Below are 144179 nucleotides of genomic sequence, written 5' to 3' on the forward strand. Positions count from 1 at the left end.
GCATGTGGGATCTTAGCTTCCCAATCAGGGATCGAACCTGCACCCTCTGCATTGGAAGGTGAACTCTCAACCACTAGACCACCAGGGAAATCCCCAGAGCCACTCATTTTAAATGACTATAGAGGATGGAAGGCACTCAACATTTCCTTCTCTAGATAATTTATCTCAGTAGAAGAAAACTATCATGTGAATTACTCTAAAAATTTCTAAAAATCCATTTGGGTTTAACTTCATATCAAATGTTATTGGCAGTCTATAATGGTAATTATGGACTTCCCTGGTAGCTCAGCCGGTAAAGAATCCACCTGCAATGCAGGAGACCCTGATTTGATTCTTAGGTCAGGCAGTTCCCCTGGAGAAGGGATAGGCTACCCACTTCAGTATCCTTGGGCTTCCCTGGTGGCTCAGATGGTAAAGAATCTACCTGCAATGCGGGAGATCTGGGTTGGGAAGATCCCCTGGAGAAGGGCATGGCAACCCACTCCAGTATTCTTGTCTGAAGAATCCCCATGGACAGAGGAGTCTGGTGGGCTACAGTCCATGGGGTCACAGAGAGTCAGACATCACCGAGTGACTAAGCACAATGGTAATTATACCTGAGCATATCAACCTCCCATGAGAGAAAACTGCTCAGAAATGTGCTGGAATGATGGGGAAGAGATGACCAGTCTAGGAGTCAAGTTAAATTTTCATGTAGGTAATATACAACATGCTGCTACTGCTGCTAAGTCGCTTCAGTCGTGTCCGACTCTTAGCGACCCCATGGACTGCAGCCTATCAGGCTCCTCCATCCATGGGATTTTCCAGGCAAGAACACTGGAGTGGGTTGCCATTTCCTTCTTCAATGCATGAGAGTGAAAAGTGAAAGTGAAGTCACTCAGTCGTGTCCGACCCTCAGCAACCCCATGGACTGCAGCCTACCAGGCTCCTCTATCCATGGGATTTTCCAGGCAAGAGTACTGGAGTGGGGTGCCATCACCTTCTCCAAATATACAAGATAGCTAACACTATACACAGATAATCAGATGTTGACAAAAATTCTATCCTTTGAGACTGAGCAACATGCTGAAACCAAAACACATACTGGTTGGAAGCTTGACTAGTTAGGAAGGGCGCAGCCCCAATTTGCAGGAGATAGCCCCACTCTATACCTGTTGTCCCAGTATTCCATCAGATTTAGAATTTGCCTTAGACAGGAGTATCCCAATTTGGATAACTTATGTGATACACATATGTTAGATCAAACGTCAGCAACAAATATCTATCAGCCTTATTTGCTCCAGCCTCATTCAATCACAAATTCTAACACTTTGTAATATTTTTCTCCCTCAAAATCATGACAATCCTCACTCCAGAGTGCTCAATAAATATTTGTTAAATGACTTCATTAATTTATTAGCATCATCAGTTCAGGAATAGATTTAGAATAAATCTGGCTGCTCTAGAAAAGCAGTTCAATGAATATTAACTGATTAAATATCAGTGGAGAAGGTTGAATGGGCATGAATTAACCCATCACGGTGCCTTCTTGCTTGCTGCCAAGAAATTTTCAGATAAATAGTTGGCATTTCTGTTCTGGGGGGAAGGGAGAGGGGAAAAAAGTATGTATTTTCTTAATTGTGGAATCCTGTGTATATCTAACATAAATTTCAACTCCACTAGTTTCTATTTCATTTTCAATAAAGAAAAATGTGATAATTCAACTTACACTAGCAAATATCTGTTCCACTCAAACCTGATATCTCTGTTTTCAATTTTTAATAGTCTTGTTTAATCTACATCCATCCCCTATTGCTCTCACGTTTTCTCTCCCCTTCTCCTTCCCTCCTTCTCCATCTCCCCTTCCTACTCCCCTACTCTTTACTCTCACAGCAATTTCCTCTCCAGTTTGTAAGCGAATTGGTTTTCTCCTCAGGCTGCTGCCTGTGACAGAATGATGATGTTTGTGCTCTAAATCATGAGATATTTACTAAGGCAGCAAAGAGCATTCCCTAACTTGTAGAGGAGGAAACATGAGCTAAACATGAAACTGTCCCAGGGATTGCTCTATCCATAGGGTAGAGGCATAGGAACCTTCTTAACCTTGCCACACTGTCACCAAGATGGGCTGCAGGAGACGACCACACAGCTTCAAAAAACATCAAGAAGTCTGTAGGGAAAATGAAGGAAATAGCTGCTTTTGGCATGAGCTTTTATAACCAGTTAGTGTTACACATTTAGAGAGAGAACATCCCCACCACACTAGCATAATGTAGGCAACATGTCAACTCCTAGTGACATCATTAAATTTAATATAGACATACAGCTGTTCATTTGATGATGTTTATTATGAACTCTAAGGAGGTTGAATAGATGTTTATAGGATGGATGGATGGATGATATTCCAAGAGACTGCTGCTTTACCAGGGTGAAATACTGATCACTCACATTCTTTTTCATTTGGCTACTGAACAATCAGAAACCAGAGATTAAGCAGATAATGGCACCACACAGTTCAGTACTTAAAAAGTAGCTTTCCCTCGTGAATGGAGCAACAAAATGTCTAAGTTGTGTTGAATGATCACTACTACACTAACAGTGAACTGAGTTAGAGAAGAACCTGAATCTACAGGCTCATAAAAAAAGAAACATTTCTCCCATAAAAGATGATGAAGACTAATTTACGATCTCAAAGAGATTATTTCATAAATTTTATAAAATTTCATCTCCCATTTTAAAGGGCACTCTGAATTAGTGCTGTTTTATTCCCTCAATGGCACCCCACTCCAGTACTCTTGCCTGGAAAATCCCACAGATGGAGGAGGCTAGTAGGCTACAGTCCATGAGGTTGCTAAGAGTCGGACACGACTGAGCGACTTCACTTTGACTTTTCATTTTCATGCATTGGAGAAGGAAATGGCAACCCACTCCAGTGTTCTTGCCTGGAGAATCCCAGGGACAGAGGAGCCTAGTGGGAGGCCGTCTATGGAGTCGCACAGAGTCGGACACGACTGAAGCGACTTAGCAGCAGCAGCAGCAAGAATGCACACCTCCTGGTCCTGGAAGATGCCACAAGCTGTGGAGTAACTAAGCCCGCCCATGTGCCACGACTACTGAGCCTGTGCTCCAGAGCCCTTGAGCGGCAACGACTGAGCCCACAGCTGAACCCCACACGTCCTAAAACCCATGCTCCACAATGAGAGAAGCTACCACAATGAGAAGCCCACACATGGCAACTAGAGAGTAGTCCCTGCTCACTGCAACTAGAGAAAGCCCATGCGCAGGGACGAAGACCCAATGCAGCCAAAAAAATAATTATAAAAAACAAAAACAAAACTAATTCTCTCATGTAAAAAAAAAATCTGTTTATTTAGTTGGAACTCATTTAAGTGTGGAAAATGACTTCCAGAAGTGCAGTGTGCTGTTGTTTTATTTTTTTTAATACCAAAATTTATAATGGCTAAACTTGGCTTTCAAGTATAGTGTCCTTTTATTTCAGTTCGATAAATTGCTGAGAGTTCTGGAACTCAAAGAGAGGCAAAGCTCTAGCTAATTCAGGCCAAAAAATTGGTCCCCCTATTACACCAAACAAGCCAGTGCATTAATCATCTTAGTGCATTAATCACTGCAACATCAGCATGAAAGAAAGTGATAAAGGTAGAGGGATGCAACTAGAGGTATAACAGAGAGAGAGAGAGAGTTACAGAAAGAAGAAATGCAATGGAAGTCTCCACTTTGACGGATTAGCAGATTCATGTTTGTTGAGCCTACTGTAGCATGGAAGCTGAAAAAGACATCAGCAAAGGTGAGCACAGCTCTGATTCCTGGAGTCCCTCTGTGCCCCAGGCCTAGGGAAGAGCCACTGTCCAGCAGAGGGCTTGGCTAGCATGCATACTCAGTCATGCCCGACTCTTTGCGACCCCACAGACTGTAGCCCACCAGACTCCTCTGTCCATGGGATTTCCCAGGCAAGAATACTGGAGTGGGCGGCCCTCACCACCTCTCTGCCTTTCAGCCGGGGCTGTCTGGGACTTGGCTCACTCTGCAGCCAGAGCTGCTCATAAATTAAGACGTTTGAGGCTGACCGTGCCCAACCATCTCTCTCATTCCCACAGTTGCAGTTGTGGACAGACAGAGAAGACTCAGCCTCCTTTATTTCCTCTTCCCCTCACTCTCCGTGCCCCGCGCTTCTTCCCTCCTCTTGCACATGCCTCATCCACTGCTGACATCCCTCCACCGTGCTCCGTGGAACCACACTTCCATAAATGAAAATGTCTACCCCCTCAACCTTTCCACAAAGTGCCCACTGCACAACCTCACTCCACTGAGACCTGGCTCCCCTCTCCCTAGCAAACATGCCATCCTGCACCTATATGCTTTCCAGGTTGACACATAATAGAACTGTTTCTTTCATGCTTGAGTCTCCCTGGAAAGCCTTTCCCCCCCATCCCATCCTTTTTCATCTGGCTATAGCCATTCTCCCAGAAGGATCCCTGCTTTCTTCAGGAAGCCTCACCTGATCTCATGGTCCTCACCCTCCATGGCTACGTTTGATATCACTCCTTCGTTATCATCAGAACTCTCTCCGGCCCACTTTCTCTCTTTCTCTTGCGTGCTCAGCACATCCTTTTATAAATAGCGTGTATGTATTTGTCTCCCCCACAGAACTGTGAGCTCCTTGAGGGAGCAGGCTGTGTCCTAGTCACTGATTGCAGGCACATAACACCTGTTTGTTGAATAAATGAAAGCAGATCTACATCACTTGAATAAATGAATGAGTAAATGAAATGAACCTTTTTTATTTCTTTGACTTTCCTCTCAGTGCTGGGAAAGACTGAGGGCAAGAGGAGAAGGGGGCGACAGAGGATGAGCCGATCGGATAGCGTCACTGACTCAATCAATAAACATGAGTTTGAGCAAACTCTGGGAGCTGGTGAAGGACAGGGAAGCCTGGCATGCTGAGGTCCATGGGATTGCAAAGAGTAGGACATGACTTGGCAACTGAACAACAAGTCAATCTTTTAAAGTTATATTTACTTGTTATCGGAGAAGGCGATGGCACCCCACTCCAGTACTCTTGCCTGGAAAATCCCATAGATGGAGGAGCCTGGTAGGCTGCAGTCCATAGGGTCACGAAGAGTCAGACACAACTGAGCGACTTCACTTTCACTTTTCACTTTCATGCATTGGAGAAGGAAATGGCAACCCACTCCAGTGTTCTTGCCTGGAGAATCCCAGGGACGGGGGGAGACTGGTGGGCTGCCGTCTATGGGGTCACACAGAGTCAGACATGACTGAAGCGACTTAGCAGCTACTTGTTATCAAACAACACAAAGACATGTTCAAAGGAAAGCCAACTTTCTCCCCTCCCTCTCCTTGTCTAACATTTTTTATCCTTGACTTTTTTTAACCACTGTTAAATGCTTGGTGTGTACTGCTCTATGATTTTCTCTATGCTCCTGGCACCCACTCATGTGCATAGTTAGAGATTTTTCACAATATATAGAACTGAGATCATACATTTTATATATATATATATATATATATATAATCTTAAAACTGCTCTTTTCACTTATAATGTATTATAGCCATCACTTCAGATGGACTTAACTCAAATGGACCTAACTCACTCTTTCTAATAGTTGCTTAACAGTCTACAATATGGATGAGCCATGATTTAGTCACGCATTCTCTGATGAGTGAGCATCCAGGTTGCTCCTAGTTTTATTTAAGTTCTAAAAACAGATAGCAAAACTGATCTAACATTGTTAGAGCATACATCTGTGAGTTACTTCTCTGCCAGTGCTATGGACTCTGCCCTCACCACTTGGATCTATTTTCTCAAGACTCAAGCTTCTGCAAAACTAATAGGCTCATGAGCAATCTTTTCTGTGTATAGTGCCTGTTGTTTGCCATGTGTCTTATACATTGAATAAGTATTTCATATTTATTGAACTGAACCAAAATCTAATCAGATAGAAAATGCCAGAAAGGATACATAAGAGGCACTGTTGCTTAATTCTGAGGATTTTGTAAGGAGTAAAAATAGTGAATTTTCATTTTTAACATAATATATTTCTGCATGAAATTTTACTAAAATACTTTATAATTAAAATATTTAATAAATCCATTAATATACTGACATATTTTGATTATACTAATATATTAATAATTTTATTGTATTACTTTTATAACTCAAAAACAGCTTTTTTCAAAACTTGCTGGATGATACAAACCCTGAGTTAAAAGGAACAAGCCTCAATTCAATAGCCCCCAAGTTGGCTGGTACATAAGAATCAACTGAAGTTTGTTTAAAAATTCTGATTTCCAGGCCTGTCTCTGAATATTCTGATTCTATAGATCTGAAGCAGAACCCTGGTAACATCATGTTTAACAATACTATACTCCAAATGATTCTTTGACCCTGTTCTAATCTAATGATTTTTAGAATTACCTTGAGAGCTTTTCACATAGTTTATGGATGTTTGGCCTCTACCTCTAGACTTTATAAGCCATTAGACCTGGAATAAGGCCCAAGAATCTACACTTTTAAAAAGGTTACCTAGATGATTCTTCCCAAGTTTAGAAACACTATTCTAAGTGCTACAATCTTCTCCAGTTTGTCAATTCAAAAATGAAGACATGATAGCTCCATTTTGGTCTCTAGTAGCAAAAATATGATATCAAGTTAAAAGTCTTTGATGATAATATTCTAAAAGACCACAAGATGTGGAATGTCTTAGCTGGTCTTCCATAGAATTTAGGAATATCTTTTGCTAGTTTAATTTAATGAATCAAATTTTAGTACTCACCTTATATCTTAAAGAGAAAATGAATTAAAAATATTTTTTACTCTAAAATATTTTAATAAAATTACTTATTTATTAGGTTCAATTAGTTTGTTTCAATGTTTTCAATTAAAAAAAAATTCTACCCTTACCATAACCTACAAGTCTAGATATTAGAAATAAGCTAATATATTTTTTAAATTAATAAGATTTATCTTTCCCACTATCTAAAGACCTTCCTAATGATAAGTTAGGTATTTAAGTGGACATAACAAAACCATAAAAGCTTATCTCTACTTTCAGGATTAGAAATGAGAGCAGATACTGAAGTACAAAAGAATAGTGAAATTCAGTTCTGAAAATATTTTTCATAAAAAATAAATGGCAAACAGACATTTTTCCACATAAGCTTAATTCAGTAGCTACTATACTAGACTTTCTACTAATCAGAAGTCAGACAGATCTGGGTAGAAATCAGGATCCTCCATCAACCAACCGTTTGGGCTCAGGCAAGTTACACAATCTCTCAAAACCTCAGTTCATTTCACCTTGAAATGGAGAGGTAATAACAGTATCTCTTGATTCACTGTTTGAGAGGATTAACTGATATAACACATGTGAAGCACTTGACCATACTAAGGGTGCAGTTACTAATACTTATCATGTTTTTTTCTCCCCGTGCAATATGAGTCATACTTTAAACTGTTAAGTACAAGATTATCAACATGGAGTTTGAAGCGGAAGCAAGACCATTGAGTGAAGATTTGTGTCCAACTCCAGATCATCATGTTTGAAACCAGGTTCAAAACCAAAATCATGAACCAGGACTCAAGCCAGAGCTCTAGCCTCTGAAATCACCGAGGCCATTTTCATTTCATATTTTCAGATAAACCACAGAGAGCTTGTAATAGATGGGACCAGAGACAAGGTGAAACTAGGGTGTTACCTAATGAACCAGATGCTCTCTCTAGGACGTACCAAGGTTTGTGGTAGTGACTTGGCTCTTACAGTGTGCAACGTTTTGTGTACTAAGGGCTCTGAGTGGTGCAGACTGCATCAGAGATGGACTCTGATCACAGAGACTTTTACAACCTATGAGAACTAATCACATCTTCCTTGTACTTAGGACAGAACTCAGGACCAAAAGCTCCCATCTTAGAACACAATTCAGTGATTATACACCTGGAATCACTTTGAAGATCCCGCATACACCCAGTCCCCTATAATCATATTTGCTCCACCCTCTTTTTTCTTTCTCTAACACACACAAATTTTTAGACATCACTAGGCAGGTAATTTCTCAGGATCCCATATCACCTCTGCAGCCTGAGATCTACAAATATAAATTCTATCACTCCACTTAGCTGGTACCACCTCATTTCCAGGTACGGAATCAACCAACCATATTCAGCAAAGACCAGTGTGTTCAAAAAGGAGTTTAAACATCCTGGATATAATTTATTTTATATATTATATACCCCAGAATGAACCTTGAAAAGCAGCACTGAGTTAAGCAACACATGTTATTAAATACCTAAACTCCCCTCAAAAAACTGCGTTAACCCTTCAGTGTTTAAAAAGAAAAAAAATTACTCTGCAACTCCTCTTAAAGCTTCAGGATATCAAAAGGGGTGATAATTCTTGCTTTGCAAATATACTTTCTAAAAATAATCAATATTTTCCTTAAAGGCTTATGGCAAAGCGACCGAGTCACTTCGTTTTCATTGCTGGCAAGCTGCACAATGACTTGATCTCTTTAATATTTCACTCATAGTAGCAGCCACTGAGCTATGACTAACCCACTCTCTCAGCACCACCACTGGCTCCAGATGGTAAGGAAGGAATACATTCCCTTCACTCGCCTGAAAAGCAATTCTGATTTTTTTTTTTCTTTCGCCCAGTTTCACCTGCCGTAATCGTTTCACTCCAGGAAGAAACTCTCTGGGGGTGAGGGGAGATGCATGCACAGAGGAGCACAGGTAGGGAATTTACTTTTTTTAATAGGGTGTAAGCACTGCAGCTTTAAATCTTACTGCATCAAGCCCTGGATACCTTCCATAATCAAGCTGCAAAATGGTAACAAGAAAGGAGGAAAAAAAAAAAAAAACCTCTTCCTCCCTCCCGGCTAGCCCTCCAGGCCGCTGCGGGCAGCGGCGAGCCCATTCCCCAAGCCCTGCCAGCCCAGACGTGCAGCCGGTACAGGTGAGCCGGACACCGACCTTGGCCCTCAGACTTCGCCCACATCCGGGGATCAAGGGCAAGGGCAAGGGCTTCCTTCCACCCCCGCTTCACTCTCCCCCTCCCCAGCACCCACCACCACCCAATCCCCCGCAGCCCAGAACCCAGGGATCCAATGCCAAAGTTTCAGGCCGGGTTGGGGCCGGCGCGGCTCTCGCAGCCCCCAGCCCTCCTGCACCTGCGGGCCCGGGTAGGGGCTCCGTGGACGGCGCCCACCTGGTCGCCACTCACCCCTGGCGGACATGGTTCAAGCAGCAGGAGCCGGAGCCGGGAGGGCGGCGGAGACACCCGGCAGGGCGTGGGGAGGAAAATTTCTCCGAGACGTACGAGGCGCACCCGCGGCCGCTCGCGAGGGGAGGCGGCTGGCCGCGCGGGGACGCCTCCCGCAGGACACCTGGGCGCCGCGCGGCCGGCGGGCGGGGACGCGGCGGACGCGGGGACCCGCGGGGCGCGGCAGCGCTGACAGCCCGCGGCCCGAGCTGGGCGGGGCCCGCCTCCCCGCCTCCCCGCCTCCCCGGCCCGCCCGGTCCAGCGGCCGCGGGGACGCGCCGCCCGCTCCGCGGCGCCTCCAGCCCGAGCTTTTGTCCCCGAGCGAGCGAGGTGCGGCGGCGTGCGGAGAGGGCTGCGGCTCCCTCCCCGCCCCGAGCCCTTAGGAAAATAATAGTAGTAATAATAACAGTGTTGCTGTTCCAGTGCCCGTCCAGCCTCCCGCTCGGTCTTTGAGAAAGCAAGCAGGAAAGAGCTGCTCTGCTCCCTTCTCTAAGTGATGCCCCGGACCGGAGGGGAAGACCACGGTGCCCGCGGGGCTTGGCCCTCGGTAGCAGTAAGGCCTTGGGCTGTCGCCCTCAAAGCAAGATAAGCCGTTAGTGAGCCCCTTCGAAGTCGGCCGGGCGGGATGGGCAGACTTTTCTTCCTGGGACCCTTGGGAGCAGGGCTGACTTAGCGCAAGGGCTTGAGTCAACACACCCAAGGAAGATCTGTGCTTAACACATCTGCTTTACTAAACACATCTGCTTTATTGTGTCAACTCTGAAGTGTCAGGGATGGCCTGGGCTGGGCTGGGCTGGGCTGTTTAGTCGCTGAGGGCTGAAGAGTAGGGCTGAAGCAAATGCACTTTGTCTATTTATCAGAGTACAATTGAAAAAAATGCATAATAAAAGAACAATATCCTACTACCTGGAGGTTTATCGACTAGAGCTTGATGCTGGTAAGCAACCTTACAACAGCCACCAGATCCAGAAGTTCTGAACTGAAGAAGTGGCTTTCTAAGCCTCGAGGAGAATGGGCACAGCAGCTTATTAGACCTCTAACACTGATGGAAGAATTCCAAGTTTCAGGAATTCACACTCACTCCCTTATCTCTCTCTTCCTGGGTAAGCTCTCACAAAAGATATTCTAGGTATTTTCTATGGAGGCACTTCCCAAACCTATCCCATAATGGGAATTGTGTAATGGGTCTGATAATTCAGAAATGTTCCAAGAATAGTTGAACAAAATATCTCTATAGAAAAAAAAATGATTGATGGATAATTAAGCATCATTGAAAAAAATAACCAAAAATAACCAAGCAAATAACCATGTCAGGAGGGAAATAGTAGGAAAAAGATAAGTAATGAGAGTAGAAATTCCAAAGTTCAGCTACCAACTGCAAAAATTAATCTATTACTTATCCATCTTGACAACATTCTTTTCACTATCTTCTAGGAGGCAAATTTGCCACTAAACCACAATTCAGTTGCTTCAGTTTCAAAACAATTCCTTTCCCAGCATCCTCGGTCTACTGTGAACCCTTCTCACCCAAAGGAGATTCCATGAAAGCCACTGCTGTCCCAACATCCAGCCTCCACCCACTTCAGTTTGTTTTGCCTATTGCCTTGAGAACAGATTTCCTAAAACACTATTTATAATATGACATATTCATACTTCAAAATTTCCAGTGAATCCCCACCAATCTTCAGACAAAGCCTCAACATTTCAAAATGTCTTCATCCATGCAGTTAATCCATTCAACAGAATCTTATTGAACATAAACTATATACCAGCTTCTATGGTAGGTTGTTGATGTTGGTACCAGCCTGTCCCCAATATTGCATGGGTCATGTTGTTGTTGTTCAGTTGCCAAGTCATGTCCAGTTCTTTGTGACCCCATGGACTGCAGCTTGCCAGGCTTCCCTGTCCTCCACTGTCTCCCGGAGTTTGCTCAAGTTCATGTCCATTGAATCGGTAATGCTATCTAACCATGTCATCCTCTGCCGCCCTCTTCTCCTTTTGCCTAGGTAAGTGCCAGACATAATGATGAACAAGAGAGACATTTTCCATGTCTACATGGAGCTTAAGGTCTATGAAGATTGTGAGGCCTTCCACAGTCTGTGCTGTCTTACCTCTCCAGCATCGTCTCTAGCTACTCCTCTAAGCAAATGCTTTGTTATAGATAGAATAGCTTCCCCTCTGTTTTCTCCATACCATAATATCCACTCTCCCTCTTCCTCGTGGCTCATTTCCATTGCTCTTCCCAAACGCCCTCCTCCTCACCACAATTAATTTATACACTGCCCCTCATGCAAAGCTCTCCAGCTACCTCAACTCACATGGATCTCTGCATTCTCTCAACTTGTTTTCAGAACCACCTATTTTTACTGAAGACACAGCTTTGTGTTGCCATTTAATGGTTTTGTTGTGTGTGTTTCCTGCCTTTCTGGCTGATTTTCAGATCCTTAAAATGAGAGACTTGGATTGTCTTGCTGAATTTTTTCTAGAAGTATATTGCAAAGCACATACTGTATCAGACTCCATACAGTCTGATAAAATAGGGAGGTCCCAGAATTATGTGGGTTTCTACTTTTATTCTTGTAATTGATGGCCAGCCTTTTTCTCTAACTGCCACAAAGTTCTCATCCTTTATAACCTCACTCCAGAATTATAGGTACAATGCAAAAGCCTAATAATGAACAGAGCCTACTCTGGTCCCAAAGATACTTATAATAGACTACACAGATGCTTATAAAATACAGTCCTATATTTAATTCTAAGTCTGGAATAAGGTAACTTACACAAAACTGTCAAGCACACACTAGTACTTAGTACCTGATTTATTGGCAGTTTAGAAAATGGTAAGTTTATTGTCAAAGATTATTTTTGGCTAAGGAAAGTTTTCTCCCAACAAGGACCTATTGTGTAGCACATGGAACTCTGTCCAGTGTTATGTGGCAGCCCGGATGGGAGGGGGGTTTGGGGAGAATGTGTATGTATGGCTGAGTCCCTTCGCTCTTCACCTGAAACTACCACAACGTTGTTAATCGGCTATACCCCAATACAAAATAAAAAGTTTAGTTTTCTTTAGTCTTCTTCAGCTTAAGTATCAGATTAGATTTTAAAATATATATGATTTGCTTATATTTTGGACTTATGATTAAAATGCCTATTAGGGTCAAACACGCCATTCTATAATCTATTCCAATAATCTTACAAATCTAAAACTAATTCTTCCAACCACACAGGAACCAGTTTCCTATTTGTAACCTGAGCATCCTAACAAATTCCTCATCTAAGATAACTGAGAATACTTGTGAAATCATTGTAAAAGCAAACTGTGAGATGCAAGAATTCTGAGAGAAATGTTAAATGCCACTTTTTAAAGTCAGAAACTAAAGCATAATCTATTGGTTGAAACTATAAATAGCAATTTTATATAGACCAATGGGAAGAAACACATTCCGGTCTACATTTGAAAAAAAGATGTTACTATATGACTCTTGCCAAAAATACCCTTTCAGCTTCTAATAAAAGGAAAGTAACATGCATTATTAGTGTTTTCTATTCTTTATTGACTTTTAAAGTGATTGAATATACATTCATACTCACACAACTTCCAACTGCAGATTTAACATCACTTCAATTCTGCTTTCTGTATACCTTCAAGTTTTAAAACCCTAGCTGAGCTACTCAGTAATTTTTCAGCAAATACTTTTGTAATACCTACTATGTAAGAGACAATGAAGAAGACATGGCAAAACAGTTAAGATTAGTTCCTTGCCTTTGTGATATTTATGTTCTAGTAGGAGAAAATTAAACCATGTACAAGCTGGAGAAGCTAAACTTGAGACTCATCATGAAGCCAAGTCACTAAAGGGGTCACCAGTATTCTTGGCTCCCTAGAGAAACAAACAAAAATTCTATTTTGATAAAATTTGACAGATGATCAACCAAAAATGAGGTCACAATCAAAGATTACTAAATATATAAGAAAACATGCCACTCTGAATGAGAGTTATCAAAAATAACAAATATCATATATAAAGTACTTCAGATATTGTAACTCCTGGATAACAAACATAAAATGAGATGAAATATATAAAATATGATAATAAAGTAATAAAATATACACATCACACACACACAAAAAGACCCAACAAGGTATTACCAAAAATGACCAAGTAAATTTCTTAAAAATCAAAATTTTAAACATCAACTGTTAAAAAATTGTTTTAATTCAATGAATAGGTAAAACAGAAATTCTTGTCTTGGAACCAGAGAAGAAATGGAAGGTAGACATTGTAAAAACTGCAAAGAACACAGCTGTTGACATGCCTGAACACACATGCATATGGTCTCAGGTAAACCATAGCTTTCTATAGCCTGAACCATGAAGGGCTCTAGAACATAAGTCACATTGGGCTTCCCTGGTGGCTCAGTGGTCAAGAACCCGCCTGTCAATTCAAGAGATGTGGTTCAATTCCTAGGTCAGGAAGATCCTCTGAAAAAGGAAATGGCAACCCATACCAGTACTCTTGCCTGGGAAATCCCATGGACAGAGGAACCTGGTGGGCTACAGTTCATGGGGTTATAAATAGTTGGACATGACTTAGTGACTATACAACAATAAATGCAGCTGTGAAATAGTAGGAGATGGAAATATTCTTGTAAAAAAAGAGGCTAAGTTATATAAAAGAAATTTTTAATTAGACCTTTGGATGAATGGTAAGTATTTACTTGGCTAATAACTGAACATGGAAGAATTGAGGCTTTAGAACTCTGGTGTTGGAGAAGACTCTTGAGAGTTCCTTGGACTGCAAGGAGATCAAACCAATCAATCCTAAAGGAGATCAGTCCTGAATATTCATTGGAAGGGCTAATGCCAAAGCTGAAACTCCAATACTTTGGCCACCTGATGCAAACAACTGACTCACTGGAAAAGACCCTGATCCTGCAAAAGATTAAAGGCAGGAGGAGAAGGGGACGACAGAGGATGAGATGATTGGATGGCATTACCGACCTGGTGGACATGAGTTTGAGCAAGCTCCGAGAGTTGCTGATGGACAGGGAAGCCTGGCGTGCTGCAATACATGGGGTCACAAATAGTTGAGACCTTGGTTGAACATGACCAAGCAACTGAACTGAACTGATGCCTCTATATCACCACTAGAGTCCTACTTTCCATCTCAGGAGCTTCTGAGCTAATGTGTGGAGCCACCAACCTAATTATCCACCACGTCCATTCTGAAACCTGTATTTAGTTCCTCTCAGCCTCCTAACTGTTCCCACATTTAAAAATTTTAAGTGATTTCACATTTAAAATGGCCATTTGGAAGTGGAGGATTGATATCACTTGGGAGCTTTAATGTTAGTTAACTTCTTGGGAATGATCTACTGAATGGTTTCTATTCTGTCCTTTAGTAAATAGTAAATGCTTTACTTATCATTATGTAGAAGCCCTCACATAATGAAACTTAATTCAAAACAGAGGCTTAGAGGCTGGTCATGTAGCATACTGGGAAAGCTACACAGCATTTGGCAGTAACTTGGGGACACAGAGAAAAATTGGACTGAAAGAGGAGAGAAAAAGAAAAAACAGAGCAATGAGTAATTGAGACCAGGTCCAGGCCAGAATGGGCACTTTTAAGGTTCTCTAATACAGGGCCAGTAGCAGGGTTTGATAGAACAGAGTAGAGATCTTAAATACTTTAGATGCAGGCTTCTTTATTAAAAGAAATCAAGATACAGTTAAGATCAGATTCTAGCTCCTATAGGAATTAGGCAAAAATGGTGCCCAATGGTGCCCAGCCAAGGAACAAGTGCCTTGGAAAGAAAAAGAAAGAAAGAAGGGAGGAAATGGAGGATGGGGGGGGAGGAGGAAGGAAGGGAAGGAGGGAGGAAAGGAGAAACAGAAAGTATTCAAGGGGCCTGAAAAGAACGTAGCTGATGGTCAATGGAGTGTTTGAGAGATGAGAAGTGGCAACTGGTTAATTCCAGTCATCAAGGATTACTCATCAGCTGCTGGTTGGTGTCACTTTAGTCCAGGAAAGAGGTCAGGCAGCCAAACAGTAAATAATTGGATATTCAAAGACAGGCCAGAGAGGATACATTAGCTAGAGGACATTCTCACTGTCCTGCTCCACTTATGATGAATGTATGAGAGTACTTTTTATTGTAGTATAATTGCTTTACAATGTTGTGTTAGTTTCTGCTGCACAGCAGCGTCAATCAGCTATATGTATACATATATCCCCTCTCCCTTGGACCTCCCTCCCACTCCATCCCCATCCAACCCATCTAGGTCACCATAGGGCACTGAGCTGAGCTCCCTGTGCTATACAGCAGGTCTCCACTAGCTACCTGTTTTACACAGGGTAGTATACATATGTCAGTACTAATCTCCCTATTCACCCCACCTTCCCCTTCTCCTGCTGTGTCTGCATGTCCATTCACTACGTCTGAAGACACACATTTTACAAACCCTCTCAGTCATTATTTAGATGTGTTAAATCACACCAGAAGGAACCTCCAGCTCAATAATAGCACTGTTGCTTATATTATTCAACTGTTCCATCTGTCTCCATGCTGTGAATATAGGGAACTCTTAAGCGACATGAATAAAAATGACCTGGCCTATGGTTTGTGATTAAACTCTAAACCTGATGTTATAATAGCTTTAAAAATGTCCCCAGTCACTGAGATCGAATGTTATATACTAGAAAACTTAGAATAAAAGCTACCAATACAAGCAAGATTCCTAATTTACAGCAGAAAGCTCTCACTAATAAAGTTAAAGCAATTTAAACTCTGGGTGAGATTACATGGATGCTATGATTTGATTGCAGAGTCAAGTCAATGGAATACAAAAGTAAATATCACCTTAAAGAAGTATAAAGCTCCAGTTTACACAACCTGGAGTAGGTGATCTTTATGCCACACAATGACAAAGCCCCAAATTATATAAATAATATTAATGGAATGTGAGGCCACACAACTCAGAATGTTAAGAATGTTGAAAGGATGTAAAACTGGCCATAGAGAGTTGGACTCTAAAGAGAGCTGAGCGCTGAAGAACTGATGCTTTTGAACTGTGGTACTGGAGAAGACTCTTGACAGTCCCTTGGACTGCAAGGAGATCCAACCAGTCAATCTTAAAGGAAAGCAGTCCCAAATATTCATTGGAAGGACTGATACTAAAGCTGAAACTCCAATACTTTGGCCACCTGATGCAAAGAACTGACTCCTTGGAAAAGACCCTGATGCTGGGAAAGATTGAAGGCAGGAGGAAAAGGGGACGACAGAGGATGAGATGGTTGGATGGCATCACCAAATTGATGGACATGAGTTTGAGCAAGCTCCAGGAGCTGGTGATGACAGGGAAGCCTGGCATGCTGCAGTCCATGGGGTTACAAAGAGTTGGATATGACTGAGCGACTGAACTGAACTGATGACATGGTGAAAAACACATCCATAATTGGTATAGGTAAAACGTTTGTGATCAGGGACTTGCCTGGCAGTCCAGTGGTTGAGACTCCCCACTACCACTGCAAGGGGGGAACAGGTTTAATGCCCGGTTGGGGGACTAACATCCCACATACGACTATGTAGCAGAACCAAAATAAACAAATAAATAAATAAACAAAGATACCTACATTTTTTAAAGATTGTGATCATTATACGGTACATAGTTTGTTTTTTCCCCCAGCAGTTTAAAGATGCCATTTCGTCGTCTTTTCCCATAGTTCCTGTTAAAGATTACAACTACTCTACCTGTTCATTGAAAGTAAAATGTCTTTTCACTTGTCTATTTTTAAGATTTACTTTTACCTTTGGTTTTCATCAGTTTGTCTGTGATATGGCTATGTGTGTGATTTTCATTTACTTAAGCCTGGTAGGAGTTCAGTAGTCATCTTTAAAAAAAATATTTGGGTTAATATTTCCATAAATTTCTTCTGCCCCATACTCTATTCTCTCTCGCTTTCTCTTTCAAGTAGTAAATAAGTTAAGACTGTTTTTAGACCATTTGTGTTCAGCATGTCTTTTATGTGCTGTTCTTTTTCTTCCATAATATTTCTCTGTATATTTCAGTTTGGATACTTTCTGTTGACCATCTGAAGTGCACTAGCTCTGACTATGCTGTGTTCTGTCAAACTCATCCAAAGTATTTCTAACTTCAGAGAGTATATTTTTTATTTCTAGAATATACACTTGATTCTTTTTTATAGATTCTGGTTCTCTGTTGGACTTTATCCTTTCATCCATTTTCCCATATTTTCTTTAATATTAATCATGTGTTATATTTACAATTTTTGTCAGTTACCTGTAATATATAATCATCTGTGGTTTTGCTTGCACTATCTGTTTTTTCTCTTCATTACTGGCTACATTGTCATTTTGTCATTTCTATTGTATGCGAGACATCATATATAAGAATTCAGAGGCTGCAGACGTGTCATCTTCCGTCAAGTAGGCAAATCACCTTAGCACAAACAGGGATCTCTCTTCATCCCTATTTCCCACTTATGGCCCTCCTGGCTCTTGATTGAGAGCCTGATGTGTCTCTATGTCTTCAGTTCTTCAGAGTCATTTACCTGTCAGACATTTTGAGTTTAGTTCTTTGCCTCTTACCCCATGCAGTTTCAATATTTAGCAAATGTCTTGAAGAAGTAACTGGAGATATATTTGTGCCAGGACCTCTCCTTAGAGTGGGACTTTGTCTCCTAAGTATTGTGAAACAGATATTTCACTATGCCTTTTTGAAGCTTTTATCTAAGTCTCTTAGTATCTTGCAACACCCAAGAATTAACAAATAGTCATTTGTGTTTGGTCCTATATGAGTTGACAATCTGTCAAGCCAGCCCCACACAACCACCAAAAATTTTGCTTGTATCTCTTTTCCCTAGAGGGGTCCCCCTCCCTTCTTAGTCCTCATTCAGAATTGGCAATTATCTCCAGGGAAGGAAATAGCCAGAGACTGCCAGTTCATCTAGGAAGGGCTCTTCCCTGTCTGGAATTTCAGCTCATAGAGTCTTGTTTCCACAACTCTCTGATAACGTTTTTAACTGTGACTTTTGTAAATTATCCTTTTCCCCTCTAAATGTTGCAGCAGAGCACTGCCATGCCATGACCTGTTACATTCCATACAGAAGCAGAAGTCAGAAATGGTCCTATACTATTTTTTTTACCTGACCTGTTACATAGAATCCCCTGATCTATCAAGGCAGGTTATCTTTAGTAAGCTTTCCCCTATAGTCTTGCTTTCTGCTCTTATTGCATCATCGATACTATATGACAAATCTCATCTTTGGTGTCACTGTCTTTCCAGATTTGTTACTCTTTACTTCCTCCAACCTTTTTTTCTCCTTCCCCTCTATTTGCTACCAAACACAAACACACACACACACATACACATATACATACTATATTTCAGCAATGCTGACCTCCTAGTAGCCCCCTCACATAAATCATGATATTCCCTTTGTCTGGAATACCCATTCCTTCCTTGCTGTCATAGCTAACTCTTCTCCATCTTTCCAGTGTCTTCACCTTTTGAGGAGCTTTCCTCATCCCAATCTCTACCCTTTCTCTCTGACTATATTTATCATTTCTATCGGAGCCCCACATTGTGCTGAAATGATCTGTACATTGATTTGATTCTTCCCTCCACCACACCTTCCATCACACAATTCCTTAAAAGCAGAAAATTTACCCCATTAGTCCTTTTGCCGCTAGCATTCCAGTGTTTGATATTAATGTTGGTTGGACTGTACACTCCAATTTGCCATCCTGCTTTTTGTTACAGGATGACTAGATAATAGCAAGACCATTAGAAGCTCATCCCCAGGGCTTTTTGATATTGACTTTTTTAAGTACATTTCCTGAGGTCCCACTAGTGCCAAAATATGAATAAAAGCCATAATTATTCTGACTAAAGTGGAATAACCCATGATTCTTCTTCCCTTAATCAATAACACTGCTGCTGCTAAGTCACTTCAGTCATGTCCGACTCTGTGCAACCCCATAGACAGCAGCCCACCAGGCTCCCCCATCCCTGGGATTCTCCAGGCAGGAACACTAGCTAACACTTATATAACTTATTCTATGTGCCAAGCACTTTACACATATCATCTTCTTTCATCTTTACAGCCATTTTCTGAGATGCGTACTATTGTTACTCCCATGTTACAGGGGACAAAACTGAAGCACAGAAGGGTTAACTAAGTAGCAAGCTACAACCTGGATATAGGTTGTCTGGTTCCAGGGACCATGAAATTAACCACTCTACTATACTGCACGTCTTCTTGCTTCCTTCGTTCCTTTGTCTTAAATGTCTAACTGTATAAGCAGTGCATTGCTACACATGTAAAAAATTCAGAAACACAGCAAAAGCCCAATTTAATCCAACTTCCACCCATATCCAACTTTCTTCCCCAGGGGTAATAATTTCTATTTGTTTGATGGGTAGGCTTCCGAACCTTTTTTCTTTGTTTACATACATGTATACATCATATACGTGTGTGTACATATATACAGAGAAACATTTTTTTAAAGATAAATGTTTTCATTTAACAGTTTGTCTTAAAGGAAGGGGAGTTTGGGGAGAATGGATACATGTATATGTATGGTCAATTCCCTTTGCTGTCCACCTGAAGCTATCACAACATTGTTAATCGACTGTGCATGCTAAGTCGCTTCAGTCATGTCCACCTCTTTGCGACCCTGTGGACTCTAGCCTGCCAGACTGCTCTGTCCATGAGATTTTTCCAGCAACAATACTGGAGTAGATTGTCATGTCCTCCCCTAGGGGATCTTCCTGACCCAGGGTTTGAACTCAGATCTAAGTCTCCTGCATTGGCAGGCGGGTTCTTGACCACTCAGGCCACCTGCTGTTGTTCAGTTGCTCAGTCATGTCCAGCTCTTTGCAACCCCAAGGTCTACAGCACACCAGTCTTCCCTGTCCTTCCCCATCTCCCAGAACTTGCTCAAACTCACATCCATTGAGTCAGTGATGCCATCCAACCATCTCGTCCTCTGTCATCCCCTTCTCCTCCCGCCTTCAGTCTTTCCCAGCATCAGAGTCTTTTTCCAATGAGTCAGCTCTTCGCATCAGGTGGCCACCTGGGAAGCCCAGAAATGGGAGTGCTATGCTTAGTTCTCAGTAATGTCCAACTCTGTGATCCTGTGGACTGTAGCCCACCAGGTTCCTCTGTCCATGGGGATTCTCCTGGCGAGAATACTGGAGTGGGTAGCCTTTCCCTTCTCCAGGGGATCTTCCCAACCCAGGTCTCCCGCATTGCGGGCAGATTCCTTACCATCTGAGACACCAGGGAAGCAATGGGCAGTGCCACCTGGGAAGCCCATTAATTGGCTATCCTCTAATATAAAATAAAAAGGGTTTTTTTCTTAAAAAGATATCAATTTGTCTTAAAGATCCTTCCATCAATGTGTGTATATATATATATATATATAGAGAGAGAGAGAGAGAGAGAGATCTATGTTGTTCCTTGCATGCTGCATACTATGGGTATATAGCATTATACTTCAGTTAATCATGTTTCCTTGTTGGTCATTTATGATGTCTTTTTATTTCACCGTCACAAATGATGCTACCTTGAGTATTGCTGAACATGTCTCTATGATTATTTGTAAATATACGCCTACGAAAGACACTTCGAAATAAAATTTCTGGGGATGAAAGTTGTGTCAATTTTTTCAACGGTGACTCACAAGCTGAGGCTGTGAGTTCTTTTCTTTGTCATTCACAGATTTAAAAGGTTGAGGCTGTTATGTTTCCAGGAAATCAATTTTGTATTTAAGCACTCGAACGCACGAAGGAAAACCAAGATCTTCTCTCTTCACCACTTTATCTTCAGAAAGGAGACGTTTTGATGTAATTTGCAGAACAAACAGAGGACACGCAATGGGATTCCCAACAAAAAAGGTGGCAGGCCAGAAGGAAGTGAAACTTTCTGTAGGAAAATAATGAAGTGGGTCAAAGCTTTCCTTCCCTCGAGTCTCTCTTTTCTGTATGTTGTGACCTAAGGCGGGGGAGGGGGTCCCTGGGAATGTCCCTTTATACCTGAAAGGAGCACTAGATAGTGTAAGATTCAGAGTCAAGACACCGTGGAGTGAAGAGTTTCGGAGAACTCTGCTTTAATACCTTAAGGAAAGCGAAAGCCGTTCAGCCATGTCCTGCTCTTTGTGACCCCATGGTGACCACACGGGTGGGATTCTCCAGGCCAGAGTACTGAAGTGGGTAGCCTTTCCCTTCTCCAGGGGATTCTTCCCAACCTACGGATTGAACCCAGGTCTCCCGCATTGCGGATGAATTCTTTACCATCTGGGCCACCAGGGAAGCCCAAGATTACTGGAGTGGGTAGCCTATCCCTTCTGCAGGGGATCTTCCCAACCAAGGAATCGAACCAGAGTCTCTTGCATTGCAGACAGATTCTTTACCAGTTGAGCTACCAGGGAGGACCAGTGAACAGAGAGGATGAGGACTAAAGATACACCTAGAAAGCCTGTGTAATTGCCTGGGTGTCTCTTGGACATACATCTCTCCTGATTTCAGAAAAGTCATGTGGTAGTGGCTAGTGGTCCTTAGTGCATCAGACCATGTTTCATGGGACAGCTAGCCAGCATTTGAATAAATTTCCCTCCTTAAATGATTTTAAAGTTTGATGCAGGTCCTAGCGTTACTTCATATCAGTTACTGGTATCACTTAAAATGTTATTTATTTGTTATTTATAATGTTATTTTAAATATTATCTTACTTGAATGTATTCTTTAGAATAGCAAGTTGATGTTGCTCTCTTAGCCACCCACCTTTCTCTCTCTTTTTTTAATGATAAAGTACAGCTCTACCCTTTCTCTTTCACTGGAAGTTCTAATGATAAATAAGCTGCATTTTTAATATCAGATTAAAATTTCAGAACTCTGATATCAAACTCAGTGACAAATTTAAAATCATACAACCAGAATATTATTAGCATCACAGTCTAACCTGTTAAATTGTTGAAGTTCAAATGCACTCTTTCCATATGTGTCTGATCAGGAAAAAAAAAAAAGGAATATATTGCTTAATAGTTTTAGTGGTGTTTTTCTTTCTTATTTTATTTGGATTAGCGGAAATATTTCAATTCCTATTCTAGCTCTTCGTTTTACTAGTACATACTTAGTAATTCAAAGCATAAGTGCTAGAGATGTCTGCTTAAGTAAAACTACCCATCTGTGAAACTAGAAAGTGAAAAGATACTGGGTTTTAATACTGCCACCTTCAGGGCACAAGTCTTAATTCTGGAACTCTGGAATGCTAAAAGTTAAATTTTAAAATAGTTGTCCCCTTCCCCCCAAAGAGTTGCCATTTATTTAACACATTCTCTGTACTACAACTTACACTGAGAAATTTTAAGTACTTTTTTTTTTGCTATTTACTCCTATACAATACATCCTTATTTATAGATTCATTCTTCATTCAACCAGGAAATAAACAGGGAACTGAGACAAAGAACAATGAAAACGTAGACTTAAGTTGATTTGATAATTAAAGGAACAGAAATACCTAACCACAAAACAAAAAGGAAAAGGTCATTTCAGAGAAGGTGTCCCTAACAAAAGCTTTATATGGGGGAGAAATCTTGTCATATCCAAGGACCAAAAAAGCCAGCCACTGTGGGTTTGAGCAGAACATAAACAAGCTTGAATGATTATACTTCAAATTGGACAGATTAGCAGAAACCAGATCAAAAACCTGAAATCTGATTTATAAGCTGAATATAGTGAAAGACTGTTTAAGGGTTTTAAACAGGGAAATGCTGTGACCTGATTTACACTGCATCACTTTTTGCGGCTACATGGAGATGGATTGAAGAAAAGGAAGAATTGATGTTCAGAGAGTAGTTTGCGGGCTGTCATAGTAATTGAGTTGAGAGATGATGGCAGCACAAAATGTGATGGCAACAGAAATAGAGAATAAAAATAACAGTCAGAAGGTATTTCAGAAGCATAATTAACAGGATTTGCTGCCAGGTTAGATACAAGGATGAAAGACCAGGAAGAACCGTGGATAATGCTCACGTGTTTGACTTTGGTAATCAAGTAGACAATGGTTCCATTTACAGAAATGCAGAATGTTGGGATGGAGGAGATAAGTAAGGGAAAGGGTTGTGGACTTAAAACTGGAACTTTGTTTTGGCTGTGAGTTTGAGATGTCTGTGAGTTTAAATAAGTTTTAAACAAGTTTAAATAAGTATTTTGACATTTGATTTTGGTTCTTGTGGCAGAGTAGGCTACAGACATGAATCTGAAATCAGCATAATGGGAGTATTTAAATACTTGAAAATTAGTGAGATTATTTTTGAAGCCAGTATATAAAAGGAAGAAGAGAAGGCCCAGGACTGAGGAAGAGCCTGCAAAGGAGTAGATGGAAGAGCTACAATGGGAAAAAACCAGGAGACTATGGGATTGCCTTTAAAAAAAAAGGCGGGGAGAGGGGTAGTTCTGTAAAGGGAAAAATGGTCACCTCTATCCAGCAGCGTGTTGGTAAATGTTTGACAAATGGCTATTGGGGAGGTGGGAGGGCTCTGGTTTGTGGCATTGTCTGGTTTCTATGATGCAAATATTCTCACCATGCCTAATTTCCATCTACCAACATGTCTTCACTGAACTTGGAGTTGGAAAAAGAATTCACATAATTAGCTGCCAAGTACCATTACCCTCAGGCTCCAGGACAACACCGGTGCTGAGAGGGAGCATGAGATAAAGACTGGAAAATGTACATTGAATCTGACAATGTGCAGGTCATTAGTGACCTTAATAAGGGTCATTTTTGGACTATGGGGACAGAGCCAGATTGAAGTGGGTTGAGACTGTAATAAAAGCAAGAAAGGAAAGACAATATACAACTTCCCTGAAGAAGCAGATTGCAGCTAGAGAGAGGAGTCAAGATTTAAAAAAAAAAAAAAAATTCAAACTCAACGTTACTAGGATTTTTGCCCTAAAATACATCAAAAAAGTACAAATGGCAGGGATAGGATTTGAACCCAGTTTTGTTTGACCCTAAAGCTTACGCCTTATTCAGAGTTTCCTGAACCATACAGAAAAAAATTTCATAATCCATCTAAACATAGAATTATAGATGATTTTTCTTTTTAGACTTTTCTGGATTTTTCAACTTTTCATTAGAAGAATTTTAAAAGAGAATAAATTACTTTCACAATCATAAAAATATTTATATAAATATAATAGATTTTATATTTGTTATGTAACACTGGCATACAGTAAAGTATATGAAAATCATTAGCTAGTCAAGTACAACATAAATAGCTTATTACCAAACAGTGCCACCTAGTGCAAAGTTTACTTTTCAGATAAATATTTGAACTTCCTTTCTACTTTACAGCTTATAAATCAACACACATTTAAATTTCTGTGAACTAAACTACCTTAAGATGCTACCTTCAGAACTCATAATTTAATAGATTCTAACTCTTAGATCTTTTTTGGGTGTTAGTTCTAAAAGGTCTTGTAGGTCTTCATAGAACCGTTCAGCTTCAGCTTCTTCAGCCTTACTGGTTGGGGCATAGACTTGGATTACCATGATATTGAATGGTTTGCCTTGGAAACGAACAGAGATCATTCTGTCATTTTTGAGATTGCATCCAAGTACTGCATTTCAGACTCTTTTGTTGACCATGATGGCTACTCCATTTCTTCTAAGGGATTCCTGCCTGCAATAGTAGATATAATGGTCATCTGAGTTAAATTCACCCATTGCAGTCCATTTTAGTTCGCTGATTCCTAGAATGTCGACATTCACTCTTGCCATCTCCTGTTTGACCACTTCCAACTTGCCTTGATTCATGGACCTGACATTCCAGGTTCCTATGCAATATTGCTCTTTACAGCATCGGACCTTGCTTCTATCACCAGTCACATCCACAGCTGGGTATTGTTTTTCCTTTGGCTCCATCCCTTCATTCTTTCTGGAGTTATTTCTCCACTGATCTCCAGTAGCATATTGGGCACCTACCGATCTGGGGAGTTCATCTTTCAGTGTCCTATCATTTTGCCTTTTCATACTGGTCATGGGGTTCTCAAGGCAAGAATACTGAAGTGGTTTGCCATTCCCTTCTCCAGTGGACCACGTTCCGTCAGACCTCTCCACCATGACCCGCCCATCTTGGGTGGCCCCACACAGCATGGCTTAGTTTCATTGAGTTACACAAGGCCGTGGTCCATGTGATTAGATTGACTAGTTTTCTGTAATTATGGTTTCAGTGTGTCTGCCCTCTGATGCCCTCTTGCAACACCTACCATCTTACTTGGCTTTCTCTTACTTTGGACGTGGGGTATCTTTTCACGGCTGCGCCAGCAAAGTGCAGCCGCCGCTCCTTACCTTGGTCGAGGTGTATCGCCTCACCGCCGCTCCTCCTGACCTTGAACGTGGAGTAGCTGCTCTCAGCCCAGTGTTACTATTTTTATGCAGTTCCTTCTGGTAGCATAGGCGTCTCGTTTTCAGAAGTCTCACACAGCAGAGGTCTGCGCATGCTGCCGGGGCGCTGTACCGCGGGCCTTCTGAGGGAGTGTTTGCAGCGTGGTGTCTGTGCTCGGTGCGCCGAGTCACTCGCTCAGTGCGGGCAGCACTCAGGACAGGTTGTATCCGGGCGGGCATCCCGCGTCCCAACCAGTAACGCTGAAGAAGCTGAAGTTGAACGGTTCTATGAAGACCTACAAGACCTTTTAGAACTAACACTCAAAAAAGATGTCCTTTTCATTACAGGGGACTGGAATGCAGAAGTAGGAAATCAAGAAACACCTGGAGTAACAGGCAAATTTGGCCTTGGAGGACAGAATGAAGCAGGGCAAAGGCTAATGGAGTTTTGCTAAGAGAACACACTGGTCATAGCAAACACCCTCTTCCAACAACACAAGAGAAGACTCTACACATAGATATCACCAGATGGTCAACACCGATATCAGATTGATTAAATTCTTTGCAGCCAAAGATGGAGAAGCTCTATACAGTCACTAAAAACAAGACTGGGAGCTGACTGTGGCTCAGATGATGAACTCCTTCTTGCCAAATTCAGACTTAAATTGAAGAAAGTAGGAAAAACCATTAGACCATGCCGGGAGCCAGCGTCAGGGATCCCACCCGTGACAAGGTCACGGGGGCAGAGGCCTGATGGGTGAGTCAGGCCTCAGGTTTTCCCCCTGGTATTTCCTGAGCATGTACCCCAAAAAATAAGAATCTGCCTGCCTTATTGTATTGTACTTTTCCACTCTTTTGACACTCTCTGGAAAAAGTTAATTCAGGGCTTCAGTCTCCTGCAAAAGAATGTCTTGGCTTAAAACCCCCTCTGATATCTCTCTAACTTGCCTAACAGGGTCCCCCTGACCTCTTACAGCTTGTGAATTGCTTACAGCCCCCAGAGGCACAAAGCTTAAAACATCTTAAAGACACAGAGCCTTTTCTAAAGAGCTAAAACTCATATTGGTGACAGGATTTCACTGTTGACTCAATGACTGCTGCCAGGCCTCCATATTCTTTATCTTTTAGGCACCTGGGAGGATGTTAATCAATGTAAACGGGATATGGAAAAAGATATATAATAGTTTTGATGTTAGCAACACTAGACTTTTGAGTTAATTACTTTTCTTTTGTTATAAATCACTGTACTCCTTTTACTTGTTATAAATTGCTGTATCTTTGCTATGTAAGAATGTAACTTTATTTAGTGTTTTCTGAGAGTGGCACCAGACTTCAGGAAGATCAACACAAATAAGTCTTCTGGTTGACAAACCCTTATCAGAAAAGGGCCATAAAATGTTAATTGGCCCTTTTGGCCGGAAGATGATGTAAATCAACTAAGACTTGTGTGTACAACTAGGTATGCAGAGAGAAAAGCCTGGTTTTGATGAGTCTGGGCTGCTAACACTGCATAACTTTTTATTACCCCTTGATCTCTATGTATAATCAAAAGTATAAAAGGCCTTGAAGAACAATAGAGGGGGGGCCAGTCATTGGAAGGACTGGTTTCCCCCATGTCTCCTCTTTACTCTAATTTCAGGCCGAATTCCCATCTGGGGCGTGGAGGCTCACCATGTCTACTTACTTGTCCCTGCTTCTAAGATCCACGCGAAAGGGAGCCCAAGGTGGGGCACCCCCCGCTATTCAAGAGGACGCTGGTGGCCTAACGTAGATGGTGCAAGTTCCTTGTCTGGAATTTTATTGGCTTTCCATGTAAACCAAGTTATTCAGCCTCTTTCCTCCACTAAAATTTCCTAGTATACTATTTCCTCTTAATCTCTTTATATTTCTAATTAAATAAATAAGTTTTTCCTTGCCAATGCCATGCCCGCTTCGAATTCCCTGGATCCACCGGGGCTGGACCCCGGCAAGACCATTCAGGTATGACCTAAATCAAATCCCTTATGATTATACAGTGGAAGTGAGAAATAGATTTAAGGGACTAGATCTGATAGACAGAGTGCCTGATGAACTATGGACTGAGGTTCATGACATGGTACGGGAGACAGGGATCAAGATCATCCCCATGGAAAAGAAATGCAAAAAAGCAAAATGGCTGTCTGGGGAGGCCTTACAAATAGCTGTGAAAAGAAGAGAAGCAAAAAGCCAAGGAGAAAAGGAAAGATATAAGCATCTGAATGCAGAGTTCCAAAGAATAGCAAGAAGAGATAAGAAAGCCTTCTTCAGCGATCAATGCAAAGAAATAGAGGAAAACCACAGAATGGGAAAGACTAGAGATCTCTTCAAGAAAATTAGAGATACAAAAGAAGAGATAAGAAAGCCTTCTTCAGCGATCAATGCAAAGAAATCGAGGAAAACAACAGAATGGGAAAGACTAGAGATCTCTTCAAGAAAATTAGAGATACAAAGGGAACATTTCATGCAAAATGGGATCGACAAAGGACAGAAATGGTATGGACCTAACAGAAGCAGAAGATATTAAGAAGAGGTGGCAAGAATACACAGAAGAACTCTACAAAAAAGTTCTTCATGACCAAGATAATCACAATGGTATGATCACTCACCTAGAGCCAGACATCCTGGAATGTGAAGTCAAGTGGGCCTTAGAAAGCATCACTATGAACAAAGCTAGTGGAGGTGATGGAATTCCAGTTGAGCTATTTCAAATCCTGAAAGATGATGCTGTGAAAGTGCTGCACTCAATAAGCCAGCAAATCTGGAAAACTCAACAGTGGCCACAGGATTGGAAAAGGTCAGTTTTCATCCCAATCCCAAAGAAAGGCAATGCCAAAGAATGGTCAAACTACCACACAATTGCACTCATCTCACATGCTAGTAAAGTAATGCTCAAAATTCTCCAAGCCAGGCTTCAGCAATATGTGAACCGTGAACTTCCAGATGTTTAAGCTAGTTTTAGAAAAGGCAGAGGAACCAGAGATCAAATTTCCAGCATCTGCTGGATCATGAAAAAAGCAAGAGAGTTCCAGAAAAACATCTATTTCTGCTTTATTGACTATGCCAAAGCCTTTGACTGTGTGGATCACAATAAACTGTGGAAAATTCTGAGAGAGATGGGAATACCAGACCACCTGACCTGCCTCCTGAGAAATCTATACGCAGGTCAGGAAGCAACAGTTAGAACTAGACATGGAACAACAGACTGGTTCCAAATAGGAAAAGGAGTACGTTAAGGCTGTATATTGTCACCTTGCTTATTTAAATTATATGCAGAGAACATCATGAGAAATGCTGGGCTGGAAGAAGCACAAGCTGGAATCAAGATTGCTGGGAGAAATATCAATCGCCTCGGATATGCAGATAACACCACCCTTATGGCAGAAAGTGAAGAGGAACTAAAAAGCCTCTTGATGAAAGTGAAAGAGGAGAGTGAAGAAGTTGGCTTAAAGCTCAACATTCAGAAAACGAAGATCATGGCATCTGGTCCCATCACTTCATGGGAAATAGATGGGGAAACAGTAGAAACAGTGTCAGACTTTATTTTGGGGGGCTCCAAAATCACTGCAGATGGTGATTGCAGCCATGAAATCAAACAACACTTACTTCTTAGAAGGAAAGTTATGACCAACCTAGATAGCATATTCAAAAGCAGAGACATTACTTTGCCAACAAAGGTCCATCTAGTCAAGGCTGTGGTTTTTCCAGTAGTCATGTATGGATGTGAGAGTTGGACTGTGAAGAAAGCTGAGCACCAAAGAATTGATGCTTTTGAACTGTGGTGTTGGAGAAGACTCTTGAGAGTCCCTTGGACTGCAAGGAGATCCAACCAGTCCATCCTAAAGGAGATCAGTCCTGGGTATTCTTTGGAAGGAGTGATACTAAAGCTGAAACTCCAGTACTTTGGCCACCTCATGCGAAGAGTTGACTCATTGGAAAAGACTCTGATGCTGGGAGGGATTTGGGGCAGGAGGAAAAGGGGACGACAGAGGATGAGATGGCTGGATGGCGTCACAGACTCGATGGACGTGAGTCTGAGTGAACTTGGACATGAGTCTGAGTGAACTCCGGGAGTTGGTGATGGACAGGGAGGCCTGGTGTGCTGCAGTTCATAGGGTTGCAGAGTCGGACACGACTGAGCGACTGAACTGAACTAAACTGAACTGAACTCTTAGATGGTTTCACAATGTTTCATACAGGAAAGGTCCATGTCCTGCTTTCTGTGGTGGCTCAAAAGTATACAGTCATGGCTCAAAAGACAGTAAATGGTGGTAGGAATCAGATAGTAGTATAACTTTTCTGTAAAAAGTCGAAAACTCTTATATTGAATTTAAAGGAAATTGAGGACTTTATTGAATTTTGTGGGGATGCTTTCTTTCTGTTTATAAGAAAACAGATCTTTGTGATGAGAATAAGCCTTCTTAGTAAAATGGGTGGAGATTAGGGGTATGGGTATAGATGCAATAGACAATTGAGGTTCCATTTTTACACACTTTTATATTAAATCATTTATGTGTAAATACAATTTTAAGGTTATGGCTGTATCTTTGGATTATAGCATTAAACTATTATAATAATAATAACTTTGAATGAATATAAAAGTTCATGCTAATGAAAATAGTTTTCTTAAGAGCATAAGTACAATGAATATATTTTCCTTCTTTATGCCTACATTTAATAGAATTATATTTAGTTTTTCTACATTATAAAAAGGGAGATTCACTGTTATTTTGAAAGAGAGAAACATATGTTATAGGCAGATAATTTAATTGTATATTAGAAAATTCAGAGTATTTGTATTAATACTACTTGAAATATAGAGTATGGTCTAAAACAAAAAGAAACATACAATTAACCTTACAAGTAGTAAAAAGTAGTCTGTTAGAAAATACAAGGAAAAAAATTACATTTACAGTATCATCAAAGGCTACAAATTCTCAAAATACTTTGGAAGTATAAAGGCACTGTAGTCCACTAGAACTGGACCACACAGGGTTTCAATCCATTTGATGATGGGTGTGGGGAAGGCAATGGCAGCCCACTCCAGTACTCTTGCCTGGAAAATCCCATGGACGGAGGAGCCTGGTAAGCTGCAGTCCATGGGATCACTGAGTCGGACACGACTGGGCGACTTTACTTTCACTCTTCACTTTCATGCATTGGAGAAGGAAATGGCAATCCACTCCAGTGTCCTTGCCTGGAGAATCCCAGCGACGAGGGAGCCTGGTGGGCTGCCGTCTATGGGGTAGCACAGAGTCGGACACGACTCAAGAGACTTAGCAGCAGCAGCAGCAGTGGGAAAGATGAAGACTCAATTATACTTAGTTTTAAGTACCTTGAAAACTCTCTTTTGTGAAAACTTCATTATCTCCATATTTTTAAATAACTTTTTAAAACCAATACAGAATTGTAAAGTAAAAATTAAAAATAAAATAAATAAATAAATTATATGGATAAAATAGAGTATTAAATTTGGATTTGCTCAGCAGCTCCAGTAAAATCACTTGATCACACTGCCACCTACAGGTGGTGAAAAAGCAGAGTGGCACTAAAACGTATTTATCACTTACCATAGATCGGGCTTTGTGGCTGCTATAAAGCACAGGGAACTCAGTTCCGTGCTCTGGGATAACCTAGAGGGGTGGGATGGGCGGGGGCGGGGGGTGGGGAGGGGAGACTCAAAAGGGAGGGGATATATGCATACATATAGCTGATTCACTTTGTTGTACAGCAGAAACTAACACAACATTAAAGCAATTATATTCCAATAATAAAATAAAAATGCTAGGGTTGCTAAATAAAATACAGAATTCTCACTCACATTTGATTTCAATTAAAGCCAATACTTTATGTAGCACATATATGTCCAAAATATTGTATATGACATACCTATACAAAAAAATGATTCATTTTTTATCTGAAATACACATTTAACTGGTCATCCTATAGTTATATTTGCTATATCTGGCAACCCTTAAAAATGGAGATAATAATGTTAACTATATCCTGCTGCTTAAAAGGGTTCAATCATCCCCCATTGGCCTCAGGAGAATGGAGGAGCATCTTAACACAGCATCGTGAGAATATTCATGTCTCTGCTCCCATCTTGCTCCTCTCTGCCTTAGGACCAACATCCAGTCAACATCAGAATATTCCCTTTGCTTAGACATTTCTTTTGGCCTAGGTACAGAGGTTACTGGTTTGTGTACCTTTTAATATTGTTTATGATAATTTGGGTTTTCCTTGATGGCTCAGCAGGTGAAGAATCTGCCTGAAATTAACCTGGGTTTGATTCCTGGGGCGGGAAGATCCCCTGGAGGAGGACACGGCAACCCACTCCAGTATTCCTGCCTGGAGAATCCCCATGGACAGAGGAGCCTGGAGGGCTACAGACCAAAGGTTCACAAGGAGTTTGACATGCCTGAGTGACTAACACTTTCACTTCACTCTGATAGTTTTATTACATGGTTACATCTTACTGCTGGACTTAAGTGAGTGTAAAAATTACAATAGCAGATTATAATTAAATATTATTTCAAAGAGAAAACAGAACTCACAACTCACATAAAAACATTACTTTGGAAAGACACACTGGAAAATATTTCATTTCCAGAGAATTTTGTCTTCTTATTTAAATGATGAAAGAAAAATCCTAGTGAACTTGTATGTGTGTGTGTATATGATTATACAATTTGCAAGACAGCATGCAATATGAAAACGTGGAACTTCTTGTTCAAAAAGTTATTAAGAATTTCAAGATGGTACAGCACAGCATTAAGCTGGGAACCTCCTAAGAACAGGATCCTGACTCCACAGTTTCCATGCTCTGTATAGACATTTTTTTTTTCACCAACCGAATTGATTTAGACTTTAAGTCTCTCTGAGAGAAGTTCCTTTTGTTAAAAATAGAAGTATATGAGTGACTTAAAATTCATGATATTTTGACATCTTACTTGGTGGACCTACTGAACAATCAAGAAGAAAATAAAGCTAATAATGAGGATTTTGCAGGCAACTCAAGGCCTGGCTTCATGGCTGCATAAAGGGCTCATGGATTGGCTTTAGGAATTCACAAACTCTCTAATTACAATCAAACTTGTGTGCGCGTGTGTGTGTGTTTGCATATGCATTTTTCAGAGAAGAGCTTTTACCTTATTCTCAAAGAAATCAATAGCTCCCAAACACTTAAAACTGCTGTTGTATAAAATCATTCCTCTTTTTCTGTCTTTGTTTCTCTGCCCAGCTGTGCTCTGCTTAATGAAGCCTCCGCAGGCAACTCATTTTAAAAAATATTAAATACAAGAAGTTGTGCGGATTTTTAAAACTACTTCTATTTCAAAATATTAAGGAGAAAACAAATATGAGGAACAAACAAGTACATGAGGATCCCAGTCAGAGAAATGAAATCTGAAAGGATCTTACATCCTAGCTGCTGCTAATACTATGCACGCTCAGCCATGTCCAACACTTTGTGACCCGATGGACTGCAGCCCGCCAGGCAACTCTGTCCATGGGATTTTCCAGGCAAGAATACTGAAGTGGGTTGCCATTTCCTCCTCCAGGGGATCTTCCCAGCCCAAGGATCGAACCCACATCTCTCACGTCTCCTGCATTGCAGGAGAATTCTTCCCCACTGAGTCACCAGGGAACTGATTCTAGCGGCTACCATCAGAAAACTTGAGAGAGTAAAATCCATCATTAATTGCAACATTTCTTATGTAATGATATATAACATTTATTGAACACTTAAACGTGTGTCAGGCACCGTCTCAATAATCATTTACAAGTATTACACCATTCAATCCTCTTCACAACTCGATAATCCCCAGTATAGAAATGAGAAATCAGAAGCAAGAAGAAATTGAGAAGCATGCCCGAGTATGCACACTGAATGAAGGAGACAGGTTTTGAATTGGCCACAAAGCCCATACTCTTACAAGCTTTATTTTCCTCTTTGTTATTTAGTAGATGTGCTTAGAAAGCTATTAACACGTCATAGAACTTTCACTTAACAGATATCAAGATGATAGAAGTGGAAAACTGAAAGTGTATCCTTCCAGAACATTTTCTCACTGGGCTTCCTGAACACCACCCCTCTGAGGGTCTCCTCCTGCCCGCTACGGCGGCTCCTTCTTCAGCCTCTCATGGGATGATCCTCTACTCCATTAGGCCTCAACCTCTTCTTTTCTCCATCTATATACACTCCTTAGGTAAACCAATGCTTTTGGTTTTACCGAAAGCAAAACTAGTCCCATGCCTTTAACTGCTATCCATAAGTTGATAATTTTCAAAGTTACATTTCTGGTTTGGAACATTCCTCCAAAATCTAGGTTAATCTATTCAGCTGCTTTCTCAGTATCCCCATTTGAGAGTCAACTCAACATCTCAAAGTAAACATGGCCAAAATGACCTTCTGATCCCTCTCCTTCCAGATTTCCACAGTCTTCCCTGTCCCAGTAAATGGCAAGCCGTTTCTCCTGATACTCAGAACAAGAAACCTTGGAGGCATCTTTGTCTCTTTTCCCTCCCTCACACTCCATATCAAACCTATGGCAAAAGGGGTCAGCTTAACCTTCACTTATGTCCAGATTAATATACAGCCAAAATCCATCTACTTTCTGAACCTAAGCCACCATGATCTTTCATACCTAGATCACAGCAAAAGTCTCTGTGATGGCCATCTCAGATTTCTCAGTCAATGACTGGTGGGCCCAGCTAACGCACTCTGAAATCCATCAGTGTTCACCCTGAGGCCATGTTTCCCAAGGCAGAAAACATAGGGGAATGCCCACTCCTGGGAGACGGAGGACTCTACAGTGGGTGACTTTGACTCATGGTTTCCCCGTCGGCCTTGCCAAACATTCATAGACGTGCACTGCAGTTTCAGACTCTTCATCTAACTTTCCTGCCCTCCTTCTGTCCTTGACCTGGATCAGATCTGCCTTGCATCCTGAATGCTCTGCTTGTTCTGACACCCCTTTCCTTTTCCTTCACAAGTGTTTCCTTAAAAAATCTCCTACATATCTAATCCCATCTTGGCTTCTCAGGGTACAATTCATCCTATAATCTCTTGACACAGTAGCCAGAAGTGATTGCATTATAATCAAACCCTTCACCTTGGTCTGTGGACTTCACGAGGTCTGGCCCTTGCTTCATCATGGATCTCACTTCCTCTTTGCCGACTCTGCTATGGCCACACAAGTCTTCCGGTCATTTCTTGACCCATTGGTTGGGTTTGCTTGCCTTTGCACTTGTCTTCCCATCTGGAATGCTTTTGCTCCAGACTACATATTTTGATCATTGTTCTCATTCAGATCTGTCACTTTGTATCCTTTTATCCTGCTTTATTTTTTCTTCATAGCATTTAATCACCATTTCACACATTATGTATTTATTTTTTTATTTGCTTATTATTTTTTCCTTCATTATAAAAACAGACACATTGTATGCTTTAGTCACTCAAATATTCCCGACACAAATAAAAGTACTTGGCACATAATAAGTACTCAATAGATTTTGTTGAATGAATGAAGTCTTACTAAAATCCATGTTTAAGATCATAAAAATTAAAGGAATTTACAAACATAAGTTTGATTAAGAACATATGAGTTTTCTGAAGAACAAGAGCACAACTAGAAAAATTAGTACCATCAGTGATTAGAAACACATATTTTTGCATCCTTATTTTTTTTACTGATTATAAAAAATGATGAATTTTTACAAAATTCAAAATTCATCTTAATCATTAACCTATTACAAAATATGAAATAGTGTTTTTGCTCAAGCAAGCTCAGGCCACTACCTGAGCAAGAGAGCAAGTTAAGTAAGCAAGCTCACTTAACTACCTAACTTGTAACCAGAAAGGTGCTAAAATGTCAAGGGAGTGAAAATTGTCTTCCTACAACTCTCCAGAGAATAAGTGATACTGGGATATAGCTGGCAAATCTATTTTTTTCAAGCATAGTGAGAAAAAATACAGGAAAGCATTCAAGAATCTCCAGACTGCTGAGAATATATGACAGCAAATTAACTTGCTGACTGTAATGAGGAGTAATTGGAAATACATCTGAATTTTTGTGAGATTTAATGAAACTGAAGCCTTGAACACACGAGATTTTTTTTTAAACCCACGTTCTAGTGAAACTTAAGTCTAAATTTCTACTCTGCGCCCATCTTTCTTAGCTATATTCTTAGGGGCGAAAAACATAAAGTAATGATATAAGCATATTTTTAAAAATCGAATTTCAAACTCTAAGTCAAATGGTCACACAAAATTCCTCTGACATGACAGTCCTGTGCATGCAAATGGCAGGCTCTGTGACATGGAAATAGAAGCCACAAAGTACCTCTTTGGCAAGCTGCCCATCTATGACTATGACATTTAGAGGCAGAAGAGAAAAATGCAGACACTAGACCCCGAGTCATGCACAGGAAGAGCAGAATTATTGAATTATTTAATAAAATAACAAACACTGGTTTCTTTATTTATTCATGTCAAGTGATTAAAAGAAGCCAAGTAGAAACTACCTTTTAGTGGTTTTACCACTAAGCCATTGCACAAACTTTGATGAGTCCTTTTAATCTTTTCATAAATTATGGCAAAAAAAATTATGGCACACTTTGGAAATGCTTCTGTGTTATACTCTGCATTCAGAACAAAGAAAACTTTAATGAATCTTATTCTGCATTCCATAAGGAAGCACGGCTCAGTTTTTATTTTATTTTGCCTAAAAAGGAGGAGAACTATGATCCATGAAACATTTTTAGTTAGTTATTTACCGCTCCTGAGTATGTGTGTTTCAGTACAAAAGATAGTCCAAGATACACCAGAATACAGCATGACCTACAAGAAGACTGAATTCAGAGTGAGGCGTCCTGTGTTCTCATTTTAAATTGGGCACTACCTAGCTTTATGCCTTTGGGTGTGTGCTAAGTCACTTCAGTTGTGTCCAACTCTGTTTGACCCCATGGACTATAGCCCGCCAGGCTTCTCTGTCCATGGGATTCTCCAGGCAAGAATACTGGAGTGGGTTGCCATTCCTCTTCAGGGGATCTTCCCCACCCAGGGACTGAACTCATGTCTCTTACATCTCCAGCACTGGCATGGGGGTTCTTTACCACTGGTGTCACTTGGGAAGCCCTGTGCCTTTGGGTAAGTTATCCAAATTCTCAGTGTTATTTATCTCTTGCTACTTGACAAACTACACCAAACCTAATGGCTTAAAACAGCAAACATGTATTAATATTACCTCCCAGTTTTTGTAGACTAGGGATTCAGGAGTGACTTAATCGGTTCTGGCTCAGGGATTTTTCATGATGCCAAAATCAAGATGTCAGCTGCAGCTACCATCATCTAAGGTTTGATGGGGGCTAAAGGATCTGCTTCTGAGCAGTTGGCAAGAGGCTCTGATCCTCACCATGTGGGTGTTTCCACGGCGTTGCTCATGATAAGGCAATTGGCTTCCCCCAAAGTGAGTGATCCAAGAGTTAAGAGAGGGGCCACGGATTCCCCTGGTGGTCTAGTGGTTAACGCTTTGCCTTCCAGTGCGGGGGGGTTGGGTTCCATCCCTGACTGGGGAGCTGAGATCCCACATGCCCTGTGACCAAACAACCAGAACATAAGAGAAGCAATACTGTAACAAATTCAATCCATGGGTGGAGGAGCCTGGTGGGCTACAGTCCATGGGGTCGCAAAGAGACATGACTGAGCAACTTCACTTGTTTAAGCCATATGGTTATACCAAGCTTCCTCCCTCCATGTTGCTGTCATTTATAGACTTCCTGGTCACAGGGACTTAGCACCTGGCTTACTGTTGTCCTTCTTGCTCTAAGTCCCGCCATCATCCCAAGACTTCCACATCCCCATGGGTGACCTGTCCTTCACCACGGCCTTCAATTCCTTAACCTCCTCATCTCCAGTGTCCTTTCCATCCAGCCCCATTCAGACACCGTTCCATACCAACACCTTGAACTTGTCATCACCAAAATTGTTCCACTTGGTGAAACTGTTAGTCTTTCGGTCGTGTCCAACTCTTTTTGACCCCATGGCTTCTCTGTCCATTGAATTCTCTAGCCAAGAATACTGGAGTGAGTAACCAATCCCTTCTCCAGGGGACCTTTTGGACCCAGGGATCAAACTCGGGTCACCCACGTTGCAGGCACATTCCTTACCCCTGAGCCACCAGGGAACTTGGTAAATAAATCCAGTCCTCTCACTCTCTCCCTGTAACTTTCTATTTTTTCTTCTCTCTAATCAGCAAGTCCTGAGATGAGCTCCTTGACCTGGGTGGAGCTTCCAGGAAACTCTCACATCTGCTTTTCCTGTACCGAATCTCTCTTGTCTTCATTTCCACTTTGAATTAGATTTTAAAGTTCATCCCTTGAATCCCTCTCTGCATAGATTCCTCGCCTCCTTTGTCTTAGGCTTTCTTTCTCATCTGCCTGGAAACACCTTAGTTTTGAGTGATTTCAACTGCCAATCTTATACCTTTGCTACTACCTATGACCAGGTTAACGAAGGCTGCTGGAAAAAATAAAATAACAGTATAGACCAGATACATGGCCACGTTCACACTGGTTTCCAACATCGTTCATTAGTTCCATAACAAGTGTTTCCCAAGCCAGTTCTCTCTCTTTCCAGTCCCCATGGAGACTGTTTCAAATATTCTCCACTTTTCTCAAAACCACCGCCACCCTCCATCTCTTCTGTCATTCCCGTTTGCTTTTTTACTTGCCAACGAAAATGCTAGATATCCTGCAACATGCAGGCTATTCCCATAAAAGAAAGAATTGCCTTCTGTCCCATAAAACTTTTGAATTTCTGGATGGATATTCATGCAGATGAAAAATTTGTTTACCACTAGTTGAACATTTAGAATGTAATAATATTTCCAGGCCTGCACTAATTTGCAAATTAAGGGAAACCGGAACATTTTGGGGAACATTACGAATAGCGGCTCACCACACTGAAGGATCACATTATTCTTGGCAACACTATTTGTTATTTGCTTCACTAGTATAACATACATGAATAGATGTATAGACGTGATCTTTATGGGGGTTCCACATATGCACATAAGCATCTATTTTATCATGTCCTCTCTGTAACTGAGTCTCTGTATTTATGTGTTAAAACACACAGGCCCAAAGTCACCTTCTTAAACTCCACTTTTCAGTCTGTGTCTGGGTCTGTAAACCAGTTTCTCTTTTGAGGGTAACAAATAGATGGGGGAACAATGGAAACAGTGGCTGACTTTATTTTTCTGGGCTCCAAAATCACTGCAGGTGGTGACTGCAGCCATGAAATCAAAAGATGCTTGCTTCTTGGAAGAAAAGTTATGACCAACCTAGACAGCATATTAATAAGCAGAGACATTACTTTGCCAACAAAGGTCCATCTAGTCAAAGCTTTGGTTTTTCCTGTAGTCATGTATGAATGTGAGAGTTGGACTATAAAGAAAGCTGAGCGCTGAAGAATTGATGCTTTTGAATTGTGGTGTTGGAGAAGACTCCTGAGAGTCCCTTGGACAGCAAGGAGATCCAACCAGTCCATCCTAGAGGAAATCGGTCCCGAATATTCATTGGAAGGACCAGTGCTAAAGCTGAAACTCCAATATTTTGGCCACCTGATGTGAAGAACTGACTCATTGGAAAAGATCCTGATGCTGGGAAAGATTGAACGCAGGAGGAGAAGGGGACAACAGAGGATGAGATGGTAGGATGGCATCATCAACTCAATAGATATGAGTTTGAGTAAGCTCTGGGAGTTGGTGATGGACCAGGAAGCCTGGCATATTACAGTCATTGGGTCGCAAATAGTTGGACACGACTGAGGGACTGAAATGAACTGAACTGATTCAGTTTTGCCAGCAGGGGGTGATAGAGGGAGAGGTGAAGTGGAAGAAAGCAGCAGAGCTGCCTCTTGCCCTTGTGTTCTTATTGTTATTATACCTTGGCAACTGGGCAGCACTTCCCTCTGGTGGCAGCAGTCAGTTCTAGTCTTTTTAAGACTTCCAAAATTGGCTTTATAGTAACCCCCTCTGAGGTACTGATATGAGCAAGGCAGCATCTTCATCTCAGGGGTCCAAGTCCTAGCTCTGTGGGGCCCCTCTTCCAAGCCTCTGATCTTTGAAAGCACCGACCTTCTCCCTTTGTTCCACTGGCAGGTCATTATTTCTGGGCAACACATTTTTTACATGAAATTCTCTCTGCTGAAGTGACTGGTGTGGCCCCTGTCTTCCTGACTGCACCCTAACAAGTGCAGTGCCTGGTGGCAGAGTGGTTCCAGGAAAAAGAGCCTCAAAGGTGGGCTTTGGGATTGTTTGGTTATGTCCTTAACTTTGAAAGCAGTGATGAGATCTTTGCTAATAGAAAATGGGAATCAAGCAGTCTGGTCATGCAGGTCTTCAAGATTAACTAAAATATCTAAATTTTAGATATTCATAAATAACTAAAAATACCTCCTGTAGTTGATCATAAAGAAGTGTCTTCTGAAACAAAGTAGCTTGGAGGACCAAGCGGCCTATGCCCTGGGCTGCTATGATAATAATGAAGTGTATGAGATCTGTGTGGTCACTGGGTGTTTCTGACTGCACTGGGGGAGCGCTTACAGAAAGAAAACAGCAAGATCAAGGTTTTAGGGATTTCCCTAGCAGTCCAGTGGTTAGGACTCTGGTGTTTTCACAGCTGATGCCCAGTTTCAATCTTTGGTTGGGGAACTAAGATCCCACAATTCTCACAGTGTGGCCAAAGTCACAAAGAACTAGAAAGCATCTAGGTTAACCCTAAGCTAATTTGCAATTTCTTATAGCTATAGGGCCAAACTCACTGAAAATCATACCCCAAATGTAGTTGTTTGGGGTGGGGGACAAAAACAAAAAACGAACCTTAAAGTTGAATTCATAGACTGGCCGTGTCTCAAAGTTACAGCACTGAGAAGGAGTGGACGAGACTTGGAGTGGGGACCTCCAGTGGAACTGAACAAAGGTAATTCAGAATGCTCTGCTCTCTCTGAGCCTTTCTTGCCAGCACGAACAGCCTATCCTCCTGTGTCTGAGACTAGATTTGCTTAAAGGTTCTGCGTAAGCTCACCTAGAGAAGTTGCCTTGTGAAGAGGGTCATATCCTTCTCAAGACCCACCCTGACCACCCCTGAGTCAGTGTAGACTTGGATCTCAGTGTCTGCCTGATACAGCAGTGAATGGCTTCCTGAGGACAGTTAGAAAAACGGTGTGAATATGACATTCTGTCCAAAGAAAACCCAGACACAAAAGCACTCAGAAAAGAAAAATAGTTTGCAAAGGAGATTTTTAGAAACAATATTAATGAAAAAAAATACAATAGATTTTTTAAAATCCCACAAAGTTACCAGTGTTACTGAGTTTATAGTTCATTTGTCCATGAAGGAGAAATAGCAATTTTCTAATATTATCATATTCACAAAGGCCGTGACATATTTTCTCAGGCATTAGTACTACAAAAGTCAAGGACAATGTTGGTTGTTTTCATTAGGGAGTGAGAAATTTCCTGGGGGAAAAAAAGGTTAAGATTTCATTTATTTGTGGGAGCCAGAATTACATGGGGACATTCTTTGTTTATCTCAGAGTAAAAACCATTTTCCCTTCTATTATCTTAGCTTCTAACAACCGTTCTGCAATAAAAGGAACCAGGGTGAAATATTTGATTCGACAGCTAAGATAGGGAGAGAACAAGATGAGGCAGGAACATCTTTTAGCAGCAAGCAAGAAAAGGCTCTAAGAATGATGGTAACAAGCTAAAAAGACACAGAAACCAGATTGGAGAGGTTCCTTTTGGCCAAAACTGAGCATCAAATAGCAATTTTTTAAAGAAAAGGAAAAAAAAGCAATGGATTATAACCCATTGATTGAAATTAGGCAACTGTGAGTTCATCAGTTCACTTCACTTCAGTCACTCAGTCGTGTCCTCACTCTTTGTGACCTATGAACCGCAGCACACCAGGCCTCCCTGCCCGTCACCAACTCCCGGACCTTATCCAAACTCACGTCCATTGAGTCAGTGATGTCATCCAATCATCTCATCCTCTGTCGTCCACTTCCTCCTGCCCTCAATTTTTCCCAGCATCAGGGTCTTTTCAAATGAGTCAGCTCTGCACATCAGGTGGCCAAAGGATTGGACTTTCGGCTTCAACATCAGTCCTTCCAATGAACACCCAGGACTGATCTCCTTTAGGATGGACTGGTTGGATCTCCTTGCAGTCCAAGGGACTCTCAAGAGTCTTCTCCAACACCACAGTTCAAAAGCATCAATTCTTCGGCGCTCAGCTTTCTTCACAGTCCAACTCTCACATCCATACATGACCACAGGAAAAACCATAGCCTTGACTAGACGGACCTTTGTTGGCAAAGTAATATCTCTGCTTTAGAATATGCTGTTTAGATTGGTCATAACTTTCCTTCCAACGAGTAAGCGTCTTTTGATTTCATGGCTACAGTCACCATCTGCAGTGATTTTGGAGCCCAGAAAAATAGTCAGCCACTGTTTCCATTGTTTCCTCATCTATTTGCCATGAAGTGATGGGACTAGATGCCATGATCTTAGTTGTCTGAATGTTAAGCTTTAAGCCAATTTTTTCACTCTCCTCTTTCACTTTCATCAAGAGGCTCTTTAGTTCTTCTTCACTTTCTGCCATAAGGGTGGTGTCATCTGCATATCTGACATTATTGATATTTCCCCTGGCAATCTTGATTCCAGCTTGTGCTTCATCCAGCCCAGCATTTCTCATGATGTACTCTGCATATAAGTTAAACAAGCAGGGTTAAATATACAGCTTTGACGTACTCCTTTTCCTATTTGGAACCAGTCTGTTCTTCCATGTCCAGTTCTCACTGTTGCTTCCTGACCTGCATACAGGTTTCTCAGGAGGCAGGTCTGGTGGTCTGGTATTCCCATCTCTTTCAGAATTTTCCACAGTTTATTGTGATCCACACAGCAGCAACCCACTCCAGTATTCTTGCCTGGAGAATCCCATGGAAGAAGGAGCCTGGTAGGCTACAATCCACGGGGTCACAAAGAGTTGGACACGGCTGAGCTACTTCACTTTCACTTTCACACAGTCAAAGGCTTTGGCATAGTCAATAAAGCAGAAATAGATGTTTTTCTGGAACTCTCTTGCTTTTTTGGTGATCCAGCAGATGTTGGAAATTTGATCTCTGGTTCCTCTGCCTTTTCTAAAACCAGCTTGAACATCTAGAAGTTCATGGTTCACATATTGCTAAAGCCTGGCTTTGAGAATTTTGAGCATTACTTTACTAGCATGTGAGATGAGTGCAATTGTGTGGTAGTTTGAGCATTCTTTGGGATTGGAATCAAAACTGACCTTTTCCAGTCCTGTGGCCACTGCCGAGTTTTCCAAATTTGTTGGCCTATTGAGTGCAGCACTTTCACAGCATCATCTTTCAGGATTTGAAATAGCTCAACTGGAATTCCATCACCTCCACTAGCTTTGTTCATAGTGATGCTTTCTAAAGCCCACTTGACTTCACATTCCAGGATATCTGGCCCTAGGTGAGTGATCACACCATCGTGATTATCTGGGTCGTGAAGATCTTTTTTGTACAGTTCTTCTGTGTATTCTTGCCACCTGTTCTTAATATCTTCTGCTTCTGTTAGGTCCATACCATTTCTGTCCTTTATTGAGCCCATCTTTGCACGAAATGTTCCCTTGGTATCTCTAATTTTCTTGAAGAGATCTCCAGTTTTTCCCATTCTATTGTTTTCCTTTATTTCTTTGCATTGATCACTGAGAAAGGCTTTCTTATCTCTCCTTGCTATTCTTTGGAACTCTGTGTTTAAATGGGCACAGGGGGCTCAGGAGTGGCGGGCAGTAGAGAGGAGATACCCGACATCCAAGGTCAGGAGCAGCAGCCGACAGGAGCTGCTGGAGCAGCCGTGAAGAGATACTCCACGTCCAAGGAACTGCTAGAGGTGGTTGAATAGCGAGGAGATACCCCACGTCCAAGGTCAGGAGCAGCGGCCCTGAGGACATACCCCAGGTCCAAGGTAAGGAGCAGTGGCTGCGCTTTGCTGGAGCAGCCGTGAAGAGATACCCCACGTCCAAGGTAAGAGACACCAAGTAAGACAGTAGGCGCTGAGAGAGGGCATCAGAGGGCAGACACACTGAAACTACAATCACAGAAAACTAGCCAATCTGATCACAGGGACCACAGCCTTGTGTAACTCAATGAAACTAGGCCAGGCCGTGTGGGGCCACCCAAGACGGGTGGGTCATGGTGGAGAGGTCTGACAGAATGTGGTCCACTGGAGAAGGGAATGGCAAACCACTTCAGTATTCTTGCCTTGAGAGCCCCATAAACAGTATGAAAAGGCAAAAAGGTAAGATACTGAAAGATGAATTCCCCAGGTCGGTAGGTGCCCAATATGCTACTGGAGATCAGTGGAGAAATAACTCCAGAAAGAATGAAGGGATGAAGCCAAAGCAAAAACAACACCCAGCTGTGGAAGTGACTGGTGATAGAAGCAAGGTCCGATGCTGTAAAGAGCAATATTGCATAGGAACCTGAAATGTCAGGTCCATGAATCAAGGCAAACTGGAAGTGGTCAAACAGGAGATGGCAAGTGTGAAAGTTGACATTCTAGGAATCAGCGAACTAAAATGGACTGGAATGGGTGAATTTAACTCAGATGACCATTATATCTACTACTGTGGGCAGGAATCCCTTAGAAGAAATGGAGTAGGCATCATAATCAAAAAAAGAGTCTGAAATGCAGTACTTGGATGCAATCTCAAAAATGACAGAATGATCTCTGTTCATTTCTAAGGCAAACCATTCTATAACACAGCAATCCAAGGCTATGCTCCAACCAGTAATGCTGAAGAAGCTGAAGTTGAACAGTTCTATGAAGACCTACAAGACCTTCTAGAACTAACACCCCCAAAAGATGTCCTTTTCATTCTAGGGGACTGGAATGCAGAAGTAGGAAGTCAAGAAACACCTGGAGTAACAGGAAAATTTGGCCTTGGAGGACAGAATGAAGCAGGGCAAAGGCTAATAGAGTTTTGCCAAGAGAACACATTGGTCATAGCAAACATCTTCTTCCAACAACACAAGAGAAGACTCTACACATGGACATCACCAGATGGCCAACACTGAAATCAAATTGATTATATTCTTTGCAGCCAAAGATGGAGAAGCTCTATACAGTCAGCAAAACAAGACTGGGAGCTGACTGTGGCTCAGATGATGAACTCCTTCTTGCCAAATTCAGACTTAAATTGAAGAAAGTAGGGAAAACCTCTATACCATTCAGGTATGACCTAAATCAAATCCCTTATGATTATACAGTGGAAGTGAGAAATAGATTTAAGTGGCTAGATCTGATAGATAGAGCGCCTGATGAACTATGGATGGAGGTTCGTGACATTGTACAGGAGACAGGGATCAAGACCATCCCCATGGAAAAGAAATGCAAAAAAGCAAAATGGCTGTCTGGGGAGGACTTACAAATAGCTGTGAAAAGAAGAGACGCAAAGAGCAAAGGAGAAAAGGAAAGATATAAGCATCTGAATGCAGAGTTCCAAAGAATAGCAAGAAGAGATAAGAAAGCCCTCCTCAGCGATCAGTGCAAAGAAATAGAGGAAAACAACAGAATGGGAAAGACTATACATCTCTTCAAGAAAATTAGAGATACCAAGGGAAAATTTCATGCAAAGGAGGTGAGTTCATAGTGATATAATTAAATAAAAAGTTTGATGAAGAACAAGATCTTTACAAAGAGGAGAAGACTAATTTAACAGTAAAGTTTGGCATTACCACCTTAACCAAAAGATCAAAGTGACACTGTTTGGTAACGGAACAAATTGAAAATATGTGTCACCTAATGGGACATATGGGAAGAAAATGTCTGCCTGTGATATTCCTTCCAGAAAAGCATACCTGAACATAATCATGAACAAACATCAGAAACTCAAGTGAAGGCCCTGAAGCTTCAAAACTGTCAGGTCAGAAAGACAGTGAAAGATGAAGAAACTCTTCCAGACTGAAAGGGGATAAAGAGGCAACTCAATATACCACATGATTCTGAATAGGATTCTTTTACTGTGAAGGACAGTCAGACAGAGGAAGACAAATATCATATGATGTCCCTTATATGTGGAATTAATTTGGTTCCAAATTGGGAAAAGATATGTCAAGGCTGTATATTGTCACCCTGCTTATTTAACTCATATGCAGAGTACGTCATGCGAAATGCTGGGCTGGATGAAGCACAGGCTGGAATTAAGATTGCCAGGAGAAATATCAATAACCTCAGATTTGCAGATGACACCACCCTTATGGCAGAAAGTGAAGAAGAACTAAACAACCTCTTGATGAAAGTGAAAGACGAAAGTGAAAAAAGATGGCTTAAAATTCAACATTCAAAAAACTAAGATTATGACATTCAGTGCCATCACTCCACGGCAAGTAGATGGAGAAACAATGGAAACACTGAAAGACTATTTTCTTGGGTTCTAAAATCACTGCAGATGGTGATTGCAGCCATGAAATCAAAAGATGCTTGCTCCTTGGAAGAAAAACTATGACCAACATAGACAGCATACTAAAAAACAGAGACATTACTTTACCAACAAAGGTCCATCTAGTCAAGGCTATGGTTTTTCCAGTAGTCATGTATGGACGTGAGAGTTGGACTATAAAGAAAGCTGAGCGCCAAATAATTGATGTTTTTGAACTGTGGTATTGGAGAAGACTTCGAGAGTCCCTTGGACTGCAAGGAGAGCAAACCAGTCAATCCTAAAGTAAAGGAAATAAGTCCTGAGTATTCATTGGAAGGACTGATGCTGAAGCTGAAACTCCAATACTTTGGCCACCTGATGCAAAGAACTGACTCATTTGAAAAGACCCTGATGCTGGGAAAGACTGAAAGTGGGAGGAGAAGGGGACAAGAGAGAATAAGATGGTTGGATGGCATCACTGACTCAATTGACATGAGTCTGAGCAAGCTCCAGAAGTTGGTGATGGACAGAGAAGCCTGGCGTGCTGCAGTCCGTGGGATCACAAGGAGTCGGACAAGATTGAGTGACTGAACTGAACTGATATGTGGAATTAAAAAAAAAAAGATACAAATGAACTTAATTTACAAAACAGAAATAGTTTCACAGACTTAGAAAACAAACTCACGGAGGAGGGAAGGGATAGACTGTGGAACTGATATGTACACACTGCTAGATAATCAAATCAACCCGTGGTGGATTCATATCAATGTATGGCAAAACCAATACAGAATTGTAAAGTAAAAAATAAATTAAAAAATAAAAAGAAAATTTAAAAAAAAAAAAAAAAAAGCTGTTGGTTAGTTGGCTTCCCAGGTGGCGCAGTGGTAAAGAATCTGCCTGTCGGTGCAGAAGATGCAAGAGACGTGAGTTCGATCTCTGGGTTAGGAAGATACTCCTGGAGTAGGAAATGGTAACTCACTCCAGTAATCTTGCCTGGAAAATTCTGCTGACAGAGGAGCCTGGTGGGCTATATAGTCCATGGGAATGCAAAGAGTTAGACACGACCAAGTAACTGGGCACATACACACACAACCTATTGTATAACACAGAGAACTCTGCCCAATATTCTGTAATAACCTAAATGGGAAAAGAATTTGAAAAAGAATAGATCCATGTATATGTATAACTGAATCACTTTGCTGTACATCTGAAACTAAAAATAAAAAAATTGTTCAACTATATTCCAATATAAAATAAAATTTTTTTAATTTTTTTTTTTAAAGAAGGACATGATTGAGATAGCTGGTCATCTTTGGAGTGGGGTCTGTGGATTAGATGACAGTAATGTGTTAATTTCAATATCTAGATTTCTGGTTATTGTAGAGGGTTGAAAGGTGGTTCCCCAAAAGGTATACCTAGGTCCGAATTCCTGAATCCTGTGAATGTGACTTATTTGAGTAAAAGAGTCTTTGCAAATGTAATTAAGTTAAGGATCTCGAGATAAGATCATCCGGATTACCTGGATGGGTCCTAAATCATGAGAGGGCGGTGGCACACCACTCCAGTGCTCTTGCCTGGAAAATCCCATGGATGGAGGAACCTGGTGGGCTGCAGTCCATGGGGTCGCACAGAGTTGGACACGACTGAGCGGCTTCACTTTGACTTTTCACTCTCATGCTTTGGAGAAGGAAATGGCAACCCACTCCAGTGTTCTTGCCTGGAGAATCCCAGGGATGGGGGGAGCCTGGTGGGCTGCCGTCTATGGAGTCGCACCGAGTCAGACACGACTGAAGCGACTTAGCAGCAGCAGATAAGACACACAGAGAAGAGAAGACAAAGAGAAGAACTCCATGTGAAGATGGATGCGGGAATTGGAGTGATGTAGCCATAACTCCAGGAGTTGGTGATGGACAGGGAGGCCTGGTGTGCTGGAGTGCATGGAGTCACAAAGAGTCGGACAAAACTGAGCGACTGAACTGAGCCATAAAACCAAGGAACTCCTGGAGCCATGAGGAACTAAAAAGCCAAAGAGATAATTCCTTGGAGCCTCCAGAGGAAGCACAGCTCTGCTGACACCTTGATTTCAGACTTCCAGCCTCCAGACCGTGAGAAAATAAATTTCTGTTGCTTTAAGCCTCCCAGTTTGTGGTAATCTGTTATGACAGCCCTAGGAAATGGATACATTGTATTGCGGTTCTGTTGAAGAATGTTCTGTGTGTAGGAAATATACACTAAAGTATTTGGCAGTGATGGGCATGTATCAGCAACCTAACCTCATACTTAAAAACCCTCATTTTTTTCAGGAACTGTACTTGAACCTTTATTGTACTTTTGAGATTGTTTCAAAATTTTTTAATTGTTAAAATTAAAAAAAAATCTTCTAGAGCACTGGACCGATCATGGAGGCTAGCAGGCTGGCAACTCCCGAGAAAATCTCAAGGTGCCCTGGAGGTGACCCAGATTCTGAAAGATACGGGAATTCAGAGCATGAATAATAAAAGAGTCATAAGTCAAATGTTGGCGTCTGCCTTCCAGTGTGTGCCTCTAATTCTGGATGAAGCAAAATTTCATTCAAGCCCTCTTAAGAAAACTACTCTTGAGGCATATGGTATGAGACTAGTAATCCAGTCTTGTGGAGACCGGTCTCTTCCCCAAGGTATTCTTCACTGGGTATTTCTTATAGGTAGGCGGTTCTCTATGGAGTTTCAACATTCCCAGGACTATCTTTTCAAGGATGTTTGTGCATCACATGGTGTTTCTAAGTCAGAGGGCAGATTTGTTTATTGACCAGGAGACCTAGATAGAAAAACCCCAGAGGCATTCCAAGATAGAGAAGTTCCCTCTCCTAGGAAAGATTTGCTTATATTCCAGGATAATAAAGATAGAATCTCTTTCCAGAAAGGAGGATGGGCAGGTTGGTTAGCAGTCCCCTTATGAGACTGAGGGATTCCTACACTTAGCATTTCTCAGCTGTGACATGAACTTGTGTGTGTGGTGTCTCCCTGGGCCTGCTCTACATCGCCTCCCTGGGGACTCAGGAGGCAAGGGGAGCTGATGAAAAGCATAAATTTTATAGTTCTGATGGGAAGTGAGGAATACGCTTTCTAAATCCAACTAGACTCACTTCCTTCTCAGCCAAACCTATGGAAGTTCAGAATGAGGTAGAACCGGTCCATGGTGTTAAAAGTCAGAATAGTGATGGCTCATGCAAGGGTTAGTGACTAGATGGGCATTTAGAAGCTTTTGAAGAAGTGGTTTAAAAAAAAATTATTTTTTTAATTTTCATTTATTTGCTTATTTATTTTTTGGCTGCACAGGGTCTTCGTTGCTGCATGCAGGCTTTTTCTAGTTGCAGTGAGTGGAGGCTGCTCTCTAGTTGGGGTGTGCAGGCTTCTCATTGTAGTGGCTTCTCCTGTTGCAGAGCACAGGCTCAGTAGTTGCGGCTCCTGGGCTCTAGGGCACAGGCTCAATACTTGTGGTGCATGGGCTTAGTTGCCTGTCACAAGTGGGATCCTACCAGACCAGGGATCAAACCGGTGTCTCCTGCATTACAAGGCAGATTCTTTACCCCTGGACCACCAGGGAAGCCCTCGGCTCTCTTTCTTGATCTGAGTACTGACTGCCCAGGTGGTTCACTAAGTGAAAATTCATTAAGATATGCACATATGACTTCTCTGTGTTTATAATAATTGCATTACCATTTTCACATTAAGGAAAGGGGCCTTTAGAACTTGACAGCATTGAAAATTACTGCTCTAGGTTATATAACCTCTGGCTACTTCCCTAATTACATATTCAACTATTTTTTTTTCTCCTCAAACACCTACCTAATCCAGCTACCCCAGCCTTCCTCAGATATGCCAAACTCTTTCTCATATAAGAAGATATTTGCACTTGACGTTATCTCTACCAGAACCACTCTATTTCCATAGCTAACTCCCTAGCTTCGACCTTATGGCGCCTCCACAGGGAAGACTTCCTGGGCCATTTTATTTAAAACAGTGTTAGTTGCTCAGTCATGTCAGACTCTTTGCAACCCCATGGACTGTCCGCTGCCAGGCTCCTCTTCCATGAGATGTCCCAGGCAGGAATATTGGAGTGGGTTTGGGTTGCCACTTCCTCCTCCAGGGATTGAACTCACATCTCCTGCTTCTGCATTGCAGGCAGATTCTTTACCTCTGAGTCACCTAGGAAGCCCCATGTAGTACTGTAATGCGTATATATTTTTAAAATCCACATATAATTGGATCCTTGAAATTCAAAGCCATATTGAAATTTAAACCTAAGCAAGAGTCAAATTGTAGATATGTTTAAAAATCCCACGTATGATTTTCTAGCTTTCAATTGGTGGGTTTAGCCCACTGACATTAATTATAGTTAATGGACCTGCTTTATGTTTTCTATTTTTCATACTTCTTTTTTACATATTTTTCTTCTTTCCTGCATTTCACTGGATTCAGAAAACTTTTGTGCTGAATTTGAAAGTTATACTCTGATTTTTATCTCCCAACTTTCGTTCCCAACAACTAGATATGATTATGTAAGCCAACAGAATGTAAGAAGTGTGGAATTTTCAGGAAAAAAATTGTCCTAAAGAAGGAGGTAATCCTTTTTCTCTTTGTTTCTTCCCATAACTGCCCTAAAATAAGTAACTATGAGACCATGAAGTGATCTTGAGTATTGCAGAACTGGATGGAGTACAGAAAGTTAAGAGTCCTGACAGCCTACCAGACAAACTCTTTTACTTGAAAAAGAAAAAAACTTCTTTAAAAGTCGCTATTATTAAAAAAATTTTTTTTAATTATTTTTTTTTTTGGTCACATGCAGCTGGGCCTAATGGGCACTGCTCATTTCCAAAACTGGCTTCCTTTATTATAATTCTCTAGCCTACAGTCTAGACCCAATTTGTGGCACTTGGCCTCCCCTTCCAGACTTCCTCTACTCCAACTCCCAGGCACAGTTTTTGAGGTTTTCCTCAAAAGTAGACCCCAAGACAAAGATTTGACTGTAAGTAATTTATCAATAGTTCGGATCCCAGGACGTGAGAAGGTGGGGAAAATAAGAAAGAAGAAGGAAAAGTCTGGGAGCTATTGAAGTCGCCACTGTGGTCAGTGGGTACTTGATCCCACCAGGACCTCCTAAGAATCGCTTCCTACCCGAGAGATAGGACACTGGAGTGTTTATCCACCAGACTCCCTTCCCCACTGGCTGACAGTCATCCCAGTGGGTTCTAACTCTACCACAGGCTCTCCCAAACAGAGATTTCCTCGGCAGCAGTTCTGAAGAGGGCTCCATGGCACTGCGGTGAGATGCTGTCCCCACAAGGTGAGTTTGAGCATGCACAGATCTGCAATCAGCTGCAGCTGGAGTCAGAGGAGGACCAAAGGGTCGTGACCCTGGATACCAGCAGTGTCTGCCACGGAGTTTTCACAGCTTTTATGTAAGGGTCTAAGGGGTCTAAGATCTATCAGCTTCTCTCTTGTTTCTGTGGCAGCTGGAGGGCTGAGTTCAGGAGATGAAGTCAATATAGCCTATGCTACATTTATCTTGAACCAGCCACCTAAGTTGGAAACTCATTTCATCCTGAACTTCTTCACAATGTATTTTCCTGTTCTTTTCAGTGAGTTCCTCTTCTATCTCCTAATCCTTAAATCCAGGGAGTTCTCAAGTTTACATCCATTCTGGCTTTGTTTGTTTGTTTAACATCGTCCCAGGTGGTGCTAGTGGTAAAGAACCTGCCTGCCAACGCAGGTAGGTGTAAGAGACAGGGGTTCGATCCCTGGGTCGGGAAGATCCCCTGGAGGAGGGCATGGCAACCCACTCCAGTACTCTTGCCTGGAGAATCCGATGGACAGAGGGGCCTGGTGGGCTACAGCCCACAGGGTTGCACAGAGTTGGACACAACTGAAGTGACTTAGCACGCTTAAGACACTATCTCATGGGGTGAAGGGATAGTTAGGGACTCTGGGAAGGCCAGTTTCACACTGCTATATTTAAAGTGGATGACAAAAAAACCCTGCTGTATAGCACATGAAACTCTGCTCAACGTTATATGCCAGCCTGGATAGCAGCAGGGTTTGGGGGCGAATGGATGCATGTATATGGATGGCTGAGTCCCTTTACGGTTCACCTGAAACTACCAAAGCATTGTTAATCGGCTATACCCCAGTACAAAATGTTTTTGGTGTTAAAAATATACATAAAAATAAAATTTAAAAATATATATGCTATCTCACTAAACTACCTTATTCTAACTAACTTATTCTAGTATCTCAGTTACCATCTCTAAGAAATGACGCTTAGATCTTTGTTTCCAGCCCAAATTTCTCTCTTGACCTCCTACTCCAAATTTATCATCCTACACTCAGCATCCTCACACAGATGTGATCAAATCTAACATGTTCCAAAAAAAAAAAATCTCACTATCTTTCTACATTTCCATATTCTGTATCTCAATGAATGGCATCTTCACCTAACTTCATCCAAGTTAGAAAGGTCCACATCTTCGACTACTTTTTCTTCCTCACTCTTTGTAGTTAATCACTTGCAAAATGTGGTGGGTCTTGCTTCATCTTTCAAGTCTACCATCTCCTTCCTATTTCCCACAGTTATTAACTTTTGCAATCTCTTGTTTGAACTTTAAAACACACACACACCAAAAAATGTGTTCTTGCCTTTAGTTTCTTCCTTTGCCAAACAAACTTTGGTCATATCTGTTACACCAGCATACAGTTTAGTCAAGACGTTTTACAAGGTTTGTTATGAAAGTCCCAGTCTTTCCTCCCAAACTCCCAATTTCCTGCTTCGCAGAGGCAATCTCTTTCAACACTGTGGACGGACTCTTTTGTTATTTACTTCCTTTCTTTAAATGACATGCTTATAGTGTTACTTCTGGATATTTCTGTTTTAAACAATATCCAATGTTTCCTGACTACCGTTGATAGAGATTAAGCTTGCTTTCTCTCTCACACACACACACACCACCCCCATCATACATCCTTTCATCTTTCCTAAATACAGCAGCAATGCTGTAATTTTTAATTAGATCAGTGTTTACACGATTATGGTTATATAAGCACTATTTACAGTTGAGCGGTGTGTGTACTATGATTACACATTTCTACACAAAATTTTTCCTGCTGTTAATAATGATCTAGCTTCTCTCCCACCCCCTTGCTTAGTTTTCTTTGTATTTATTACTAATTCATTATCACTCTCCTCCTAACTGATAAATCTGCTCAAACACATAAGTAGTCCATCTACCTATTTCATCTTCTTGAGGACATCTCTTGTTTTTTTTAATTGAAGTATAGCTGATTTATAACATTTTATTAGTTTCTCATATACAGCATAGCAATTCAGTAGTTTTACAGATTATACTTTGTTAAAAGTTATTATAAGAGAATAGCTATAATTCCCAATGCTATACAGTATATCTTCGTTGCTTATTTATTTTAGACATAGTAGCTTGTACCTCTTAATCCCACACTAATTTCCCCCTTCCCCCTTCCATCCCCACTTTGGTTTGTCTTTTTTATCAGGTCTGTTTCTGTAGAAAATGGCTTCTGACTTGCTCCAGTTTGAAGAAGTTGGTTGTTAGCCCATCTTGATGCGTGGTTGTCATCCTGAGATTCTGCTTTACCATCATCCTGGCCATTTCCGTCACGACTTCACATGGTGGATTTTTGTTAGCTGATTGTTTATCTTTTGTTTCTTTGGTTTACTCCCTGAGTTCTGAAGGAGTACATCTTCTGAAGCTTCCTGAGAAAGACAGCAAGGTAGGAAAATTTTCAATACCTTGCACATCTGAAATGACTTATTTTACCCTCACTCATGATTGACAGTTTCTTGGTATGGAATTCTAGATTGAAGTTGTTTTACCTGGGAATTTTGAAGGCATTGCCCCAAAGCCTTCTGACATCCCATGTTGTTGTTGAAAAGTATCATGCCATTGAGATTTTTTATTATTTGCACAAACTTGTTTTCTTTTTTCTCTCATTGGAAGTTTCGTAGCTTTCTTTGAACCCACTGTTTTGCAATTTCACAATAATGTCCTCTACAGTGAGTCTATTTCCATTCATTGTTCTGGTATTTAATGGGCCCTCTCAATCCAGAGACAACTGTCTTTCAAATCTATAAAATTATATCAAATTATTAATATAGTCAATTATTTCCTCCCTCTATGCTCCCCAATTATTCAGATGTTGGATCCAATGGACTAGCTTTTTAATTTAAAAAACAAATTTCCCTGCTATTTTCCATTCTTTTTTTGCTCTAGTCTAAGCTTGCTAAACTTTTTTCAAGGTTATTTTCTACCCTTTTTATGTTGTTTTTAAAAAATTTCTATCTTATACTAACTGTCTCTTTTTTGCTCCCTAAATGCGGCTTTTTAAAAATAGCATACCATTCTTATTTTATACATGCAATATTAATGAGGATATTAAAATAGTTGTTTTATGGAAGTTTTCTTCCCATCTTTCCCTGTCTGTTCAATGTAAGCAACTCCGTTTCTTCCAAGTTTTCTTTTTGGTCCTGATTTTCCTTTGGGCTCTAACTTGAATATTGCAGGCTTTCCTAGAATTGTTGATGATCCTAGACTGCACCTTTAAGAGAGGTGCACAAAGAATCTGACTGAAGCTCTGAGTATGTGGACAGAGCTTGTCAACTGGGGGCTGCAATGTAAAGTTGTCCGGGTTCCCTCTGCAGGATCTTTGGGTCTGTTGTCTTGGATGAAACAGATTCTCCAGAAAGGACTTTTCTATCTTCTACCTGGAGGGATCAGCCTGATGACTTTATTTTGAGTCAAGAAGAGGATGAGGGTTGGGGACATGTGTCTCAACATTCACAAGGTTTATTTTCACTTTATCCTCCTTTTTCTTTTTTTCTTTTCTCGGTATGGAGGCCCTCCCTTTCTAGGAAGAAGTTTCTCATGTTATTTCAGGGTGGGAAGGAGGCAGTCAAGCAGTCTTGTGGAATGGAGGTGCATCTATCCAATTCTAAATAAACTTTCAAGCCATCCTGTTATTTTTAGTCCCACTTTTAACTCTACCTCCAGAGGTACTTAATGTTACCATTTCCTGACCCACTGAGAGGTTCTGTGAATGTATTAACACATCACTTTGGTTCTTGTTTTTTTACCTTGGGATTCAGCTTTCTTATGTCAGTCATATCAGTTATGGTCTTTACAGCAACTTTCCAGTTCTCAAATTTTTACTGCTGTCTCTTAATGTATTTGTACCATTTGGATTTGTACTAAAAAAAAAAAAATCTCTCTACTGTAATTTTAGTGAAATTTGGGAATGGAATGTCCAGAAGTTTGCCAGATTTTGGAAGATGTCCTCCAACTCTATTTCTTCTTCAACTCCATTCCAATTGAGTTTCAGTTTTATAGATTTTTTTTGTGCGTCCTTGCTGATTAAACTTCATTCATAAAAGAAGTTAACAAATTTATTCACCCTGAGGAAGTGTAATGAATTAGAGCTTAATGTATTATCTATTTCCAAAGTGTCTTAATTTGAGCAGGGGCTAAATTTCTTATTTGCCTTAAGTCAAAGGAATAAAGAAATAAGAGTTCTAACTTTTTTTTTTTTTTTGGCTGTTCTGGGTCTTCATTGCAGTGTGCAGGCTTCTCCAGTTGGCACGCCAGCTTAGTTGCCCTGCAGCATGTGGGATCTTAGCTCCTTGACCAGAGATGGGACCCCTGTCCCCTACATTGGAAGGCAGGATTCTTAACTACTGGATCACCAGAGAAGTCCCTAAAGTTCTAATTGAATAATTTCAGGCACCCATATCTAAGTGTTTTGGAGACCCAGAGAAGCCTTTGTTATGCTTTCTTAAATTATAAGCTACTCTGAATCCCATGGACAGAGAAGCCTAGTAGGTTACAGTCCACGGGGTTGCAAAGAGTCAGACACAACTGAGCGACTTCACCTTCTGTTGAGGTAGGTCCAATTCTACCCATGAATAAAGGCTTGTGATAGTGTCATTCTAGGATAAGAATAAGTAAGAGTATCTGCTCAGTTATAGTTCTAGTCCCACTTGCATTTCGTGGAACCTACATATCAAATAGATGAATCATCATCGTAAATACTGATATTAATCTAGAGCAAAATATACACTTTACTGTACTTACAATAAGTATTCAGAGACAGACATCTTCAAATACAAACAACTCTAAGTAGGCCTGCTTTAAATAGACCTCTTCATACAATTAGTGGTTGTGAGGTATTATGAAAATACAAAATACCATATAAATGTATGACAATTAGGTCAGGAAAATAATTATAGTTAATAATATAACTAACTATCTTAAACTGTTGAGTAATAATAGTAATAATAAACAGCATGTACTCTTGGTTGAAGAAGACACAATTAGCTAGAATTTGGTAAGGAGCATGTTTTGATTTTCAATGAATGACAGAATTTGCTTCCAGCATTCTGGAGGCTACTGTACAGGGAATTAAGGTCAAATTCACCTGATATCCAAGGACAGAGGTAACAAAACGGGAGAAAAGAAGACAGGACTAGTAAAAGTCTCCTTAAATCTTGATTTCTGGCCCTATTATTTTGTTAAATAGTACTATTACTAATAGTGAAAAAGAGTGAAAAAGTTGGCTTAAAACTCAGCATTCAGAAAACTAAGATCATGGCATCTGGTCCCATCACTTCATGGCAAATAGATGGGGAAACAGTGGAAACAGTGACAGACTTTATTTTTGGGAGGTTCCAAAATCACTGCAGATGGTGACTGCAACCATGAAATTAAAAGACTCTTACTCCTTGGAAGAAAAGTTATGACCAACCTAGAGAGCATATTAAAAAGCAGAGACATTACTTTGCCAACAAAGGTCCATCTAGTCAAGGCTATGGTTTTTTTTTTCCCAGTAGTCATGTATAGATGTGAGAGTTGGACTATAAAGAAAGCTGAGCATCGAAGAATTGATGCTTTTGAACTATGGTGTTGGAGAAGACTCTTAAGAGTCCCTTGGACTGCAAGGAGATCCAACCAGTCCATCCTAAAGGAGATCAGTCCTGAATATTCTTTGGAAGGGCTGATGTTGAAGCTGAATCTCCAATACTTTGGCCACCTGATGTGAAGAACTGACTCATTTGAAAAGACCCTGATGTTGGAAAGATTGATGGCGGGAGAAGGGGATGACAGAGGATGAGATGGTTGGATGGCCTCACCGACTGAATGGACATAAGTTTGAGTAAACTCCAGGAGTTGGTGATGGACAGGGAGGCCTGCTGTGCTCTGGTCCATGGGGTTGCAAAGAGTCGGACATGACTGAGCAACTGAACTGAACTGTTACTAATAACAACCACAATAATAACAAATGTTGGTGCATTGCTTACTGCAGACTGGGCATGTTAAACTACTTTACATATATTAAAAATTTTTCATTCGACTTCATGAAGGTAGGTATTACCACCACCCCGCAGCCCCTACACCCCAACCCCCGGCCCCCCAGCCAGAATTTTACAGATGAGTAAACCAAAGCACAAAGAGGTTAAACAACTTGCTGCTGCTAAGTCACTTCAGTCATGCCCGACTCTGTGCGACCCCAGAGACAGCAGCCCACCAGGCTCCCCTGTTGCTGCAGTGAGTGGCAAAACTGAGATTATAAATCTAGGCTATCCAGTTCCAGAGACTGGCCCTAAACACCATTCTGCACTGCTGCTATCTTTTCTGCCTTTCCCCTGCTCAACTAATTCAATTACAAATATATATTTTCAGCATGGGCTGTCCAGCACTGACTCCACCCTCATCAAGAATTTAATGGTCCTTTTGATATAATGCCAATCCTAGCAAAAACAAAGTTTTCCAGGATAAGAACATTTTCATAATTTGTATCAACCCAACCTAAACTTTACTAGTCCGAGTCGTATTTCTTCAAGGTTTGCTGAATACACTGTTGCATACTATTTTAAAGAAACCTCCATTCGAGTGCTTACATTGTAGCTCCACTTATCTGTCCTTTGCACTTCCTAGAATCCCTTTCAATTCTTTTTCCTCACTGTTTCCCAGAATCAACTGATGAACTGAATAGAAAATGCTATACTGAATTCATTTTCCATCAAATGTTCCAAACTAACAACTGAATCATCTTACCGTTTGTCAATCTGGGGCTTCCTGTTTTAATGTTGAATAAATAAATAATAACAATAAGAATAATAATAAAGTTTTACGGTTAGCAAAGCCATTTCATCTGCTTTCGTTGATTTGTTCTCATTCTTAGCATCTAAACCCGCCGTTCCTGTTTGCCTTGGGAATACTGTGCTTTTTCTTGCCGGTCTTGCAAATCTGCCCTTAAAAGACTAACCTCTGAATTCCACATACATATATGGCTTCGTTTTCCTACAAAATCAGCGTTTACTTCCACTGGAGAAACAAATCGCAGTGTGAAAGGCTATGGTTCTTAAACGTAAGCATGACAGTGTGTGGGCAGGAGACTGAGGCGGCAGCGGCCAGGCCCGACTCCCGGCCCCAGGCGGGCCGCGACCTCTGGGTGCCTCTCCCGCCCCCGCGACGTCCGGCCGCCCAGCCACAGGGTCGGCCTGGCCTGGCGGGGCCCTCCCCAGGCCGCAGTGGCGCCCCCTGCAGGCCGCGGCGGGCAGAGCGGGCGGAAGGAACCCGAGCCGAGCTGCCACCGTGTCCGAGCCGGAGCCGGAGCCGGAGCCGGAGCCGGAGCCACCGCCGCCGGAGCGTCGCGGGGCCCAGAGTCCGCGCGGAACGCCCTCCTCGCCGCCCGCCACGTCGCCGCGCCCGCCGGAGCCGCCGCGCCGCCCTAACACACCTGAAGCGGCCGGGCCGGCCCGCCTCGGCCCTCTGCTCGTCCTCCCCGCCCCGCACCGGCCTTCACTCTGGAGCGGCCCCGGCAGCCGCAGCAGGGGCGGCGGCGGCGGATCGAGGAGCTCTCCAGGTCGTCCCGGGAGAAGCTGCTGCAGTCCCGGGACAAGATGTTCTCCAAGTTCACCTCCATCCTGCAGCACGCCGTGGAGGCGGTAAGGCCGCGGGGCTGCGGGCGCACGACAGGCCGGGGATGGCGGCGGCCTACGTTCCCCGCCGCCGGCCCCGGGCAGAGAGAGCCTGGCGGCCTCGGCCCGGCGGCCCTCGGCGTCCCCGGCCCCGCGAAGGAGAGAGGCCCGGGGCGGGCGCTGCGGGGTCGTCGGGGCGCCGGGGGCCTCGGGCCTGGCTCTGAGCTGACCCCCTTCTCTCCTTCCTGCTCCGGGCCAGCGTGGAGCCCTTTTTCTCGCTCTAAGAGGGCAGCCGGGAGTCCCCGGGAGGACCGACCGCTCCCGGCCCGGATCGGGGGTCGTCTGATTACTCCGATGGGACCAGGGGAGTCGGGGAGCACCTGGCAAGGTCTTGGGGCCCTACCCCGGACTCCCTGACCGTTAACATTCTCCCTCAAAAAGTGGTCAGCGTTGACCGAGACAAAAGAAACGGCCTAACACTGTTTGGATTTGTTTTGTTTTGTTTGGGGTGGGGTGGGGGGCCAGGACGGGGTGCTCTTGCCGGGGGGCGCGGCTCTGGCAGGGAGGCAGCCCACCCGCCCCGGTTTCGTAATCTAGCCAGGTTTTGCTCTCGCAGGCCGGGCGGCCGAACTCAGCTGGATCTCCTTGATCGGTGTGAAATGCATTTGGAAGGTCTGACTGAGTGTGCTTTAGACATTTTCCAAGCCCTCACCCAGCACCAGGACCATCTGTTTCCTTTCTTCTCTTCCTTTCCTGGACGCTTTTCGTCTTTCCTGCAGTTGTACCCCGCTTTAAGGATTTCAGACACCAGCATAGGGAGACAGCACTCAAATCTAACACGACTAAAAGAGAAATAATTCATAAGAACGTGTCTTCCTGCTGATTCAGTGATAAGGGGTCGCGTTGCTTTACTTCGGTTGTTTTACTTTAGGTTGGCAGAAATGCCCAAATCGAAAAATGCACCCTGTGAAGTTCATAACAAGTGCAGTTTTGCTAGACGTGCTACTTGGCTAGTTTTAAAAATGTCATTCTCTTTCTGTGTTCAGCTTTTGGGTGACATAGCACATTCAGATCTACATAATTTTAAGGGGGGAAAACACACAATTTGCAGTAGAACAGTTTTTATGGCCAGATAAAAATAAAATGGATCTTTAAAACTCAGTAATGGAAAACTTTTGTACAGTTCTTAAGTGCTGTGTGGGACATGTTTAAGAGTCATTTTAGATCTGCTACAGGTTCTTGAGAAAAGGAATGTATCAAATCAGGCAAGACAGTTTTTCATGAATGAAGAGCAGTATTACTCTTGAGGAAGATGATAGCCTTAGATTCTAAGGCAATTTTTAATTTTTCTCTCTTGCTACAGCACTTTACTTTTAGAATTCAATTAAAATTTATAAAAAACAGTGATGTTTACATTTTATATTGTTCCTTAACTTAAAATATCAAGAATCATTTACTTTTTTGACACTGAATACAGCTTCATACTGAGATAATTGGGAATACGAATTTATTATATCATTTATATTCTATACTAATTCAGGCTGATATTTACAGAAATAAGTACTTAGAAAAAGAAAGATGGCTTTCAGTGCTCTCACAGTAAAGACTCATTTTTGTCCTGAGGCCTGTGTTTTCTGTCTGCATTATCTTCTTATAATTGTGTATGTTAGCATCTCCCAAATTATCCATGTAAATTGTCTGACTCTGCCTCTGTAATATCCAGGTTGTCTGCTTTGCTGAGGTTAGTGAGAAAAAGAGTGGATTATATTCACCTGCCCCTGGGAGTTAATGCACTGCATTTAGAAAAGTAATGTTTTTATTTACTTAGCATTAATGTTTTCAATTGTGATACCTACTAGTTTACTTTGATAGGCAGTTAAATGTAATGAAAAATTTTTGGCGTGCTTTTTTTTTGTCTTTTCACGTTTACCATTCTCTTGGAAATGAACCCATATGTAATGCTGAATAAGCCATCTTTGTGTTATTTGAAGAATATCTTTTTTTTTCCCTAGACCAAGATTGGTTTCCATTTATTTAGTTCTGTTTCTTTATTTGCTTGACTTTTTTTCTATGGCCTAATCTTACCATTCCTCAGTTCATTAGCTTTTGTCTATCCGCCTTTTAATTTGTTTGCCCAGTTAGTATTTTCTGATATAGTATTGCAATTATGATTATCAGGGTTCTACAGAGAAGGAAGATAATCCTGTAGACAGATGCTGACATGGCCTTTTTTCAGTTGTGTCATTGTATGAATCTCTATAATGTTTTCTCAGCCATTGTGGTATTATTATTTCCTAGGTTTTTTTATTCAATTGGATCCACCTTCAGATGTGTTTTTTAGGGTCAACCAGATACACATTCATTTAAATAGGGTTTAGGTGTAGCGTTTTCCTTATTGTTTAATTAATGGTTTCTTCTCACTTCCTGTTAACTACTTAAAAGGATGAAATACAACTAAGATATTTTCAAAGATCAGTACTTGAAGATGTGTTATTAATCTGATAGGCTACATTTTGAGTTTAGGAGAGAAATTCACACCTTGAGCAAAAACAAAAACTGTAATGTAACTCTTGACTCCTTTATCAGAAATGGTAATTTTCCTTCAGTATAGAAATGATTGGCTAGTAAGAGTCAGGAAATTAGCTAGTTGCCACAAATCTGAAATCAGGCCTCTCATGTAGTTAGTTCTGAGGTGGATCATTTTAGCCCAGCTTCTCCAAAGGATAAATAAAACGCCTTCCATTAGTACAACTCCGTATTTGTTGAGGGCCTTGGTCTGTGTGAGGTAGTCTGCCAGGGACTAATATCTTGTAATTCCCGTCAGTTCCAACCTTGAAGGCAGATTTACTCCAGGAGGATAAAAGGGCAATGTCAGGAAAAAATGTTTTATCTGTCTTAACTAGTTAATTCAGGGTAAGTCATCTTTCGGAATTTGGATGCATTATTATTTTCTTGTAAAATTATAATTAAGATTTAATGATGATTGTTGAGACTAGCAATTCCTTAAAAATCTACTCTGCAGTAGGAATTAAAATGTCAAATGAAACGTACGTAGTGTTTTCTTAAGTGTATTCTTTTCCAGCAAGTGCTCTTTAACTGTCATTCTTTAGTCATGCAGCATACGTTTTAGGAGCCCATCAAGAAAGCACAGTGCGAGTTCACGGGGAGACTGCATTGGTAGGCAAAACAGATGCACAGGTTGAAGTATAAGCCATGCACAAGCTTATGGCCTGGCCCCTAGAGCCAGACAGAGCAGGGTTCTAGGCTTGCCTCTGCCCCTAGTTCTTCACTGGACAGCTTACGTAGTCTTTGTGTGTTTCAGTTCCTCATTTTTGTTGTTCAGTCAGTGAGTCCTGTCCTACTCTTTGGGATCCGATGGGCTGCAGCACAGGGCTTCCCTCACAGTAAAATGGAAGTAATTAGGCCTATCTGATAGAATTGTGAAAGTTAGAATGACAAGTACTTAATGCAGTGCCTGGCACATAGTAAGTGCTTAATAAATGTTAATCATTATTGTTATTATTTGGATAATTGTTCTGTTAGTGCGTTCTGTAGGAGGAGAGGAGCAAGCACTTAGGACTGGAAGGCTCCCTGGAGGAGGTGAGACTTGAGATAGGAGGGGGTGGGTGTCAGAAAATTGCCTGGAGGAAGAAGCAATTTAAAAGAGTTGGGCATGGAATGTTGATGATGCTTGTGAGGCTGCAGGCGTGGCTCTGAGAACACTACTTCTCATCTGAGTTATCAGCTGCTGCTGCTAAGTCCCTTCAGTCGTGTCCAACTCTTAGCGACCCCATGGACTGCAGCCTATCAGGCTCCTCCATCCATGGGATTTTCCAGGCAAGAGTACTGGAGTGGGGTGCCAATGCCTTCTCTGGAGTTATCAGCTAGGTAGGTCCTTTTGTGTAGTAGGTATTTTGGGGAAAGACCTCCAGGTTTTTAATTACCAATAGTGTTGCCTTCCGCAGGTCAGTGAATGGCTCTAAGTCTTGACAAAAGTTTGTTTGGGAAAAGTCGAAGTTTATTGTGAGAATTTAAGACCACATGTAAGTGTAAACTTTGGCACTGTGCCTGGCACATAAAAGTGAAAGAAAAGTGAAGTCGCTTAGTCGTGTCCGACTCTTAGCGACCCCATGGACTGTAGCCTACCAGGCTCCTCCGTCCATGGAATTTTCCTGGCAAGAGTACGGGAGTGGGTTGCCATATCCTTCTCCAGAGGATCTTCCCGACCCAGGGATCGAACCGGGGTCTCCCGCATTGCAGGCAGATGCTTTACCATCTGAGCCAGGAGGGAAGCCCTGGCATGTAACTGCTCACTAAATGGCAGCAGCTGCCCTGTATCCACTCAATAAACATTACTCAGCGCTTACTATGCGCCATCATTGACTTGGAAACCGGGGGTTCGGATGAACAAGATGATATAATCTTTGTAAACTCATTGAGTTCACAATCTAGTGGAGGAGATGGATAACTCAACAGTCACCAGCATGGGCTCAGGGCTGGGAGAGAGGGAGCCATCAGTCAGGGAGAGGATGCCACAAGCATGTGTGGAAAGGACTGTGCCCTTGGCAGGAAGTCTGGCCAGATTTCTCCGGGAAAGTGATATACTCTGGAAATTCCTTTGGAAAAATTAAACAAAGCATAATATTTATACTTAAGAAACTCAGTACAGTTTTTGAAACACCAAATTTCATTTGGGTTTGTCCCAATTTCTAATACAGAATTAATTGATTAATAATAATACTGCATAAAACTAGTGTGTTAAAAGGTCTATAATACAAGAGAAATTCTATATATTTTGAGGAAGATTCTAAAAATAAGTAGCTGATTAAAACTGACTTTTTAATCTAAAAGTTTCAGGAAGATTATTTTCCCAAATCAATTCTTTCTTATTTCTCTGATTTTTTTCTCAGTCTCCCACGAGTTTTCTCTTTCCATGTTCCTGAAGTATAGTAACCCCAAAGATTTTTAACTCCATTGTTAAGGATCTTAAAGTCTTTAAAGTTTTTTTATAGCCTTCTATTTGGAAATGAGATGAATATTTACATTCTCTTAATGCAGTACTATTCAGAGTGGTGTGAATAGGCTCGTATGAAAAAGCTGGCAGAAAGATGTTGATGATTGCAGAAAAATTTTCAGGTCCATTTGTTTTCTGATTGCGTTTCATCTTCTGGATTGAAACACTTAGGATATCATGACCAATGTTTATAATTTACTCAGTAGTTTGGAAATTGTTTTGAAAGGTTTTGAACTTTGAGGTCTTTATGGGAGAACCAATCAAAATGAAACAAGTAGAAGGTCAGAAGTAACATGACCTCTGAGGTCATCTGTTTAGATGAATCTGTGAAAATGGAAGATTACGCTGCCATAGTTGAGGTTCCCAAAATGGAAACCTATTTGCTATTACAAAAACTGGGTCAGCTGTACTTTCTGATGAAAATTTATTGACAGTGCTAGGACTAGGAGAGCTTTCTCTCTCTGTCACTCATTTTAAAGAAGAGAAAATATTGTAAAGGTGCATCCAAATCTTTTTCTATCCGTTTAATACCCGTTTAAAATACTTGTAAGTTTGCAATGAGATGGTTGAAGGGATATAATTTTGGCCCTAAAACTTCTGAAGTAAATTTCAAAATCAAAATGTGAGACATTTTTGACTTTGTGGAATTTAAATTGGTAGTGTCTTGTTCATGTGGTCATTTTGCTAAAAATATGCACTGCCTAATCTAGGCTTAAAAAGAAAAGATTTACTTCTGTATGTCACTGAAAATAGAGAACAGTTTTAATCTGATTACAGGGTTGACTTTGGTATATATTTTAGTAATGGTGATGTGTAACTAGTTACATAGCAGCTTTTTACTGTTTTGCATTTCAAAGTCCTAGGTACAAAGATCCCTGGTTATCAATAATTTCATTTTCCTGATACTTTAGTAATAGAATATTGTGTGTTTTCCTTTAACTCTGTTACTTTTGAAGTCATGTATAGTAACTACTTGCAGAGAAGGAGAAAAAAACCCAATACTATAATTACGAATAACACTGATAAATGTGTTTTTCCTCTTTCTTAATAAATTATTTTACTTTCTTGGATTTGACATTGTTTTTATTTCTCCTTGATATTTGACATACAGAATCAAATTAAAGCTCATTCCTTATTAATATGCTGTTTTTGCATCATTAGTAGAAAAATACAGTTATATTTAATATGAAGATTTTAATGCCATTTTCTTAATTGTTGTGGTCTTTTTGTTTGTGTTTGTGTAGCTTGCACCTTCTCTTCCTTTACAAGAAGATTTTGTTTACCACTGGAAAGCAATTACCCATTACTATATAGAGACTTCAGGTAAGAAATCATGCTGATATTAAACAGAAAATTTATGAAATATTAAAATACATACAAACTACTCTTCAAAGTTATTTTGCATGAAACTTATAAGCAATTTATTTTAATTCTTCTCATTCAAAAATACAGCTGTTTAACACCTACTATGTGTAAGTGTTGTTCTGGGCACTGGGCGGTATGTCACTCAAATAGACAAAAATATCTGTCCTAACAGAGCTTGTATATTGATGGTTGTTGTTTAGTTGCTAAATTGTGTTTGACTCTTTGCAACTCCATGGACTATAGCCTGCCAGGCTCCGCTGTCCATGGAACTTTCCAGGCAAGGATACTGGAGTGGGTTGCCATTCCTTCTCCCGGGGATCTTCCCAACCCGTGGATGGAACCCTGTGTCTCCTGCATTGACAGGCTGACTCTTTACCAGTGAGCCACTTGGGAAGCCCGGATATGTTGATTGTATTAATCACTGTGTCATGTCCGACTCTTGAGACACCATGGACTGGAGCTTGCCAGACTCCTCTGTCCATGGGATTCTCCAGACAAGAATCCTGGGGTGGGTTGCTGTTCCCTTCTCTGAGACATACGGATTAGGAGGAAGCCAACAATAGACAGGTTCACATAGTGTGTCAGATGATGAGTGCTAAGGAGAAAATGAAGCAGGCTGAAAGGGGTGGGAGTGTTTGGGGAGTGGGGACAGAGCCATCGGAGACAGACGGCTCTCTAAGATTAGGGAAATCCTCATTACCCCAGGTGACTTCTGAGCCGAATCTGCAGGAAGGAGGAAGCAAGCCTGGAGGTGTCTAGGGAAAAGATCCAGGAGAGCGCTTTGTGCACAAGCCCTGAGGCTGCAGGGCACAGCACTTGGAGTGTGCTCAGGACCGCAGGAAGTGTGGCTGGAGCAACGCGAACACAGAGAGACACGGGAGGAGATAACGTCAACGGGGCAGGGGCGCAGGTTCACCTAAGGCCTTGTAAGCCATTGTGAGGGCTTTGGCCTTTACTCTCAGATGGGGAGCCTTTAAAGGGTTTTGAGCAGAGGTGTAACATTATTGGCTTTTTTTTTTTTTTTTTAATTTTTTTTAAATTTATTTATTTATTTTTAATTTTTACTTTACAATTCTGTATTGGTTTTGGCATAGATTGACATGAATCCACCACAGGTGTAGATCTCTTTGGCTTCTGCAAGAAACTTAGATTGCAAGTGTGCAGAGGTGAAGTTGGTAGAACAGTTAGGGGACTGTTGCAATGGTCTGAGCAATGTCGGTGGCTCAGACCAGGGTGGATGTGTTGAGAATGATTGTACTCTGGGTATATTTTGAAGAAATTTGTTGATGGATTGAATATTGGGTATGAAAGAATAAGAATCAAGGGTAACTCCAACTGTTGGGGCTTAGGCAGTTGGAATAATAGAAGGAGCACTCATTGAGAATGGGATGAGGAGACTCCAGGAGGAGCAGGTTTGTGAGAGCATTTTGGACTTTTTTGGTTTGAGACACCCATTATATGTGCAGTTGGATATTGTCAAGCAGACAGTAAGAAAGAGGGATCTGGGATTTAGGGTGGAGCCGTAAACTATAGACATGAAATTGAGAGGCATCAGCATGTAAGTGGGATTTAAAGCCACAAGCCTGGCTGAGATTACCCAGCGTAGCTACAGACAGATGGAAGAAAAAAGTATTCAGGAACTGAGCCCTCATACTCAGTGTTCAGCGATTAGGAAAATGAGAATGATAGCAAGCAAAGGAGATTTTGCTTTTGCCAGTGATGCGCCAGACTGCCAAGAGAGAATGGTGTCCTTGAAGCTGGAAGCGGAGAGAAGGATCAAAGTGTCTAATGATGTCAAGTTGATGAAGGCTAGGAATGGATCATTGGATTCAGCCATGAGGAGCTCATCGGTGGTCTTGATAAGAGCCCTTTTAATAGCAAGAAAGAGAGAGGAGACCTGATTGGACGAAGTGTAAGAGACAGTGGACAGAGAACATATTTGGATAGTGTGCGAAGACTGCTGTCTTGAGGAGTGTTAGTGGAAAGGAGAGCTGAGAGACAGATCAATAGCCGCAGAGAGAAGTGCTCTGCCTTGGCGGCGGGGGGTAGGGAGGGTGAGGGCGGGGGGGTTAATTTTTTTTTTTTTTTTTTTTAGATGGAAAGTACTGTCATTTGTACTTTGGTGAGAATGAGCTAGTAGAAAAGGAAAGGTGGGCACGAGAGTCATAGGAGATACTTTCTGAGCCATATCCTTAAGTTGGCAAGTGGGTTATGGGCTCCTAGTGCGTTAGTGAAGGCTTCATAGGCTTGTGGACAGCTCATCCATAAATTTAAGGCAGAAAGGAAAACACATGGGTGTCAGTGCAGGAACAGAGTGGACATGGTGTGGACATCTTTGGAAATTATCTTCTTTGTGCTTCAATCTCAGTGAATAGGCTGAAGAGCGAATATGGGGAAATGTGAATAAATTAGGTCAAAGTTTGGCAAAATTTTTCTGTAAAGGGCCAGACAGTAAATATCTTAGGCTTTGTAGGCCATACAGTCTCTGTTGCAACTATTCAATTCTGTTGTTACAGTGCAAAAGCAACCTTCCAGAACACATTAAAAGAAGAGCATTCTTTTGTTCCAGTACAACTTTATTAAAGCGGATGACAAGGCTGCGTTTGTTCCATGAGCTGAAGTTTGGCAACCTCTGAAATAGGAAATAGAGTAGTAACCTTGCTCCATAGCCCTGTGGGCTCCCGTTAGGAATATAGAGGTAAACACTAGTGGATGTGCAGATTGAACACGTATTTTTTTTAACTGAAAGGATACATGAAGAAAAAAAAAAAGTTGATTTGGCAAGTTGGTAGAGTCATAGATAATTCTTTAAAAGTAAGAAATTCCTCATTTTTATGTAATAAGTGATAGTCAAACTATCTATATATATACCTTTAAATATAAAATGTAATTTTGACCTTAATTTAGATGTTTAGACGGCAGATCTATAGAAAAGTTTTTTGACAGGAGCAGTCTTTTCAAAAAATGACTATTCTTAACCCTTGTGAGTTTTTCACCCCTCCATAGTCTTAAGGAAATACTTTAAAAGAAGGCCTGTAAGTTCTTGCTTTAAATGGTTTTTTTTTTTTTTTTTTTTTTTTCAATCTCGTAGCAAAAGCGAGTGTATATGTTACAATAAAGTATGGGACAAAAAAGTGGGCCAGGCACAGAGAGAGAAGGAAGCAGGGAGAAAACTGGGAGGCGGTGTCTGACCCTGGGCTTGAGGGTGAGCAGTAAGTTTTGAGGTCGAGAAGGAGGGCAAAGGCATTTCAGTAGAAGGAATAGCTTATGCAAAGGCACTGGGGTCTAAACATGGTTTGGGGTGGTCAGAGTGATCGGCAGAAACTAGATCTTCTGGGGAGCTCGGATTTTAATCCTGTCAAGTTGAGGTTATAGTTCATTTATTTCTCAAAAAAAAAAGACCTTTTTTACTATTTTTCTCCATAAATATGTGTAATCAAACCATGCTTAAATATTCATTCTTTCCTGGAATGTTTATATAAAACAGGTGAAAAATACTTTTAAAAAGTAAATTTCAAATAAAATTACACACCATCTTTTTTATTAGCCCTAGGCTACTCATTTTAGAAGAAAATGGAGACATCATAAGTTAACGTTATTGAATTCTTACTGTGTGCTAAGGCACTGGGCTTCACACACATTATTTCGCTGAAATCATACAGTAGCAGTTGCTGGTGTTGATCAGCTCCATTTTACAGATGTTGGTACTGAGGCTTAAGTAGTTTGCCCAGGTCACCCAGCTAAAAGCGACAGAGCCAAGACTTGAATCCAGGTTGTCCAAGTCCAGGACTCATGCTCTTAATAACTATCCCATACTCAATCATATTTGATATGTCCGCCTGGGAACACAAGTGACTCTTCTCTTTCCCTTGTTTGCTCCATAAGGCTTTAGTATTATGGTTTAGTCTGTGTGTGTATATGTACACATACATGTGTAAGTGTACAGACAAAGCTTTATATCATCAGATACATAGCACACCAGGATTGTATTGCACAAACTATAGCAGGACTAAGTAAAGAACAATAGAGACATAAAAAAACCTGTCATTCCCTAATACACTTTATATTTAAACATTTTATAACACATTTTATAAGAATAATTTAACCCTTATATAATAAATTTAGGTTGGTAAAATCATGTGTTTTTACTATGTTAAAAGTATTCATGAATTTTTACTTAAAAAAAAAAAAAATCAGTATTTTGTAAGAATTTTCCTGAGAAGCAGCTTTTACTTTGGGAACAGATATCTGCTGGTGAGAGGAGATGTCAGAAATTTTCCGTAGAGGGTTTTTCTTTGGGCTCTTCATGTTTGCAAATCTGGAGATGAATTGGGGGCAGTTCGAGTCTTGACTTCCCAGTGTTACAAAGCAATGTTCATGCTAAGTCACTTCAGTCGTGTCTGACTCTTTGCAACTCTGTGGACTGTAGCCCACCAGGCTCCTCTGTCCATGGGATTCTCCAGGCAAGACTATTGGAGTGGGTTGCCATGCCCTTCTCCAGGGGCTCTTCCTGACCCAGAGATCAAACCCTCATGTCTCTTAAGTCTCCTGCATTGGCAGGCAGGTTCTTTACCACTAGTGCCACCTGGGAACCCCACAAAGCAATGCAGTAGTGATCAAAACCAAGCCTGTCCTCTCCGCATATCCTACCTTATTCAGCTTAACATTCAAGGCCAACCTATTTTTATGTAAAGAGACCTAAAGTTTAGAGATGGCAAGAATACACAGAACTGTACAAAAAAGATCTTCACCACCCAGATGATCACGATGGTGTGATCACTCACCTAGAGCCAGATGTCCTGGAATGCAAAGTCAAATGGGCCCTAGGAAGCATCACTACGAACAAAGCTAGTGGACGTGATGGAATTCCAGTGGAGCTATTTCAAATCCTAAAAGATGATGCTGTGAAAGTGCTGCACTCAATATGCCAGGAAATATGGAAAACTCAGCAGTGACCACAGGACTGGAAAAGGTCAGTTTTCATTCCAGTCCCAAAGAAAGGCAATGCTAAAGAATGCTCAAACTACTGCACAATTGTACTCATCTCACACGCTAGTAAAGTAATGCTCAAAATTCTCCAAGCCAGGCTTCAGCAATATGTGAACCATGAACTTCCAGATGTTCAAGCTGGTTTTAGAAAAGGCAGAGGAACCAGAGATCAAATTGCCAACATCCTCTGGATCATCAAAAAGCAAGAGAGTTTCAGAAAAACATCTATTTCTGCTTTATTGACTATGCCAAAGCCTTTGACTGTGTGGATCACAACAAACTGGAAAATTCTTAGAGATAGGAATACCAGAGCACCTGACCTGCCTCTTGAGAAACCTGTATGCAGGTCAGGAAGCAACAGTTAGAACTGAACAAGGAACAACAGACTGGGTCCAAATAGGAAAAGGAGTATATCAAGGCTGTATATTGTCACCCTGCTTATTTAACTTCTATGCAGAGTACATCACGAGAAATGCTGGGCTGGAAGAAGCACAAGCTGTAATCAAGATAACCAGGAGAAATATCAATAACCTCAGATATGCAGATGACACCACCCTTATGGCAGAAAGCGAAGAAGAACTAAAGAGCTTCTTGATGAAAGTGAAAGAGGAAAAGTGAAAAAGTTTGTTTAAAGCTCAACATTCAGAAAACGAAGATCATGGCATCCGGTCCCGTCACTTCATGGCAAGTCGATGAGGAAACAGTGGCAGACTTTATTTTTCTTGGCTCCAAAATCCCTGCAGATGGTGACTGCAGCCATGAAATTAAAAGACGCTTACTACTTGGAAGAAAAGTTATGACTAACCTAAACAACATATTATAAAGCAGAGACATTACTTTGCTAACACAGGTCCGTCTAGTCAAGGCTATAGTTTTTCCTGTAGTCATGTATGGATGTGAGAATTGGACTATAAAGAAAGCTGAGCGCTGAAGAATTGCTGCTTTTGAACTGTGGTGTTAGAGAAGATTTTTGAGAGTCCCTCGGACGGCAAAGAGATCCAGCCAGTCCATCCTAAAGGAGATAAGTCCTGAGTGTTCATTGGAAGGACTGATGAAGCTCAAAGTCCAATACTTTGGTCACCTGATGCAAAGAACTGACTGATTGGAAAAGACCCTGATGCTGGGAAAGATTGAAGGCGGGAGGAGAAGTGGACGACAGAGGATGAGATGGTTGGATGGCATCACTGACTCAATGGACATGAGTTTGAGTAAAGTCCAGGAGTTGGTGATGGACAGGGAGGCCTGGTGTGCTGCAGCCCATGGGGTCGCAGAGTTGGACACAACTGAGTGACTGAACTGAACTGAAAGTTTAGATCTTCTGAACTGGCTAATTGAAATAACATTTTTTAAATTATAAATGCATACAAAGTTCTGATGTTATTTGTATTTTTTTCTGATCATGTTTTCATTTCTATACCCCATAAGTGGTTCCTTTTCTGAATTATTATGCATGAGTATTAGCTTTAGAATATCTTTCAGAATATAGATTGTGTTTGAATACGATATAAACCTCACCCGTGTGAACAATTCAGATTTTTCTCTGAATAGAAACAGGGAAATACAAAGAGCATTTTAGATGCAAATGTACAGTTTAAAAATGTTTGAATATTTGATGAATGTCTTTTAGATGATAAAGCCCCGGTGACAGATACAAATATTCCATCTCATCTGGAACAGATGTTAGTTATCTTAGTACAAGAAGAAAATGAACGGGAATTTGGAGAGACGGGGCCATGTATGGAATATTTACTTCATCACAAGATCTTGGAAACATTATATACCTTAGGGAAAGCTGATGTAAGTTCCTAATCCACATGATGTTCTTAGGCAAGTACGTGTAATATATGTTTTCATGTCTTAGAGATAAAGAAGCTGCCAAGCACTGAATTTAACTGTAGAGGTATATATTAAGCACGGAAGGATTCAAGTCAGTACATGAAAAAAAAAAAAGAAAGTTGTATGGCCTTTCCATAGAGATAGCAAAGCTCCCAAATCCTCTAGACAACTGGTACTTAGGCTGCTTAGAATTACAATGTAAACATTTATAAAAATCTACTCAAGTGCAAATGCTCAGAATCAAAGGAAATGAGAAGGATCCCATTGAATATTGGGTTACAAAAATTATTTTTCATAATCCTGAAAGAAAATGTCACTGATCATTCTGACATTAACACTTCTGATGAATAGAACCAGTTCAAGTAAGTCTCTGATGAATCTTCCTCCTCTTTAAAAACAAAGAGGTGATCAGCCAGGGGCCTCCCCCAGCTCTAAAAATTGGTGCTTCTGTTCTGTGAATTTCTGTAATATATGTGAAAATCAAATGAAAGAAACCTCAAACAGATGTTTAAACACCAAATAGAATTATAAAGTCGTATTAAAGACGATTTCCTTTTAATTAAGTCTGTAATTCTCTAATTCATTTTTAGGTTAGATTCGTTCAGCTAAATATTATTTATTATTTATTTTCTAGCTAAATATCTATTCACTAGTATCTTCCAATTTGTTCCCTTCCTCCCTCCTTTTTCCTGTCCTTTGTAGAGAGAGAGATTATGCAACATTATATTGAACAAATATTAATCAATTTCTGAGCAAATGTTAGTAATTATACTACTGGAAAATTTATTTTGATATTGGTGATTATAAATATTGTGTTTATCTGAATAACTTAAGGTATTTACTGTCTTCACATACTGTTGTGCTTAGGATTATAGCTTATGCTATTTCCATATAATGTGTCTATGGTGATGTTTTGGAAATATTTTGTGACTATTTTAAATCTGAGTCAACATAAGCAGGTTAATTTTAGAACGTATAACCTTGCTAACTCATACTCTCTTAATTTACAGCATGCGTAATCGTCAGGTTTATCTGCCTTTCAGCAAATATTTAAAACAATTGGCATGTTATCAAAACTTATTTATTAAATATTCATTGCCTGTAATAATCATAATGTAAATAATTTTGCAACTAATTTAAAATAGCATTGTTAGAATAAATCACAGCCATTTATACATAGGATTCCTTTATTTACATATATGTGTTAGACTTTATTTACTCCTCCATATATATGATGAAAGGTTATTGATTATCTGTCATAAATGTAAGTGATAAGATGCTGCCTTTGCCTGGGCCAGGGAGTTTTCTTTTACCCTAGCATTTAGAATATTAACAGCTTGGCATTACCTGAACCAAACTCCAATCTCCATGGCACATTATCACATTGCTGTTTGTGATTACATCAGTCTATGGTCTCACACACTCTTATAATTTTATTTATAGCATACCAGTCAGTAATAATTTGATTGAGAATTTTATTTAGACAAAGTCATTAACTGTCTAATTGCATTGATTTTTGAAGGTGGAATATATTCACATATATTGCCTCTGATTTTTTTCAAGCTTTTGAGTAATAAGTTTGCATTGTCTATTTTTTTTTCTTGTTTGTTTTTGTTTTTCCCAGTGTCCTCCAGGAATGAAACAACAAGTTCTGGTGTTCTATACCAAACTTTTGGGGAAAATCCGGCAGCCACTACTTCCACACATTAACGTGCACAGGCCAGTGCAGGTAGTTTGTTCCCTTTACATAAAGCTATTTGGTTCACTGCTTTTTGCATAGAAATAATTTTATATGATTTTTCTAAGAGTAAAAATAACATGCAAAGTAGCAAATGTTGATACTTGAGCTTTCTTGATGCATGACATTGTATTAAATGCACTTCATGTCTTTATATTTCTCTCTTAAAATTTTATGCATTAATTTTACCATTTACTTACTTCCACGACATGTCAAGAAGTTTATTAAATACCTCGCTAATTTTTTAGAATAACATATTTGAAAAACTTAATACTAGTACCTGTTTGATATAGGTGATTGCAAATAATGTTCTTTCTGAAAAATGCAATGTATTTGCATTATTTGAAAATTTTAAATATCCTGATGGTGAATGAATGGCTGTTTAGATGTTTATTTAAAGAAATAGCCTAAGTTTAAAATTTTGTTTTAAATTTTTTTTGACAGAAGTTAATTCGACTGTGTGGTGAAGTCCTTGCAACACCAACAGAAAATGAAGAAATTCAGTTTCTCTGCATTGTGTGTGCAAAGCTGAAACAAGATCCCTATTTGGTTAATTTTTTTCTGGAGGTATAGTTTACTTCTTGTCAACCTTCAAAGTATGTGTGTATTAAAATTACCATAAGAATTGAATTCTCTAAATAATATTAGAAGGAATTACATTTTGTGAGTAACAGATAGCCTGTTTTACTTCCCCAGAATTGTTTTCTTTTTTTTCCCAGAATTATTTTCATTTAAGAGTACTGTTTTATTTTAACCTGAAATCTCCAGAGAAAAACTACTCTCAAAGAATGTGACTGAACCCACATATAGGGAGCAGAACAGGGGCTGGACAAATACAAAGCTACAGCTTAGGAGCACAGCTCGGAGGGCAAAAGTGGAAGAGGGAAGTCATGGGAATTTTTAAGCTATCATATTTTCAGCCAGGCTTGCTCAAGCGTGGTGTGTGGGTAACCTGACCTAGGGTAAGAATGGTGTGTGCAGATCTGGACAAGATGTGAAACATCACGAGTCACCTCCCCACCCTGGTGTAGCATTGGGATTGCTCTGCTAATTGGTACTATCTTTTCCTAGCCATAGTTAACAAATTGTGATTTACTTAAATCAGTTAATATTTGGATTTTATTTCCAGTTTTAAATTAGAAAATAACTCTTCTGTTTTTCCTGCTTTCGTTTACTTTTTTTTAGCAGTAGTCATTTAGAAATATATTAGGGAAAATGTTGGTGTTTTTTAGTTTTTAAAAAAGGTTTTTTTAATCTTTTTTTTTTAATTGAGGTGTGTTATACACAGTACAACTCAGTCTCTCTGATTCTGTGAGTTTGACAGACACGTACAGTTTTATAACCACCACTGCAGTCACGATAAACAGCAGCTCCATCACCTTACCTCATGTCCCTTCCTGGTCATCCTATTTCTACCTCTGCCCTTAGCACTCATTGATCTGTTTTCATTCCAAGTTTTCTCTTTTTCAGAAAGTCATAAAAATATAGTCAGCCTTTTGAGTCTGGTTTTTCTTTATTTCCCTTCCATGCATTTGAGAGTCTTCTATGAGTTTGGTCACAAACGGATACTACTTTATACTACTGAGTAGTATTCTGTTGTATGGATGTATCACAGTTGTTTATCCATTCACCAGTCAAGGGATTTATGGACCAGTTTGAGATAATTACGAATGAAGCCATTGTAAATATTCACAGATTTTTGTGTGGACTTAGATTTTCATTTCACTTTGGGAAGTACGTAAGAGTAGGATTTCTGGGTCATGTAGTAGTAAGTGTGTATTTGCAGAACTCTTTCCAAGTGGGTTTATCATTTTGCAGCAGGGGCAACATATGAGAGCTGTTGTTCCATGTCCTTGTCAGAGTGGGTGTTGTCAAGGTTTTTGTTGTTGTTTTGTTTTTAAAACTTTTAGCCATTGTAATAGATGGGTTCATTTTTTATTTCATTTTATTGAGTAAGTAATTCAGGATATTATTCTGAAATGTTACTGCAGGTAGGTAAGCACCTACCTTACCAAGCTGCAAAATTGCATGGATTTAAATTTCTAAGTTAGTGTTAAGGACTATGAATACCTGTTTTTCATGACATGTATTTTGAAAATTTTTCTTCAAAATGACTGTAATACCTTTGTGATATAAACATATCAAATATCTTCATTTGGCTAACGGTGAGATTTTTCTTCTCAAAGTTCATTTTTACTTAAGTTTTCTTAGGTAACCAAATTACTTTAGATGCATAGATTTTTTTTCCAAGCTTAAGCTTTAAGAAGATTTTCTCAGAATCTCTGATACTTGTTTCAGAAGTACACAGCCATAGATCAGAAACTGAAAATTTGCAGGCATATGCATGGCTGCCTGTCTTCAGAGAAACATTTACATGTAGACCTCAGTATAAAAACCACCCTTCTGAATTAGGGTCATGCCTGCTGTGATCCCGCATTTTTATAACACCTACTTCTCCAAAGCCTGAGGTGGTAGGTGACTCCATTTTCTGAACTGACTGGACTATTCCTATGCTTTTAGTATTAATTTTAATGCTTTTAATGGCAGTTATTACAGTCTCCCTGGCATTAGAGTCATTTATGTGCCTTTTATTTTCTCTTCCTGGTCAGTAAGCTCCTTGAGGACAAGGATTCTATTTTATTAATCTTTGAGTCCCGATAGCTTCTCTGGTATTTAGCACAATGCACAATAACTGTTTAATTAACACATTTAATGAATGAATCTTTTGAGACATGCAGCTTTATTACTAGTATGATAGTAATAGAGCTTCCCTTGTGGCTCAGCCGGTAAAGAATCTGCGTGCATTGCTGGAGACCTGGGTTCGATCCCTGGATTGGGAAGATCTCCTGGAGAAGAGAAAGGCTACACACTCCAGTATTCTGGCCTAGAGAATTCCATGGACTGTGTAGTCACGGGGTTGCAAAGAGTCGGGCACAACTGAGCGACTTTCACTTTCACTAGTAATAGAAGTACTTTGCATTTCTCAAGTATATATCCCTTGAAATCTAATCTCTCGCTTCATTTACATCAGCCAGTTGATGGCATTTGCTATGAGTTAAAAGCAGATGGTAGATAAGTTAGAAACATTCTTTGCTGTAAAGGAGTTCGGTAGTCTGGTGATGAGTGAAGACTAATGTTCAAATACTGTAATCTAAGAAGGCGAGTATCATAAGAAAGATACAGAGTAAATGCCCCTAAAACTTCACAGGATGAAGAGATTACATCTGCCTTGGTCATTAGGAGGGAGCATGGAAGAGGTTGTCCTTGAAATGAGCCTTGAAAGATGTTTAAATAAGAATGGGCAAGCACAAGGAAAGGAGTAAAGATAGGGAAGTCCGTTGTGTGACTCACACAGTTTAATCAGGCTATGTGGTAAGAAAGGGCCCCAGACAGATAGATTGGAACTGTCAAAGGTTTTGAATTCCTACTTGCTTGCAGAGCTTTTCTTAAAATGCAGATCCCTTGGTTCCACCTCCAGATATTTTCATTCTGCGTTTTTATCAAGACCCGCAGAAAACCAGCAGTCCTGAGTTGAGAAACAATAGTTCAGGGAGTGAGTGCTGAAAGTGAAAGTGTTAGTTGCTTAGTCACGTCCGACTCTTTGTGACCCCAGGATTGTTCTTCCTCTTGCCATTCTTATCCGAGATGCTACTCCCAACAACAGTATTAACATTTTAGATGGAATAAAATATTTGACATTCATAAAAACTATGATACACAGTTGACTTCTTAGGAAATTGGGAAGTTGGTTGGAATATTCATTTAGTTCCATAGGATTGTTTTCTTTTAATATATGTGCTATGAGCCCAATTTCTCAACAAGATTGGTCGTGCTGCGATTCATGGGGTTGCAAAGAGTTGGACACGACTGAGCGACTGAACTGACTGAAACTATACTTTTAATAGCAATAAAAGTGATTTATAATATCTATCATATAATTTTGGAAGTGGAACTTTGACTTTATTCAGCATTTAATGCACTTCTGTGATGAAGCACTCTGATAGGTCCTGCAGAGAAGCTGATTTATGATGAATTCTAAATTGTGTGAATGTCTGAATTTGACATTCATAAAAACTACGATATGAAATGTGTGATTTGATTTTTTTGCTCCTACGTTTAAATGGAAAGCAAGAAACCTTTGCCTGGAAACTAATGATTTGCTTCAGTTTAGGTTCTTTTTGTGTTTGGCTGTGTTCAAGCAGATCTTCGTTTTTACCCTCAAAAATACTAGCAAGAATGTCCTCAGGGTATTGAGTTATATTTACAGAGCAGAGGTATTAGGAAAAGCCTTAGAAAAATCATCTTAGAAACTAATTTTGGAAGAATCAGCATTACGGCTATTTATTTTTAGTAGGCCAGAGATGAGAAAACAATTAACGGCAACTGAAACTTCCTGAATCTTATTTTTTCCTCACTAACATCAGTTGTTTTCAGTAGCAGTCAAATAATTATTACTAATATTGTTCATTGTTTACAGTCAGTGTAAAACATTTTATAGATCCTATTCTGAAGACTATGATAAACACCTATGTAATTTTAAGACATCTAAAGCACAGTTTGTTTAAGTCTGGGTATTTTCATTTGTCATAACAGTTTTATCTGTTGTGACAGTGGCCAGATATTGAGTGTTAATTATAGGAAAACTCATTAAAATATGATTTCTGTTCTATAAGGTTTTTGACATGAATCTTATAAAACATGTATTCCTTTTCAGAACAAGTTTAAATCACTGGCTTCCCAAGGAGGCCCAAATGCAATTTCAGAAGATGTATTAAAAGGTCAAGATTCCTTGTCAACAGATACAGGCCAGTCCTGTCAGCCAGAGGAATCGTCGGGTGCTTCTGGAACAGAGCACACAGACTTAGAAGATGAGCCTTCTCGTCAGATGGGTGACCTGTCCACGAGCTTGGAAAACCTCAGTGTCCCTGAGTTGCCAGAGGCCACAGTTGTTCGTCCAAACCAGGATTACAACCTCGTGAATTCTTTGTTAAATCTTACTAGAAGTCCTGTGAGTCATCTTCTTTTATTCCGCCCCCCCAACACAATCACCATTAAAAGCATAGAAAAAAAAAATTCTCTTTTTATTTTGGCATAAAACGTTAATCTGTTTAAGGGGAATTTTTCCAAACAACCTGAGGTGTGTCTGATTCAAGCACTGTAAAGGTGTGTGTTTTTCCCCTCAGGATGGCCGAATAGCCGTGAAAGCCTGCGAGGGCTTGATGCTCTTAGTGAGCTTGCCGGAGCCAGCCGCCGCCAAGTGCCTCACGCAGAGCACATGCTTGTGCGAACTGCTCACCGACAGGCTCGCCTCCCTGTACAAGGCCCTACCTCAGTCAGTGGACCCCTTAGATATTGAAACAGTGGAAGCAGTTAACTGGGGGTAAGAGCCGCTGTTTGTGTTTTCCTATCAAAGTGACCTCTTAAACATACACCTTTAAATCCATTTGCGTTTTGCAGTGATAGACCTCTTTAGGTTTGAAATATATAACATTGCTAGTCATCATTAAACCAGATTGTTGTTTTGAGGCTTGCTTTAAACTTTGTTATCAGGAACGAATTGGCGTGGTGACAGTCTAGGTGTTACACAGTTAAGCTATTTCCCCTTGTCTCTTGTAGTGATCAATTAATACCTTAAGATCGATAACTTTATCTGACTGTATTTTTTAAAAAACCAAAAAACTTGTGTGGAACCTCACCTCCCACCTCTCTCACCTGTTTCCCCCAGCATTAGGGCTACCCACTTGATTCTCATATGAAAATAGGATTACTGCAGAACATTTATAAGTTATTGAAAGTGTGAAAGTGAAAGTAGCTCGGTCGTGTCCTGAGTCTTTGCAACCCCATGTCCTGAGTCTTTGCAACCCCATCGACTATACAGTCCATGGAACTCTACAGGCCACAATACTGGAGTCCACAGCCTATCCGTCCCCCAGTGGATCTTCCCAACCCAGGAATTGAACCCGGGTCTCCTGCATTGCAGGCAATTCTTTACCAGCTGAGCCACAAGGGAAGCTCATTAAAAGTGTAAGGTGAGGTGAGGTGAAGTCGCTCAGTCGTGTCCGACTCCTTGCGACCCCATGGACTGTAGCCTACCAGCCTTCTCCATCCATGGGATTCTCCAGGCAAGAATACTGGAGTGGGTTACCATCTCCTTCTCCAGGGGATCTTCCCGACCCAGGGATCGAACCCGGGTCTCCCGCGTTGGAGGCAGACGCTTTAACCTTAAAGCAGCATAAATGAAATTACTCGTAATCCCACCACTTGTAAGCAGCCTAACATTTTGGACATCAGAACCTGTTACTGTTTCTCTGTGCGTTTTTAACCCTTCTTTGGTTTATACTTGTTTTTTTTCCACCCTGTGTTCTGTCAACATCTGTAGGCCAGACCCACTTCTTAACTTCAATACTGAGTAGTATTTTAAGGCAGGAAGAGAAGCAGGCCAGTCGTTTCCTTTTGCCGTCCCTCCTTTACACTCCTTTCCTTTCATCCTAGAGGCTGAGAACTTCTAACTTTTCCATTCCTGTTACTTGGTCAAATTTATGGTGGAAATATGAGGAGCTGTCTCAGTGTCTTTTCTGCTGTAGCTCCATTCTCCACTTAATGAGTGAAAATTATTCACAACTTTTATCTAAAAACTTTTATCTTTGGCTTTCATGTATAAAACCCTCTTCTGATTGTCATCCAGTCTCACCCGCCTGAATACATCATCCTGTGTGTTCACTCACGGGCCTTCAGCTCCCTGTATGCACGGAACTGGATTAATGCTTTTGAATAACTCTGTTCTTCTGTGTCCTATAGCTTGGACTCATATAGTCATAAAGAAGATGCTTCAGCATTTCCCGGAAAAAGAGCCTTAATTTCATTTCTCTCCTGGTTTGATTATTGTGATCAACTCATAAAGGAAGCACAAAAGGTTTGAATACTTTTGTTGTTTATGGATAACTTAAAAATGTAAATAACTACTGAGTGAATTTGAATACTCAATCTATACTCATAAATATGTCTTAATTGTCTTAGGATAGATAGCACAGTTAGTGAAATAAATAAAATGAAATAACCAACCCTCCAAAAGTATATATATGTGTTTGTGTGTGTGTGCGTGTATGTGTATTACAGCTCTGGAATAAATCACAGTTAACTTCTGCCCTTGTTTCTTTAAGTATTATAGCACAACCCTTTATAAGGTAACGTCGGCTTCCCTGCATTTCTCCTCTTTGGGGAGATGTTAATACAATAAGTGGTTGGGATAATATTTTTATCCTGTTTGTCTTTATTCTTGGAAATTTAAATAACATGTAAAGGAACCAGTAGCTAACATCTCATCTAGGTTTATATGCCATCAACAAGATAAGCAATAGGCAAGTTTGTTTTTCTACATTAAATTAGATGGAGAGTGCAAATTGATTTGTTGGTGTTATAAATTAATCTTTCTCATTAAAAAAAATGATACTTAATACTATGTTCTAGACTGCTGCTGTTGCTCTTGCCAAAGCTGTTCATGAAAGATTTTTTATTGGTGTTATGGAACCTCAGCTAATGCAAACGTGAGTGGCCTCTTTGTTGTTGTTTAGTAGCTAGGTCATGTCTGATTCTTTGTGACCCCATGGGCTGTAGCCTGCCAGGCGCCTCTGTCCATGAGATTTCCCAGGCAGGAATACTACAGTGGGTTGCTATTTCCTTCTCCAGGGGATCTTCCCAACCCAGGGATCAAACCCATGTCTTCTGCATTGCAGGCAGATCCTTTACCTCTGAGCTACCAGGGATGCCCATGAGTGGCCTCTTTACTTTTTTTTAAAAAAATCACTGTGTTCTTGTTATTCTTGCCCCCTAATTACCTGTTTGTTATGCAGTTCTGAGATGGGTATTCTGACATCAACTGCTCTGCTCCATCGCATTGTTCGGCAAGTAACCTCCGACATTTTGCTTCAAGAAATGGTGTTTTTCATCCTTGGAGAACAGAGGGAACCAGAAACTCTGGCAGAAATTACCAGACATCCTTTAAGACATAGGTTAATTGAACACTGTGATCACATATCTGATGAGGTGAGCTATACAAGGATTTAGAATTGGACTTAGGTTCTTTGACGTACTGACTTTGATGTACTTGTCATGTTTTGAATACAGCCTTATTTTATGTGGCTTTTTATGTTGAAAATTGAAATCATGAAAAATAGTTTAAGTATTTTTCAGTTACCTTTTATCATTTTGGGTTTCAGATCAGCATAATGACATTAAGAATGTTTGAACATCTTTTACAAAAACCCAATGAGCACATTCTTTACAACTTGGTCCTAAGAAATCTTGAAGAAAGAAACTATACAGAATATAAACCTGCGTGCCCAGAAGATAAAGATGTAGTGGAGAATGGATTAATAGCAGGAGCAGTGTAAGTTTCTATCCAGCTCTGAATTTAGCATTTCATATTAAGTCATGATTTTCTTCCCTCTTAATTTCTCTTCTCTTCCTTCTTCTCTTTAAAGTATTTTAAAAAATACTTAACAGTTTAAAAGTTGTTTTAAAAATAAAATTTAGATGTCCTGATATTATTGTCCCTTCAAATCACAAGCGGCAGTATCTAGTCACTAAACCTAACAAAGTCAATATAACCTTGAGTTTGATGTTAGTAAAAAATGTTAATTTCTCTGTACAATAGAAATACATTCATTATTCCTTAATTCCTTTATTAGCAAAATTATGTAAAGGTTTCTGAGAACATAGCAGAGAATCTTTTGGTTTAGAAAATATAATAAATTTTTTTTATGCATCATTAAATTAAACTTAGAGATCTGGAAGAAGATCCCTTATTTACTGACATTTCACCAGATAACACTTTGTCAAATCAAGAGTGGCTTAGTTCCTCACCTCCTGCTACTCCAGACCACCCCAAAACCGATGGGAAAACTGAAGTCCACAAAATTGTAAATAGGTAAGTTGCTGTATGTATTTGACTTACATCTCTTTCACTTGTTTTTACAACGTATAACAGCTCTGCTCTTTGATCATTATAGAGATATGCCATGAACTGTCTTCCCTTTTTTAAAGATTATGTCATCTTTTTGAAATGCTGATGTAGCTAGTGAACAACCTAGAGACAACAATAGATACAAAAAAGGAAAAATAGAAACCTCTAGAGTGATAGTGAGGAAACTAATCTTCAGGGTACTCTCCTTTTGTTTTTTTAAATGTAAACAATTTTAAGTAATTCCCAGTTGGAACAACATTGAGAATTTCCAGTTTAGCGGATTGAACTTACTAGCCATGTACTCACATGTGCTAAGCGGAGGGCTATTTCTTCTCATTAGTTTGTGTGTTTATATATATATTTAAACTAAATTAATTAATTTATATTTATTTATTTTTGGCTGTGCTGGGTCACTGTTGCCTTGCTCAGGCTCAGGCTTTCTCTTGCTGTGGAGAGAGGGTCTGTTCTCTGCAGTGTGTGGGTTTCTTGTGTTGCAGAGCACGGGCTCTAGGTGTGCAAACTTCAGCAGTTGCAGCCATGGGCTCACTAGTTGTGGCGCAGGGACCTATTTATTTACTCGTGGCATGTGGAATCTTCAGGACGAGGGATCAAACCCCTGCCCCCTGCGTTGGCAGGTGGATTCTTAGCCACTGCACCACCAGAGAAGTCCTTTATAAAGGGTTTTTTTTAAGTGCCTTTTCCCCGGTAATTTTCTTCTTTCTCTTCCTTTGCCATCCTATCAGTGACATGGCAGGTGCTGCAAGGTGGCTTTAGAGAGAACCACACATAGGGCAAGATGCATAGTTAGGGTGCGTGAGGATCTAAGGTTCTGTTACTTAATGCCAGTTCCCTGAGACCAACAAACGTCAGGGCTCTCTGTCATTGCCCTGTAATGGAGAAAAAGTCAAGTCATCTTCTGCTTGATTTCTACTTTAAGTGGAATGAGTAATTTTTAAAGAAAACCTTTAAAATAATGACAGTATTTAATCAGTAAATTGTAGGACTGATTCAAGATAAATACTTTTCAAGTTTCCATCTGCATTAATACTTGGCTAAACTGAAGATCCTGCTAGATATTTTAATACGCATAGAGATATTGAATTGTGAGAGTATGTGTGTTACTGATTATGGCTGTTTTTCCTTTAAGTTTTCTCTGTCTGGTCCCAGACGAAGCAAAGTCGTCCTACCACGTGGAGGGCACTGGATATGACACCTACCTCCGAGACGCTCACAGGCAGGTAGGTGAAGTGATCTGACGCGAGATCTAATAAGATGCACAGACACAGCCCTTGTCACACGGGCCGCAGTTTTTTCTCCAGAGGTTCCCCTTTCTCTGCAAGACCTGAATTTCACTCTTAACCACTTGAACTTTCTGTCAGTGACCTGACTGCCTTTCACTGAGTGTGTGTCTCTGTCACAAGATTTCTCTGTGCTTCCTCCCCACCCCCCACCCCTTTTCTTCCTTTTCTTTCTGTCCTTGAAGTTATTTCTCCCCTAGATCCTTCTCCCTGCTGATCTAAACCATGACTTTTAAGTGATTCTAGCATTACTCCCAACCCACAGGCTGCTTCCTTCCCTCTTTGCTACTGTTCTCACTCATCTGTAATTCCCAAGGACTGCCTTCATCCTCTGCTTCCCAGCTTTCCACTTCCCTGAAACCATTTTCTCAAACATCTCCTCTTAGTTATTAAATGGACTTCTGTCAGTCATCTTTTCCCTCTGCAGCACTGTGCATGCGTGCGTGTGTGTGTGTGTGTGTATGTGTGTGCGCGCGCGCGCGCACACTCAGTCTCTCTAGCCCCATGGACTATAGTCCACCAGGCTCCTCTGTCCATGGGGTTTTCCAGGCAGGAATCCTGGAGTGGGTAGCCATTTCCTTCTCCAGGGGATCTTCCTGATCCACGGATTGAACCCAGATCTCCTGCACTGCAGGCAGATTCTTTACTGCTGAGTCACCAGGGAAGCCCCCGGTAGCATTTTACATTTTACCAAATTCCAAAGTTTTGAAATGCCTCACATCAGAAAAATATGCATTTAATTTTCATTTAAATCTTTTGGGTGGAAGTGTGCTTTTATCGATAATTAACTTGCATGTCTTTACAGTTAATTCATGATGCTTTAAGCCTAAATTAAAGTCCCCATCACTATGTGAATAACTAGAGTACCAGGGTACCAAATACATTCATGTAACAATAAAATAGAGACAATGAAAGCAGCCCCAACCTCAGTAGTACTGATTGGATTTTTAAACTACTGTGATTCTCTCTGAAAAGTTTTATTTCCATAATCTGATAACAGTTAGAATTGTTTTAGGAATATTTGAAATGAGACAAAAAGAATAGAAAAAATTTAGACTCATTTTCTAGCTCAGAAATTCAAAAATTTTAATATAAAAATGTTTATTAAATATTGGGATGTGGTTTTATAAAGAAAATTGTCTATTGGAAGAAATAGTTTAAAACTCATAAGATATTGAAGAAGTTGGGTTTTTAATCATTTTAAATATGTTTTTCTTTTAAAAGTTGAAGCTAGTGCTTTGTAGTAAGAATATGTTTTAATCTCTGCTAATTTGTAAACTACAGATGTCAAAGTAATTTTGCTTTATTTAATAAGGAGAATGTGAAAAGGAAAAGAATATGGAAATATGCTCCAAATTTCTTTTTTTAAATTCCAGTAGATTACATGTCAGAGAAGACTTTTAAATTTTCTTTTATTATGACAGATATTCTTGTGCTTACCAAAATCCATATTGTGGTGTTCCTTACTGATAAAATGTATAGTAAGGGCCAGTTTCCACTTACTTTTAACCTGTCATGGACCAATGCTTTTGTAAAATATAAAAATGAAATACCAGAAAAATGAAAAAACACTAAATACAAGCCCCAGTTATTTTATTAGATTGAACAGACGTAAAATTTACTCAGTGAAATTGAAAGAAGTTTCTAACCTGGCTCTCCGTGTTTGTACTCATCTCATTGCGATGGTAGTGAACAGTTTTCAGACTGTACTTGCAGCAGCCCCGTTTATTCCCCTCATAATAGTCACAGCAACATGCCTGGATAAACAGATGGCAGCAAGGTCAAGTTTGCCTTCTCAGATGACATGCATCTGTTCACCTATTATATTTCATCTACTTTGTACATTACATGTGACATTTAAGAATAGATTGGGAAATGTGGCTAAGACTTACTTTGCTTTCTAAGTACTCTAAATCTGTGATGAGAATAAGAAAGGGTTGAATTCCTCCAAAGGGAGCATCATATGCTTATGCTTGCCCCAGCAGTGCGAGGGGCACTATGGTAAAGTTAGAAGCTGCCTGCTTTCTCACCAGCGTGTTGCTACTGGTGGCTGTTAACCTTACCTGTGCCTCTCTGCAGTCAAGGTGTCATCTATGCCATCTTCTCCCGTCTCCCGTGGTACCTGACACTTAGCAGACACTCAGCATTCGAGTGGATTGTTATGATTATTGGGGGAAATTGTTTGTATTTAATCTCAGTCTGTTTCTGCTCAGTTCTTTAATGAATCAAATGCTTTCTCCGCAGTTCCGGGACTACTGTGCTATCTGCTTAAGATGGGAGTGGCCTGGCTCTCCAAAAGCATTGGAAAGGTGCAATTTAGAAGCAGCTTTCTTTGAAGGTCATTTTCTGAAAGTCTTATTTGACAGGATGGGAAGAATTCTTGATCAGGTAATAAGTTTTAAAGTGTTAATTTCGTATTATTTTGTTATCATTCACCGTGGGTTCTGTTTACATCTTCAGTAGTTTTATTGTTTTCTTTTTTCCACCAGATGACTTTTTCATAAAGCTTGATTGCCAACAATTGGTGGGTTTCTGATGCATTCATTATGCTAAAACTTTGATCTGGCCTGACAGGTGTTACGGATTTCTGTGGATTACTTCTCATTGTAGGCCATTGTCTTATTAACAGTAGTCTTAACACCTTTTGGCAGTGACTAGAGTGCTTTCCTAGAAAGCCTTGTGGTTAGTACAGGTAGAGATAGAGTGAAACTTGTTAGGTTGAATACAGAAGACCTTAAATGTCATTTCAAACCAAATCTTGAGTGCTCTGGTCTCGCTAAAATTACAGAACAGTATTAGATGAACCTGCTTCTTCAGACAAAGAATTTGTGAATGATATTCATTTTCATAAGGGGAAATGAAATATAAAAAGTCAATTTACTTATTTCAAGGGAAGTAAAAATCACCGGCAGCTGGTATGCTGCTGTGTCTCTCTCACCGACTGTCAGGATAACTGAACTTGAGGTTAGAGAATCCCTCCCTCCCTTTCTCCCTGACGTAGAGTAACGATAGAGCTTTGAAATGTTTTATATGTTGATATGGACACTTGAAATGAAACTATGTGGCATTAAACTTGCCTCAGCATGAAAACTGTGTTAGCCAATTAGAATTAATTTGAAATCCTATATTAAAGTGCTTGTTTTTTTTTTTAGCATTTTAGTTAAATATTTATACGAGCCTAGGGAGTTACAAAAGAAATTTATTGTGCAATCAGGCTGTCTTCAATAACCAGAAAGCCAAATAAAGAAATGATAATTAAGAAGTATTTCACTGGGTTGACTTCTGATGATAATCAATAAAGACATAGAGTCAAGTCCTTTTTTTCTTTTAAAAACAATACTAAACACACTATATTTTTCAAAAATTAAGACTGTGACAACACAACAGTGTCATGAATACCTGATGTCATAACTTCTCAATTATACACACAGAAATTAGCCACTTTATTACTAATTATCCATAATAATGTTTAATCCCAGCCTGGTTAGCCTGATACTATTAGGGGTATCTATGTACTATACTATGAACATACAAGCAAACATCATCTTTAGCAAAAGCAGTTAGAAAAGAGAGAAAATGAAATTAAACCAAGCACGTTAGACCCCCCAGAACTTATGATTATCTTTGCAATCTGATTATAATGTTCTTATCTGAAAAGGCTTGAGAAGTCAAGGTGTTTAAAGACAGAAGGCTTGAGGCTAGGCTCCACAGTTCACTCACTAAGTCACATCACCTGAAACTAAGGATTTCTTTTAACGTCCTAACAACATGTACTGAATTTCTGCTGTTTCATTTTTTGTTGATTGATATTTAATACTTAAGAACCAAAGTATTCGGGTCCAATCCCTGATTTGGGAAGATCCCCTAGAGAAGGGAATGACATCCCATTCCAATGTTCTTGCCTGGAAGATCCAATGGACAGAGGAGCCTGGTAGGCTACAGCCCATGGGGTCACAGTCAGGCACTACAGAAGGGACTTTGACTTTCACTGTAGGTATTGTGCTGTGTACATCATGGCTATGTAACCCGCCCCCTGGGCCCTCCTCCCCACCCTTACCCCTCCCCCATCCCCACCCCGCCAGCTAGTGGGGAGGTTTACAATAAACCTCCCAGTGTATTGTGTCTTTGTGCTGGTTCTCTAGGCTTAGTTTGAATCTGATTAAATGAAACACCATTATACAGTGGAAGTGAGAAATAGATTTAAGGGCCTAGATCTGATAGATAGAGTGCCTGATGAACTATGGAATGAGGTTCGTGACATTGTACAGGAGACAGGGATCAAGACCATCCCCATGGAAAAGATGCAAAAAAGCAAAATGGCTGTCTGGGGAAGCCTTACAAGTAGCTGTGAAAAGAAGAGAGGCAAAAAGCAAAGGAGAAAAGGACAGATATAAGCATCTGAATGCAGAGTTCCAGAGAATAGCAAGAAGAGATAAGAAAGCCTTCTTCAGCGATCAATGCAAAGAAATAGAGGACAAGAACAGAATGGGAAAGACTAGAGATCTCTTCAAGAAAATTAGAGATACCAAGGGAACATTTCATGCAAAGATGGGCTCGATAAAGGACAGAAATGGTATGGACCTAACAGAAGCAGAAGATATTAAGAACAGGTGGCAAGAATACACAGAAGAACTGTACAAAAAAGATCTTCACGACCCAGATAATCATGATGATGTGATCACTAATCTAGAGCCAGACATCCTGGAATGTGAAGTCAAGTGGGCCTTAGAAAGCATCACTATGAACAAAGCTAGTGGAGGTGATGGAATTCCAGTTGAGCTATTTCAAATCCTGAAAGATGATGCTGTGAAAGTGCTGCACTCAATATGCCAGCAAATTCAGAAAACTCAGCAGTGGCCACAGGACTGGAAAAGGTCAGTTTTCATTCCAATTCCAAAGAAAGGCAATGCAAAAGAATGCTCAAACTACCACACAATTGCACTCATCTCACATGCTAGTAAAGTAATGCTCAAAATTCTCCAAGCCAGGCTTCAGCAATACGTGAACCGTGAACTTCCAGATGTTTAAGCTGGTTTTAGAAAAGGCAAGGAACCAGAGATCAAATTGCCAACATCCGCTGGATCATGGAAGAAGCAAGAGAGTTCCAGAAAAACATCTATTTCTGCTTTATTGACTATGCCAAAGCCTTTGACTGTGTGGATCACAATAAACTGTGGAAAGTTCTGAAAGAGATGGGAATACCAGACCACCTGACCTGCCTCTTGAGAAATCTGTATGCAGGTACATCAAGGCTGTATATTGTCATTCTGCTTATTTAACTTCTATGCAGAGTACATCATGAGAAACTCTGGACTGGAAGAAACACAAGCTGGAATCAAGATTGCCAGGAGAAATATCAATAACCTCAGATATGCATATGACACCACCCTTATGGCAGAAAGTGAAGAGGAACTAAAAAGCCTCTTGATGAAAGTGAAAGAGGAGAGTGAAAAAGTTGGCTTAAAGCTCAACATTCAGAAAACGAAGGTCATGGCATCTGGTCCCATCACTCCATGGGAAATAGATGGGGAAACAGTAGAAACAGTGTCAGACTTTATTTTGGGGGGCTCCAAAATCACTGCAGATGGTGACTGCAGCCATGAAATTAAAAGATGCTTACTCCTTGGAAGAAAAGTTATGACCAACCCCCTAGATAGTATATTCAAAAGCAGAGACATTACTTTGCCGACTAAGGTCCGTCTAGTCAAGGCTATGGTTTTTCCTGTGGTCATGTATGGATGTGAGAGTTGGACTGTGAAGAAGGCTGAGCGCTGCATCTATTATTTTGATTATGTTGTACTTTTTAGAGTATTCACCTGAAATCAAAGTTAACTAGATTTTTCTGACATGTTAAATGGACTTGGCCCATTTTTTAATGAGCTCACCCTAAATACAAGGTGTGAATTTTAGGACAATGTAGTTTGACTTAGATGTTACCTGCTAACTCAATCTCAACTCTTCTAGTAAAGGCCAAATATGTGGATGGCCAAAATTATAAGAATTTATAAATCTCAACAACTTGGTAGTCTCTGTAATTTCTTATAACACCTGCATTTAACAAGATTTTATATTTTTAAAAGCAATTTAAATTACTTTTATCCCCCCATAGTCCTTTTAAGCAAATCAAGTAATGTCAACTTCACTTTAACAAGAAGAAAATGTGAGAAACAGCTAACTTGAGTTGCCCAAATTAAAATTTTTCCCTTTGAACTTGGGTTTCCCCCAATTTTTCCTGGTATTCTTTATATTCTGTTGTGGACCTCATCATTTTACTATCTTTTTAAAATCACTACAGTTAAAAACAATACTAAACACACTATATTTTTCAAAAATTAAGGCTGTGACTACACAACAGTTTCAGGAATACCTGATGTCATAACTTCTCAATTATACACACAGAAACTAGCTGCTTTATTACTAATTATCCATAATAATGTTTAATCCCAGCCTGGTTAGCCTGATACTGTTAGGGGTATCTATGTACTATGAACATACAAGCAAACATCATCTTTAGCAAAAGCAGTTAGAAAAGAGAGAAAATGAAATTAAACCAAGCACATTAGACCCACCAAAACTTACGATTATCTTTGCAATCTGATTGTTAAGTCCTTATTTGAAAAGGCTTGGGAAGTCAAGGTTTTTAAAGACAGAAGGCTTGAGGCTAGGCTCCACAGTTCACTCACCGAGTCACATTAACTAAAACTACGGACAGTCCCGCCTGTTGCTCAGGGTTCCAGGAAGACCGAGTGGGACATTGTCTGAACTGTCGTTGCACTGTGAAGAGCTATCTGGTGAAAGAAAAGAACTGCACACATTTCAGGATATGGTCTCCAGTGTAACCTTCGTGTCAGCGCTCTACAGATGGAAGGGAAAAAAGCTCAGTGTGATGGGGATTCCAAGGGGATCTTTCCACTCAATTCAGAAACTACCTTTTAATATTTAGATTCCTTTTGAGTGCTTTTGGTCAAAATTTCTAAAGATTACTGACTTGATACTGATTGTTGATGTCTCCTGGGTGTTTCGTTTCAGTTCAGTTGAGTTCAGTTGCTCAGTCGTGTCCGACTCTTTGCGACCCCATGAATCACAGCACGCCAGGCCTCCCTGTCCATCACCATCTCCCGGAGTTCACTCAGACTCACATCCATCGAGTCTGTGATGTCATCCAGCCATCTCATCCTCTGTCCTCTCCCTCTCCTCCTGCCCACAATCCCTCCCAGCATCAGAGTCTTTTCCAATGAGTCAACTCTTCCCATGAGGTGGCCAAAGTACTGTAGTTTCAGCTTTAGCATCATTCCTTCCAAAGAAATTCCAGGGTTGATCTCCTTCAGAATGGACTGGTTGGATCTCCTTGCAAAAGCCAGCTTGTTTTAAAGTTATTACCAATATAAAGTAGAAACCATTTCAGAGTATGATGGAACAGTTTCTATCAAGCTGAATTTTGTTTTCGTTTTCACAACATTAAAATATAATCTGAGTCAGCCTTAAGTTTCTTAAACAACCGAAGATATAGCTTCTTGTTTCAAAAAGCTTAAAACCAAAGTAACACCATATAGAGAAAATTAAGTAGTAATATATCATTGTTAAAAGCCAAATTTTGTCAGTTTATTTACTTAAAGCACCTATAAATGGCGGAATTTAGTGACCTAAAAATCTGAACTACCTGAAATGAAGTCATATACAATACTGTACTTAAGTTGTATTTTAAATGATTTTGTCCACATTTTTTACCAAATGTATTCTTCTTAAAGATTTTTTAAAGTGTTTCCTTTGTGCCTAAAATGCAATTTAATGTGAATTCATTGTTTTGAATTGAATCTTGGAGAAGGCTATTCTGTTGCCAATATTATCAAGTAGGAAAAGATGCCCTTCAATCTATCCTTTAGTGGGTGTTGTATCTGCTTTCATTTATCTTGTGTAAGGCTAGATTTTAAATAAGAGTGACTTAGGGGAAGTTTTACTTCTTTCAGAAAATCTGTGTTCATGAATCTAGTAGTAAGCCAAAAAAGACTGAAATTAGACTTTATCACAGGACTTGAATTTTTATTCATATAACAGTATCTTTGATATCTTCTGGCACATGCTCAAGCATTGGTCATCCTTTGAATGCCAAATATTTACTTCTTAATTGGTATTCATTATGATCAAGGACTTAAAAGCTACTCAGTGAGTGAGGGGAAACCGTTCTGATTGACCATTTCTGGTTAATATTCTCTTGGTCCTGAATCACGTTTCCCGTCCTCCTGCTGCAGCGTCTGTTTCTCACTCCTCCAGTCACCGTGGTTCTTTTCCAGCCTTCGCACTGAAGTCAGTTTCGTCTCAGCCACTCAGTTGCCTCTGACCGCTTAGAAGAAGAAAACCGAAAGGGACGAGAGATTTCTGATGAAAGTTCTAGGCATCATGATAGCAACTCTTTGCATGTCCTGCATCTTGCTTTGATTTTGACACATACTCTGTAAAGCACCTCCAAGCTGCTTTCAATGAGGAAGCAACAGATTAAGTATAAAAAACTAGTAAAATTGTAATACTGTAATGCAAAACGTGTACGAGGAACTTTACACAGATATATAGTCATTGTTTTGGAAGAGTTAGTGCTCTTGCCCAGTAAAGGTGGTGATCCTTTCTGTAATCGTGATTTTTTTAATCTTCTAGTTCACTATTAAGGCTTGTGGTAGTTATTTCGACCCCTCAAGTACTTTTACTCTGTTGACAAGGTTCTATGATATATATGACTTTATTGTATATATGCTTTTGATAATTGGCAGCAGTTGAATAATTTAAAACAAGGATTATCATTTCTAAAATTAGATTACTTAAAAGATTTTAATACCTTCCCTTTTGTCTTTTGTCTAATATTTAATGTGTCTTCTATTGTTTGTAGTATATAAGTCTTTTTGGGTTTTGATGACCTCTTGAACTATCTTACCAACTTAAAAAGCCTGCAAAAAGCAGAGACATTCTCTCAATGTTACATGTTTATTTTTCCCATATGTTTATGTGCATGCTTTTCTGGTTTTAAAGTTTCAGGACTGTGATGTATACACTTTGAGATGGTAAGAGCTAGAGCTAATTTAGTTACAGATACTGTCATTGTAGAAGAGCATATAGAGAAGGATTAAGATGGTAAATTGTCCTTTCTTGAAAAGACAAATTGAAATGGTAAATTCAGTGCTCAGGTATATACATAGAGATAATGTCAAATATCTTTTTCCTTTCTCCCTCTCTGTAGCCATATGATGTCAACTTACAAGTAACGTCGGTGTTATCTAGACTTTCTCTCTTCCCTCATCCGCACATACATGAGTACCTCTTGGACCCTTATGTGAACCTTGCTTCTGGCTGTAGATCTCTATTCTCTGTAATCGTCAGGGTGAGTTCTCAGTTTTGTTATATTCTCCAGGATTGATCAGCCTGACCAATTAACATCTTAATAACATTGTATGTAATTAGTGTCATATAACGAAAAATATCTAAAGAGCCGACTCATTAGAAAAGACTCTGATGCTGGGAAAGATTGAAGGCAGGAGGAAAAAGGGACGACAGAGGACGAGATGGGTGGATGGCATCACTGACTCAATGGACATGAGTTTGAGCAAGTTCCGGGAGATGGTGAAGGACAGGGAAGCCTGGTGTGCCACAGTCCATGGCGTCGCAAAGAGTTGGACACAGCTGAGCCACTAAACAACAACAACAATGAAAAATATCATGTATTTTCTGTTTGGAATTATTTCACTGCAGAATGTGGAGAAAAAAGGAAGATTCATTCTCTTAAATGATACGTGTAACTCTTGTATTTTAAGGGATAGCTGTGGGTCCTTTGTCCAAGATTGTTACGTGAATAGTGAAAAGTGACAGTCTTCATTTAGCAATAGGAAATGGAATTTTTTTTTTTAGTCCTGAAAATCCCCCATGGAGTTGTTCAGGAACTGAGCCCCATTCGTCCCTGTGATGCAGGTTGTTGGAGACCTCATGGTTCGAATCCAGCGTATTCAAGACTTTACTCCCAAGCTTCTACTAGTCAGAAAGCGATTACTTGGTCTGGAACCTGAAGGACCTGTGTAAGTCAGTGTTTCTCACGTTGTTTGTCTAAAGCTTTTGCCTTCGTTTGATGTTCTGCTAATATCCTGAATTGATTAATTGCCTGCTTTCCCTTCCTAGGATTGACCACATCACCTTGTTGGAGGGTGTGATTGTGCTGGAAGAGTTCTGTAAGGAGCTGGCGGCCATCGCCTTTGTGAAATACCACGCAGCCTCCACACCCTAAACAGCATCTTTCAAGTAACCAGGGGAACAGAACGATCATGTACATTTCATCAAAAAAGCCTCAGTTCCACCCAGCCACGTGACAATAAAAAGCCTTTTTAAATGAAGCATTGCTGTAAACTGGACAGAACCATTCAGAACCCACCAAGTGGACGCTCTCAGTACAGTGTTGTGTGATGTTGTTTTCACAGGCTTTATCATAATGGTTCTGTATATAAAGTTGCACGTCCTTGAATCCAGGATACAATCAAAGGAACTTCAGGAAATATGCATTTCTGAATGCCTGTGTGAAAGCTGCAAAATTTCTGATGTCATGACTTGGATGATATTTCTGTTAATCTAATATCCTTTTAGGTAGCAAGGCCTTTTGGCATTCTTTGGGACTCAAGTGCTTACATTCTTTTGGATTAATAAGTAGCAAAAAAACCCCAAAACCCTAATTTTATAACTTTTTAAGGTCAGAATTCTTATCAAACAAAATATTTAAAAAACTGTAAATGAGAAAAAAATACAATTTAGCAACTATCAAATGAATTAATAATAGAAGATAAAAATGTGTAGAACACCATTAACTTTCTTCAGCTTTTCTAAGAATAACAGTTTAATATGATAAATTCTTGATTAATATATATATATATTTTTAAAGAAACGTTCTTTTACTCTTTTGTGCTCATAGCCAGGTTAGTGATTGATTTTCATGTATGGGTCCCAGTTAATTTAAACTTTGTCATTTTTGCAACAACATTGAATTTGTGCTCACCATTGGTATTGTTTACTAAAATAGTATTTTTTAAGCTGATTAACATGTATTGGGTTGAGACCCTTTTTTTTTCCTATCTCTGCGTCCCTCTCTGAAACTTGCTTTATAATTTGATTTTCGTATTGAAACGCATTGTAGTGTAGGTGGCAGCAATCAAAATGCCAATGGCCTCCTGAATGTTAACAATTTTCTTTTCTCAGTCTTTTGTTTTAAATCATCCTGAAGAGATTTAAAAGCAAACCAACCCGTCTGTCCTGTTTACATATGAAAGAACTTGGGTAAAGTGGTATCTGTGTGGGCATGGGTGCAGGAAGGAGTGGTGTGGGGAGTTGGCTGCACTGTGCACAGCACGCTTGTCCTTGGTTTACACAGTGGGGTTTGCTGATCCACTTTCTGTGCTTCCTTTAAGTGATGCTTATCACTCAAATATGCTTTTGAGCTTTCTTGGGTTTTTGTTTTGTTTTTTTCGGTTGATGTGTTAAGCAGCAGCACTTTGCTCCTTGCCTTCCCATTTACTGACGTTTGTAGGAGCAGCAGTCTAGCGAGCCTTCCAGCCTGAAAGGGACCGAACTGCCCCTTGAGAGAACTTGTTTAGCCTATTTGCATCTCTGCATCCTACAGCATGTGTGTAGAAGCATATTTTACACCTACTGCTAATTTTGTTGTATTTGTTTTTCTGATTTATTTTGTAGTTAGTTTTTGCTATTTATTAAGAACAAAATGTCAAAAAAAATTATGACTATTCTTGGCTCTAGAATGCTTACCACTGTTAAAAACGACAAAAAAAGCTAAATTTCTAAGTTCAGTGCAAATCTGTGTTAGCTCACTCTAGGAGATTTATTAAGTGAAACAATGAAGAAATAAGTGGGAGATAGTTACTTTGTGCATGTTTTTCTTTAAATGACTTTTAACCGTGGGAAGGCATATTATTCTTTTTGCTGTATTTATTGATGCAAGGGACACTGCAACATCTTTAGTTTTAGATGTAGTTGTAGTCTACTTTGATGTAGGTGTATTTAAAGTAGAACATTAAGAGGTATTAGATATTTCTTAATGTTTGCATAGAGTTCAATAAGTGTAATGGCAATGTTACCTCGAAAGCCAAATACTATTTTATCCTTGATTTCACAATGGGACCTTTTGGCTAATCCATGAAACCAAGCTCAGAAAAGCTTTAACTCCTATTTGTGTGTGTGTGTGTATGCTGCTTCTTAAAAGATAATTATTTTCCTAAATTATTATAATGACTGATTTGTAATCAGCTAAAGCTTAAGGTATAGTTTGCTTATCTTTTAAGTTGGTTTCTGTCTGTCTTTTCTTTTTCTTATGTAGTTCAGACCTAGAGCCCGCACAAGTTCTCAGAGTGAGTTTGATTTGTTAGTGAAACGTTGTCCTACATGACTAGCCATATTCATACTTTCAGAAGTTGACTGTTTCTATTCCTCAGCATGTGCAAAACAGTGACTGTTGCACATTGTGTTGGCTGGACAGTACCACCCTAGGGATCGCTTGCCATAACAAGTTCCAAGCTGAATTTTAGTCTTGCTTCACATTGGTGTATGGGTATAACATTCTTTTTTAAACTTTCTCTCTTAACAGTATAGTCTTTGGCTTTTTTTTTTTTTTTTTTTTTTTTAGTAATGAGCCACATTCTTTACTTGATAGAACTCAAGATTTGTCCTTAGCCAGCCAGTTATCATTGTAGTACTCACATTCTAACTCTGTAATGTTCTCATAATATATCTGTCTGTGCAATATATAAGCTGTGAGTGAATTCATAGCTTTTTGGTTTAATTGTACATTATTGTATGTGTATATCTGTATATATATCTGTGTATATATCTATGAGGACCAAAATCCTTAGCTTGCTTACACTGTTGCTAGTGTAAAGATTATTACACTTAATTTTACGGGGCACAAATTATGGAATTACCTCATAACTCATGGTAACATATTTCCATAAATTATTGCAGTTAATATACAATTACCATTTAATTATGAAGTTTATAAGTATTGACAGAAGTTACAGTGAATTGCTAAAACCACAATTTATATGGTAATTATATTTTGGATTGTACAATTAATCAAAATATGCATGGCATTGTGACACTTGATGTGTTAAAACATGGTAGGTAATCATATTTCTGGGCCCTGTAAAATAGTGTTACTATAATACCTGTTTTGCCTCCTGCCTTGTTTACATTAAACAAAGGATATTTGGTAAATTTTTCTATTGAACATTGTATAGGTTACTGACAGTGTTATGATGGCCTGGAATTCTAGGTTGGTCATCTCTGAAGAAACTCTTCAGATGGTGATTGTGTACCTACTATCTCTTCAGTGGAGGTTGTAATCAAATTTTTGTGCTAACAATGCATGCAGGACTAAGAGGGATAATTAAAAATAAATAATGTAATTTAAACAAAATATTGTCTTATATTTTTATAGAATTCTAACTGGAAACATTTCATTCACTGATAAATATAAAACAATAATTCATAATGTACAAAAGGATACAACATGTAACAGTCAGTGGTTCACTATAGCATTGATTCCAATGAGAGAACAAAAAAGAGTATATCAGAATATTTGTGGAGGGAGAATGTATAGCTTAAAAAAAAATCCCCCTGGGTGAGCTTTATATTTTCCACCCCCACCTCCTTCATAATCACTTCCTTAAAGAAAGGATTGTTTATGCAATTTAAGAAATGTAATTCATTGTAAGCATTATTTCTTAATAGATTTATAACATATAAAAACTTCTCTTTAACTGACATTTAAAACAATTTGACTCTTCCATTCACTTACTTATTCCATTCACTTAAGTATGTGCCAAGTCCCTTAATTGGAAACTGAAAGAAACACGTACTACATGGTCCAGTGAGAAAAAAAATCTAGTTATTAACCCCACCTACCCATGGTTCTTTTCAGCCAGTGTTTCTCAAAATAGTTTTATAAGGAAATAAAGAAGGTAACAGGTTTAAGGATGCAGGGGGGTAAGGTTTAGGCATTGCAGAATCGAAGTTACCTCCTGATTATGAGCTTCTTCAAAAGACACCTGCATTTTAGGATCAGCAGATTCGCAGTCCAAAGTCCTGGTTCTGAATTTTGCAGTGTTCCATCTAGAATACTAGTTATCTCAAGGGAATTTAAAGAAATAAAATTGTTAGGGTTGAAATTTTTGTTAGAGTAAAATCTTTCCAGTAAAAGCTGTTATCTGTTCATCTAAAAAAAAAAAAGCAAAAATACTGCCTGACAGGTCAGTGCTGAAGTTTCCATGGAAGAAATAGAATAGGTTTTGGTTGGTCTAAAGCCAATTAGGAAAGTTGTTCCCTGTACACCTCACCTCATAGGAGACTGCTTTTTAAATTCACTGAAACTAGACCCCACTACCCACCTTAGAGAGATTAAGCCTGTTTCATATACTCTTCCAATTTGACTGTTGTATGCATTAGGAGTTTTTATTTGTGTTATAATAGCATTTCTAAAAATGTATCAGAAATAGGATACCTACATGTAATTTCAAACCAAAACGATAATTTGGTTTATTCAACAAATACTGGGAGCTTCCTGTGAACCAAGTTTTAAGATGGTAAGAAAACAAATAGGAAGAAGCTTTTCTGCCCTCAAAAACTCACAGTCCTGGTTCAGTGTTTTTACAAAAATAAAGTACACACTGGGACACTGATAGAGAAACAGCACCCAAGCATTGTGAGAGCGTGTGGTGTTGCAGATCAGCAAAAGGGAAGAGCCCAACCTCAAGTGTTGCCTGAATTACATTCATACTTGTAAGTACAGATAGGCGAGATATTCTGAGAAGTTATAGTGATAAGTCCACTCAGCAATAAACAGTCAGCTCCTGTGTATCCTGTTAGATTTACCGTGGTTGTTTCCTTTCACCTTCTTCATTCTGAGATTGGTATAAGGCACCAGCCCAAGTGATTGTTCCTTGTACTTTAATCACTAATTGTGTCCAACTCTTTCGACCCCGGCTCCTCTGTCCATGGGACTTTCCAGGCAAGAATACTGGAATGGGTTGCCATTTCCTTCTCCAGGGGATCCTCTGGACCCAGGTATTGAACCAGGATCTCCTACATTGCAGGTGGATTTTTTAACCAACTGAGTTATGAGAAAAGCCCCAATTGTACTGGGGGCCCCCTATTTTCTCAATTGTTGAATAGTAATTAGCAGTTCTGATCTGACTTATCTCTTTATAGAACTATTGTTTATATAGAGAGAAGGCCAAAAGTCAACTGAAATACTAAAATCAGAAGATTTAAGGCTAAAAGATAATCTGAAGATTAGGGGTGAGATTTGGTTGAATAAATTTGTAGAATGAAACCTTTCTCCTGGCTTGAATTCAATGCTCCCTTGGCCACATATCTTTCTTCTCTGCCGGGCTGGGACACAGGTCGAAGCATATCCAATTAAGAGAGAACTAAATGGGCTGATGTAAACAGAACAGGAGAATTCAGAAACCTCGTGCTGGATATGTGTGGAGATGGAATCTGTAAACCTTCACTAGGTTCTCATAACTCCATCTGTTCCTGACATTGAAGGCCAGGGTCAGTCTAGCAGGCAGGTGGACAGGTAAGGGATCACCCCTGCCAGGACAAGATGAGGAGGCCTGACTTGTATCTCCCTTCCCATTCTGTCTTCTTAAGGTGTGTGTGTATACTCAGTCATGTCCGACTCTTGGTGACCCCACGGACTGTAGCCTGCTAGGCTCGTCTATCCAAGGGATTTTCCAGGCAAGAATACGGGAGTGGCTTGCCATTTCGTTCTCCAGGGGATCTTCCCGAACCAGGGATCAAACTCGTGTCTTTTGTATCTCCTGCATTGGCAGGTGGATTCTTTACGGTTGAGCCACCAGGGAAACCCAATATTCAGGTTAAAGGATCTAAATAAGCCAAGAATACATCCTGGGTCTAACAGATGAATCTTTTTCAAAGCACATTTTTCGGTTGAGAACTATAACAAGAATTGCAAACTTGAGCTATCTGCAGCTCAGGAAAAAAAAAAAAAAAAGGAAAAAGAGCAAGTGATACACGCAGCCTGCGAGATTAGAGGAGACAAAGCAAAACCATCTTCACGTCTGTTACTGCCTCAGGCCTGTAATTTATGAGAATCATAAAATCAGTTTCATCGTAATGCAGAAAGATGAGGTGGCACGCACATTCGCTATAGTCTGGATAATGTTATATTTTAAAGCCCTGAAGATGAGATTCATTTATGTAATAACATGAGAAATGTATGCTTCATTCCACTCACAAATAGGATAGCATGTAGGGTTTTAATTGATTAGACTTCCCAAGAGACCCATGTATAGGAGATTTCTAGAGGGAAACAAACTAGTCATTCCTCAAATATTATTCTTCTGTGTTTAAAACACACTTTCCTTCTTAAATCTCTTTATCCTGTTGCTCTTATAACAGTGTAGCAAGTCACAGAGCATTTCATTGTTCTGTGGTCTTTGTTGGCTACTGGTGGCTCAGAGGGTAAAGTGTCTGTCTACAATGCAAGAGACCTGGGTTCGATCCCTGGGTTGGGAAGATTCCCTGGAGAAGGAAATGGCAACCCACTCCAGTACTCTTGCCTTGAAAATCCCATGGATGGAGGAGCTTGGTGCAGGCTACTGTCCACGGGGTTGAAAAGAGTCGGGCACGACTGAGCGACTTCACTTTCACTTTCAATTATTAGAGTGTCCTGCAGTCATCATATCAATTCCATTTTAGAGATGATTAGCAAATAGAACATCTTCTTGAGTTGAATTGGTGTTGGATTCCAACAGAAATGGAAGTCGAGAAGAAAATGTCTCCTTTTAGGATATAAACATTACCCCAATAGTCCATGTAACTTGGACTCCTTGACAATAAACAGGTTCTATTTACAAAGACTTGCATTTTCCTTAAAAAGATCCAATGTGATGGAGTTTCAAGGAAGACTTTCCCTTAAAATACTGTCGGCAAGAGCACACGACTCATTGGAATTTGGGTTCCAAACCACATCCCCCAAATAAAAGCTGTAAATGTGAATGCACATAGCAATTTCTGGGTGTTTTTCTTTGGAATTTGACATTGAAATAAAATTTGCATCATTCTTAGTGGTTGGAGTCTTTTCATGCACAGCTTCTAAAATAATTGATATTCATTGAGTTCTGAGTATTTCAAAGAAAAAGCTGATTTATATCTTGCCAAGTAGTGTTTTGCTCATTTATTATCATTTTTACTTCAGTAGGAAGAAAAAGACCAGGGAAATGTAATTAGTTTGACATAGATAATTCTGGGCTGAGCATTTCAATATCAACACTGTTTTAAGGCCATTATGAAAAGTTCTTCGTCCTCATGATACAGCGTGCCATTTCTATACTTTCTGATACAAGACTATTGTATTCTGGCCCTTCCTCCAGGGAGCTATGTGACCAGTCACTCAACTGTGCCATAAGGCCTTAAAACTGAAATCCTCACTATCAGCCTTTTTTGGATAAGAAAGGTATTCAGTTCAGTCCAGTCAGTCAGTCATGTCTGACTCTCTGCGACCCCATGGATTGCATCACACCAGGCATTGAGTAGATATAAATGCTGAATTTTCTGCTGCTTCTGAGGTTATTTTTAGAAAGATCTTGCAAATTTCTCATACCCTGCATTACATTTTTAAAAAAATCTGCGAACTCTTCAGAAATCCCCACATCACCATGGAAGCTGAGCTGATCCCTGTCTCTTACAATGATTTATTTTTTAAAAGAAAAAGGCATTTTACAGAAGTAGTTAAGCTGCCTTCAGCATTTCTGTTCATCAAGACCACTGACATCAAGAGTCTATACCCCTTTATATCAAAGGCAGGGCTCTGCTCTCCTGATGTGACTTTCCAAAATGATCCTGCTTACAGTGGAAAGAATCTTCTAGCTAAATACATAAAACACTATAACTGAGCTCTGTGTTTGTAAATATGAGGATCTGAGGTCTAAAATGGATTGTGCTGTGTCGCAGGATTATAGTAACATCAGTGGTGATGCTCAGCCAGTATTTACTGATACCCTGTCTAGCTTTCCCTGGAGAAGGAAATGGCAACCCACTCCAGTACTCTTGCCTGGAAAATCCCATGGACGAAGGAGCCTGGCAGGCTACAGGCCATGGGGTAGCAAAGAGTCAGACCTGACTGAGTGACTTCACTTTTGCTTTCACTTTTATCTGGTTTTGGCAAAGGGAGGGGAGAGTCCAGGAAAGTGTGTGTCTTTGAGAGGTTTGCTTTTTAAAGAAGAGGGGATGAGGTGAGTTCTGTGCAGACAATGAAGACTTGCTCCTTCATTTTCCAAATCCACTCTTCTCTATTCTTTAGGGTCCTAAGCTGGGATTCCACAAATTATATTTTTCCTTTACTAGCTGGCTTTCTACTAGGTTTTGTCAATTAAGGGTTCAAGAAGGAGATGGCAAAACCCAAGAGGAGAAGGAACTTCTTTGAGTTTACTTGCTGTTCCAGACATACCTGTTCAGAATTGGGTTCTCAGCAGTTGGTTTTGGCCTCTGTATTATGCCGGCCCTAGAGAAGGGCATGGCAACCTACTCCAGTATTATTGCCTGGAGAGTCCCGTGCACATAGGAGCCCAGGGGGCTACAGTCCATGGGGTCGCGAAGTTGGACAGACTAAAGTGACTTAGTATGCATGCGTTACCTAAGCTCTCCCAGAAACAGTTTCTTCAGGCTTCCCAGAGGCAGCAATAGCAGCGTAGTAATGCCCTCTCTCAGAGGCCTGAGCCCTGGCTTCCCAGGGCCCAGCCTGGGTTATTACTTCTGGAGCACCACAGAGAATCACCCTTCTTCCTCACTCAGCCTGCCAACATTAGTGTAATGAATTCCCATATTAAATTCCCTCTGCTGACATCTCCATGGTATGGTTTCTATTAGAGCTTCCCTGGTGGTTCAGATAGTAAAGAATCTACCTGCAATGCAGGAGACCCCAGTTCAACCTCTGAGTTGGGAAGATCCCTTGGAGAAAGGAACGGCTACCCATTCCAGTATTATTGCCTGGAGAATTCCATGGTTTCTATTGTCCTGAAAGGACCCATCTCGATGGCAGTATCTTCCTGTCTGAGCCTCAGCCTCAAGAGGACAGCCCCACAGACATTTCCGATGATGTGGATGCTCTCCTCATATTTCTTCTTACCTTAGTGAGGACATGGCCATCTGGACCCCACCTGGAGATATGCTTGGGTACTCATGGCCCACATAAATCTACATTCCTGTCTCCCTAAGCTTTTGCATGCCTTTTCTACATTACACTAGGAAATTCTGGCATCTCAGCTCAGTGGATTTAGGCCACCATTGAGCCACCAGGTAAGTCCAAGGATACTGGAGTAGGTTGCCATTCCCTTCTCCAGGGAGTCTTCCTAACCCAGGGATTGAGCCAGGGTCTTCTATACCCTGGCTTCTATAGAAGGCAGATTCTATACCATCTGAGCTACCAGAGAAGCCCCACCAATGAGTACACACATCATTAAATCGACCAAGAACACTGCTAGAGCCATGTCCAGCTGGGTGAGCTGACATTAAATCTAGACTCTGATAAATACCCCATATAGTTGGCCTGATTTAATGGTACATTTTTTTCTTCCCTTGACTCCGTTCCTGCAATAAAGTTACTCCCAACTTCTTTCCACGCTGCTGTCTTTGGAGGTGAGTTGCAATGCACAGTCTACACTTAAGAACTGGGGAGTCACCTGATATCTTGTTGAAGGTCGAGTATCTACATAAATTATTTGCAGTTCTTCAAGGAAAATCTATGTCCCCTCCCCCATTTATTTATTTATTCAATCCTTTATATTGATATGTACTCATGAATATTTATTTTCTACTTCAGGTTATAAGCCAGTGCTGCTTCCTTGACTTGTCTGCTCAAATCGCCCCAGTTGCCCCACTGACAACGCCATCAATGTAGGGGTTTCTTTTGATTGGTTTTTTAACATTTCCTTACTTTTTGGCATTGCAAGATGCTCCAGGCTCATCTCCTGTGTTTTCTGCCCTAATCCTAGAATCAGCAGTTTCTTCAAGCAGCACCAGGGCCATTAAAAAAATGAGAGAGAGAGAATTCTGCAGCGGTACATTGACTTGACATGAAGCTTTGAGTCCAAATAGCCTAAGAAAGGCTATTGGACTAAACGTGTGTTATTTATAAAGCCCTTCCGACCTCAGCATTCTTGAAACCGACCAGAGGACACTGATATACTATCTGATTCAGAATGGATGACAGCTTGAGAAGAACAGTAGGACTTATAGACAGGAGGGTCCATGCTAACAGAAGGGAAACCTGCACAGTCACCAACATTGTTAGCTCGAACATGGCCCCACAGAAGTGTTCAATTTTAGACTTTCATGTTATTTCCAAAGGAATCATATACTGACAGGATTGAAAGAAGTTTTTCAAAACACAGCTTTACACTGTGTCCATGAATTATATTACTTTATGCAAATCTGATAATTAGCTGGTAACTCATTATATATTTTCTGTTAGAAATATTAACTTGCTAATGACAAGCACTGACAATCCACTAGAATTTTTAAAGCCTGATTTTGGCATTTCTTCATTCTAAAGAAGGCTGAGCACTGAAGAACTGATGCTTTTGAACTGTGGTGCTGGAGAAGACTCTTGGGAGTCCCTTGGACTGCAAGGAGATCAAACACTCATTGGAAGGACTGAGGCTGAAGCTCCAATACTTTGGTCACCTGATGCAAAGAGCCGACTCAGTAGAGAAGACACTGATGCTGGGGAAGACTGAGGGCAGGAGGAGAAGCTGGCAGCAGAGGATGAGACAGTTGGATGGCATCACCGACTCGATGGACTTGGGTTTGAGCAAGCTCCAGAAGATGGTGAAGGACCAGGGAAGCCTGGCGTGCTGCAGTCGCAAAGAGTCAGACACAACTTAAGAGACTCAACAACAACAACATTCTAAAACTACTTGGAAGACTCAAAGGGTGGAGGGGACCTAGCCCTCTCTGGGCCACAGAGGCTCTTGGGTAGATACGTTTTCCTCTGACAGAACTGGTTTGCTTAAATCTGTACAGGTGAGAACGCAAGTACTCTAACCAACCCACGTGGGTTGCATATACATCTGTGCGCTCTGGAAAGGGCAGCATTTGTGTATCTTAACCTGTATCTTGAAAGCTTTCCTGTCTCTGAAGCTTGCTTGATAAGTGCTGTTGCCACAAGGAAATGCAGGCAGCTCTCCCCAGCCCGGGCTGATCTCACCTCAGTGGGAAGGCGCCGGGGAGGAGGGCTCAGGGCCTGCGAGGATGTGCACGCTGTGGGAAGAAGGCTGGCGTGCGTTTTGATTACAGAGGGATTGGATTTTGATGTTTGTCTTTACTCAAGCGATTGATTGTTCCCCCTTGATATCCTGTGAGGAGTGTGTGACACGCTGAGAGGACACGCCGAGGATTTCTGAGGGAAGATAAAAACCTTCCTTTAATGTGGAAAAGAAACAGGAAGAAAGGAGAAGAGAGGAACATGAGAAGATCCAGAAGGAAGAAAGCAGCTCAGGGAGAAAGGGCTGCAGGAGGGCGAGGGCACGGGGGAGACCCCAGCGCCAGCTTACAGCTGCAGTGCTTGGCTCCCCACGTCACCACCCCGTGGCTTCTGCAGCTCTGGTCTGGCTGGTCTCTGCGTCCTGCCTCCTCTTCCTCTTTCTACCTTTCCTTCCTCCCTCCCTGCATCCCTACCTCACCCCAAGCTTCCCTTCACCACCTGGCATGGATTTGGCACCATCCAAGCTCTGGGACCACAGCTGTCCTCAAGGAGAGCAGAAGGTCCCCACGGAGCTTGCAGCCTGGCGTATTTCTGTGTGCTCAGCCGTGTCGACTCCGTGCGACCACGTGGACTGTAGCCTACCAGGCTCCTCTCTCGGTCCTCGGCATTCTCCAGGCAAGGATACTAGAGTGGATTGCCAGGCCCTCCCCCAGAGAATCTTTCCAACCCAGGGATCGAACCCACATATCTTATGTCACCGGCATTGGCAGGTGGCTTCTTTACCACCAGCGCCCCCTCGGAAGCCCCAGCGTATCTCGGGTCCGGCTGACATTTGGCTTTGTGCCCAGTAATGCAGAATTTGACTTACTCTCACGACTTGTTCCTGTGAGCAGCTCCCTGCCAAGTCCTTCCTACCTGGCATTGCCATCCATGTGCCATCATTGCCTGGCTGTGGGGCTTCGGGCACCCAACACTACCTCCCTGAGCCTCAGCTTCCTCATCTGTAAAATGGGAACAGCACCATTTACCTCAGAGGGTTGATGTAAGGACTGGAGGAGGGAATGATGAGATAGCACTATGCCTGGGACCAAATGGGCACCAGGTGAGCAGTAGGTCCTTCTCTGCTTCTCAGTCCCCTCAGATTCCTGGACTGATTGAATCAAACTGGTGGAAGCTTACATAGGAACTTTCTGGACAAGTTTCCAGGTGGCTTTGATGTGCAATGAAGTTCTCTTCACTGAGGTTAGCCTTTCCCCACCTGCCAGCTCCAGGACCCAGGTCTGCAGAACCACCCATTGTCACCCTGGTGACACTTCTTCTCCTCAGCTGTCCTCTCCCCCGTCCCCCCTCAGACTTCTGCCCCTACACAAGGGAAAGAGTTAAACCGAATATTCTGAAGAGTTTGTTTTGCTCAATATTTACACTTTCCCTCTTTCCCTGACTATGTTGATGGCATTTTCCACCCCTGTAAATTTACCCAAACTTCTGAGTCGGTTCAGCATTCCCAGTATCAATAAGCAACTCTGTAGCTTTTATCAGCAACTGTTGTCACTCCTGACAGCAAAGAATTAGACTGGAAACTTTGTCCCAGGTTTACAGTTCCAAGTCCAGCTGCTGACATGTCAGGAAGGGGCACACATTGTTACTAATTCAAGGAAGCTTTCAAAGGGCAGCCGGACACCCAGCCAGTCAGTGGCTGAAAGGGAGGCCAACTCCATGGGAGGCTCTTCCAGGCAAAGTTCAGAGCCGACTTTGGAACTACTATTAAAGAAACAATGAGAAAAAAGAGACAGAGAGAAACAATGGGAAGGAGTGAAGCCAGGCCCTGCTAAACAGTTACCAAGTGTTGCCACAGGAGGGCGACGTCGCCAAACAGTCTCCCTGGCCACCAGGAATGGCAGTGCCCAGGGAATGAATTCTGGCTGGAGTTTCCAATTCCTTCAGTCAGTAGGGCATTTGAAAATTGTGATGCTCCTCCTGGAATCCTAATAAATATGTATATATTAAACTCAGACAACAAAGTACATGAAAGTAGAATTTTGCATACAACTAGATATACTAGGTCAGTGGTCCTCAATCCTGCTTGAAGATCAGAATCACTTAAAGAGATTTAAAAACTGTAACCATCTGGGCTCTAGAAGAAACTGATGAAATCAGGGTTTCTGGAAAATGGAGCCATGGTATTTGCATATTTTTAAAGCTCCCCAGTGAGTCTAATGTTCACTCTGAGCGGTTCTAACTGGGACCTTGGTGGCAGGCATCAAGAGAAAATTTTAGAGAGAAAATTTTAATTTTGGAAAATTCTATCATGTTTTCTCCAGCAAATTGGAAAATCACTATTGATATTTGATTTTAGAGGTAGAATTGCTTACCTCTCACAGAAGGGCTCCTCTAGAAGGGATCAACGGTTGAGAACTTCTGCATAAAATCACCTTACCTATGGAAGCCCATTTTCAATAATGCCTTTCCAGAGTGCAAATTATTTTCTCCAAGATCAAAATATCTACGATTCTAACAAAACTGAGGTCAAAGGAGCTTTAATTTTTTAAAAGAAAAGGGAGAAGAAAACTTAAATTGACTTTTCTTACCCCTGTATATAGATTTTTCTTGGAAAGCCAGAAAGTTATAAAAATCATCTACAATCCCTCTTTTGCTATTGACACTTTAATGTATTTCTAGTATTTTATGATTGTATGTATATTTTTAATCTGTGAGATCTACATAATTTTGTTTCATCCTTTTTACCCTAATATTATGGTATGTACATTTTCCATGCTTTAAAAAAATTCTTCAGAAGTCTTATGAATAGCTAAAATCACACTATATGAATACCCTTCACATTACGAAGTGACAGGGAAACATGAGAATAAGTGTTTTATGTTCACGCCCCAATGTTGTTGCTGTTGTTTAGTCGCTGAGTCAGGTCCGACTCTTTGTGACCCTATGGACAGTAGCCCTCCAGATTCCTCTGTCCATGAGATTTCCCAGGCAAGGATAGTGGAGCAAGTAACCATTTCCTTCTCCAGAGGATTTTCCTGACCCAGAGACTGAATCTATGTCTCCTGCTAGACAGGCAGAGTCTTTACTGCAGAGCCCCCTGGGAAGCTCTATCCTTCACTGCAGGCCTTGGTGTTATGCTTCTAGTAGAAAGTAGCTGCATGTTGTTAGAGGCAATTTACATAGTCTCTTTCTAAGAGGCCTGGGGACACCAGCTGGAATCTTGGGCCTAATAACATTTCCTGGAAAGGGACTCATTAACCAAGCTTGGGTTGGGAGTCCTCAGCGAATTCAATCAACTATGGCATAGGATGATTGAGGTGAGTTCACGCTGTGAGAGACGTGGCTGGGAGTTCCCAGCTGTAACCTTGCAGGTGGTGGGATCAGGATCAGCCTAGGAGACCGGAGGCTGGGCTGGCAGCCCATGGGTGTTTTCCACAATCTGTCCTTCCTTAAGTTTCTCTATGAGAGGAGCTGTGTGGGAGTCAAAGAACTGTACTCAAAGGAGCTTAGAATCCAAATGAAGAAACAGTATGCATGAAACAAGGAGTGAAAAAACAATAATACCTGCTTCTTTTTACTGAGCAGACACTTGGTGTCATCTTGTGTACATCAGTTATTACATCATATATGCTTCAGAATCATTCACATCTATAGGCTAAAAGAGATAAGGCGTCCCCCGTGGCTCAGGGGTAAAGAATCCACAACACAGGAGATGCAGAGATGAGGGTTTAATCCCTGGGTCAGGAAGATCCCCTGGAGAAGGAAATGGTGATCCAGTCCAGTATTCTTGCCCGTCCCATGGACAGAGGAGGCTGACGGGCTACAATCCACGGGATAGCAAGACTGAGTGGAAAAAAAAAAAAAAAACAGGCTGGAAGGGATAAGATACTGGTTATTAAAGGCAGACCAGAATTTGAACTCAGGCAGCCAAAGCCCTCACTATTGCTAAAATACCAAGCAATCTTGGGCAGCCCATAATTATGTAGTGACCTGACCTTGATGTAGGATCAGACTACTGTAGAACTCTATATTATAAAGTTGGATATTGTCTTAAGAAGTCTCAAAAAGCTCTCCAGCAAACCCCTTAATCCCCATTTTACCTCCTTTCCTTGGCAAGCCCCAAAACTGGAATAGAGAAAGGAACTGATCTCATATATAAAATGTAGAGTTAGTCTGGTTATACCAGCAGACTAAAGCATGTATGAGTAAATCCATATGGAATGCTAACAGACAGACAGACATACACACACAGGGGCACTTTTATTTATTTATTTATTTTTTCAAAAAAGGCAGTGATACAAGAAAAATGATCTCTGGAACAGAGCATTCTATAGCAGTTCCCAAAGACCTGTGTGTATTCTCACTATATGAGAATCACCAGAAGTACTTGTTTAAAATACAAGTATTTGAGCCCTGCACAAGATTTACTGAATCTCTGAAAATGGACCTTTCCCCTTCCCCCAGTAGCAACAGATGGCTACTCAGCTACCTTACAAGGAGAAGTGGGCATGGTTCACTGCAAGATTTTGGTTTTTCCTAGTAAACTTTAGTCTGTTTACTGAAAACAATTTTCTTAAGATGCAATACACATACCATACAATTTACCCATTTAAAAGTGTACAGTTCAGTGGCTTTCATCTGAGCTGTGCTTTCATCTCCCTAATCAATATTAGAACATTTTTGTTAACTCTCAAAGAAACCCTCCTTCCCATAGCCATCATCCCAACTGCCCCACCCCTACTCCCAGCCTTAGACAACCACAAATCTGCTTTCTGGCTCTATGGATTTGTCTACTCTGGACGTTTGGTGTAAGTGGAATCACACAGCACGTGGTAACCGGGTAACACTGGCAGGTTTGGGGCCAGAGTAGGTTTGCTGCAGGCAGCAGAGGAGTCTTCCCCACTTAATACGTGTGTCTCTCCTCTGAATAGGTGCTGTGCTTGTGCGCAGTCGTTCAGTCATGTCTGACTCTTTGCAACCCATCTGGACTGTGGTCCACCAGGCTCCTCTGTCCATGGGGTTATCCAAGCAAGAATACCGGAGCAGGTTGCCATTTCCTACTCCAAGGGATCTTCCTGGCTCAGTGACTGAACACGTGTCTCCTGCATTGCAGACGGATTCTTTACTGCTGAGCCATCAGTTCAGTTCAGTTCAGTTCAGTTCAGTCGCTCAGTCCAGTCTGACCCTTTGCAACCCCATGAATCACAGCACGCCAGGCCTCCCTGTCCATCACCAACTCCCGGAGTTCACCCAAACTCATGTCCATCGAGTCCGTGATGCCATCCAGCCATCTCATCCTCTGTCATCCCCTTCTCCTCCTGCCCCCAATCCCTCCCAGCATCAGGGTCTTTTCCAACGAGTCAGCTCTTTGCATGAGGTGACCAAAGTATTGGAGTTTCAGCTTCAACATTAGTCCTTCCAATGAACACCCAGGATTGGTCTCCTTTAGGATGGACTGGTTGGATCTCTTTGCAGTCCAAGGGACTCGCAAGAGTCTTCTCCAGCACCATAGTTCAAAAGCATCAATAGGTGTTGAGTATGTATTTAAAGAACATATGCTTGAAGGAAGTCAAATGGCAGTCTTCCCAGGACCCCTGTAGGTGCAGCCCTGGATCACAAGTAGTCACCAGGGCCCTCTGTGCACTGAACATGGAGGGAAAGCTCCCGCCCACTTTCCTGGGCCCAGCTGGGAAACTGAATACCTGCAGGGTTTGTTTAAAACACAGAATCCCGGGTCCTTTCTCTGGGATTCAGGTATCTGTAGGGGCTATCCAGGTGGCACTAGTGGTAAAGAACCCATCTGCCGATGCAGGAGACATAAGAGACACAGGTTTGATCCCTGGGTTGGGAAGTTCCCCTGGAGTAGGGCATGGCGACCCACTCCAGTTTTCTTGCCTGGAGAATCCCGTGGACCGAGGAGCCTGGCAGGCTATGGTCCATAGAGTCGCAAAAAGTTGGACATGGCTGAAATGACTTAGCACGCACGCACACCAGGTATCTGTAATTTAAGAAAGCACTCTGGTGATTCTGAGTGAAGAGCGAGACAAGCATTCAGGAAGCGCTAGAAAAGGCTCTGCTTCAGAGACAAGATAAAAGCCTCCTCTTCTTCCATTCTTTGCCAAAGCTGCAATAGGGGCTTGGCTTCTGCACAAGGCCAGCTCCATTATTATAGGGAAATTCCATTCTTCCAGAGACAGGGAGAAACTTTCAAGTGTAAAAATAACAGAAATGCCCGGAAACAATTTCAAACTGCTGAGAGGCCGGACATCACTGATCTGGAGGAGAATGTCTCAGGGACTTCAGACAATCACGGTGCCCTAACCGATGTGGGTGTTTAGTGAGGCAAACACGCCTGCAAGCTCTCCTCGGCCTCCCAGCTCTCCTTCCTGGGCCTGAAGCTCATTTTCTCAGTGAGCAGAAATACTTCCGTAGCCCAGTCCCTTTTTAAAACCTTGATTTACAGAAGCCTGCCTGCAAATAAATACAGGTTGATTACAAGGTCACAGCCTCTGGAGAGCTTTCCAAAAGCCTTCCAAGGTAAGGCAGAGAAACTGGAACAACACTTGGGAAAGAAATTTCTGTTGGGACTTCTTTGGTGGTCTAGTGGTTAAGATCTCCCCTTCAAATGCAGGGGGTGCAAGTTCAATCCCTGGTCAGGGAACTAAGATTCCATGTTTCCCGACTAAGAAGCCAAAAAAAAAAAAAAAAACACAACATAAAACAGGAGCAATATTATAACAACTTCAATAAAGAGTAAAAATGGTCCACATAAAAAAAATTTTGGAAAACAAAAAGAATCTTTGTTGCTTGTCTATCATTTGCCCATGAGCTGAGATGCTGTTTAGCATGCGTCTCCTCACCATCACCCTGTAAGGTACACAGGGATTTTTAAGTTTCTTTTTGCAGGTAAAGAGAGGAGATTCAGAGAAGTTGAGAGATTTGCCCAAGATTACCCTGCAGGCTTTGTTCTGGTCCTTTGCCCTAGATCTCCAAGCTCCTGGGCTTACCACATTGCCTCCCTCAATAAATATTTTAGAGACGCCTGCCAGGATATAAGAGACTTCAGAGACTTTTGTCCCTACTGTTTAGCCACAGAGGCTGAGTTTACAGAGCCACTAATTCAGCCTGACAGGTAAGTCCTCATTGTCTGTCGAGCCTCAAAAATGAGGAAGAACTACACGTTTCAAGGATGGCTAGCCTCGTGATTCTCCCTAAATGCCCATTCTAGGGCATCTCAGAGCTCTGCTAGACACACACACACACACACACACACACACGAGTTCTCTCTTCCTCTCCCTCCCTCCTGGGGATACCAAACACGACCTGGTTTATTTGTAGGTTTACTTAGCCCAGGTGGCCAACCTATTTCAAAGACAGTCAAGACCTAGTTATTAAATCATACTTGTGAGCATGTGCTTGGGCATGTGTGTGTGTGTGTGTATGTAATTTGCTTGCTTGTCATCTCTTTGCTTTAATGAGGCCACATGCGGTCCTTCCTGTTTGGCCTGACATGAGCAGAGAGCTCAGGCTTGCTGACCCAAATCAGCACCGTGTGTGGCCATGTGCACACGTCAGCTCACCAGGGAGCTGAACAGATGCTCACAGGCTTTCTCTGAGCAGCCTTGGCCGGGCGGTCTCTACTCACCACCTCCCAGGAGCCTGAAAACCTCCAGCAAGAACCTCAGGGAGGCACCTCTAAGTGAAGGAGGAGGCATTTTAGGTCCTTTCACAGGACAAGAGGAGGTCTCCTGGTTGAAGAATCTAGTCTGTGCCACAGGCTTTGCCGGCATTATCTCCATCCTCCTACAACCTCACATGGTGCACACTCTATCATGCCGATGGGGACACAGGCTCAGAGGAGACAGATATTAAATAAACTCTTACAAAACAGTTGTGGTTGTTCAGTCATAAGTCTGTATCTGACTCTTTGTGACCCATGAACTGCAGCACACCAAGCTTCCCTGTCTTTCACCATCTTCTGGAGCTTGCTCAAATAATTCATGTCCATTGAGTCAGTGATGCCATCCAACCATCTCATCCTCTGTCACCCCCTTCTCCTCTTGCCCTCACTCTTTCCAAGCATCTGGATCTTTTCCAGTGAGTCAGCTCTTTGCAGCCAGTAGCCAAAGTATTGAAGCTTCATCTTCCAACCAGTCCTTGTAACGAATATTCAGGGTTGATTTTCTTTAGGATTGACTGGTTTGATCTCCTTGCAGTCCGAGGGACTCTTAAGAGTCTTCCCCAGCACCACAGTTCGAAAGCATCAATTTTTCGGCACTCAGAACTCATGGTCCAACTCTCACATCTGAACATGATTGCCGGAAAAACCATAGTTTTGACTAGATGGACCTTGTTGGCAAAGGGATGTGTCTGCTTTTTAATATGCTGTCTAGGTGTGTCATAGCTTCTTCTAAGGAGCAAGTAAGGATCACAGAAGACATGCCAAGAGGAGCTGTGGTGGTGTTAGTGTTTAGAAGGAAGCTTTGGTCTGCAGGTCAGGAGACACTTCCTGAGTAAGTCATGTTGAAGCCAGAGCCAGAAAGATACAGAGACACGGGGACAGTGAAGGTGCAAGTCAGGGATGGGGAGAAAATTGCGGTCCAGGAGAAGGACCAGGCAATGTGGAAGTATTTCAACAGAGCGGAGCGTTGGAGTCACTTAAAAAGGTCAGGGACACAGGGCCGGGGACAGAGTAAGGAGGAGAGTTGAGAGATTGGGAGGGAAAGCAGGAGCCAGACTGGGGAAGGGCTTGGAGGCTAAGGATTTTGGGTCATTTTGTGGTATGAAGGGTTCTATCATTTCTATAGATGACACCTAGAACTGCAGGACATTCAATCACATTCTTCCTATGGGAAACATTCCAAGTTGCACAAATCAATTTTCTAAGGGACTTCTGGAATACAACCAACTAACTGATAAGATATGTGAGGCTTTACCAGTTATTGGAGAAGACTCTTGAGTGTCCCATGGACTGCAAGGAGATCCAACCAGTCCATTCTAAAGGAGATCAGTCCTGGGTCTTCTTTGGAAGGAATGATGCTAAAGCTGAAACTCCAATACTTTGGCCACCACATGCGAAGAGTTGACTCATTGGAAAAGACTCTGATGCTAGGAGGGATTGGGGGCAGGAGGAAAAGGGGATGACAGAGGATGAGATGGCTGGATGGCATCACCGACTCAATGGATGTGAGTTTGAGTGAATTCCAGGAGTTGGTGATGGACAGGGAGGCCTGGCGTGCTGCGATTCATGAGGTCGCAAAGAGTTGGACACGACTGAGTGACTGAACTGACTGACTGACTGACCAATTGTTTTAATCCTCATTTTTTTTATAGCTTTGTATCTTCTCATCTACATCATAAATTCCTTGAATTCAAAGATATCATGCATTTTAGAACACTCTCCCCCAACACATACCTCTATGGCCCTAATTATTTGCTATTAGAAGAAACAACTTTTGCTTATGCCTTTATTTGAGGGTAAAAAAGATAGGGCATCCGATTGGTTTATACTGAAGGAATATAAATGCAATATTCCATTCCAGTTTAAAATGATACACAATAGATTTTCTTATAGCACAGATTAAATCATACTTCCCTCAGAAAAGGTATGATTAGACAGCAAGAGTCCAGTTTTCCATCCTTCACACACAAAGATCCATTTGATTTTGGTTCCATTATGTACAGCGTAATACATATATCTCACAATGTGATCTTCCAAAAATGAATTAATGTCCTGCCACATCCTTGAGGTTGCAGTGGGGATTGAATTGGATACATGAGGTTGCAAGTGTCAGAAACTCAACTTGAATTAGCTTAAGAAAATGACTGATTGATGGGAAGGTTCATGAAATGATGAGGAGGGCCAGGGAGCAGAACTTGAGTAAAGATGGTGCCTTCCACTCGGTTAGGATGGTCCCGTCCCAAGAGAAAGGAGATATTCCCTGGACAAACTTACTGTTTAAACTCTGAAACTTGTTCAATAATGTCATAAGAATACAGTTATTGTAATAAAAAAAAAAGACTACAGCTTTTGAGGGTCAGGAAAAACTAATTTAAACCACTAATCTGCAACTGATTAGTGCTGAGAACTTAGCAAAGAGCATAACTCTCTGAACCTGTTTTTCTTCAGCTGAAAAAATGACCATTTAAGCACTTAATGAGAATGTGTATAAAAGAACATAGTACAGTGCCAAACACTTACTAAGCCCTTAGATGTTAGCCCATTCTCTCTTCATTCATTAGGGAAAAAGGATTAAACACCTGCATTAAATGACTCAGCATCTGTAAAGTACCAGGACAGTACCTGGTGAATAGCAAGAACTCAGTAAATGCAGCTGCAATTATCATCATTTGGATGATGGTTTCCATTTCACTGTAAGAATATCCTTAAATGAATGGTTTCCCATCCTGCCTACTTTCCTGGGGAAACAAACATGAAAAGATGATGACTTGTTTCTCTACCTTCTTTTTATCTTAATGCTAGGAATTGTTCTTGCTCTGCCATACCCAACAGACTTTGGACACTTAGTCAATATTAATTCATGATGTTGGTGTTTGGTGTGCCAGCTCTTTGACACGAAGAATTTTTGTGCCAACAAAGCAAGGTAGAATTAAGCAGCTGTGCTGTAAGCTTGTCTCAGATGTAATCACCATTTGCTTTGTTCATATTCCCCACGCTGTTTACGCCACTCAGTTAGGCCAGTTTCATTGCCTTTACTGATTGTATTGATGTAGCCTCAAGTCCCTTCAGGGATAAACCTTCCCCTGCCTTTTTTTTCTTCTGTATCTGTGTCTTGTAGTAACAAGACCAGCTTGCGTGCATACTAAGTTGCTTCAGTCATGTCTGACTCTTCACAATTCCTGGGACTGTAGCCCACCAGGCTCTTCTGTCCATAGCATTCTAAAGGCAAGAATACTGGAGTGGGTTGCCATGCCCTCCTTCAGGGGATCGTCCTGACCCAGGGATCAAACCACGTCTCTTATGTCTCCTGCATTGGCAGGTGGGTTCTTTACCACTCACGCCACCTGGGAAGCCCCAGCAAGACCAGTCTCTCCCTCAGCTGGGACCCGAATACAAACTGCAGCAAAGAGTATAGCGGAAACACCAGGTTTTACTATCATGCTGCATTAAGTGTCCTGGGGCTTCATCTGTCCTTATGGGTTTTGAAGAAAACCTTCCCAGCAACATAAAAGGATGGCATGGATGTGGTTCCATAAAAGAGGCTTCTTGAATTGAAGATGACAATCTTCTTGATGGCAGTGGCATTGTATAAAGCATCTTAGCATCTCTTCCAGTAATCAAATATTAATAACAACCGTAACAGGAGGAACAGCCAATACTTAGTAAGTGCTTGCAGGTACAAGACATTATTCTAAGCAGATGTGTAGAATAATATCTCAATTATTTAATTTTAATTAATTATTAATTAATTTATTAATTTTGTTCTCAGTTATTTAATTTTCAAAACTACTCCAAGGGATGGTTACCATTATTAGTCTCATTTTACAGACAAGGAAACTGAACACCAAGAGTTTAAGTAACTTGCTGATGGTCAGCCAGCTATTACTGGGGTGGTCCTGATTTGCCAACATGAGCCAGATGCTTCAGAGCTGGTGATAGTAAATGCTCAGTAAACACTTACTAGCTGCTTTTTAATTTTGTTTTTATTTCTAAAGTGTCCTTTTAAGTGTTCTCTTTTAAAAAAAGAAAGAAAGAAAGAAAAGAAATATTTATTGAATGTCTACAGTAGTCCAAACAAAGCATTAGGTGTTAGCATATGCCTGACCTCATTTACTTTTTGAATAACCCTATGAAGCAGATGCCATTTTCTCTGTTTTTACACATGGGGACTCCAAGGAGGAGAGAAGTAAAGAATTGTCTTAAGACTGTATGGTTAGTAAGTGGAAAGATGGGATTTGAATCTTCATAAATCTGTTTGACCTGAAGGCCATAATTCCATGCATTTCCTATAGCTGCCAGCTTTCTACCACAGATGGAAACCACAGAGTAGTCTTCTGTTCTTTTGAGGTGTATTTACCAGATGAAGCAGATACTTTTATATGTGTGCACATTTGCCATGACTGTCGTATTGCACGAATATTGACCAAAACGTCCACGGGCACCACAATACTCAAAAAGCAGCTCCTTTCCAAGATGGCGCACGACTGCAACCATAAACAGCAAGACCAATAATTGCAATATTTTTCATTTTTACATTATGATTTCATTAATAATAGGCACCTTACAATTTTATGATGCTTACTATGTGCCTGATATTGTTCCAAGCATTTCACATGTATTAAATCATTGACTCCTCACTCAAAACCTATGAAGTAGGTCTGTTATTATTTCTGTTTCATAATGGGAAACTGAGGCACAGAAAGTCAATCACCTGGCCCAGAGTCATCCTGTTAGGAAGTGATGGAACCAGACCCAAACCTAGGTAGTGGGGCTCCAAAGTCTGGGCTCTCCGCTATGCCAGGGCCCTGAGTTGCCTCTCACTAATTATTGCAGAAATGGTATCAATAGTCCCATTCTTCTCCTCATACTTGAAGCAATGGGGTTAATAGGAGAATTAATCGTGTGTTACATGACCTAACATGTTTACTGAATTTGCTAAATATATATTTATCAAGCATTTATATATATGTGACATAGCACAGAGAATGTAGCACCTGACTCCGAAGAGCTGAAATAAATCAGCAAATATATCAATACACCAAGTGAGAAAGGACTGCAATAGAGCTATGGCAGCTGTTGCCACTTTCCATCTCTTTGCCACCCGACCCTAAGTCAAACCTGATGCCCAGGAGACTGACCTGGGCTTTCTTGCCCTCTGATTTCTGCTTAGGTATAATACTTCTGCGCAGATACTGGAGTGAGGGAGGAGACAGAGAGAAATTAGGATATTATTCACCAGCGCCTCGGCATTGCCGAGCCTCAGTTCTAGCAGAGATTTTGATTCTTCCAGGGCTTCAATTTCTGTTGATGACTCCTCCTCTGTGGCCCCAGCTCTCGAAAGGATGTCCCATTCCCTCTCTTTGCTTTTTTTGGTTCTGGGGCTGGAATGGCTCCCAGACGCTTCATCATCCCTTGTGGGTTCTCTTGACTCTTGAGTGTATGTCTGTTTCCTGCAGGGACCCTGACTGATATAAGTGTAAGCAGAGGAGGTTGTCAGGGAGGGTCAGGAAGGATGTCTCACCTAGACTTGGGTGGAGGGGAGGCTGCTGAAAGGAAGTGAAATCTAAGATGACTTCCAAAGGAGGAGCAGGAATTATCCAGAAGGGGAAAGGAGAATGGGCAAGGGAATGCTCAGAGGAAAACAAAGCAGCTAGTTCTCAAATGCTACAAAGGAACACTTGTACCTGTACGTGCACCTGTGCCTGCTCAGTTGTTCAGTCATGTCTGACTCTTTGCAACCCCGTGGACTGCAGCCCACCTTCTTAGCAAAATACACTGCAATTAGTGGCAAATGCTTTTTAAAAAAAATAACAGTCAGTACTGATGAGGAGCTGTGAGACAGGCACTTTCTTATACTGTGCCTCTATTCCTATTCTCTGGTGGTTACAGATGTTAAGCACCACCATTGCTGGTTTCTTGTCCATTTTGTACCAAAGAATGTCATTCTTTACTGGTCGTCTCCATAACTCCTTGTGGGTCAAGCCCCCTTGTCTGCCCCTTCTATAGAGTTAGTCTTTACAGTTATCATGGCCTGGCTTCTGGTGGGTAAACACGACTACCTAGTCTAACTTATTTTGAGGCCCATCATCCCTATGGATATTAACAAGCCCAACTTTGAGGCCATCTTTTCAACCATCAGAGAAGTGTCATCACTGAACTTGCTGGAATTCTGGCTCCTCTCACCAGCACATTCCTAAAAACCTGTAGTAAATGGCATGTTATTGGGCTCTCCGAGGATCAGAATGTTTTAATGGGTCTTCCAGCCTCATATTAAATATCCATTTCAATATGCTTACTCCTCTTAGCTAGCAGTCTTTCTCCAGCATCTGTCAGGGCATCACAGGCATTTCCACTTTCCTGAGAGTTGGCCATTGCTTTTCCCAGGCTCCCGGGAGTTTGGAAGAGCACTGAGTTCAGAGAGCTTCCAGTTTATAGATTTATGGTATTGACTTTCTGGACAATGTCATGTAAACTGAAAAATGGATGCTTTACATCCTGAACACTTTCCAGGGTGAAAATCTTCAAACTTAACTTTGAGACTTAGTTCTCTTTAGGCCAGACATTTGTCTATTCTAGGAATGAAGGACCTAAGGAAACTTTCCCCTGATGTTCCAGACCTCTCCATATTTTTCTGATTCTCTTGATTGCCTGTTGCAATTACTTGTGCAGCTGGATCCTGAGTCAGACCTTTGATTGTGTGAGTTTAACTTCATAATCCAGTGCTTACATGATACATAGTCATGTAAACTATGAATACTGACTGGATATTTTAAAACATTAAGGAATTATTGTAGCACTTTTTGATGTGGTATTGTAGTGTTTTTTGATGTGGTACTGTTATGCTTTTAAATATATACATATACAGCAATATTTACAGACAAAACTATTTTATGTCTCAGATTCATTTAAAAATAATCAGGAGTATAAGAGAGTACAAAAATATAGAAAACATAAAACGGGTCATGATAATCATTCAAATGGAGTAGAGAGTTCACAGAAGTTCTTTACACTATTCTGTTTAGTATCAAATACAGAATATGAAAAACATGAAATTTTCCATAAAAGAGATTCTTTTAAACACTGAAAACAAAATTTAAAGGAAACCATAAGATACCTGAAATGCAACAAGGGTAGATATGTTTCATGTAAAGATTTCTAACAACCATATATGAAAATGCAAGCCTGCTTGCAGGAAAAAGAACACAATTTATGAACAAAAGAGTTGATAGAAGAAAAAAAAAACCAAAATGTTAATAAAAATGTAAATAGCTTTTAACCCCTTCTCACTGAAATACAAATTAGTATAATATTAATTATTTCAATTAATTGGCAAAGAGCAGGAAAAAATATCAAAACAGAGTACTTTTGGGAATTCCCTGGTGGTCCAGTGGTTAGGACTCTGGGCTTTCGGTACCCAAGTTGGATGCCTGGTCAGGGATCTAAGAACCCACAAGCCGGGAGGTGCAGCCAAAAAAAGAAAGTACTTCCAACGGTACAGAAAAATAGACATGTATACATACTACACTGTTGGTGGTATCCTAAAATTTTTAATCATTCTGGAAATTAACTTTGCAACTTGTTTATCAAAAGTCTTAAAACTCTAACCTGCTAATTGACCCAGAAATTCAATTTTTATGACTCTGTCCTAAAACAATAAAACAGATATGTGCAAATATTTAGGTACAGGTATATACAATGTCATTGCTTATAATAGCATTTTAAATAATATAATAATAATTATAACAAAATAAGGAAAGAAAAAAGAAAGCAGGTGCACAGGCAGGCCTGGACAGAAAGAAAGAGGAAAGGAGATTTGAAGATTCAACAATAGAAAAAAGTTAAATAAACTGTATTATGTACAGATATAGATACACACATTATTATTCACCCATTAAAAGGGGCTGTATGATTACAACGAAAGATATAACTAACTAGGTGAAGAAAGCAAACTGAAAAAAGTGTTATCAGCATTTATTTGTATTTTTTGTGTAGAACTAAAGACACAAAAAATGGACTAGAAAGCTAAGCACTAAACATTAAACAATGATTATATGGTGGGTAGGAGGGTGGCTTATAGATGGTTTTAATTTTCTTTTTTTAATTCATCCATATTTCCTAAATGTTCTGTATTGAACCTGTATTTCTGTTATAAAATTTTTCTCTTAACTCTGCCGTTGTATCAACAATCATTCTAGGAATCTTTCCTAAGAAAATACCCAGAGATAGATAGGCTCAAAGAGTGCTGAGGATGGTCACTGTAGCATTAATTATAATAGTCGGAAAATTGTAAATAATCCAGTTACCCCCATAGGGCTTCCCTGATAGCTCAGTTGATAAAGAATCCACCTGCAATGGAGAATTTGGTTTGATTCCTGGGTGGGGAAGATCTGCTGGTGGTGAAGGGACAAGCTACCCACTCCAGTATTCTTGGGCTTCCCTTGTGGCTTAGCTGGTAAAGAAACCACCTGCAATGCAGGAGACCTGGGTTCAATCCCTGGGTTGGGAAGATCCCTGGAAAAGGGAAAGGCTACCTCCTCAAGTATTCTGGCCTGGAGAATTCCATGGACTATACAGTCCATGGGGTCACAAAGAGTCGGACATGACTGAGTGACTTTCACTTCCACTTTAATAAATTATGGTAAATTGAAAAAAAAATTTTCATATTCTCAGGAAACTACAGATTATTCTGTAATCCTAGTAACAAGTACCACCGCAACTGGGATTTAGACCTTTTCTATCCACTAGCTTGCTTTGGCGAGCATGCTTTGGCAAACCAACCAATAAGAGACAGTCTCTAACATCCCCAAAGTCAGCCAGTCAAGAATGAATTTGGCCCAATATGCTTTTCAATGCCAGCCAATCAGCAGAAGTCTCACTAGACTAACCACATTTCTTGAGCAGAGGTCAATCTACATTTATCCTTGAAAAACTGCCAATCAGGTGAACTCCATACGCCCCCAAACCCTGCATGTCATGATCAGTGTGTTCTGCTTGCTGAGACTGGTTGACCAGCATATTGCTCCCTTACCACAGTCAGCAATACATTCAGCTTTTGGGGTAAACAATAGTGTGTGTGTGTGTGTGTACACACCTATCGAACATACATAAATACAAATCTATTATGAGATATCATGCATTTATTAAAATGTTTATTTTCAAATACTATAAAAAAGGCTTCTTCAGCGATCAGTGCAAAGACATAGAGGAAAACAACAGAGTGGGAAAGACTAGAGATCTCATCAAGAAAATAAGAGATACCAAGGGAACATTTCATGCAAAGATGGGCTCGATAAAGGACAGAAATGGTATGGACCTAACAGAAGCAAAAGATATTAAGAACAGGTGGCAAGAATACACAGAAGAACTGTACAAAAAAGATCTTCACGACCCAGAAAATCACAATGGTGTGATCACTCACCTAGAGCCAGACATCCTGGAATGTGAAGTCAAGTGGGCTTTAGAAAGCATCACTACGAACAAAACTAGTGGAGGTGATGGAATTCCAGTTGAGCTATTTCAAATCCTAAAAGATGATGCTGTGAAAGTGCTGCACTCAATATGCCAGCAAATTTGGAAAACTCAGCAGTGGCCACAGGATTAGAAATGGTCAGTTTTCATCCCAATCCCAGAGAAAGGCAATGCCAAAGAATGCTTGAACAACTGCACAATTGCACTCATCGCACAAGCTAGTAAAGTAATGCTCAAAATTTTCCAAGCCAGGCTTCAGCAATATGTGAACCGTGAACTTCCAGATGTTCAAGCTGGTTTTCGAAAAGGCAGAGGAACCAGAGATCAAATTGCCAACATCCGCTGGATCATCGAAAAAGCAAGAGAGTTCCAGAAAAACATCTGTTTCTGCTTTATTGACTATGCCAAAGCCTTTGACTGTGTGGATCACAATAAACTGTGGAAAATTCTGAGAGAGATGGGAATACCAGACCATCTGACCTGCCTCTTGAGAAACCTGTATGCAGGTCAGGAAGCAACAGTTAGAACTGGACATGGAACAACAGACTGATTCCAAAAAGGAAAAGGAGTACATCAAGGCTGTATATTGTCACCCTGCTTATTTAACTTATATGTAGAGTACATCATGAGAAACGCTGGATTGGAAGAAACACAAGCTGGAATCAAGATTGCTGGGAGAAATATCAATAACCTCAGATATGCAGATGACACCACCGTTATGGCAAAAAGTGAAGAAGAACTAAAAAGCCTCTTGATAAAAGTGAAAGAGGAGAGTGAAAAAGTTGGCTTAAAACTCAACATTCAGAAAACGAAGATCATGGCATCCGGTCCCATCACTCAATGGGAAACAGATGGGGAAACAGTGGAAACAGTGTCAGATTTTATTCTGGGGGGGCTCCAAAATCACTGCAGATGGTGATTGCAGCCGTGAAATTAAAAGACGCTTACTCCTTGGAGGGAAAGTTTTGACCAACCTAGATAGCATATTTAAAAGAAGAAACATTACTTTGTCAACAAAGGTCCATCTAGTCCCGGCTATGGTTTTTCCAGTGGTCATGTATGGATGTGAGAGTTGGATGATGAAGAAAGCTAAGTGCCGAAGAATTGATGCTTTTGAACTGTGGTGTTGGAGAAGACTCTTGAGAGTCCCCTGGACTGCAAGGAGATCCAACTAGTCCTTCCTAAAGGAGATCAGTCCTGGGTGTTCATTGGAAAGACTGATGCTGAAGCTGAAACTCCAATACTTTGGCCACCTCATGCAAAGAGTTGACTCATTGGAAAAGACCCTAATGCTGGGAAGGATTGGGGGCATGAGGAAAAGGGGACAACAGAGGATGAGATGGCTGGATGGCATCACTGACTTGATGAACATGGGTTTGGGTAGACTCCGGGAGATGGTGATGGACAGGGAGGCCTGGCGTGCTGCGGTTCATGGAGTCACAAAGAGTCGGACACGACTGAGTGACTGAACTGAACTGATATAATAGCAAGATGTTTAAAATACGTAATATGAGAAGACTGAATACTGAACTATTCAGTATTGTATGATCCTAATCAGAGATACCTGAATTTTCATTGCAAGGACTGAAGCTGAAGCTCCAATACTTTGGCCATGTGATGTGAAGAGTGGACTCATTGGAAAAGACCTTGATGCTGGGAAAGATTGAAGGCAGGCGGGGGAAGGGGATGAGAGACGTTGAGATGGTTGGACAGCATCACCGACTCAATGGACATGAGTTTGAGCAAGCTCTGGGAGTTAGTGAAGGACAGAGAAACCTGGTATGCTGCAACCCATGGGGTCACAAAGAGTCAGAGGCAACTGAGTGACTGAACAAGAACAAATCAGAGAGACAGAGAGATGGGGGGTGGGGGTCGTGGTGGGCAAGAGAGAGAGAGAAACTAGGAAGAAAATGCACATAAATGTTAAAAATAGTTCCATCTAGATTTTGAGACTATGGGTGATTTTTATCTTTTTATTTATTTATTTATTTATTATAAAAATCCTGTAATAACCATTTATCACTTTGATAATGAGGGGGGAAGACTGTTTCTAAAAAAAAAATCATGCTTTAGCATTAACCGGTTATTTTAAATGACATCTGAGATCCCCTGTGAGTCTTCTTATAATAGTCTTTCATTGATGAAGTAAGCCATGATATGACTCCAAAGACTGACATTCAATACATGTTTATCGTGAACTGGACACCAGGTTAGGCTCTCAGATGGTATGAGAGAGTGGTCCCACTTTAGTGATGTAACAATTCCCTGAAAAACAGGTGGAAAGGACACTTTCATCAGTTGCACTGAGCTTCTGAGATTATGCTTTTCCCTTCAGACATGTTCAAGTGCTTATTATCAGTGAGCACCATCAGTGTAAGAGGTAAAGGCAAGTAGCAAATTATAGGGAAGTCCTTGTGGTCCAGTGGCTAAGACTTCATGCTCCCAAAGCAGGGGGCCCAGGTTCAATCCCTGGTCAGGAAACTAGATTCCTCAGGCCAAAACTAAGAGCTCATGTGCGGCAACTCAAGATTCTGCGTGCCACAATTAAGACCCGGAACAGCCAAATAAATAAGTAAAAGTAAATATAAATAAATAAAATTTTTAAAGAAATCACTCCTTGATATCTAAAAATATGCAGGAGTGCCGAGAACAAGCAAGAGAAAGAAGCTGGGGTAACACATGCGGCAACTAAGACCCAGCACAGCCAAATAAATAATTTTTTTTTTTAAAGCAAAGTACAGGTGTTTGTGGCAGGACTATAAATAATGATCTGAAAAATAGGAGCAGCCAGGATTGGATGTTAGAGAGCAGAAAATAAATTTTAAATCTCCTACTATCTTTTCCCTTATTTGGGGGAGAGAGAAGCTTTAAGTTGTGTCACTGTTTTAATTGCATTTAATTAAGCCATATTTCTAGTGCTGAGGATGTGGAAAGATGCCCTGGAGCCTGCTGGGTCTCCACTTCCTAATTCTGTGCAGCAGCTCTTAAATGGGTAAGAAATGATGATTGAATATTGTGAACCAACACAATAGTTAATCTCGTATGAATAGGCAGTGGGAGGGGAATGTGTTTGTCTTGGGTTCCTTAGAAAGGTTTCATGATCAAACACTGACTGAGGATTTTCCCCATTTTCTGCCTGCTGACAATGCATCACTGATAGTTTGACTTAATGAGGTTCTTAGATTTAATAAAACAGAAAAAGACAGTGAGCCATTTCCCAAAATGACTTGAAAGAAATATTTGACAAAAATAATCGAGATTCAGAGATTACTGGTACAAAGAACTCTGTCAGTTTCTTCCGCCAGACTATGCTCACTTGCTCTGTGTTCTCTGCTGGTTTTAGAATTTACCCCATTTGCTGCCCAAGGTAGCAGCAACTCCCCTTAACAGAGACCATTATTCATAAACTATGAGGTGCTGAGGAATTAATCAAAATTTTCAGTGGGTAAGCAGTAAATGGAGAGTTGTACGATCCTTAATAATGATAACTGTGAAGTCTGCCGAGTTTACACAGTGCTTTCATAGGCTGTTAGTTGACACATTCAATTCTCATTCTAATCCTCTGAGTTGGGAACTATCACCCCAGCTTTACAGCTGAGGAGACTGAGGCTTAGACAAGTTAAGTGAGTTGCCCCAGGTTTCACAGTGAGTAAATGCTAGAGTTCAGAACCAGGTCTGGGGGTTGATCCAGTCTAGCTGAACCAACACATTTAAAAGAGCAGAAAAGAATATTCGAATCTGAAGTTTGAGGATCAGGAACATTGCTTCTTGTTAATAGGTGCCATGAGACACACCAATCAACCTCCCTGAACCATAGTTTTCTCACTGGAAAAACAGATAATCATGCCAGTGATCAATTTTTTATTATCTCTCAGCTTCAAATCCACCCTTCTCTGCCATGCTTTGTGATACTGCAGTTTATTGGAAGATGAGACTGCCATCTGGTCATTTTGGGATTCTTATGCCACTGAGTCAACAGGCAGATAATGGTGTGACTCTAATGACTAGAATAACTGATCCCAATCACCCAGGGGAAATTAAGTTGCTGCTATACAATAGAAGCAAAAAAGACTATGTCTGGAACACAGAGGACTCTCTAGAGTTCCTCTTCGTACTTTCATGCCAATAGTAAAGGCTAATAAGAAAATTAGAGAAGCAAAAAAATAAAGCAGGATGATGGAGGACTCAGACTCTTGGGGAATGAAAATTTAGGTCATTTCACCAGTGGTCAGCAGGGTGGCATGCCTTCTGGAAGCTCTAGGGGAGAATCTGCTTCCTGGCCTTTTCCAATTACTAAAAACTGAATATTTGTTGACTCAGGATTCCCAGGTGGTGCTAGTGGTAAAGAACCCACTTGCCAATGCAGGAGAAATGAGATGTGGGTTCGATCCCTGGGTTGGACAGATCCCCTGGACAAGGGCCTGGCAACCCACTCCAGTATTCTTTCCTGGAAATCCCATGGACAGAGAAGCCTGGTGAGCTACAGTCCATAGTGTCTCAAAGAATCGGACTGAAGCAATTTACACACACACACACTCATTAACTCATGGCCCTCTTCTAGAAATGTCATCACGCTAACCTCTGCTTTATCATCTATTATCTTTTTAGACTCTGGCTTTCCTTTTACAGGCTTCCCTGGCGGCTCAGGCGGTAAAGCATCTCCCTGCATGCGGGAGACCTGGGTTCGATTCCTGGGTCGGGAAGATCCCTGGAGAAGGAAATGGCAATCCCCTCCAGTACTCTTGCCTGGAAAATCCCATGGATGGAGGAGCCTGATAGGCTACAGTCCATGGGGTCGCAAAGAGTTGGACACGACTGAGCGACTTCACTTTTCCTTTTGCAAGGACTTTTGTAATTACATTGGTCTCACCCAGATTATCCAAGATAATCTCCTCATCTCAAACTCATTAGCTTAATCACATCTGTAAAATCCCTTGGCCAGGTAAGGTAGCAAATTCAGATTCCAAGGTTTAGGACATGGACAGCTTTAGGAAGCCATTACTTAGCATACTGTTGAACGAGTGTATTCATTCATCAAAACAAACAAACCTGTGGTGCCTGCCCAAATAATGTAATAATAATAATGGGAATTTTGAAGTCACCCATTTAAAGGAAATGATTGTCTTCTGACCAAAAGTATCTCGAATTCAGGTGTTTCTCATTCTTTATCTTGGGTGAAGAACACTGGGATTTCAAGAACACTTGCCTCCTCTGCAGAAATGAAATTGTTCATCATTTTCTTAAAACATACTCATTTTAATTTTTACACTGCCCACATGTGGAAAAGTAAAATAAAGATAAGAAAAAGAAAAGATAGAAAAGTTTAAGCAAGATGCAGAGTAGAAAGTAGGCAAAAATTCAGAAGCAGCTTCTTAGCATAACTTCAGAAAGAGAGAAAAACGAAAGAAAAAGGCAAAGCATATAAAAAATATTTGCCATTCTCATAAAATGAAACTCAACTGAGAGGAAGATGTAAACTCTGACTCAGAGGACACTGAAGGCCAGGGAAGGCGTCTCATTTGACCATGTTTCAAAACAATGCAAACCAAAGCAAGGGACTGTCTCTTGGAGTAAATGGTGGAGGGATTGATTTTAACATTATTTTTAAATCATAACATCCCACAATTGTAAAGCATTTTGGGTAGTCACCCGGCAGTATACCAGGAACTTTGTTGGAGAAAAAAATCCAGGAAAACACTTAATGAGAAGCACTAACAAATGTATGTCTCTGTTGTATTGAAGCTGTCTATTCTCCTTACTAATTGAGTTTTCATCCTAGGAAAGAATTATTTATGAAAGGTGAGCATTTGAACAGTCTATCCTGAAAGTCTAGCAAAAAAATATGACATTTTATAAGTTTCATAAAAGTCAGATATAAAGAGATGCCTGCCTAGGAGTGGGATAAAAGGTTTTCTGCAACTTTGATGATTATGATCTTTAAAAACTACCAATTTATTTCTCTAGGCAGGCTGTGTTTCTCTCAAAAGGTAAAGGCTTGGGTTCAATATACATTTTCCATATTATGTCAGTGTTCTTTATTCTCTAATGGAAATTGAATCACTTCTGAGTGAATTATCTGAAAATCAATTTGCCTAATGTCAGTTTACAGAAATTCAATTCATCCAATGACAATTTACCAAATGAACAAATCTCCAAATTTATTGAATTTATTGATTTATTTAAAAACAGTTTCTAAAAATTATTACAATATTATTTTTGACTTTTCAAACATTGAAGAGTCTCCCAAACAGAAGAAAAGTAGATTACACAAACCTGCCATGTATTAAATGCTAAAAATTTTATTTCTCACCAAGAGATTTTTCCAGTAGTCATGTATGGATGTGAGAGTTGGACCATAAAGAAGGCTGAGTGCTGAAGAATTGATGCTTTTGAACTGTGCTGTTGGAGAAGACTCTTGAGAGTCCCTTGGACTGCAAGGAGACCAAACCAGTCAATCTGAAAGGAAATCAGTCCTAAACATTCATTAGAAGGACTGATGATGAAGCTGAAGCTCTAATACTTTGGCCACCTAATGTGAAGAGCCAAATCATTGGAAAAGACCCTGATGCTGGGAAAGATAGAAGGCAGGAGGAGAAGGGGACAACAGAGGATGAGATGGTTGGATGGCATCACTGATTCAATGGACATGAGTCTGAGCAAACTCTGGGAGATGGTGAAGGACAGGGAAGACTGGCGTGCTGCAGTCCAGGGGTCACAAAGGGTCAGACACAACTGAGTGCCTGAACAATATATACAATAAACCAGAGATATACTATACACTGATTCTGTAGCAGTTTGCAGAAAGACTCAATGTAAAAAGAGAGAAATTATTTAGCTGAGTGGAAAGAATGTCTGAAAGGGGCTAGCATAATGTACTGTAGGATTCGTACTTCAAACTTGAGTTACCTTAACCATAAACATGGAATTGTAAAGGAAGATTTTAAAAAAAAGGTTTAAAAATCCTTAAAAGTCTAAGTCAAGAAATGAACCAGAAAGTGACAAAGGCAATCACATCACATAAGAAATTCAAGCTACAAATAGCTGAAAATAACAAACACTGATTTGTTACTTGGAAAGATAAAGTGTCTTAAAAGTGCTAAAATATTAGAAAAGCACAGGTAATTCCCTGAGGTCAGGGAACTAAGGCAAAAAATAAAGGCATGGCCAAAAAATAAAAGTAAAATATTAAGAAAACAGAAAAATCTACTCTTAAAATGACATTTGAAAGAGTTAGAAATCAGTGCAAATATAAAAATTCCTAAGTAAAATGTTAAGGTGTCAGTTACAGTTGATATTTGATATAAAATATATTCGTAGAAGACTAAACCAGTCTATAATCCAGAGTGGTTGGCTATCTGATCGTTCCTAAATGTGCTGCTTTGGAGACAAAAGAGAAAACCAGGCAACTAAAACTTCACGGGAATTTTCAGATGCTGTTAAAACAGTTACATTCAATTTGCGATGCTTCAAAACTGGGCTGGTAAAATCCACTATCCTCTAAATAATCATAATGATTCTACATGACTATAAAAACAAGGTTTTTGTCAATGGGTAAATTTATTGAACAGGTCACCTTTCAGTTGGACTGTGTGACTCACATGATTGAAATCCCAGTGGCTCCTCATTGCCTTAGAAAAATCCAGACTCTTGACTTTAATGTACCAGGTCTCTCAGTAAAGCTCCTGCTTACTTCTCAGTTCTCACCTAACTTCCATCAGGCATGCTGACTGCTTCTGTTCTAAAATTCTACTTCTCTTATTTCTGACTTAGTGATCTTTGTCTCCATAGTCCCTCTGCCTGAAAGACTCTTCTTTCACTTCTCACGTCTGTCTCCTTCTCTTGTCTTTGCTCGCTCTTTCTCTGTCTTCCTCTCCAGAATGCAAACTCTATGAAATTATACTTTAAACCAAGCATAATTTCCTGACACACAGTAGGTACAAAGTAAATATTTGTTGAATAAAACAGAGGATTTATCAAATTAAATAAAATAAATAAATTTATCTTTTAAGATAGACCATTATAAAAAGAGATTTACAAGAAGGAAATCGTGTCACCAAAACCTTTCCTGATCTTTGAATTTCAGAGGTATGCTCGTTCACAGCAAAGGAAGAGCAAATTTGTTGCATTAAGAAATAATTTTGTAATCTACCTAGGTTGCTCAGTCAGAATAGTTCCTGAAACTAGAATGTACAGGTAAACTACTAAAGCCCAGAAAAATACAAAGAAGCGATTAGCATTCCATGTGTACTTGGGTCACACATGGCTGGGACTACCTTATTGGAAACTTCCTCTCTTACACCATCTGCAATATGATATCTGATTCTGGCTCTCTTGTGTCTCAGGAAGAAAGGGATATAGAGGTAATTTTTAAATTTATGGTTAGGTAGACTAATGGGAAAAGGCAATGGCACCCCACTCCAGTACTTTTGCCTGGAAAATCCCATGGACGGAGGAGCCTGGTTGGCTGCAGTCCATGGGGTCGCTACAAGTCAGACACGACTGAGCGACTTCACTTTCACTTTTCACTTTCATGCATTGGGGAAGGAAATGGCAACCCACTCTAGTATTCTTGCCTGGAGGATAACAGGGATGGGGGAGCCTGGTGGGCTGCCATCTATGGGGTTGAACAGAGTCAGACACGACTGAAGTGACTTAGCAGCTTTTTAATTTAAAAAAAAAAAAAAAATCACCTGACTGGGTCTTTTAGCAATGTGAAAATAGAGCAAAGAACTTCTTTTTGAATGAAGATATTTGAGACAATGACTCTTCTGCCAGTTAGCCTTACCCCACATCCAAATGAATGGAAGGCTCCCTTTCCACTTGAGGAACAGTTCTCCACTAGTAGGAAAGTGCTTGACTCCAGAATGTATTGACTACAAGGAATGAAGGATCTGAAAGGTTGTCTATGAAGAGTCCATGTAAGAATGACTCATCTTGTAAGAGCTGTCATTGAAGACAAACTCTTGAAAGTGTAGATGCATGGATCAGCATAAATCAACCAATGGCCAACATGGGAATTTGTATCTGCTTGTATATTTCAATACCTTCTTTGGGAGGTTTAGCTCCAAAGCAAGCTTTAAAGACAACAATATTAATTCCTGAAACTGCTTCAGAGGAAGAGATGAAAGAGTTCCATTACTTCTGCAACCTGTGTGCCCCGGGCAACCTCTGTGACTTTTCACTTCCTACTGAACTCTTGTTATTGAAAAAAAGCTGATTAGAAGTCACAGGAGGTTAAAGTTCCCCCAAAGACAGACTTTCAAACAGAAAATTGGGGAAAGTTTTCCAAGCTTGACAATAAGAAGAGTTTTGATAGCTGTTAAGGTGACCTCAAGTTCACCTTCAAGCAAAATTTTGAGGAAACTGGTATAAGCCTCAATCTATTTTTACTCAATGAGGTGAAGGAATAAGGGAAAGACTCTAGACATTGTCTTGCCCATTCTGGGTAAATCAATAAGGAGGCTGCTCTATTTCAAAGGCTTGTGTGGACTTAATGATCCTCAAATCCTGAGTTCAAAATTCAAAATTTATATTTATGTAATTACTGCAAATCTCACTCTGAAGCACTAGTTCAAAATAAAAGAGTCAATGAAAATGCATGTGGAATGCTGACTACAAATTATCATACATATTATCATCATCTATTCAAATATTTATCTTTTCTGGGGACTCTATGCCTGTGGGGATTGGTAATGAGATACTGAGCCTTTTGCCGTTAATATTCTGTTTCAAACTGAGCCCAGCTTTACAAGGAAAAAAAAAAAAAAACATTGTTGTCATCTCAGTTTTCACTGGCTGCTCTCTGTGGAGAAGTAGGAGGATACGGTCTGAACTGAATGGGGCAAAATTGCAAGTCAAGGTTGGGTTTCACTCTTGTTTCCTCAGGGTCTTCCTTTTATCGCCAGCCCCCTTCCTGGTGCTGCCCAGCCCCACCATTCCTGAGAGTTCACAGTCCACTGTCCTAACAAGGGACCCCTTGCCTGGACCTCCATCTTCCTTGTCTCCCTCCTTCCATCAGAATATGCTCTCTCTGTTATTTTTTATTTTGTTTTTTAAATAATACTTAATAAAAGAAAGAGATAGACTTTCCTGGTGGCTCAGACAGTAAAGCATCTGTCTACAATGCAGGAGACCTGGGTTCGATCCTTGGGTCCGGAAGATTCCCTGGAGAAGGAAATGGCAACCCACTCCAGTACTCTTGCCTAGAAAATCCCATGGACGGAGGATTTGGTGTCCATGGGGTCGAAAAGAGCTGGACATGACTGGGCAACTTCACTTGCACTTAACAAAAGAAATCAAGACCTAGCAATGAGTGCCAGGCCACAACTTAGCACAAGACTTATCATACCTGACCACTTGGATATCAGGAGCTCCTAGCTAGCTAGCTATTATCTATAGCTATCATCTATTTACCTATAGTTCTATCTACATCTATATATGTATTATTATAATTTGTGAATATATAAAGTCTTAGAAGAAAGCTGAGTGCCGAAGAATTGATGCTTTTGAACTGTGGTGTTGGAGAAGACTCTTGAGAGTCCCTTGGACTGCAAGGAGATCCAACCAGTCCATTCTAAAGGAGATCAGTCCTGAGTGTTCTTTGGAAGCACTGATGCTAAAGCTGAAACTCCAATACTTTGGCCACCTCATGCGAAGAGTTGACTCATTGGAAAAGACTCTGATGCTGGGAGGGATTGGGGGCAGGAGGAGAAGGGGACGACAGAGGATGAGATGGCTGGATGGCATCACGGACTCGATGGACATGAGTTTGGGTGAACTCCAGGAGTTGGTGATGGACAGGGAGGCCTGATGTGCTGCAATTCATGGGGTCGCAAAGAGTCAGACACGACTGAGTGACTGAACTGAACTGAAAGTCTTAGATATATATGTATATGTATATATAATCTTATACATATACATGTATGTGTGTATGTGCATTTGTTGGTATCTACTTCTATATGATACATGATGTAAATATGACATAGGAATAAATATGGTATGGCTACATAATAGATAGATAGACAGACAGATAAAAAGTACCAGTGATTCCTAACTGGGGGTGATTCTGCCCTCACTCTCCCCCTGGCCAGGGATACTGCTCAGTTCAGTTCAGTCACTCAGTCGTGTCTGACTCTTTGAGACCCCATGAATTGCAGCATGCCAGGCCTCCCTGTCCATCACCAACTCCCGGAGTTCACTCAGACTAACGTCCATCGAGTCCGTGATGCCATCCAGCCATCTCATCCTGGGTCGTCCTCTTCTCCTCCTGCCCCCAATCCCTCCCAGCATCAGAGTCTTTTCCAATGAGTCAACTCTTCACATGAGGTGCCCAAAGTACTGGAGTTTCAGCTTTAGCATCATTCCTTCCAAAGAAATCCCAGGGTTGATCTTCTTCAGAATGGACTGGTTGGATCTCCTTGCAGTCCAAGGGACTCTCAGGAGTCTTCTCCAACACCACAGTTCAAAAGCATCAACTCTTCGGTGCTCAGCCTTCTTCACAGTCCAACTCTCACATCCATACATGACCACAGGAAAAACCATAGCCTTGACTAGATGGACCTTAGTCAGCAAAGTAATGTCTCTGCTTTTCAATATGCTATCTAGGTTGGTCATAACTTTTCTTCCAAGGAGTAAGCATCTTTTAATTTCATGGCTGCAGTCACCATCTGCAGTGATTTTGAAGCCCCCCAAAAATAAAGTCTGACACTGTTTCCACTGTTTCCCCATCTATTTCCCATTAAGTGATGGGACCGGATGCCACGATCTTCGTTTTCTGAATAAGGCATGTAATAAATTTACACAACAAAGAGTTAGCTGGTCCAAAAATGTCAATGCCTATTCTTTTTGAAGCCAAGAAACTGAGGAAAAACAAAATCTTTTTAGTGTGGCTGTCACTGTGTCCCTCAAAACCTTAGAAATTAAGTTGCTTTCTCAGAGTTAAACTATACATGAATTCCTAATGGATCAGAGCAGATTACTAAGTACCTTAACAGGACTAAATTGTTCCCAAGACAGTAAGAATGGACATTAATCAGATGGAAACCAGGAAAATGTATCTAAATGAGGACAAGGGAAGGTTTGGTCAGCCGAGTTAGAAATCACTTGTCAGAGACAAGACTAACAGTGCCCATCTAAGTACTAGTCACATATGGGGACCCTTTTTCTTACTGTGATCCTGCATGGATGCCACCAAATATCCAAATTGTAAAGTTCCTGCCTCCTACATGTATGCATGCTAAGTCACTTCAGTCGTGTCTGACTATTTGTGACCCTATGGACTGTAGCCTGCCAGAGCCTCTGTCCATGGGATTCTCCAGTCAAGAATACTAGAACAGGTTGTCACGCCCTCCTGCAGGAGATCTTCCCAACCCAGGGATCGAAACAGTGTCTCTTACATCTCTTGGCATTGACAGGCAGGTTCCTCACTCATACACCTCCAGCTTATTCCATCCTTTGCAAACAAGTGTCTGATAACTGTTTCCCTATGTGGCTTGTCTACATGGAAAAAAATTCATTGATCAGTCTGACGCTAACATTTGGGTTGAAAGTGAAAGTGAGAGTCGCTCAGTTGTGTCTAACTCTTTGCCACCCCATGGACTACACACTCCATGGAATTCTCCAGGCCAGAATACTGGAGTGGGTAGCCTTTCCCTTCTCCAGGGGATCTTCCCAACCCAGGGATCAAACCCAGGTCTCCCACATTGCAGGCAGATTCTTTACCAGCTGAGCCACAAGGGAAGCCCAAGAATACTGGAGTGGGTAGCCTATCCCTTCTCCAGCAGATCTTCCCAACCCAGGAACGGAACTGGGGTCTCTTGAACTACAGGTGGATACTTTACCAACTGAGCTATCAGGGAAGCCCTACATTCAGCCCGTCTCATGCTTGTATTTCACATTCAAAATTAAAAGGAGGTACCCTAATTATAGAGCTTCCCTGGTGGCTCAGTGGTAAAGAATCAGCCTGCAATGCAGAAGACGCAGGTTTGATCTCGGTCAGGAAGATCCCCTGGAGAAGGAAATGGCAACCCACTCCAGTATTCTTGCCTGGAGAATTCCATGGACAGAGGAGCCTGGTAGGCTACAGTCCTTAGGGTTGCAAAGAGCCGGACACGACTGAATGCCTGAGCATAGCACAGTATGCCCTAATTATATGACAGTGCAGGGTAAGCTATAGAGGTGCATCACCTCTGGGGCCCCAGGAAGCTTCTGAGAGTACAGACTGGTATGGAAGGGATACCCCAGGGGGACCAGTCCACAGGGGTCACATGGTCTGGAATTAAAGGAAATTCAGATTGCATGCTGTTATGATTTGAACTGAGTTCCGGAGAGAGATATGTTGAAGCCCTAGTCCGCCCGCCCCCCCCCCCCCACTCCCCAGTACCTCAAAATGTGATCTTATTTGGAAAGAAGATCACTGTAGATGGAATTAGTTCAGTTAAAATGAGGACATAAAGAAATAGGGCTGGGCTTCAATTCAGCATGCCTGGAGGCAAGATTGGAGTGATGCTGTCACAAGCCATGGAACATCTGGGGCTATCAGAAGCTGAAGCAGCAAGGAAGGATTCTCCCCCCTGGGAGGAACATGGCCCTTGATTTCAGATGCTCAGCCTTTAGAGCTGTGGGAGGACGAGATTCTTTTGTGTGAAACCCGCTCCCCACCCCAGGTTGTGGTCACTTGTTATGGAAGCCCTAAGAAAAGTACACCTATTTAAGGAGGGAGGGAACATGACGGCTTCACAAACCCACGGTGCATGAAGTGATTTTGTTCCTGGAGGAAATAGCCCAGCACGTCTGGAGCTGGGTTCGAGAGGAAGTTTGAGAACAAGAGGGCTTGAGATGGTGAAGGAGGTTAAATCTCAAAGCGTGGAACTCAACTGGGCTTACATTTACCATGACTGAATACAAGAAAAGAACCAGGAATTGGAATTTTTAAAAAATTGGAGTATAATTGATTGACAATGTTGTTAGTTTCTGCTGCACAATGAAGTGAATCAGCAGTCAGTATATATATATCCCTTACCTCTGGGACCTCCCTCCCACCACCCCCATCCCGCTCATCTAGGTCATCACAGAGCAATGAGCTGAACTCCCTGTGCTAGGCAGCAGCTTCCCTTTAGCTTCCCTAATAGATATTAGCTATTTAACACACTACACATGGTAGTGTATTTACAAAGTTCTTAATATCTATCTATTCTCCCTTTGTAATGAGCAATAAAATCCTTCAGAGCTACAGAAGTAGCAAGAAAAGTAGGAGGGGCTATGGTCTTGAGAGGTAACTAGAAAGACTATTGCAGCCTGTAGCCTTGTTTGAGAGGAAGAATTCCAAACACAAGGGATCACTTGAGATAGGAAGGGAAAATTAGGTACCCATCTCACAGCCTCCCCCTCAACTGACTTCCTTAGCAGGGCATCATGGAAAACCACTCAACAATCACCACTTCATGTGCCTCACAGGCAATCTTTCCCTAACGTCACAGATCTTACATAGGCCTCTAAGCTGCATGACTACTCCCTCCATCTCTGAGAAATCTAGGAGTCATCCTTGATTCCTTTCTGTCCTTCACTCTCTCATCCCCATCTTTCATGAAATCTCAGAGTTTACCTCCAAGTACGTTTCCTTTACTTATCATCTGTCCTTTAATCAACATCTCCAACAACACCACTTTTGTCTGCTTTGTAACATTATTTGCCTGAACACCACAATGACCTTGTCCCCATTTCTACCCTTCCTCCTCTATCTCTGCACACGACAGCAAAAGTGATCTGCTTAAAAAAAAAAAAATCTGATTATATAATTCCCCTGCTTAAAACCATCCATGTCATTAAGAATAAAAATCCCAATTTTTCACAAAGGTTTACAAAGCCTTTTACTATTGAAGCATGCATCTCTCACCACTGTTTCCTTGGTTCTAGATGTCCTGTTCTTTCTTCAGTTTCTCCACCTGAAAGTCTTTTCCACCTCAAGGCCTTTGCACATCCAATGTGCAGAATGTTCTACCTGCAGTAGCATGGCTAGCTACTACCTATCCTCAGTTTTAGCGTAAATGACTCCTTGGAGAGGCCTTCCTCAGTAATCATTCATGTCTATTAGTCTTTATCTCAACACCCTATTTGTTTCTGTATAGTAGGTATTGTAACTTGCAATTACTTCCTCTCTCTCTCTTCTTTGTCTGTCTCTAAAAAAAATGTAAGCTCCATAAAATTAGGGATTATGATTGTTTTGTCCATCACTGTATTTCTGTCATCTAGCTCAGAACTATAGTAGGTACTCAGTAACTATGGTAAGTGAAGGAGGTGGAGAATGCTCAGAAGCATTCTCTGGGAAGAGGTTATTTTATAATGTGCATGTGGTAACTCATTTTATGTGTCAACTTCACTGGATCAGAGAATGTGCAGATACCTGTTTGAACATTATTTCTGGGTGAATCTATGAGAGTGTTTCTGGATGGGATTGACATTTGAATCAGTAGACTGATTCAAGTAGATGACCCTCCCCAATGCGGCTGGGCATTGTCCGTCCAATCGGTTGAAGACCTGAATAGAACAAAAGTTGGAGGAAGGAGGAATTTGTCTCTTTTTTCGGCCTTATTGCATAAGCTAGAATTTCTCATTTTATTCTACCCATCAGCTCCCCTGTTTCTCAAGACTTCAGACTCAGATGGAATTACACCACTGGCTTTCCTGGACCCAGCTTGCAGTTGGCAGATCCTGGGACTTTTCAGTCTCTGTAATTGCATGAACCAATTACTCTTAATCAATTTCCCTTACATCCTATTGGTTTTGTTCCTCTGGAGAACCCAGGCTAATAAAGTACATGAAGTGTAATTTTGCTCAGTATGACAATAGCTATATTTGTAATCCAAAATTCTGTGAAAAATATTATACCCAAATATATTCATTGAGGCATTACTCATAATAACAAAATGTTAAATAGTCTCCTGGCTACAATGTAAAAAAGGGCATATTTACTAATAGTCACCATATAGGACTTTGAAAACTGTCAAAGGAGATATATAGAAGCATATCTCAGTGTGATCTTTATTTATGATACTAATTTGTCAAATAAAAGGTCAAGTTTTGTGGGGTTTTTTTTATAGCTTAATAGAATACCATTTGATTTTGGTTAACAAAAATATCGTACATTTATCCTGATGAAACCTAAAGAATGGACTTGTCTTTTACAAAGAATACAGGTGGACTCAGAAGTTTTCAAAGGATATTATAGTGGCCCCAAAATGTTGCAACTGATTTATTAATATAAAAGGGAGAGCCTCGTGGCTCTTTCTAAGACAATTTTAAGCAGAGATTCTTACCAGCAAAACAGTAAATTGTTAGGCCCCGTTTCACACAAAAACTCTAAGTGGGGGAGGTCAGTAACCTGGGTTTTAACATTTCCTGAGTCATTCTGCTGCATGCTAAAATTTGTGCACCTGCGGTAAAGCATCAGTCCAATGACCAGTCTTCTGTTTGCTGAGATCTGACAAAGCAGTGAAATTCTGACCTTGAGCAAAGAACAGGCCAGTTTCCCCGTGCATCCCGATTGAGTAGACGCCCTTCTTCACCTTGAGCAGACCCCGAATTCACCAAGAGTAGGGAGATTCTCTGCCCTTTAAACTTCGTCTCTTAGTCAGGGATCCTCTCCTTTCTTCCCCACCAGGTCTTAGAAGGACGATTGGAAGCAATACAACCAGCAGTGAGTGAGTGTGTGTGTGTGTGTGTGTGTCGCTCAGTTGTGTCTGACTCTTTGTGACCCCATGGACTGTGGCTTGCCAGGCTCCTCTACCCATGGAATTCTCCAGGCAAGAATACAGGAATGGGTTGCCATTCCCTTCTGGAGATCTTCCCAACACAGGGATCAAACCCAGGTTTCCTGCATTGTGGGCAGATTCTTTACCGTCTGAGCCACAGGAAAATTCTGTCTTGGAGTAAAAAGCCACTTATTTAGGGGAGAAATCTGCTTTTAACACCTCCTCTGGAACTAGAAAACACATCCTTAATCTAACACACACCCCACACCTATATTTGGATTAAATTGAACAAAATCAACTCTATAGTTCCCCAGAGCTGAAAGAGAAACCCAACTCACTCCCACTGTGCCTTGTAACAGAGGAAGGCAGAGTGACCCGGAGAGCTTGAGTCTCTGAGATTGCACAGCTTGAGAGAGAGACCTCAGACTAACTCCTGTGGTCGCTGCTTGTAACTCCAGATCCTCGCGGCTCTGCTCAATCTAGTTCTCCTTCTATTTCCAGACTTACCTTTGCGTTTACTTTCTTTCCACATCTGTGGAGTAGGACTTTAGAAGCAGAGCGACTGTGAATACTCATACAGTTCTGTACTGATCCAAAAAGGCCCTGCTGAGAGGTAGAAGGCAGAGCACAACTGCACCCAAACCCTACCCCTGGCTGGGGGCTGCATCCACCTAGTGAAGACCCTTTACATGGTTGGAGATCTCGTCAAATACTAATGTCTGAGCCACACCTTGGACCAATTAGATGACAACTTCTGGAAATGAGGACTGTCACATATGCAGTATTTAAAAACTCATCAGGGGACTCTAATGTGCAGCCAGAGCTGAGAACCACTGTTCAAAATTACCTCCTAGCTTCCTTTGCGTGCGTGCTGTGCTAAGTCACTTCAATCATGTCCGAATCTTTGTGACCCTATGGACTGTAGCCCACCAGGCTTCTCTGTCCATGGGATTCTCTAGACAAGGATACTGGAATGAGTTGCCATGCCCTCCTCCAGGGGATTTTTCTGAGCTTGGGGTCGAACTTGTGTCTCTTATCTCTACTGCATTGGAAGGTGGGTTCTTTTACCACTTGTGCCATCTGGGAAACCCAAGTCTAGTTTTATTAGCAATAAATTTGTATTTTGATCATCATTTGACTTCTGAGTCTGCTTCTGAACTAATTCAGCAAAAGGATGTGACTAATAAGCCCCATCCTAGCAGTTTCATCTACATTACCGAAATGACCCGTTTGACTCTGATTTTTTGCTTTTCCATAAAAGCCATGCTGTGAAGTAGCACTACAAAGCACTTGCTGTAGCTTTATTACTCCAGCTTGCAGTCAAGCCAATTGGTTTTGGCTGAGAGAGATGATGGTGGATTACTAGAGACTGGGAAGAACTGGTCATCCACATTGTACTCCTGTGTTGATGATCCGAGGTTGATTAACTCAGTGGAATGCTTCCTTTGTAGTTTTTGTAATGTTTCTAGACTGAACACATGAACACAGCCTGAACTGATTTATAGCTCCCATGAACTGACAGAATTAGTTTGCTGTTTTTGGTTTGTTAGGGCAGGGCAGGGGGGGCGGTGGGCGGGGTTTGGCATGGAGTAGATAGGACTGATATAGTCAGGAACATATAGGAGCCTTCATAACCTTTATGGTCTGACTTTCGTTATTCTTGCTCTATTGGAAAGAAAGTGTTGCTACCATTCTTAGAAAAGGGCTAGGATACAGAAGTTCTAGGTTTATTGACTAAAATAACTAATTCAACCTTTTTTGTGCTGAGATGTTTGCAATTGTAAAATGAATTTTTATTGGCCAAGTAATCTTATAATCATGGCTACCATGGGACTTAAATTACTCATAGATGCAAAATTAGTATAATATTAATAAAATTTGTGCCCCAAATTCAAAAGAATTTTAAAATAATGTGTAATACATTTAAATGCTCTAGGTACAGAAATAGATTGAAGATACTACCTGGATTCTAGAGAAACCATAAATTAATATTTAAAATAACAATTCACTTTCATTTTTAAGAAACAGATGTGATCATAATGTTTCTAAATGGTAGTAGGCTCAAGTTTGAATCTTACAGTGAAGTTCAATTTCTCAGATTTTTATTTCTGAGGATTTCATTCTGGAGAAAATTGGATGTTTTCAGCCACAATAACTGATCAAAAGAAATTTCTGGGAAGAGAATATATTATAGAAATTATGTAGCCAAAGATTTGGGTAAGTTAATGGGCAAAAGACTCTTTACTGTCCCCAGCCTACATGATTAATAATTGAGAGTCAAATTTAGGGCACTCCACCCGGAAAGAATTACATTATCCAATTTCTGTTCTATTATCCTGAAGTGTAAGCAGCAAACTCATTAAAAATTAATGATGTAATCAGACAAATTCTATGACTATGCGTGAGCTTCTCATTAATGTTTCACTAGACAGCATTAAGAAAGACTAAATAGACTGCACTAGATTTAGAAGTAATAAATGGACTTCAAAAGCAAAGCAACTTAATGACCTTCCAGTAAACACAGACTAGAAACAGAAAGGATGAAGGATTTTAGCAACCTATCAGCTTCACTTTTTGGCGGCATCCGCAATGGAAAAAGAGAAATAGAGCATGATCAATTACCTGCTTAACTTGATGAATCAAGAGGCCAGGTTTAAATATTACTCTGGAGCCTAAAGTAACCGATTGGACTATCATTAACTGTTTAAAGAGCCCAATTTTCCCTTCACTAAGTACCGTTGGACTAGAGCACAGTATCTCAATAGCAACACAATTGAAATTTTGGCTTGGATAATTCTTTGTTGGGGAGAGCTGTCCTGTGCATTGCAGGATGTTTAGCAGCAGACCGGCATTTATCCACTAGATAACAATAACAACACCCAGTTGTGATCATCAAAAACGTCTCCAGACATTGCTAAAGGTCCCCTGAAGACATTTGTACTCCACGCTTGGTAAAGGGAGTCAAGCCTGTTAGATAGAGGTTGAAAGCTCTGAGAATACAAACAGCATGTTTCCAATCAGAGTGGGAGGATCTACACAGCATTAAATGAAACGATTAACTTGCAATTATTTGGTCAATTTGGATTTCGCAGACAATTAAACTAGTTAATTCAGATCAAAATTTCTTCTTTAGATTCTGACTTATCAGGATTGGCACTTACATTAATTTAATTAGTGGACCAATGGTTAGGCATATTTTTTATTTGAGCTTCAGATTTCAAGCTCAGAAATACTTTGAGTGTAACAATCAGGGCTAAAAAGCAAATGGAACAGTACTCATCAGTTTGATGATATTTCCTGGGCCTTGTACCTGCATACACATACACAGATACCTCTCCAAGTGTTCTTCCCTCTAGCTTCTGGCTACCTGGTTCTTGCTCTGGTATTTGCACAGTCTCTCCCCAACCTGACTACTTCCTAACTTTAACTATCCTAGCTTGATTTACCAGATAGCATGATACTTAAAAGTATGTGATTTACGGACAGACCAAACTGGGTTTGAATTCTGGTTCCATGATTTATCAGTCCCTCATCATGTAAAAAAATGGGACTGCGGACCTCCCTGGAGGTCCAGTGGTTGGAACTTCACCTTCCAAGGCAGGTGTGGATTCTATCCTTGATCAGGGAGCTAGGACCGCATGTGCCTCGAGGCAAAAAAAAAAAATCAAAACATAAAGCAGAAGCGATATTGTAACAAATTCAATAATGAGTTTAAAAATGGCTCACATAAACAAATCTTTAAAAAAATGGGATCAGTCATAGTAATACTTCCAAGGTTGTTGTGACAGTGATATAAATTGATGAAGAGATTAATACTTCTGCCAATAAGACACCTGAACCACTTAACTTGTCATGTAGAATTCCCATGGAGGCAGCCTGAACTGGTATGGATGCTCCAGGAAGTCACTAGGAATCAAGTCTCTTTCTATATTTCTTCCCTTGTTTTGGAAAAAAACTAAAATTTCTTTTCTTTCTTTCTTTATTTATTTTTGGTTGCACTGGGTCTCCATTGCTGGATGCAGGCTTTCTCTAGTTGTGGCGAGTGGGGGCTACTCTTTGTGGCTGTGCAAGGGCTTCTCATCGTGATGGCTTCTCTTGCGGAGCACAGGCTCTAGCCATGCAGGCTTCAGTAGCTGAAACACATAAGCTTCAGTAATTGCAGCACATGGGTCCCGTAGTTGTGGCTCGAGGGCTCTAGAGCACAGATTCATGGGCATAGTTGCTCCTTGGCATGTGGAATCCTCCTGGACCAAGGATCGAACCCATGTCCCCTGCATCGGCAGGCAGACTTCCATCCCCTGTGCCACCAGAAAAGCCCAACTTCCTGAATTTCTGCACAGCAATCTTTAATAACCTGGGTTAAAAGATAACTTGTTGGATTTCCAGATGTCATTCCTGGAAGGAAGAAGGGAAAGTCCTAGAACAAAGGAAATTTTTCAAAAGTGTTTCTCATCTTCTCTTTATTCTCATCAGCCATACACATGTGAGAAAGATCAGATAATGTATTTTTTTCAGGCCAAGTACAATTGTCTTCAATAGCATAGTTTTGCGAGCAAGAAAGAATGAATATTAGATAGACACAATCATATTCCCTCCCTCTCTTCACTGAATCATAAGAATCCAAGAATGTATTTGACTTTGGGAA

The 144179-nt window shown here is 40.7% G+C and overlaps 2 protein-coding genes across 4 annotated transcripts in view; one reads left to right on the top strand and one right to left on the bottom strand.

Annotated features, from left to right (window-relative positions):
- The window catches only part of ABLIM1 (actin binding LIM protein 1), a 335325-nt gene extending 325893 nt beyond the window's left edge, over positions 1 to 9432 (bottom strand). For 2 of the 3 annotated variants that reach the window (XM_040255067.1, XM_040255051.1), the window contains exon 1: positions 9237 to 9432. In XM_040255067.1, coding sequence (XP_040111001.1) covers positions 9237 to 9249 — 13 coding nt within the window. In that variant the 5' untranslated portion in view covers positions 9250 to 9432. The remainder of the gene's footprint in view (positions 1 to 9236) is intronic. The other variant, XM_040255048.1, reaches the window with a different exon arrangement.
- Positions 9433 to 58868: 49436 nt separating this feature from the next.
- Positions 58869 to 97825, top strand: FHIP2A (FHF complex subunit HOOK interacting protein 2A). Its single transcript, XM_040255077.1, has 17 exons — positions 58869 to 59203; positions 65435 to 65513; positions 72172 to 72341; positions 74005 to 74109; positions 74563 to 74685; positions 78833 to 79126; positions 79302 to 79498; positions 80917 to 81031; positions 81586 to 81662; positions 81969 to 82161; positions 82335 to 82504; positions 82901 to 83044; positions 84228 to 84318; positions 86623 to 86766; positions 93605 to 93745; positions 94330 to 94433; positions 94534 to 97825. The coding sequence occupies exons 1-17, from the start codon at positions 59159 to 59161 to the stop codon at positions 94637 to 94639; spliced, it is 2298 nt and encodes a 765-aa protein (XP_040111011.1). The 5' UTR covers positions 58869 to 59158; the 3' UTR covers positions 94640 to 97825.
- Positions 97826 to 144179: the final 46354 nt, after the last annotated feature.

Source organism: Oryx dammah, unplaced genomic scaffold, assembly GCF_014754425.2.
Source record: "Oryx dammah isolate SB20612 unplaced genomic scaffold, SCBI_Odam_1.1 HiC_scaffold_14, whole genome shotgun sequence".
Lineage (NCBI taxonomy): Eukaryota > Metazoa > Chordata > Mammalia > Artiodactyla > Bovidae > Oryx > Oryx dammah.

Bases quoted from the DNA above. Each gene is read 5' to 3' on its own strand.
- FHIP2A (XM_040255077.1), top strand. From the start codon at position 59,159: ATGTTCTCCAAGTTCACCTCCATCCTGCAGCACGCCGTGGAGGCG. The intron at 79,127-79,301 runs GTGAGTCATCTT...TTTTCCCCTCAG, and splicing joins TAAATCTTACTAGAAGTCCT to GATGGCCGAATAGCCGTGAA. The intron at 84,319-86,622 runs GTAGGTGAAGTG...CTTTCTCCGCAG, and splicing joins TCCGAGACGCTCACAGGCAG to TTCCGGGACTACTGTGCTAT.